The sequence below is a fragment of the Rhinatrema bivittatum genome, chromosome 2, assembly GCF_901001135.1.
Source record: "Rhinatrema bivittatum chromosome 2, aRhiBiv1.1, whole genome shotgun sequence".
Taxonomy (NCBI): Eukaryota; Metazoa; Chordata; class Amphibia; order Gymnophiona; family Rhinatrematidae; genus Rhinatrema; species Rhinatrema bivittatum.
In genome coordinates this window covers 52,616,770-52,742,153 of record NC_042616.1, presented here as the reverse complement: position 1 = coordinate 52,742,153, position 125,384 = coordinate 52,616,770, and the positions used below count along the sequence as shown (strand labels likewise).

The 125,384-nt window shown below is 45.7% G+C and overlaps 2 protein-coding genes across 7 annotated transcripts; both read right to left on the bottom strand.

Moving 5' to 3' along the window:
• Nucleotides 1-19,673: 19,673 nt before the first annotated feature.
• Nucleotides 19,674-31,534, bottom strand: LOC115083951 (gastrula zinc finger protein XlCGF52.1-like). 2 transcript variants are annotated; one of them, XM_029588111.1, is made up of 3 exons: nt 31,165-31,534; nt 23,181-23,276; nt 19,674-21,084 (listed from the first exon to the last, which is right to left on the bottom strand). In XM_029588111.1, exons 2-3 carry the CDS (start codon nt 23,197-23,199, stop codon nt 19,895-19,897), a joined length of 1,209 nt encoding a protein of 402 aa, XP_029443971.1. In that variant the 5' UTR covers nt 23,200-23,276; nt 31,165-31,534; the 3' UTR covers nt 19,674-19,894. The 2 variants fall into 2 exon arrangements, with proteins under 2 accessions (XP_029443971.1, XP_029443973.1); XM_029588113.1 differs by having other exon boundaries at nt 19,674-21,081.
• A 20,448-nt stretch (nt 31,535-51,982) lies between these two features.
• Nucleotides 51,983-124,236, bottom strand: LOC115083950 (gastrula zinc finger protein XlCGF26.1-like). 5 transcript variants are annotated; one of them, XM_029588107.1, is made up of 5 exons: nt 124,128-124,236; nt 97,407-97,633; nt 82,767-82,893; nt 62,336-62,455; nt 51,983-54,613 (listed from the first exon to the last, which is right to left on the bottom strand). In XM_029588107.1, exons 2-5 carry the CDS (start codon nt 97,428-97,430, stop codon nt 53,028-53,030), a joined length of 1,857 nt encoding a protein of 618 aa, XP_029443967.1. In that variant the 5' UTR covers nt 97,431-97,633; nt 124,128-124,236; the 3' UTR covers nt 51,983-53,027. The 5 variants fall into 5 exon arrangements, with proteins under 5 accessions (XP_029443967.1, XP_029443968.1, XP_029443966.1 ...); XM_029588108.1 differs by having other exon boundaries at nt 124,095-124,183; XM_029588106.1 differs by having other exon boundaries at nt 124,026-124,142.
• Nucleotides 124,237-125,384: the final 1,148 nt, after the last annotated feature.

Here is a 125,384-nt window from a genome sequence, read left to right as displayed (position 1 = left end):
CTATACGTATCATCACACATTTTCCTTGAAGCTGGGGTGCAAATGTGTGAAGAGCATGTTTTATCTCTCTCAACTCCAATAAGTTGATCTGGAAGTTGCTCTCTGCTAGAGACCATAAGCCTTGTTTCTTGAGACAGTGCAAGTGAGCTCCCCAACCCTTCATGGAAGCATCTGTTATTAGGATTAGTTGATGTAGTGGGTTGCGAAAAGGAGCTCCCGCAGTTAAGACTGATGGAGTTAGCTACCAAGCTATTTCCACCTTTAAGGCCCGAGTCAAGGCCACTCTTCCAGACATCGGTTGTGTGTACTGAGACCACTGGGATTTGAGCCCCCACTGCAGGCACTGCATATATAGGGGAATATGTGGCACAACACAAATTGCCTCCGCCATGTACCCTAATAAAATCAGAATTTGGCACGCCATGGCATTCAACCACAGCTGCAGTTGTAGAGCAAAAGTGAAAACCTCTCCCTGAGGACTGTAACATAAAAGAACTTGAGCAGGAAGGCATATACAATTCTCAGAAGACAAGCAGGATGGCAGTCCTCAGACATGGGTGACATCATCAGAGGGCGCCCGGCACAGCTGTGTGGTGAGGACAATTTGTACTCCAGGACTTTGGAATGGGACCCCCCCATTCCATATTGGAATCTACTCACCACCAGGACAAAGAGTCCCAGAGAAATGGGGTAACTCAGATGCAGTCCAAAAGCTCCTGGAAGTGGTCTGGTGCCACTGGGACCATAGTGTCCAATGGGCTCTCTGCATATGCAACCTTGCCCAGGGAGTGATCTGTACTGTTGCGCCATGTGGCCTAACAGCCTCAACATGTGCCACACTGAGATCTGCTGGCACTCTTGAATCTCTGCCACAGTAGTCATCAAATTGATGGCTTTTTATCATGGCAGAAATGCCTCAGCCTATGAAGTCCAATTCTAGTGATAGGCTGAGATGGGACTTGGGGTAGTTGATGACGAACCCTAGCGACTCCAACACCCAGATGATCAAATGTATGGACTCTTCAGCCCCTACCCAAGAGGTGCTTTTGACCATCCAATTGTCCAGGTAAGGAAAAAGAGTACCGGTCGGTGAAGGTGCACCGCCACCATGGCCAGGCACTTTGTAAAGACACGAGGGGCTCACACTAGCCCAAACGGCAGAATGCAGTACTGAAAGTGCTGTTTTCCCACCACGAATATGAGAATTCCTGTGACCCTGGAAGATCTTGATACGGATGTATGCATCCTTCAGATTGAGAGAGCATGGTCAGTCCCCTTTTTTCAACAAGGGGATCATGGTGCCCAGGGAAACCATCTTGAACTTTTTCCATTTGAGAAACTTGTTCAGGGTCCTTAGGTCTAGGATGGGATGGAGTCCTCCTGTTTTCTTTGGAATCAGGAAGCATCGGAGTAGAATCCCTGCTCACGTTGTCCTGGTGGAACAGGCTCCACCGCTCTGGCCATTAAGAGAGAAGAGAGCTCCACAAGGAGCTTTTGGCACCCAATAGGGGCTCGGGGGCAATTTGGCAGGGTACTCAAAAGATTTAATTTGTACCCTCCACAGACGATGGTCAGAAACCACTGATCGGAGGTTACACTGGGCCACTGGTTCGCATAGAACTGCAGGCTCCCCCCCTACCCTGGTTCAACGGACTCTGCTATGCTCTCTGTGATCCAGTCAAAACCCTGTCCCACGAACTGACTGAGGCACCAGCTGGAACTTTGGAGCCCTCTAATACCTGGGACAGCTGTAAGGAGCCTGCTGCTGTTGATGGGTTATAGAAGGTGGAGGATAGTATCTTCCTGGGTGGAAGAAAGACTTCCTCTGGCCAGACCTCGAAGACCTCCTAACAGAGGAAGTTGTGTCCTGGGTGCCAGCAGAAAATTGCTGAAGTGTCGCATGGTACTTTTGTATCTGAGCCACTGCATCCTTCATGTTATCTTTGAAGAGATTCTCTCCAGTACATGGCACGTCAGCAAGTCACTCCTACACTTCCTGACAGAGATTGGTTACCCTCAGCCAGGCAAGTCTGTGGGCACCAATCCCAGTGGCAGAGACCCTTGATGCAGTCCAAAAACATCATAGGGTTTGACAAAACCTCGTGTTTTCTGCACTCCCAGCCCTTAGGTACTATTGACTGGAGAGTGTCATGTTGCTGTTAAGGCAACTGCTTGGCCACCACCTGCACCTGCTTCCAGATGTCCTCATGGACATGGCTCATGTAGAGCTGGTAGGCCACTATCTGGGCAATAAGCATGGTACCCTGAAAAAATTTCCTCCCAAGAGCATCCATGGCCCTCTGATCCTTCCCTGGGGACACTGAGGAATGGGTCTGAGTGTGCTTGGCCTTCTTGAAAGTGGATTCAACCACCACAGATTGCTGCGGTAGCTGATGCTTGTCAAATTTGAGAGCCTTCTGGATGAGTTAGAATGCATCTGCTTTCCTATTTACGGGAGGAACTGAGAGGGGAGTGTTCCTGCATCCTCAACAGCAACTCCACAAGGATCTTATGCACTAGGATTGCCATGATTTTCTTAGGAGGCTCCATGGACTGGAGAATATCCAGCATTCTCTGCCGGGTATCCTCTTCAGTCTGCAACTGAAATGGGACGGCCTTCACTATCATCCTGACAAATCCTGCAAAGGAGAAGTTTTCTGGAGAAGACTTCCTTCTGTTAGCAGGAGGAAATGAATCTGAGGGGAGACCATCCAACGTGCCATCAGAGACATTGGAGTCATAATCTCCCTAGGGGTCATATGGGCCCTCATCCTCACAGCCTGAAGGCAGGGATGGGGTCCTAGGCACTTGGCTACTGGTCAGCAGTATTGGTACAGACTCCACTGGCTGTGGGGGCTCAGGCCTCGGTGTTGCTCTGGTCCCCAGAAGAGCTTCCTTCTCCAAGGAGCCATGGACCAGCACTGGATCGGATGGTGGCCCCCCTGATGCCCAGCCTTCCCAGAAATCGACACAGGTATCGTTCCGAGGCATGCATGCAGGGATTCCAGCAGTGGCTCGAGCATGGACTGTGCCAGTCCCAGTGCCATTGGTGCCCCAATGCTAAAGCTCCACACCACGACTGACTGCATGCGACTCTCCAGCTCATCCTCAAAGAGCACCTATGCCAAGACTGATTGGGATCCAGGAGCTTTAGGATCCCAGTCGGTGGTGGGCATCGGAGCTGGTGGAGACCATTGCATAACCCAGGTATCAATGGAGGCTTGGCATTCCTCACCTGGGAGCACTTTAGGGGCATCACAGCTAAAGCTGGTTCATCCCTGTGCATCAATGGAGACCGTTTCCTCCTTGGCTTCCCTCTGTACTCAGATCAGCCCTTCCCTGGCGCCAAGGCCGAAGACAACAAACCTGATGTCTTTGACTTGGGAGAGGCAGAAAATGGCCTGTCTCTTGCTTCCCTGGCATTCACTTACACTGACAGAATCAACAATCCCGCCAATGTCAATGGCTCAGTGTTCATTGGTGCGGCTTCAAGGCTCCTCGATGTTGATGGGCCAGCCATTTTCAATCCAAAGAGTCGTTCCAGCTGAATGAACCGGATCATACATCCTTTTGGGGTCATCTGGGCGCACTTGCTGCAACCCTGGATATTGTGCGATGTCCCCAGGCAGAGGATACATCGATCATGAGGTCCATGATCGACATAGTCCTCGAGCACTGAGGGCATGGCTTAAACCTGGACGTGGACATGCCGACTTGAAAAAAAAGGGATATAAAATCTAACTCTATAGTGGAAGCTTATGATGGCTGGTGGGAACTGAAGGCACCACCGCCCGGGGGTTAATGACTGCGAAAAAAAACATAACGTAAACTTCGAGAAACCTGGCTAAGATGCTAAGAGGAGAACCAGGCGGACCCTGTGTTGATACCGTGCGAATACGACAGAGAAAGAAAAATCCACGAAAATGCGAAAAGATAATTCAAAGAAGTTTAATAAAATTAGAGTCTCAATTCCATAACCATTAGCCTTCATGGAAAAAAAGAGACTGAGGGGACCCCACGTGGATGCTTGGTATAATACATGCTGGGTATGCTCAGAGAGTCTCAATCAAATTCCTAGAAAGGGGATGAAAAAGTTCCCCTATGAGGAAAGACTAAAGTGGTTAGGGCTATTCAGCTTGGAGAAGAGACGGCTGAGGGGGAATATGATAGAAGTCTTTAAAATCATGAGAGGTCTAGAACAGGTAAATGTGAATCGATTATTTACTCTTTCGGATAACACAAGAACTAGGAGGCACTCCAAGAAGTTAGCATGTAGCACATTTAAAACAATCAGAGAAAATTATTTTTCATTCAACACACAATTAAGCTCTGGAATTTGTTGCCAGAGGATGTGGTTAGTGCAGTTAGTGTAGCTGTGTTTAAAAAAGGTTTGGATAAGTTCATGGAGGAGAAGTCCACTAACTGCTATAATCAAGTTGTCTTAGAGAATAGCCACTGCTATTACTGGCATCAGTAGCATGGGATATACTTAGGGTTTGGGTTCTTGTCAGGTACTTTAGCCTGGATTTGCCACTATTGGAAACAGGATGCTGGGCTTGATGGACTCTTGGTCTGATCCAGTATGGCAATTTCTTATGTTCTTAAACTTTGATATACATTTTGCGTACTGGACTCCATCCGATGATGTAACCCATATGTGAAGACTGACATCCTGCTGTCCTCAGAGAACACCTGTTACAGGTAAGCAACTCTTCTATATCTAGGAATGGATGAAGGAGCACAAATTCAGCACAAGTTACTGAGAGAAATGACCAATAAAGAATACTATAGGAAATTGTAATTGATTTTGAAATGTGCTTTAACAACACGAAATAAGATGCATGCTATCAATTAACTTGCAATCCCTGCACTCTCCTATAGTTTTGGACTGGCCAGATAAGAATCTTAATCAGGTGGATGTAAGAATGAGAGAACTCTTCCATGCCTATGAAGTAATCTTTAATAGGGGTTCCCAATCTTTGGGAGCATTGACCCCCTTTCAACCTCCAAAATTTTAATGGACCCCCAGATGTTTCTCTCTTTTTTACCTTAATTATGTGCCACATATAGAAAAGTTTATTTTTTTAAAAACATTTCTAAATCGCTCTTCCTGATTAAAAATTGCTCAGCGATGTATAAAATTCAACAATAATACAAAATATAAAACACATCATTCCTAAAAAAACTAAAACATCAATCAAACTGCATAAAACAAAAACATTTAAAATATAATAGTAAAATAACTGATACAAAAAAAACAATCTATACCTGCTATTGCCATCCTCCACATCCCTCCTCGTAAACACTACTGTTATTAATGTAATAAAGAAGTATATGTATACCAGACTCATTCATAATATATGACCTTATTAAATAACATTAACTGATATAAACTGAATACATATAGTTGCAAAGGACAGCCATAAATGTGCAAGAATGTACTAATGTTCAATATCTTATGTAGTGCAACTACAGCTAGTCACGCAGCTTGATCTGTTTGGATCTGGAGCGACTGGATGGAAAGAGAGACTGGCGGGTGAAATAAAGATACAAACTAGAGCAGATGAACTGGTGAGGAGATGAACTGGTGAGGGACTGCTGGAGGGAGAGAGAGAGAGATGGTGGGGATGGACTGGTGGGAATGGAGTAGTGGAGAGAGAAACAGCGACCTGTGGAGGGAGACAGAGACCGACTAGCAGGGCTTGGCTAGTGGAGGGTGAGAGAGAGAACAACTGGTGGGACTGGACTGATGGAGGGTGAGAGATAGAGCGACTAATGAAGCTGGACTAGTGACTGAGAGAGAGACGCAGGAATGGACTGGTGAAGGGAGAAAGGGGGATTGGTTGGGATAGACTGGAGCAAAAACAGAGTGAGACTGGTGGGGAAGGGGGAAAGAGGGATGTTTGAGTCAGGCCCACATCACTAAAAGAGATTTGGAGACAAGTTTTGTGCACATATTTCCCTCCCAGCCCCCACTCCCAACATGGCATGTTATAAAATAGCCTGGCCACATATACATATGCACCTAATTTTAAGTGGGTCCACAAATGAGCATGCAAATCCCACGTCTGCTGCATTAAGTCAGGATTTTAAAAGTGATGCACGCCCACACCAGTGCCAGCTTCTGCAGTTCTTCCATCAGTTTGCTCAGTTAAGGGCTAGGTCCTCCAAACCCCCTAGTTTAATAGCCTTCACTCCCCCCCAGTTATCCCAGACCCTTAAAACCCCTCAGATGTGGCTAGTTTTCTTTCTTTTTAAAACTTTCACCTTCTCCATAGCAGAAGTAAACTTACGCAGTACTAGGCCTGAGCACATGCCCAGGTGCATAAGTATTTACGCGCACATCTCTCACCCCTCACCCCAGAATCCCCATGCCCCGCCCAGACTCCACCCAGTCCATGCCCCTTTTTGAATCAGAGTGAAATGTGTGCATAGCAGGAGTTATGCGTGTATCTGGATGGCTTTTAAAACATGGTGGGCTGACCCAATTGATGTGTGTATGCCAGGCTTTTAAAATGCACTTTTTGGGTATTTACATTTCAGACTTGTAAAAAAAGCAAGTTTGCTTACTGTAAACGGTGTTTTCCATAGATAGCAGATAGGCTGGGTGACATCATCCAGGTGTCACTGGGTGAAGCTGTCTCTCTAAGCTTGCAGAACTTTTCCCCCTGTGCAGTTAAGCGGCTCTTCCTGCTCATCTCGTCCGAATCTCCTCAGTTGATTATTAAGCAGATGTATGTAGAGTACATTTCAGATGGTTGTCCAGGGAGGAGGGAGGGTTTGCATGGTTAAATCATCCTTCAATCTATGGAAAACACTGTTTATAGTAAGCAAACTTGCTTTTTTCCATGGATAAGCAGGCTTATTTAGCCATGCTGTCTGAGCTGAAGGTTGCTTGTCTTAGTTATTGTCAGTCTCAACTAGTAAACCCAGTGTTGTAACACTGCAGCTCCCAATGCCCTGTCAGCTGCTGACTGGATCAAACATAGAAACATAGAAATGACGGAGAAGACGACCAAACGGCCCATCCAGTCTGCCCAGCAAGCTTCACACTTCTTTTTTCTCATACTTATCTGTTTCTCTTGGCTCTCAGTAACCTTTGGTTCTATTTCCCTTTCATCCCCACCATTAATATAGAGAACAGTGATGGAGCTGCATCCAAGTGAAATATCATGCTTGATTAGTTAGGGGTAGTAACTGCCGCAATAAGCAAGCTACACCCATGCTTATTTGTTTACCCAGACTATGTTATTTAGCCCTTATTGGTTGTTTTTCTTCTCCCCTGCCGTTGAAGCAGAGAGCTCTGCTGGATGTGTGAAGTATCAGTTTTTCTTCTCCCCTGCCGTTGAAGCAGGGAGCTATGCTGGATATGCATGTAGAATCAGTTCTTCTTCTCCCCTGCCGTTGAAGCAGAGAGCTATGCTGGATATGCGTGAAGTATCAGTGAAAGTGTGAATTGACCATGTCGCTGCTTTACAAATATCTTGAAAAAGAAAATTATTCCTTACCTGCTAATTTTCGTTCCTGTAGTACCATGGATCAGTCCAGACGGTGGGTTATGTCCCCCGTCCAGCAGATGGAGTCAGAACAGAGCTCGAGGGCACCGCCTCCTATACCAGCGCACCCTCTGCTGGAGCTCAGTATCATGAATAACCAAGCCCAAAAGAGCCCAAAACAAACAATTTGGATCAAACAACCCTGACGTAAATCAACATCAAGAACCATTAGGAGGCAAGACCCAGAACGAGGTCGCCCTAGTCAACTTGTGAGGAGCTGTACAACTCTGATAGAGAACCAGAGAGAAAGTAGAAAGAAGACAGAAACACGCACATAAATCCGAGCAGGGGCGCAGTATCCCAGAGTGGTGGGCGTCTGGACTGATCCATGGTACTACAGGAACGAAAATTAGCAGGTAAGGAATAATTTTCTTTTCCCTGTACGTACCAGGATCAGTCCAGACGGTGGGATGTACCCAAGCTTCCCTAAACCGGGTGGGCCCCTGAGAGCCCCGCTCGGAGAACCTGATCGCCAAAAAGCCCAGGGGCTGAAGGCGGCAGGTGTAACCGATAATGCCGAGCAAAGGTATGCAACGACTTCCACGTCGCCGCCCGGCAGATTTCCTGTGGCGAGACGGACCGAGACTCCGCCCAAGACGCGGCTTGTGAGCGTGTAGAATGAGCTCTGACGCCTGTAGGCGGCGTACGACCAGCTCCGATATAAGATGCCGCGATGGCACCCTTGATCCAGCGGGCAATCGTTGTCTTCGATGCGGAGGAGCCCTTCTTAGGTCCCGACCAGAGCACGAACAGGTGATCGGAAACTCGGAAATCATTGGTAGCTTCCAGGTAACGGAGCAGAGCCCGTTTGACATCCAAAAGACGAAGGGACCTTTCTTCCCCCGGAGGGAACGCCGGGAGATCCACCGTCTGATTCAAATGGAAGGGAGAAACCACCTTCGGAAGGAAGGAAGGTACGGTACGTAGAGAGACCCCCGCCTCAGAAAGGCGGAGGTACGGTTCCCTGCAAGAAAGAGCCTGTAGTTCTGAGATGCGACGAGCCGAAGAAATTGCCACCAGAAAAACCGTCTTCATAGTGAGGTCCTTGAGGGAAGCCTCCTGTAGTGGCTCGAAAGGAGCGCCCGCCAGGGCCCGGAGAACTAGGTTGAGGCTCCATGACGGGCAGGGATCTTGAACCGGAGGCCGAAGATGCTTGACTCCCCTTAGGAAACGAGCGATATCCGCTTGGAGGGGTAGCGAAACCGCTGTCTGTAACAGAGCATTCAGGGCCGCCACTTGTACTCTGAGAGAATTGTATGCTAGGCCCTTATCCAATCCGTCCTGCAAAAACTGAAGGATTAGGGGAACCGTGGCTTCCGTCGGACAGGTCCCATGACCGACACACCAGGACTCGAAGACCCTCCACACTCGCCCGTAGGCAACCGAGGTCGAGGGCTTACGAGCCCAAAGCATCGTTGAAATCACCGCCTCCGGGTAGCCCCGACGGCGGAGTCGGCGCCGTTCAAAAGCCAGGCCGCAAGACAAAAGAGTGCCGCCTGCTCGAAAAATACCGGACCCTGATGCAGAAGCCGTGGAAGGTGGCTCAGACGGACCGGACCGTCCACCGCCATGTGTAGTAGATCCGCGAACCAAGGCCTCCGCGGCCATTCCGGGGCCACCAGGATTACTGGACCGCAGTGGTTTTCGATTCTTCGGAGGATCTTGCCCACCAACGGCCAGGGGGGAAATACATAGAGGAGCTGACCTGTCGGCCACGGTAACGCTAGGGCGTCCACCCCCTCCGCGCCCCGCTCCCTTCTGCGACTGAAGAAGCGCGGGGCCTTGGCGTTGAGGGCGGTAGCCATCAAGTCCACCCGAGGCGGTCCCCAGCGCTGAACCAGGAGTTCCATCGCCTCGGTGGAGAGAGACCATTCGCCGGGGTCCAACCGCTGACGACTCAGGTAATCCGCCTGGATGTTGTCTACCCCGGCGATGTGGGAGGCTGCGAGACGTACAAGGTGGAGTTCCGCCCATGCCATCAGGAGCGTGGTTTCCGCGGAGACCTGGGCGCTCCGTGTTCCGCCTTGGCGATTGATGTAAGCCACTGTCGTCGCGTTGTCCGAGAGAACTCGTACCTCCCTGTCGCGAACCAGGGGGAGGAAACGCTGAAGCGCCAAACGTACCGCTCTGGTCTCCAGACGATTGATCGGCCACTTTGCCTCCTCTGGGGACCACATCCCCTGTGTGGCGCTGCGGCCGCAGACGGCGCCCCAACCCCCGAGGCTGGCGTCGGTTGTGACTACTACCCAAGAGGGAACCTCGAGCGAGACGCCGCGGGCCAGGTGAGCTGGAACCAGCCACCAGTTCAGACTGTCCCGAGCCGACTGAGGGAGGGGCAGAATCACCTGATACTCCTGAGACACCGGTTTCCAGCGAGATAGAAGGGACGCCTGCAGCGGACGCAGGTGTGCAAAAGCCCAGGGCACCATGTCGATGGTGGAAGCCATCACTCCCAGGAGCTGAAGATAATTCCACGCTGTAGGATCCGACAAGGCCGCAAAGCGATGGATGTGTTCCCTCAGGGAGAGAGCCTTGTCCGGACGCAGGAACACCATGCCCAGTTGCGTGTCGAAGGTTGCTCCCAGGAAGTCCAAGCGTTGAGATGGAACGAGGAAACTCTTGGGGAGGTTCACTACCCAGCCCAGGGAGCGAAGCACCTGCAAAACCCTGGTCACCGAAGCCTGACCATGCGAGAAAGACTTTGCCCGCACCAGCCAGTCGTCCAGGTAAGGGTGCACTAGTATGCCCTCCTTCCGAAGGGCCGCCGCCACCACCACCATGATCTTGGTGAACGTCCGCGGGGCCGTTGCGAGTCCGAATGGTAGGGCCCGAAACTGAAAGTGTTGACCGAGAATCTTGAAGCGTAGGTAACGCCTGTGGTCCGGACGTATCGGGATGTGCAGGTACGCCTCCGTCAGATCCAGGGAAGCCAGGAACTCGCCCTGATGTACTGCGGCAATCACGGATCGTAGCGTTTCCATGTGGAACCGATTGACCCGCAGCGAGCGGTTCACCTCCTTCAAATCCAGTATGGGCCGGAATGAACCGTCCTTCTTGGGCACTACGAAGTAGATGGAATAATGGCCCGAGCCCACCTCTGCGAAGGGAACGGGTACAATGGCCTCTATGGCTTGCAGCCGGTCTAGTGTCTGTTGAACCGCCACCCTCTTGAGGTCGGAGCCGCAGGGAGAGAAGAGAAACCTGTCCCGAGGGGGGCGGACAAACTCCAAGGCGTAACCGTATTGGATGGTGTCCAGGACCCACTGGTCTGAAGTAATCTTTGCCCACTCCTCGACGAATTGTGTGAGTCGGCCTCCGATGGGCGGGCAGGAGGAGTGGGCCGGTCTGGCATCATTGAGTAGATTTGGCGGGGGGGTTCCCCTGCCCTGAGCCCTCCCTCGAGGGCCTCCGCCCTCGAAAGGAGCGTGACCACTGCTGCGGTCTACTTGGAGTTGTACGAGAACTTGGCTGTCGGTACGATCTGTAGCGCCGCTGTGCCCGAGCCCTGGTTCTGGTGGAGGCAAAAGACCGGTAAGGTCTCTGCCGATCCTCGGGTAGACGATGCACCGAGTTTTTCCCCAGGGACTTGATGATCTGATCCAGGTCATTTCCGAAGAGGAATTTCCCCCGAAATGGAAGGGATCCCAGGCTCGACTTGGAGGAGGTGTCTGCAGACCAATTCCGGAGCCACAGGAGTCTACGAGCCGCCACCACCGACACCATGGACCGGGCCAGGACGCGAAAGAGGTCATACAGGGCATCCGCCCCGTAAGCGATGGCCGATTCCAGGCTGTCGGCCTGAGCAGCTTCATCCGGCGGCAACTGCTGCGACGTTAGGAGCTGCTGTACCCAGAGAAGACTGGCCCTCTGGGTCAAAGAAGCGCACATGACGGCCCGCATCCCCAAGGCCGAAACCTCAAATACCTTCTTGAGGAACGTCTCCAACTTGCGGTCTTGCGTGTCCCGTAGGGCCGTTCCGCCAGTAACTGGAATCGTAGTTCGCTTGGTCACTGCCGAGACCGCCGAGTCCACCTTTGGAAACCTGACGAGATCCAGGAAATCCTCCGGCAACGGATACAGTTTCTCCATGGCCCTGGCGACCTTCAAAGATGCCTCCGGGAAGTCCCATTCCCCGGTGAGGAGCTGAAGAAACGACTCATGGACCGGGAAAGCCTTAGCCCTAGGCCTGAGGGCAGCCAGAACCGGGTCCCCCTTTTTGGAGCACGTCGCAACCGCTGGGGCCACAGGTGCCGGAGGATCCGGAGGCGGATCGAGGTCGAGCTCTTGCAGGGTCCGCTGCAGTAAATCCTCCAATTCCTCCTTGTGGAAGATGCGCAGAGCTCGCGGATCGTCGCCTTCGGCCTGTCCCTCAGAATGCGCAGGATCCGGAGGGTCCAAGGGATCAGAACCCGAGGGGAAAGCCGCTCCCACTGCAAGCGACTGGGATGGCAAAGCTGATGTTCCTGCGGTCGTCCCAGGTAAAACCAGGGACCCGGGGGCGGGGACCGCGAGCTTGGAAATCTTGGGCGCAGGAGGTCCCGCGGGAGCACCTCCCGGATCCGCCAGGCCCTGCAAGTAGGCCGTGTGCATCTTCAGAATGAAGTCCGGTGAAAAAAACGGCAGACCGGGCGAAGCCGCAGCGGCAGGATCCCCCTGTGGAGTCCGGGCAGGCAGGCCCTCCTCGGGGCCCCTGTGCAGGCGGGGGGCTCCCCGAACTGCGTCCTTCTCGTCCGGAGAGCGATCCGCGCTGAACTCCTCTTCTAAAATGGCCGCCGTTCCCGCCATTGCCGAGAACGTGGCCGGCCCTCGCTTCCCTGGCTGCGGAGAGGGGGGTGCTGGGCGTGAACCCGAGCTGTGCGCAACGCCTTCCCCGTCGGGGAGGCAGTGCTGACAGACTCCCTCGTTGGAGAGACGAGACCCCGCCTCGCCGCAGGTCTCGCAACGAGACCAGCGCGGCATCAATAAAGAAACGCCGCCGCGATGGAGCCTCGGGGGGGGCCGAAAATAAAGTAGCAGCGCGGGGGGGCCTGCGGGCCGACACAACCCGCCCGACTGGTCCCTAGGCGCCGGCGGGAAAAACCACTGCCGGCGCGCCCAGGCCCGAGGTAAAGTCGCCGGGCCGCGGGACAGCCGGAGGACTGCAGAAACCGGTTGTCCCGGCAAACGCAGAGCAAGACAGCTGAAAAAGAAATAAATCAACACTTACCCCAAGCGTAAGTAAAGGCAAGCTGCAGGAGGAGACAGAACAGAGCAAGAGCACGCCTCCTCAAAATTACTGACAAGAAAAGAATTTCTCTTTTTACTTTTTTTTTTTTTTTTTTTCAATAACTTGATCCAAATTGTTAGCAACCAAAGAAATGACAGGATAGACTCAAAGGAGTAAAAAATAAAACTCAAAATCTGTCACTCTGGGGAAGCACTGATTCCCCAACTCACATCTGCTGGAGTCAGAAAGATACTGAGCTCCAGCAGAGGGTGCGCTGGTATAGGAGGCGGTGCCCTCGAGCTCTGTTCTGACTCCATCTGCTGGACGGGGGACATAACCCACCGTCTGGACTGATCCTGGTACGTACAGGGAATGGTACATTATGCAAGTGTGCTAATGAAGTCACTGTAGCCCTAACCTGATGCGCCTTAATTGGATTATGGAGCACCATTGAATGTGACATGTAACAGAATTGAATGCATTGAGTTATCCAATTTGATAGTGTCATTTTCATTACTGCTTTTCCAGGGTCATTTGGATTAAAAGACACAAAAAGTTGGGTTCTTCTTTTGTAATATGTGTGGGCTCTTTTGCAGTCCAATTTGTGACGTGCCTTCTCCCTTTTATTCGCATGAAGTTTAGAAAAGAAGGTGGGGAATGAGATTGACTAATTTAAGTGAAAGGCTGAAACCCCCTTAGGTAAAAAGTCAACAATAAGACCTTGTCATGGTGGAATTGCAAGTAAGGATAATTGGTCACTAGGGCTTGAAGTTCACTTACCTGGCCAATATGACCACAATTAGGAAAATAACTTTTCAAGTTAGGTGCTTCAAGGATGTGGATTCCATGGGTTCAAAGGGAGCACCCATTAGACTTTCCAGGAACATAAGAAAATGCCACACTGGGTCAGACCAAGGGTCCATCAAGCCCAGCATCCTGTTTCCAACAGTGGCCAATCCAGGCCATAAGAACCTGGCAAGTACCCAAAAACTAAGTCTATCCCATGTTACCGTTGCTAGTAATAGCAGTGGCTATTTTCTAAGTCAACTCAATTAATAGCAGGTAATGGACTTCTCCTCCAAGAACGTAGCCAATCCTTTTTTAAACACAGCTATACTAACTGCACTAACCACATCCTCTGGCAACAAATTCCAGAGTTTAATTGTGCATTGAGTAAAAAAGTACTTTCTCCGATTAGTTTTAAATGTGCCCCATGCTAACTTCATGGAGTGCCCCCTAGTCTTTCTACTATCCGAAAGAGTAAATAACCGATTCACATTTACCCGTTCTAGACCTCTCATGATTTTAAACACCTCTATCATATCCCCCCTCAGTCGTCTCTTCTCCAAACTGAAAAGTCCTAACCTCTTTAGTCTTTCCTCATAGGGGAGTTGTTCCATTCCCCTTATCATTTTGGTAGCCCTTCTCTGTACCTTCTCCATCGCAATTATATCTTTTTTGAGATGCGGCGACCAGAATTGTACACAGTATTCAAGGTGCAGTCTCACCATGGAGCGATACAGAGGCATTATGACATTTTCCATTTTATTCACCATTCCCTTTCTAATAATTCCCAACATTCTGTTTGCTTTTTTGACTGCCGCAGCACACTGTACCGACAATTTCAATGTGTTATCCACTATGACACCTAGATCTCTTTCTTGGGTTGTAGCACCTAATATGGAACCCAACATTGTGTAATAATAGCATGGGTTATTTTTCCCTATATACATCACCTTGCACTTATCCACATTAAATTTCATCTGCCACTTGGATGCCCAATTTTCCAGTCTCACAAGGTCTTCCTGCAATTTATCACAATCTGCTTGTGATTTAACTACTCTGAACAATTTCCTGTCATCTGCAAATTTGATTATCTCACTCGTCTTATTTCTTTCCAGATCATTTATAAATATATTGAAAAGTAAGGGTCCCAATACAGATCCCTGAGGCACTCCACTGTCCACTCCCTTCCACTGAGAAAATTGCCCATTTAATCCTACTCTCTGTTTCCTGTCTTTTAGCCAGTTTGCAATCCACGAAAGGACATCGCCACCTATCCCATGACTTTTTACTTTTCCTAGAAGCCTCTCATGAGGAACTTTGTCAAACGCCTTCTGAAAATCCATGTATACTATATCTACCGGTTCACCTTTATCCACATGTTTATTAACTCCTTCAAAAAAGTGAAGCAGATTTGTGAGGCAAGACTTTCCCTGGGTAAAGCCGTGCTGACTTTGTTCCATTAAAGGACAATGTTTATATCCCACAGTACAGGAGGTTTCCGTACTGGTGGGTGAATACATAGTAGAACCTTCATAAAACGCAAAATCACAGGATGTGAAGAAATTGAGGGGCTTTCCCCTGTGGTGCAATATATTGTGCTATTGCACTTAGGTCAACATGTATGGATGTCACTGCTAAACCTGATTTCTCTTAGCATTTCATCATCTGTCTGACCATTTTGTCCAGGTGGATGGTAGTATATTCCTATTACTATACTCTTACCCAACATGGGATTTCTACCCATATAGATTCTACTGAGCATTTAGTCTCTTGTATGATTTTTATCCTTTTGGACTCTATATCCTCAGTCATTAACCCATACACACACACTGTGTATTTTATAAAATGCACAATTATCAACCACACAGGTTACAAAATATCAACTGTAGATCTGCTCGTACACATATACACAAATATATATCCCACCACATGTATTTGTCTGAAAGTTGTTCTCATGGTTTAAAAGTGAAATGTATGTGAATACATTTTCCCCCCAAACTTCACAGGGATAATTTTCAGAGCAGGCTTATGGAACCTGATGTACTTATACATGTTGGTGCCCACATATCTGTCAAGGCTACAGGCACCTTTTATCTGTGGACTTTGCCCAAAGTTTGTATATACACATGCTTTCACTTTGAAAATTGCCTAAGGAAATTTACAACTACTAATTAGTGTAGGTACTTTTTAAACAAACAAACCCCCCACATGTTTTACAGTTCAAACATAGGCACCAGGAGTGCATTCAGAACTGAATTTTTGGGGCCCCAAGCTTAACATGGGTGGGCACTGTGGCCAAACCCCTTTCCATCATACGTAAGTCTTCATGACAGTGGCTACAAAACCATTTTAATTTCTTGCAAAACTCAGTCTTCATGGGCTCCCTCTGTTGGTAAGGCAACTACTTTATACAAGTGTTAATCGCTCAAGCTGTTGAAGAGTAATTAAATAGGCTTCCACCGAGCCGGGGCACTCCAGAAGGTTGAAGGGGCTGGGGGGTATTGACTTGCCAAAAGTAAACATAGACCTTGATGTCTAGCCCAAGGGCAGCCGTGTTTCCCATTCAAGCTAGTCTTCTTACAGACACAGGGAAGCAGGGACTGGTAGTGATTTCACTGCCTACAGCCCCCCTTTGAGGGGCTAACAGATAGGGCATGATCCTGTTGCTAGGAGTGAGAGGGCACAGGCCCCCAAGCTCCACTCTTGGGTTATGGCTCTGGCAGGCACATAGTGTCAAACCCCATCCCCAGGAATGCCTTTCCCTACTCTGGGTAAAAAGGGGCATAGAGTAGACCTCAGCTTGTACTTTTACCCATACATAGAGTGGGCAATTTTCAAAAAGCCCATTGCTGTGGGTAAAGCACCATTTTAACCCATGCCAATAGCTTATGCGAGCAGCTCTGTGCATGTACTCGAGTTGTAGAAGAAGCATAGTTCCTTGAGCACTTGAGATGCACACACACTCGTTCTTATAAATGTACTTCCATCCAACTGGTTGAGATCCTTCAGGGAGCAGTCGATGCTGCTAAAGCTCTCTGAAAGTTCAGGGACTACAACGTGAGTGATGAGTTGTAGTTTACTGTGTGCTGTTAAAGCATCTTCCAGTATTACTTTCAGGCTCCTGTAGTACTCTTCGCTGATGTTTCTTCCAGGGTTTGATGATGCATTGTTGTGTGTGTAATTTTTATTTAAAGAAATGATTACAATTTCAAGACAATCTTAAGCAAGAAATCTTAACTTTTCAACACAAAGACAATTAAATAGACATTATTAGACTAAAGAAAAAAAATATACATATCAATAGAATCATTACATTAGTCCTCTAGTTGGGGGGCACTAGCAACATGGAGCCTACAACAGAAGGGAATAAAAAGAAAACCAGACATAATGTAACCTGGATATAATGACATGGGGATACTGAGCAAGTATATCTCTACCCATTGGTCATTGGAGCCATCCCAATAAACTTCCAGGGATTCAGAAAAAAGAAAAAAAAAAAAAAAAGGACAATTGGTCTAGCACAAAGAAAATATATCACACATCTTGAAACTTTACCGCACCTTTACAAGGCTAACAGAGGACAAAAGATGCACCAAACAGGCTAAGAGATATCCAGTCCCAATTGAGGCACCACTCCATTGCTTCCTCAGTTGCAGAACTCCTGCCCGCGGAGGCACCAGGTACATGGCTAACAAAGAATCGGCTGAACCAGGGAAGTGATAGCAGGCGCAGTGGGAAAGCCCACACTCTTCTCATCCTTTTCTTGTGCATGACGGGCTACGAAAAAAAGAAGCCTACATAGCAGCCACACATGCAATTACTGATGCCACCATCTTGAAGGGCTTCCCTACAATACTGCACTGTTGTACCTTCATCTACTCCTCTTTGTTTAGATGCCTCTTCCTGTCTGAGCTCTGTTATAGTGAAGTCATCCCTCAAGCACATGGTTTTGGTTAGCTTTCCTCCACTGAAAATCACATTGGTACATTTGTCAACACCAAATGGCATCGGAGAAGTCCTTCATGACTTGAAGAGGTCCTGCTAAACAATGCTCACAGGAGCCTGACAACTTCAAGCCATCACCAAAGAGCAGATGCATTAGGATTGGCAGATCATTTGCATTTCTTGCAGGAAGGCTGAATCCCTATCCCAAGAAGTTTTATTTGTTTGTTTTAGATTCTGCACCTTCCAGACCGATTACAGTTTGCTCAGAGCACATTACAAATATTAAAATATAAAACACAAAGGGGTAGGTATTCAAAGCTGGTCCTGTAAGTAACTGAGCAGGTTAGAAAATATCTATATACGCATTGAGCTGGAGAAGTCTACCCAGCTAAGTTTAGACCTGAAGGGGTAAGAACAATTAAACAGAGTAAACTTCTCTTGCTAAGCACCTTCACATAGTAACCTCATTATACAGCTTTTAGAACCAATCTCAGCAAAGTGGCCACTACTATTTTATATATAAAAAGCACAAAGACAAATATATGTAAGTGGCACATCACCCCAGATAAAAAGTTGGTAGTGATAGTGCAGAATCTTCAAATAAAGATAGTATTTCTAGTATAGTTATAGGCCTTGATCAACTATTCAGAGTAGTTAAATCACAAGCAGATTGTGATAAATTGCAGGAGGACCTTGTGAGACTGGAAAATTGGGCATCTAAATGGCAGATGAAATTTAATGTGCACAAGTGCAAGGTGTTACATATAGGGAAAAATAACCCATGCTATAATTACACAATGTTGGGTTCCATATTAGGTGCTACAACCCAAGAAAGAGATCTAGGCATCAAAGTGGATAACACATTGAAATCGTCGGTATAGTGTGCTGCGGCAGTCAAAAAAGCAAACAGAATGTTAGGAATTATTAGGAAGGGAATGGTTAATAGAACGGAAAATGTCATAATGCCTCTGTATCGCTGCATGGTGAGACCGCACCTTGAATACTCTGTACAATTCTGGTCGCCGCATCTCAAAAAAGATATAGTTGCAACGGAGAAGGTACAAAGAAGGGCAACCAAAATGATAAAGGGGATGGAATAGCTCCCCTATGAGGAAAGGCTGAAGAGGATAGGGCTGTTCAGCTTGGAGAAGAGACGGCTGAGGGGGATATGATAGAGGTCTTTAAGATCATGAGAGGTCTTGAACAAGTAGATGTGACTCGGTTATTTTCACTTTCGAATAATAGAAGGACTAGGGGGCATTCCATGAAGTTAGCAAGTAGCACATTTAAGACTAATCGGAGAAAATTATTTTTTTACTCAACACACAATAAAGCTCTGGAATTTGTTGCCAGAGGATGTGGTTAGTGCAGTTAGTGTAGCTGGGTTCAAAAAAGGTTTGGATAAGTTCTTGGAGGAGAGTGTCCAAAAAAGAACTTTCTCCAATTAGTTTTAAATGTGCCTCATGCTAACTTCATGGAGTGCCCCCCAATCTTTCTATTATCCGAAAGAGTAAATAACAGATTCACATCTACCCGTTCTAGACCTCTCATGATCTTAAAGACCTCTATCATATCCCCCCTCAGCTGTCTCTTCTCCAAGCTGAACAGCCCTAATCTCTTCAGCCTTTCCTCATAGGGAAGCTGTTCCATCCCCTTTATCAGTTTGGTTGCCCTTCTCTGTACCTTCTCCGTCGCAACTATATCCTTTTTGAGATGCGGCGACCAGAACTGTACACAGTATTCAAGGTGCGGTCTCACCATGGAGCGATACAGAGGCATTATGACATTTTCTGTTTTATTCACCATTCCCTTTCTAATAATTCCCAACATTGTTTGCTTTTTTGACTGCCGCAGCACACTGAACTGACGATTTCAATGTGTTATCCACTATGACGCCTAGATCTCTTTCTTGGGTTGCAGCACTTAATATGGAACCTAACATTGTGTAACTATAGCATGGGTTATTTTTCCCTATATGCATCACCTTGCACTTATCCACATTAAATTTCATCTGCCATTTTGATGCCCAATTTTCCAGTCTCACAAGGTCTTCCTGCAATTTATCACAATCTGCTTGTGATTTAACTACTCTGAATAGTTGATCAAGGCCTATAACTATACTAGAAATACTATCTTTACTTGAAGACTCTGCACTATCACTACCAACTTTTTATCTGGGGTGATGTGCCACTTACATATATTTGTCTTTGTGCTTTTTATATATAAAATAGTAGTGGCCAGTTTGCTGAGATTGGTTCTAAAAGCTGTATAATGAGGTTACTATGTGAAGGTGCTCAGCAAGATTTAGCAAGAGAATTTTACTCTGCTTAATTGTTCTTACCCCTTCAGACCTCTTTCCTCTTTCTCAGCTTAGTGTCTCCAAATGAATTTGTTGTGAACCTCATTTGTGAGCCAGAATAAGTTGACCTGTGTGGATCTTTTGGTGCTTTCTTAAATTTGATTTCCAGGCAAAGCTTTTATTACACTCGGTACATGTTAATTTTTCTCCAGTGTGGGTTCTTTGGTGAACTGCTAGCTGTATTTTCCAAGTGAAACTTTTATCACATTCGCTGCATTCAAATGGCTTCGTTCCTGTGTGGATCCGTTGGTGTTTTCTTAAATTTGATTGCAAAGTGAAGTTTCTATCACACACAGTACATTTATATGGTTTTTCTCCTGTGTGGATCCTTTCATGCTTTCTGAGCTCTGACATGCGACAGAAGCCTTTATCACACTCAGTACATGTGAACGGTTTCTCTCCAGTGTGGATCTTGTGGTGAACTACGAGCTGCGGTTTTGAAGCAAAGCTACTATTACATTCTGTGCATATGAATGGCTTCTCGCCTGTATGGATCTTTTGGTGAGCTTTTAAATTTGCTTTCAAAGTGAAGCTTTTATCACACTGAGCGCACATAAACAGTATCTCATCTATGTGGACCTTATGGTGAATTCTTAAATTTGATTTTAGATTGAAACTTTTATCACACTCAGTACATGAAAATGGCTTTTCTCCAGTGTGGACCCTTTGATGTACTATTAGATTTGATTCATTATTAAACCGTTTATTACACCCAGGACAGGTGTAGGGTTTCTCTCCTGTGTGGATTCTTTGATGCATTCCAAGCTGCGATTTCCTTGTAAAGCTTTTGTCACATTCAGTGCATTTAAATAGTTTTTCTCCTTTGTGGTTCCTTTGATGCATTCCCAGTTCTGATAGGAAACCGAAGCTTTTATCACACTCTGTGCATGAAAATGTTTTTTCCTCTATATGAGTCATCGGGTATGAATTTAGACCTGACTTTTGACTTAAGTTATCATTTTCAAGACATGTTTGCTGTTTCTCCACCACATCGTTTGTTTGATGTGATATAACATGTGTCTGAATTCCAATAGAAGTTCTTCCATCTCTATAAATAATGCATTTATTTATAGGGACTGTGCTCGAGTTAGGAAAAGAGAGTGGAGGAGACAATCTATCTGCTCCCTGGATAAATATTTCTTTGACTCTCTCTGAGAGCATCTTCTGGCTTTCCTGATATTCAGCACATTCCTGATGATGCTTCTTATTTTCATGACTGAGCCCATAACCTGCTGAATCAAAGAGAAAGGCCAGGCATTATTTCATTTGTTGTTAGCACAGGAACAGTTCACAGGCTCTATATTCAGACCCTTAGAGCTGAATGTGTGACGGGGAGCTAAAAAGCATAGGATTTTAGTCACATCCTCCTGTGTCAGGTGAGAAACTAGATAGGAGGCAGCTCTACCAACTTTGTAATGTGGTCATCCCATAGCAAAGCTCATATTTAAGTTACTACATGACTAAATTAATTCAATGAATTTAGTTTCTAAAATGAGGGATTTCTTTATTTTTACTGAATTTGTTTTTTTATATAATACTGCCTTCAGGTGTGAGGACTAACCAAAGCGGTGTACAACCAGTTAAAATACAATGAGGTATACATTCAAAATTAAAAGGCTAAGTAAGATAGGGTCCCAGAGACCACAAGAATAAGATAAAACAAGGGCTGGATTACCTCTTTTTCTTTGCTCACTCCTGTTAAAAAGACAGAGAAGGGAACACACACAGCTGAACTCCCACTCCCACGGTTCAGCTGACTTTCAGATAGGCTACTGAGCAAATTGATATGATTTTTCTGCTTATTTTCATATCTATAGTCCTGCCCTGGCAAAAGGCCACCAAGAGCTCACACCATATTAGCAGAGAGGCCAGAGATCACACCCTCCTTGAGCAGGAAGGAAGTACACAGAGAGGAAAATGTGGGAAGTTCTGCACTGTTTCTGTCTAAGCTGTCCCCACTTTGAGGAGAAAGGGAGGGCTTTATGTTTGTCGATTGACTGCACTGGAAGCTAAGATGACTGAAAAAAGAAGTACAATTTATGAAAATTGGGGGACACCTGTAACTCACTCCCATGGTCCCCCAGCCTTTGCATATCAGACCTATGGGGCCTAGTGAAGTCAATGGATAACAGACTTTCTCCCAATTGTATTCATCTTTTATTTACTCTTCCACTTCTTGTATTGTCGTGAGCAGCCAGGCCATGCTTTCAGCTTGCGCAATGTTAGTTATCAGAAGTGGGCCAGAGGTCTGATTTCCTGCAGCTGTGCAGGAAATGGTCTGGGAGAGGACGAAAAGAGGAACAAGGTTGCAGAGGAAAGATGTCCTGACATGCTGAGCAATGCAAATAGAAAAATAATATGCCAAAAAGTAATTATGTTTGCTTGCTGAAAATAAAAAGGAGAAATGGAAATTTACCGGTCAAGATGACCTGCGGATGCTAAGATGTGTAATTCATGCTAATTTTTTAGGTATAAGAGAAAAGCTGTTCCTGTATTTTTTTACGACTCAGATGAGACTTGTTCACGTCAAAGCTCCTCTTGATGTGCGCACATCAATAAAGAGGTAATACTTATGCAGTTAACATGGATGTGATTTTTATTTCAGCCGAGTTGGGGAGAGAGCCCAGAGACCTAATTAAATAGATTTCTTCAGTGTGAGTGTGTAAAATATATATATATATATATGTTGAGAACCACCAATATGCACTTGGTTTTATGATAGTATTTGATCAGTTCATATCTGCAAGGTGTATACATTTTTTAAAGGTGCTGCTTTCATAGTGCCAATAAATCAAATTCTGCAGGGGGTCTACAAAAATCTTAGACACAATTAGCTTTGTTGTGTCTATACAGACACGGATTTATCTTGAGCAAGAGAGTCCCAAGCTGTGAACCAGGGGGAAGCATTGAGCGGGGGGCTCCCTGGTGCAGAAACATTGGGGAGGGGGCCCTTATTCCTATCCAGAGCAACAGGAGAAAAGCCAAGGCCAAGCCTACAACTTAGAGCTCTGGGGCCTTCCCTTTCACCTGCCCACCGCAAGCAATAAAGTCACCAGAGCCAACATTGCATCCCACCAAAGGCAGGCCAATGGATGTGGTTTTATTATGCAGCTCTTTTCCGGGTTGGAGATGCTTAAACTAGGTTTTGTGAGTTTGTTTCTAATCATAGTAAGTACACCATGGCCAGCTTGTCATGACTGACCTGATGGCTGGCTGTGACAGCAGTTGGGGGAACACTTAAGGAAGGAGCCAAAGGGGTTTTAGATAGAGTCAGTGCACTGACCTATATGACCCCATCTACAGAAGTCTTCTATTCACCATCACGTACCTGTACAAGAGCTTTCCATCTTATCTCTTTCAGACCTGCTGCGTGGATTCTACTTTTGTTCAATCTTTGCAAGTAGAGCAACCCCATAGGCTGTTCCTACCAAAAAAGAATTAGATCATGTTTCTCCTAACTTTATTACACACTTTTACAAAATATTTGTACAGAAATTTAATTTAGCCCCATATCTATGTAATGTGATGCCATTTTTTTTTTTAAATTATGCCTTTATTGGGATTTTTTTTAACACCAACATGAATAAAAAAATAAAAACAAGCACTTAGAAGGTGTAACAGCAAAAAAATACTAAGGAAATAATCACAGAAGAATAAACAGTGACACCAATCAAAACAAGTCCATATTAAATGGAAAACAAAAAGGTAAAGAGGAAAAAAATTAGAACATGTCTAACACCATATATCAATACCCCAAAGTGTTCTTCCATTAGCCCCCCAAGATTATATCAAACTAAGGGGGTCATTTATCAAATTGCTTTATGGCGTTTTCGCATGCGAAACACACCATAACGCATGGTGTGATGTTTCGCAATTTACCTTTATACACGACTTTGGATTGTCGTGTATAAAGGCATTTTCATTTTTTTCATTTTGCTCATTTATTTTTGCCGTTCTGCTCTATATACTACCTGATTGGGAACTTTTGAGGATGTAATAGCATTTCCGGTTTTGAGTGGATAAAACCATAGGAGAGCTGTTCCATTCCCTTTATCATTTTGGTTGCCCTTCCCTGTACTTTCTCCATCGCAATTATATCTTTTTTGAGATGCTGCAACCAGAATTGTACACAGTATTCAAGATGTGGTCTCACCATGGAGCGATACAGAGGCATTATGACATTTTCCGTTTTATTCACCATTCCCTTCCTAATAATTCCTGTGGATCTGAAGCCAGAGCTTTTTATCTTTAATGCTGAGATAGATGATCTCCCAAGAAATATAGCGAAGTTGGAATCGCATAAAGAACAAAATTGCTGAACATATAGATAAGCATAATTTAAATAGAGAAAGCCAACAAGAATTTAGCCAAGCGAAGTCTTGCCTCACAAATTTTCTACATTTCTTTGAGGGCATAAATAAACATGTGGATAAAGAAGAGACAGTTGATATCTGGATTTCCAGAAAGACTTCTTAGAAATTAAAGTCATGGAATAGGTGGCAGGGTCGTATTATGGACTGCCAATTGGTTCAATAGAAAAAGGTGAATAGCGGCATGCCCCAGGGATCTGTTCTGGTACTGATGCTTTTTAATATATTTATAAATGAGCTGGAAACGGGAACAACTGAGGTGATCAAATTTGCTGAAGACACATAAGTATTCAAAGTTGTCAAATTACAAGAGGACTGTAAGAAATTGCAAGAGGACATTGCAAAACTGAGAGACTGGGTATGCAAATGGTAAATGAAATTTAATGTAGACAAGTGCAAAGTGATGCACTTACAGAAGAGTAACCCAAATTATAGCTACATAATGCAAGGTTCCACATTAGGAGTCATTGCTCAGGAAACTACGTTGAAATCTTCTGCTCAGTGTGCAACAAGCAGCCAAGGAAGCAAATAGAATGCTAGGGATTATTAGAAAAGGACTGGAGAATAAAACAGAGGATATCATAATGCCTCTGTATCACTCCATGGTGCAACCTCATCTTAAGTATTGTGTGCAGATCTGGTCACCACATCTCAAGAAAAGATATAGCAGAATTAGAAAAGGTACAGAGAAGGGTGACCAAGACGATAAAGGGGATGGAAAAATTCCCCTATGAAGAAAGATGAAGAGCTTAGGACTCTTCAGCTTGGAGAAGAGATGGCTGAGGGAAAATATGATAGAGGTCTATAATATAATGAGTGGAATGGAATGAGTGAGCGTTAATCAGTTGTTTACTCTTTCATAAAGTACAAAGACCAGGGGACATACAATGAAGTTACTGGGTAGTACAATTAAAACTAATAAGAGAAAATATTTTTTTTACTCAACACATAATTAAGCTCTGGAATTTGTTGCCAGAGGATGTGGTGAAAGCTATTAGTATAGCTGTGTTTAAAAAAGGTTTGGGCAAGTTCCTGGAGGAAAAATCCATCAACAATTATTAAGGGAGAGTTGCAGAAATCCACTGCTTATTTTTGGAATAAGCAGTTTGGAATCTTGCCAGGTACCTGTGATTTGGCTTGGCCACTGTTGGAAACAGGATACTGAGCTTGATGGAACCTTGGTCTGACCCAGCATGGCAAGTCTTATGTTTTTATGTTAGAAGCAAAGCAGCTGCTTGGAAAAAAGGAGGCAGCACCTAGCGATATTGATTTGTTCAAATGTTATGTGGACCGTTTATCTTATGGAGAAGCTGACAGCTGTGCAGATAGACACTTTGAAAGAATTTGGCAAAGTTTGGGGACCTTTTAACAGATGGGTGGGGAAAACAAAATGGGGGAGGGGAGAGTTAATTTTGGGGGTAGTAGGTTTTGCTTGTTACTGGGAGGTTTCTAAGACTGTGTCATGTAAGTCTGATTAAAATTCTTTTCTGAAAAATTAATAAACATTCAGTTGAAAAGAAACTGGAAGCTCATCACTGACTATGTAACTCTAACAATATGGTTAGTGCCAATTTCTTAAATTGTCCCCATAAGGCCAGAAGGACCTCACTTAATGCTAGTGTCCTCTGTGTTTACAGGATTTTTCTCAGGATGCGGTGAGGGAAAAGAGATTAATTATGATTATTCAGTTTAATTATCAAAATCTCAGAAGGAAACCATATGGACCCAAGTCCCATGCCGGTCTTTTAAGCACCTAGCAATGCCTCTGGTTACAAGAAACTTCAACTGCCCTGTGATCTGCTGATAAAACATTACAGTAAGTTCTTGGACTGACATTTTAGTGCAAAGTGGAGAATCTAATTTTGGGGTAAGTTGTTTTGAAGCTGACTTCCAGCAATGGGGAGGAATTAACTGAGAAACTGCAAGGGCAATCATGATTCAAAATCTGAAGGAGAGAAGAGTAGGTAACAGCAACACAAACACATGAACTTCCAGAAAGTGAACATTAAAAACTTAGAAGATCAGAAGGAAAGATGCCATAGGGAGCAAACCTAGGAGAGCCAGATGTTCCTTAAAAAAATTCCATTGTATCTCTGCTCTAAGTACTTCGGTGTGCAGGTGGGGAGAGGTTATGCCTTGGATGTTCTGAGAGCTAACAGGGCTTCCTCCCGACTGAACTGGGTGGAGCTCTGGTACATCCCACTCGTCTGGGCTGGTCGGACATGGACAATAAGGAAGGTGAAATTTAAACTTACCTGTTAACTTCCTTTCCTTTAATCCTGCCACACCATTCCAGAACTCACCCAAGGGAGCCGCTGCGATCAAGGGCTCTCAGTCTCCAAAGTTCGGAAATCTAACAGCAAGTACATAGCTGCCCATGCTGAAAGCAGTTGGCCTAATTGTGAGCTTAATTGTAGGAATTCTTATTTCTGGGTTTATAACCATAGAGTGAAAGTTTTTGGCTATATTAGATGTTGGTTGTGGTGGTAAATTTGGAAAACAAAAACAAAAAATTGCCTTTGGTTGTCTTACCTTTCACATAGGATACTGAAGAGCTGAAGGCAGCACAAGAATTTTATAGGGGACGCGACATCAGCTTAGAGCTTTTTTTTTTCTCTTTTTCATCAGCTGGCAGGAGGGCATAACCCACTTATCTGGACTGGTCTGGCAGGACTAAAGGAAAGGAAATTAACTGTATGTTTAATTTTCACCTTTCTTCTGTTTTTCTCTTTGCTCTTCACCACCTTTCCTTTCGTGGCACTCCCTTTATTCTTCCTTTCTCCCACTCCTCTTCTGTTCTCCCCACCTGTCTACTTCACTCTGTTCACTCCTCCACTCAGTTCTTTTTCTTTCCTCTTCTCTCCTGTGTCTCCAGGACCAGTGGAAGCACTAAGTGGACTAGGCAGGTTCCTATAGCACCACAGGCTTGGGAGAAGCACAGCCATGATGTCTCTTTCTTCCAATCTGTGCAGGCTCAAGAGAGAAATTAAGAAGGAGATGTCAACGTTGCTGCACTGTAAGGAGCAGGAGGAAGCAGCATCCACCCGCACACCAAAAAGAGGAGCAAGAGGCAAAGCGGCGTTGGTTTCACAACTCGAAGAAATTGGAGTCTAGTCAGCTGTGGGGAATGAATGAGGCGCAGCTCCTGCCACCTCCCCCCTCCCCAGTCAGCTTGTACCTCTAGAGTAAGAGAAGTGTATGTATGTATGCTTAAGATTGAGCACATATGATTGTGTAAGTGTATCGCTATTCCTTTCTTCTTCTGATGGAGTTTCAGGACTTTAATTAAAAATCTAAACAAAGAAGTTAAAATAAAATAAACGGGTTAAATTACTCATGAATATGGTTCTTTACTTGTCACTCCCTGTCCCTCCATCATCTTCAGTCGTGGTGGGGGAAAACACTCTTGCTGCCTCCCCTAAAATTTGCTCCGTCTCTCCTGGTAGGAGGCAGTTAATAGACTTCCTGCTGCTGCTTCAAGGTCTCCTCTACTGTGCTTCTCTGCCACTGGCCCCTCATCCTTGGGTTGCAGCAAGAAAAAAAGAAAAAGCACACTATTGGAGCCTGTCCCTTCCCATGCCTAAAAACACTTCCCAATCCTCCCAGAGCATTTAGGGGCAGTCCACCCAGATCGTGTGCTCTTGGAGGACTGACTGGATCCCCCAACAACAATGCAAGTAAAAACTTTTTTTTTTTTTTTATAAAGTTATGTCAGTGAAAATATGTGAGTGAGCACGCATACGAATCAGTGAAAATGTGTGAGGGAGCACGCATACGAATCAGTGAAAATGTGTGAGGGAGCACGCATACGAATCAGTGAAAATGTGTGAGAGAGTCTGTGCGCTTCAGTAGAGAAAGTCTGTGTACACTCTCTACCCTCAATTAATCCACACCATTCTCAGGGTGACTGGAATTAAAAATTCCCAGCTTACGGAGAGCAAAGGATTTTTTTTTAACCCTTATTAGTTTTAACTTTCATTTGATATGTCTGCTGTTTTGAAATATTTTATAGGCATTTGGGAGCTTTGATATAAAAATTTGTAAGTTTCTTATTGGCTATTCTATTCATCAGCTGTTTAGAAATATTTATTCTTTTTATTAATATGCTTTTACTATTATGATTGAATATTCTTGAGGTATATTTGCATACTATGGAGGAAGTGCATGCAAATTCAATGTGATTACCTGAAAACTAGACCCATTTGTGGCTCGAGGACCGGTGTTGGCCACCCCTGCCTTATAGTATTAGACTTTTTATGATGTGTTTTTTGTTTGTTTTGAGGCACGAAGTTTCTGTTTTTCCATTATTTCACTGTATACAGAGACTGGCTTGTTTAGTTTTTATCTGCATATTTCTACTTTATAGTCTCTTTATACTGTATTTAATAAGGGTCTGCCCGTTCTGCATGTGTGACCAACATGCACTATTCTGCTGGTGTATAGTGTCTTTGTAGGGATTTGTTGCAGTCTGGCTTGCTCTCTTTTCCCAGTAGGAGGTGTACTGGTATTTGCAGTGTTTCCTTTTCATAGGTAGGGTTGTGACTGTTTGAGCGCTGGCAGTTAATGCTGTTTTGGTGTGAGAGATTTATTATACTGTAATTGTAATTCAGTTTAGTTATGAGAGCCTGCCCACAATAAACACATGTCATAAAAGGTCTAATACTATAAAGGCAGGAGTGGCTAACCCCGGTCCTCAAGAGCCACATATGGGTCTAGTTTTCAGGTAATCACATTGAATTTGCATGCACTTCCTCCATAGTACACAAATATACCTCAAGAATATTCAATGTGGAAATCTGAGAGAGAGAGAGAGAGAGAGACACACCTCGGAGGCAGGCTGTGCGGCTCGACGTGTGCAGGCTACCGATTTTGCGCAGCCTTGCACGCGCCGACCGCAGATTTTAAAAGATACGCGCACAGGTAGGGTTATTGTTGTTTGAGTCCTTGGTGTTATTACTGTTATGTTATGATGGGACTGCAGTATAGATTTTGAGTGTCTTTTTTCATGGGGTTTGTGTTAGTTCACAATGTGCCTGGCAGTGGAAGGTGTTTGTGCTGCTGTTACTGTGAGGTGACACCAGAATTTGAAAATATCTTTTACGATGATGAGCTGTAAGGGAAACATCCAAGCTCCATTGTTTGGGGGAATTTCAGTGGATGCACAGAGTTAGAGAACTGGATGTGCAGGATTTGTATTGACATTCTGTCCCTTCCTATATAATCCAGACTTCACTCTTATAGCCATACAGAATTAGTTGAATGAGGCTATCAAATAATTTTATAGTAGTTTTACTAGAAGTGTGAAACTGGTCAGCTTTTTAAAATTACGAAGACGACCCTTTGGACTTTTTTATTAACACTTTTTTTTTTTAAAACCAATTATAAAGCAGGATCCATACTATAGAGGTGAGTGTGATGAAGAAATGTCATTTTGGCTCCCCCCCCGCCCCAAAAAAAAAAGATTCTTCTGTCCAGAGATGCCACTGATTTTCTGTGACCTTAAGCATTAGTACAAGAAGGATTAAGGGGGGATGCTGGAGAGGCACACAAATGCATTGGCCCCCAGGCGCCAGAGACCCTTGGTGCGCCACTGGGTGCGAACCATATGGGGCCGCAAGCGGTGGCAAAGAGGAGTGGAGATTTGGCAGGCCGTGAGCAGTGCCCAACCTTCTCGCAACCAGAAAACCACACAGTCAGTGGGTGTGATCGAGAAAGAGGAAGGAGTCTGAGTCGGAGCCGAGACCAGGGGTGGCACGCAAGGGAGAAGGCTCGCCTAAGGCGCCTAATCCCCTTGCACCTGCCCTGGTCTCATGGCATAGCTGACCCGCTGAATATACTCAGATAACTTTGAGTTAGTTGGATATGTTTTTTTCAGCTAACTTTAGACCTGTTCACTAGCAGGTCTAACTTATCTCGTTAACAGCCAAATAAGTCTGAAAATTATTACTTATTCAGCTATGTTAGCTGGATAAGTATCCATGCCCTGTAATGCCCCTGTCCTGCCCACCACTTAGACAGATATCTATGTAGCCAGATAAATAGTTATCCGGCTAAGTAGTGGCTGCTGAATGCGGCTGAATCTTCAAACAGTGCCACTTAGCTATATCAAGCCCCTGTCTTTCACAAGTCAATTTTCCTATTAAGAGCCTATGGAAATGCAGAGATGTAAAGTCAATGGGACCTTTTCTGATTCATTTAGACAAACATAGAATACAGAAATGATTTAACTAGCACAAATTTAAAAACCTTGAACATAGTACCAACTGTCAAGGCTTCACCCCAAAAATCAACTAAAGAGTGGAGAAGTAGCAGGATTGTGACCTTGGGTGAGTCACTTCACTTTCCATTGCCTCAGGTAACAATTTCGATTGTAAGCCCTCTTGGGTAGGCACTAGGGTAACCAATTGCCCGGTTTTCAAACGGACAGCCCAGTTTTCAGCCTGTTGTGTAGTAAAACCCGGTCAGGCAAGCCCAGGAGCCAGTCAAGGGTGACAGCCTGGTAGTACTCCAATCACCTGCCTGTTTTCGGGGCTCTGTCTGACTCGCCTCCTCCTCCTCTGACTCTCCCATAGCTGTGCCGCACTTGTCGCTTCTTCGCGCTGTCCTCCTGGGAGTCACAGAGGAAGAGGAGAGTTGAACCGTGCCCCAAAGACAGGCAGGCAGAATCTGCCTAGGAAAAAAAAATCAACGCGCGATTTCAAAGAGAAAAAAAAAAGAAAAAAGGAGGGGGGGGGGGGGGGGCTGCAGCCGGCCGCTCCCCGCCCCCCCAAGTGTCCGGTCCTGCTCCATGGAAAAGTTGACAATCCTAATTTGTAACTTGCCTTCAGCTTGGGTTTGGAAAAATGAATAATTAACAAGGGTGGATAACTGCATGATCTCTGAAATAGTCTGGATATATTATAGGAGCCAGTGGCGCTATTGCATTTAATTGTGTTTCTTTACCTGCTGCTGTCCTTCTTAGCCTTCATGTGGGGGGGGGGGGGGGGAGATGGGGAGGAGTAGGAGAGAGACTGCGGTGGCAGCGCTGCTGAGTTGGGAGGAGCTGTTTGCCGGAGGAGCGGGTTTTCAGGAACAATAACAATGGGAGCAGAGTCAGATACAGAAGTCTAGTAAGAGAGAAAAAAACCCATAAATCCCTAAAGAAAGTAAACTTATGCCGCTCTTGAAACCAAGGCGTGTGGAAAAAGGTCCCCAGCAGCAGGCAATAGCAGCAAAGAGAATGCCTGCTGCTGCTGTTTTCCTTCTTTATTTTTCCTTACGGTGAGACAGCTTGCACGTGTAATGAGCTTCTGGAGTTCAGGAAGTTCAGCGGGGCACTACATATACAAAATTAAAAAACAAAAAAAAGTTTTTACAGTGTGTTGAGCAAATAGAAAATCGAGCAGGCAGAGCAAACAGCTTCCTCATAATAGGACCTCTGTTGATGTCATACAGACTCGAATAACTTTATTAGTATAGAAAGTAATACACGGTCATTTTAGGGCCGAGTTGAAACCTGAACGCTGTAATTCAGAACAGGCTGAAAGCACATCTTAAACTTGGGGGGGGAATTCACTGAAAAAAAAGAAAAGGAAGCTCTGCTCTATTACCCAGGAGCTTTCCCAAACACCCCCTGCCTCTGTGCAGCCTTGACCGTCAGCATTAATTGCTGTGAAACTTCCCCAACAGCTCCCTGCAGTTGTCTGACTTACCAAAGCTCCTTAACTCAACCTCCCTCCCTCTTGGAGGTAATCATTCTGCTTGCCTTCTCCCTCTGCAAAGGAAAACAAATTCCAGGCTCTTTTTTTTTAATTATTATTATTTAAAGGAGTATTCCCTCTTTTTCCAAGCCCACACTTCTTTCTGCCTTCACTATCTGTCCCTGCAACCCCTCGTGCCGCTTAGGAATTTCTTTCCTTCCAGTACTGAAAACTTTACTACATCTCTGATCAGGAGTAAAATTTCCAGCACTAGGAAAATCTGTTAGGCCACCGCACCTCTGTGCATCGGGGAGAACTGCTTAATGCTCTCATTTACATGGGATTTCCATGTGAGGGTGTTAAGCAATATGCACATTTTGTGCACATGCAACTCATTCCTGCATAGGCAGTAATATTTACAAGCACAAAATATGCGTTCAAGTGCAGATAAAATCATGCATAAAATCATGCATTCAGCTGAAACCACTTTATTGCATTGGCCTCGCAAAAAGGTATGTTCAGCTTCAGTTGTGTGCATGTTTTTCAAGTGCAAATTCTTCCAGTTCAACCAGTAGGGTGACCAACTGCCCAGTTCTGGACCAGACAGCCCAGTTTTCCAGCCTATTGTACACTAAAACCCGGTCAGGCAAGGACAGGGGCAAATCAGTGGTGGCAACTTGGCTGCGCTCCAAACATTTGCCTGCTATTTTCTGGCACAGCCACAGGAGCAAAAGGGGAAAGACGCATACTTACATAGGGGCCGATGCAATACAGTGCACTCAGCTGAGTGCACTGTATAACCCGCACTCTGACGCAGGTTAAATAGGCGCTAATCCACCCCTTAATGCAATAGGAGGATTAGTGCCTATTTAGCCTACGTGCGACGAGGAGTGAATGTAATAGTGCTCATCACATGCAAATGCATGTGAATGAGGCTATTACTCATTCACTCCGAATGCAAAAAGATAAATGTGCGTCTCAGACGCACATTTTGCTCTCAGATATTAACGCCTGCCTGGAGCAGGTGTTAATAGCTGAGCGCAGGTAAAAGAAGTACAGAAAAGAAGTACAGAAAAGCAGAAAAAACTGCTGCCGGTAAACTCGGCAACAGTTTTCATAACCGGCCATCTGCCAGTAATGAAAGCGGATGCCGAGTTTATCAGCGTCGGTCTTCATAACCGGCAGTCGCTGCGGAGTCACATTAGCAAGGAGGCGCTAAGGTCGCACAAGTGACCCTAGCACCTCCTTGCTAGCGCGACCCCCTAATTTGGGTATAGCATGGCGCCCCCCTTGCGGGCACCATGCGCATGTTAGGAAAGCGGGTGCTGACTTTTCAGCGCCTGCTTTCCGTGCTTTTTATTGCATCGGCCCCATAGCTTGGGCTGCAAGCGGTAGCCCATTCTTCTCTTTCCACTGACTTGAAATTTGAGTGTCCTGCACGTCCTCCCAGCTTCTTGCTCTCTAACCTTTCTTCCCTTTCAAATCGGGCCTTGATTGTTTCCTAGGAAGATGCTGCCTGCTTATCTTCAGGGCTCGGGTTAGACTCTCCTCCTCTGCAACTGCCACAGCTGTGGAGCTGGCATGCCATTTGACCTCATCTAAGTCCCATGCGATGCAGCCCTATCTCTCCAAACTAAAGATAATTAGTTGTGCCACACCTGCTGGATGGGCTCCACTTATAGCCACCAGGCCTCTCTCCACTTCAGCTGCGAACGGGATGGGCCACGCACACACCCACTGGACCTGTCTCCAGCCGCAAGTAGGATGGGCACTGCTCGCAGCCCAGGGCCTCCATTGTATTCAGCCGCAAGCAGGATGGGCTCTGATTGCAGCCCACCCAGCATTTCCAAATGCTGCACAGTAGGGGAATTCTGCACAAATTCTGCAATCTTCAGTAGCGCAGAATTCCCCAGGAGTAAAGTTGGTGGTGCCTGTGCACAGTGGAGGCTACGCCCCTGGTCATGTAAATAAAAGCAAATCATATAACTATTTTCTCGGACAGCAAGCAAAATGCTACTATGAAACCAATAAGAATGTATGTTCCCCAAAAGCTAAAAGTGTACCGGTATATATAAAGTCTATAAAATTGATGTGCAGGTTATACTCTAAAGAAGTTTTACCATAAATTGAATCTGAGCAGTTGCCAGATGTTTCAGCTCTGAGCTCTCTGTTATAAGCAGGGCTGTAAATCTGTGACCTTGAAGTGTTCAGGCTTCAAGTTAGGAGGAAGGGAGGGATAGTGTGGGCTGTAACAGGGAGAGCTGTGGGCTATGTGACAGCCCTTCTTAATGCTTACAACATTGTACATGCATATAAGCAGTGCTGTGTATCCATTATCTTTTACTTTCAAAGCAAGCTAGTGCTGACCTACTGTTGCAGTTGGGTGCTGCAGTCAGGATAGTGGACCCTTGGGCCGGTCTACCCAGGGAGGCAGGGTAGGCCGGGAGGCGGAGCCACAGGCTAGCGGTGTTCACCCGGGAACCAGGAACCCCCCAGGAGGAGCCCGTAGGGTCCTGGAACCTTGGGACTAGGAGAACGCTCAGAGTCTATAAACAGAGGAAGCCTGGGCAGAGGGTGTAGCAATGAAGAGAACACAAAAGTCTGTAGGCCAGCAATGCAGGTTGAGGACCAGCTGAAGGCAGGACAGCGGGCAGTAACAACACCTGTGGCAAGCTGGACCGTGAGGCAGGAGTTGAAGACAGGCTGTGAACTGGAGCGGGCTGTAGCCTGGAACGGAGTCTGTAGCTGGCTGTGAACCGGAGCGGCTGTAGACTGGGACGGAGTCTGTAGCTGGCTGTGAACCGGAGCAGGCTGAAGACTGGGACGGAGTCTGTAGCTGGCTGTGAACCGGAGCAGGCTGTAGACTGGGACGGAGTCTGTAACTGGCTGTGAACCGGAGCAGGCTGAAGACTGGAACGGGGCCTGCAGCTGGCTGTGAACCGGAACAGGCTGAAGTGGAGCCAGGAGCGGACCAGGGTCTGAGGCAGGTGGCAAGCTGAAGCAAAGTCAGGAACGGACCAAGGTCGGAGGCAGGCGGCAAGCTGAAGCGAAGTCAGGAACGGACCAAGGTCGGAGGCAGGCGGCAAGCTGAAGCGAAGTCAGGAACGGACCAAGGTCGGAGGCAGGCGGCAAGCTGAAGCGAAGTCAGGAACGAACCAAGGTTGGAGGCAGGCGGCAAGCTGAAGCGAAGTCAAGGCAATCCAAAGGTCAAGTCAGGAGCGAGGAACAGATGAAAGCGCAACTCTGAACTACTAGGCAGTAGTGAACCTCGTTGCAAGGCAAGGAGAAGGCGTCCAGACACCGGTTAAATCAGATTTAGGGCGTGGCGTCGTTAGCACAGGCGGGGCCAGACTTCCGGGAGCTGTGCGCACATAGTGTGCGTCCTCACGCGCGCGCGAGGCAGCGGAGAGACGGGCAAGCAATGGCGGACGCCATGAGGAACCGGCAGAGCTGCAGGGGTCCCGGGCGTACGGAACGCGGCGTTTCCAGTAGTGGAGGTGAGCCCTGCTCAGAGTAAGAGAAGGGGAAGTGGTGGAGACCGCAACAGTACCCCCCCCCTTTACGGCCCCTCTTGAGAGGACCTGGTTTTCCTGGATGGTCCTCATGGAACTGCTGCAAAAGGCTCTTGTCAAGGATGTTGCGGCTGGGTTCCCAGGTGTTATCTTCGTCACCACAGCCCTCCCATGCCAGTAGGTATTCCCACCTACGGTTGTGGAAGCGGACATCCAGGACCTCTCGCACTTGATACGTGGGGTCCTCATCAACTGCAGTATCCGTAGGAGCCGGAGGCGTGCGATGAAACCGAGAGAGAACCACCGGTTTAAGCAGAGACGCATGAAAGACATTGTGGATTCGGAGGGATGACGATAGTCTTAACCGATATGACACCAATCCTACTCGCTCAGCAACTTGAAATGGCCCACAGAACTTGGGTGCGAATCTCTGGGATGGGAGCCGGAGGTGGATGTTTTTTGTGCTGAGCCAGACTCGATCCCCGGGTTGGTAGGTGGGAGCTGGTCTTCGGTGACGATCGGCCGCTTGCTTGGCAGACGCGGCTGAGCGGTGAAGGTGTTTCTGCGTCGAGTGCCACAACGTCTGTAATTGCCGCGCCGTTATCTGTACGGCTGGTGAGGCGCTGGGAGCTTCTAGCGGTAGTGGAGGTCTCAGTGGTTTCCCGTAGACCAGGTGGAATGGGGATTTGCCGGTAGCAGCGTGAACTTGGTTGTTGTACGCGAACTCGGCCCAGGGCAAGAGTTCGGACCAATTGTCCTGTCTCTCATTGATGAAAGCCCGAATGTACGCCTTTAGTGTCCGATTCATTCTTTCGGTTTGTCCATTGCTCTGGGGGTGGAAGGCTGTGGAGAAGCTGAGCTTTACCTTAAAGCATTTACAGAGGGCTTTCCAATAGCGGGCAACGAATTGAGAACCCCTGTCTGAAACTATGTCTCGAGGAAGACCATGTAGTTTGAAGACATGCTGGGCAAAGAGGCGGGCCAGTTCGGGTGCTGAAGGCAGCTTCGGTAGAGGAACCAGGTGCACCATCTTAGAAAAACGGTCAATGGTGACCCAGATGACAGTATGTCCACTGGACGGGGGCAAGTCCACTACGAAGTCCGTAGCTATGTGGGTCCATGGTTCGGTGGGAATCGGTAAGGGTAACAGGTGTTCTCCTAGGACAGCAGGATGTTAGTCCTCAGGAATCCCACCCACCTCCCCACGGAGTTGGATTCTCCTTCCAGTTTGTTGTTTTATTTTTTTTCGCTCATATTTTTTCTATGTTAAGAGACTGAAGGGGGACCTCGCGTGGACACACGGATAGCAGGTCAAAATTTCTAGAAACTTTGACAAATGTTTTCCGTGCCGGGCTCCATCGGGTGATGTTACCCACATGTGAGGGCTAACATCCTGCTGTCCTAGGAGAACACCTGTTACAGGTAAGCAATTGCACTTTACTTATATGTGTGCCACCCCAGAGGTGCTCTCTCTCCCTCACTTTCACTCCACTCTCCCTTTTCCCTGCCCAAAACTGGATTTTGGGCACAATGCATAGCTATCGCAGGCATTACGCTAGGAAAAAAGATGTAATTTCCAGTGTTATATCCTGTGATTGCATGTATAACACATGTGTTGCGCTATCGCACACAGCGTTAGCACTTCTCATTCTCACAGGACAAGCAGGATGGTAGTCCTCACATATGGGTGACATCATCAGGATGGAGCCCAATCACGGAACACTTTTGTCAAAGTTTCCAGAACTTTGACTGGCACCTACTGGGCATGCCCAGCAATGCACTGACCCTGCAGGGGTCCCCCTTCAGTCTTCTTTTTTCCATGCAGCAGTAGCCACATGGGTTAAGGAGTTCTGGAGATTCCTGACAGGAATTTCCTCACGGAACTTCTTTAAAAAATTTCTACCCCGTAGGGGTCCCCCTATCGATATCCATACTCCGCGGTCGAAAGGTAAGGTTTTACCCTTGTTGAGGTCGATTCCCATCGAGTTATCTCTTCAGGGCCTACCGGCCAGCTACCACACCACGGCTACATTTTTGTCAGAGTCATGGCGTTGGGTTTTCGTCGGTGCCCCGACTGTACTCGAGCAATGTCCATCACTGACCCGCATGGGGTCTGTCTTATGTGTTTGGGATCAGGCCACGATGTCCTAGCTTGCACCAAATGTGCCCAAATGACACTGAAGGGCTGTAAGGCTTGGTTAGAGAAAATGCAGTTTCTCTTTCAATTAAAAACCGCAACGCCATCGATAGCTTCAATGTCATCCGAGTCGGTGCCATTGACTTCTCGCCAGCACCGGGACACCGCTGCTGTTCGACTGGCATTGATTCCAAAGGTGTCTATTGCCTCCTCAAGAAAAGAACAGAGGAGAACATCGTGAAAAGTGTCAACACTGGCATCCGAAGGCTCAGTCCATCGATCCAGGCATGTCCTCGGCATCGACGAAGACAGAGCCACCGACAAAGAAGCCCCGTCCAGAAAAAGCCCCATCCTCTTCTGTGACCGAGTCACTGAGGCATTCCCCACCTTCAGTGGTGCCAGGATCCGCGATTCCATGTTCACCGGTGGACTTTCTGGCTACGCCAGTGCTGCCTCCTACTCCAGTGCCGGGGTTCCATGCCCCAGACTTTCGTGAGGAATTGGATCAGATGTTCCAAGAGGCCATCGGTAAAGCACTTCAGGGCTTCCAACCTCCATCGATGCTGGTACCAGTCCCCGAGCCGGTCACCGATCCGATTCCCATAGCGCTCGCACCGCTACTGGGTAGACTGGATGCGTTGATCGGTGCCCTGCCTCCGATGGAACCAAGAGCACCGGTGTGTCCAGTACCTTCCACACCGATTCCATTATCATCAGATGATGAGGAAACACAGTTACCCATTCCACCATCTGGGATTTTACCACTGACTCGTCCATTGATGTCACCGGTCCCTTCAGTGCCTCCATCGATGCCATCTGTGCCTCCGATGCTGTCAATGCTTAGGCCTGGACCTTCAGGATTAGCACCATTCCTCCCTACTGGAGACCCACTAGGTGCTGGAGATCAGCCCTATAATCCTAGGACCGATGATTTGTCCCAGGATTCAGATGATTTACCATCAGAGCCCTCTCCCCCAGATGAAAGACGATGCTCTCCACCAGAAGATCTGTCTTTTATTAATTTCATCAAGGAAATGTCTGAAACCATTCCTTTTCAGCTTCAGACGGAAGTGGACTCTAGGCACAAGATGCTGGAAGTACTCCAATTTCTAGATGCTTCTAAGGAAATCATGTCTATACCTATCCATGAAATCCTATTTGATCTCCTAAAGAGAAACTGGGAACACCCACGTTCCATCCCACCGGTCAACCGCAAGACAGATGCCACCTATCTGGTGCAGTCAGCTCCTGGGTTCCAAAAATCACAGTTGGATCATCACTCTGTGGTTGTTGAATCAGCTCAGAAGAAGGCACGACATTCAAAACTTCATTTCTCCATACCTCCAGGGAAGGAACAAAAATCCCTGGATGCCTTTGGTAGGCGTGTCTTCCATGGTTCCATGCTCATATCTTGCATTGCCTCTTACCAGTTATACATGACACACTATAACAGAGACCTTTTTAAAAGGATCCAGGACTTCTCTGATTCTTTACCAGAGCAACTCCAGGCTCAACTTCATACTCTGGCTCAGAAAGGTCTAGATGCTGGAAGGCACGAGGTCTGCACTGCATATGATATCTTTGACATGGCTTCTAGAGTGTCTGCAGCGGGAATTAGTGCCAGAAGATGGGCCTGGCTCAAATCATCAGACTTAAGACCAGAAGTCCAAGACAGGTTAGCAGATCTACCCTGTGTGGGTGATAATCTCTTCGGGGAAAAGATCAGAGAGACTGTGGCGCAGTTGAAGGATCACCATGAAACTCTGCGCCAGCTTTCTTCTGTGCCGTCCGAATTCCCATCTGCCCCAAGAGAACTTTCACACGTGACTCTAAGCAGCCGGCCTACAAGCCAAGGAAGTTTAATCCTCCGGCTTCTAGAGGATGCATTTCCAGAACTTACCAAAAAGGTCAATCCAGGCAGACTCGGCCTCAAAAGTCTCAGCCAGCTTCTCAGCCTGGACCAGCGTCAAGGTTTTGACTCTTTCCTAGAGAGTGTAAGCCAAACTCCTCTTCCTTCCATTCCGGTCGACGGTCGGCTCTGCCACTTCAACAGCGCTTGGCATACAGTCACCACAGGTACAGGCAGTAGTCACTCAGGGTTACCACCTAAATTTCCTGACTGTTCCCGCGGACTCTCCACCTCGGGCTGACGTAGGGGTGTTCCGACCACTCTCTCTTGCTCAAACAGGTTTCATCCCTCCTCAAATCCCGAGCAATAGAACCAGTTCCCCTCTCCCAGCAGGGGCAAGGGTTCTATTCCCGGTATTTTTTAATACCAAAAAGGTCAGGTTCTGTACACCCGATACTGGACCTCCGTGCCCTAAACAAATTTTTACAGAGAGAAAAATTCAAAATGGTAACGTTGGGTTCTCTTCTTCCTCTTCTCAAAGAGAAGATTGGCTATGTTCTCTAGATCTCCAAGATGCTTACACACACATCTCAATTACTCCATCTCATCGCAAGTACCTGCGATTCCTGGTCGGCCCCCGTCTTTGTCAGTACCGTGTATAACCATTCGGCCTGGCGTCTGCTCCATGAGCATTCACCAAGTGCCTGGTGGTGGTCGCAGCCTTCCTCAGGAATCAAGGTATGCATGTCTATCCTTATCTCAACGATTGGTTAATAAGGGCTCCGACTCAGCAGGGTGCACTAATCTCCCTGCGTCTCACTATCAACACCCTGATTTCCTTAGGGTTTCTAATCAACTATCCCAAATCCAAGATAGTTCTATCCCAAACCCTATCCTTTTTTTAGGGGCCGACCTAAACACTATACAGGCAAAAGCCTTCCTCCCCCAGGATTGCGCTTTCACCATAACATCTCTGGCGCATCAACTACAAACTCGAGTATCTTCAACTGCTCGTCACTTCCTCATACTGCTGGGTCACATGGCGTCCTCAGTACATGTCACTCCAATGCCTCGCCATGAGAGTAATGCAGTGGACCATAAAATGCCAGTGGATTCAAGCTTGTCAGCCAATGTCCAGCATTATCCAGGTTACCAAATAGCTCTGTCTGTCATTAGCCTGGTGAATGCACCACTCCAATCTCATTCAAGGCCTTCCATTTCAGGCTCCAGATCCTCAAATTACCTTAACAGACGCATCCAACCTTGGGTGGGGTGCACATGTAGGCGACCTGCAGACTCAGGGAACCTGGTCTCCAGAGGAAGCCAAGCACCAAATAAATTTCCTGGAGCTACGGGCAATCAGATATGCCCTCAAGGCCTTTCAGGATTGTCTATCAAACAAAGCCATCCTGATTCAAACTGACAATCAGGTTGCGATGTGATATATCAACAAACAAGGGGGAATGGGCTCCTACCTCCTGTGTCAGAAAGCTGCACAGATATGGACATGGGCCCTTTCCCGCTCGATGTACCTCAAAGCAACCTACTTGCCAAGAGTGGACAATGTCTTGGCGGACAAGCTGAGTCGCACTTTCCATCTGCACAAGTGGTCTCTCAACCCCACGATAGCGAACATGATATTCCAACGTTGGGGTTACCCTCACATAGACCTCTTTGCGTCGGTCCACAACCACAACGTAGACAACTTCTGCTCTTTCATTCGCAGTCACCACTCGCAACCAAAAGATGCCTTCACCCTCTCCTGGGCCAGCGGTCTCCTTTATGCGTACCCTCCACTTCCTCTCATTTCAAAGACTCTCGTGAAGCTCCAGCAGGACAAAGGATTAATGATTCTGATAGCTCCCCACTGGCCACGCCAGATGTGGTTTTCAATCTTCCAGGACCTATCAGTACACTGACACATTCCTCTGGGAAAGGATCCCCTTCTAATCACTCAGAACGAAGGGTATCTGCGACACCCCAACCTCCAAGCTCTGTTTCTGACGGCCTGGATGTTGAAAGGTTAATACTCCAACCTTTTAACCTTTCAGAGTCGGGATCCCAACGAGAAGGTCTTATCGCTCTAAATGGAAGTCTGGTGCACTTCCATGTCCATAGACCCTTTCACTTGTTCCACTGCGAGGTTCCTGGACTATATCTGGCACCTGTCAGAGTTAGGCCTAAAAACTTCCTCTATCAGGGTACATGTTAGTGCAGTGTCTGCGTACCATAAGTGTATAGGAAATGTCTCCATTTCAACACAACCCTTAGTATCGTGTTTCATGAGAAGCTTGCTCCATTTAAAACCTCCACTGCGCCCTCCTGCCCCTGTTTGGGACCTTAATGAGGTTTTGGGATGGCTCATGAAACCTCCGTTTGAGCCTCTCCACTCCTGTGATCTCCGCTATCTCACCTGGAAGGTACTTTTTCTTCTTGCGATCACGTCTGCTCGCAGAGTTATTGAATTACAGGCATTAGTTACCTACCTGCCTTACACTAAAATTCTGCATGACAAGATAGTGCTCCGCATTCACCCTAAATTTTTGCCGAAGGTAGTGTCGGAATTTCATATTAACCAATCTATTATCCTACCTACCTTTTTTCCCAGGCCCCATTCGAGCCCAGAACAGGCTCTACATTCTTTGGACTGCAAACGTGCTCTAGCTTTCTATCTGGACCTCATGTCGACCCACAGGAAATCCATCCAATTGTTTGTCTCTTTTGATACCATCAAATTGGGAAATCCTGTGGGAAAGCAGACCCTCTCCTCCTGGTTGGCGGAATGCATCTCTTTTTGTTACCAGCAAGCAGGCATTCCGCTACAAGACCATGTAAAAGCTCACTCGGTCAGGGCCATGGCAACATCAGTAGTGCACCTCCGTTCGGTGCCACTTGCTGATATTTGTAAGGCTGCTACCTGGAGTTCTCTCCATACTTTCGCAGCCCATTATTGCTTAGATAAGGCTGGCAGACAGGATTCTGTTATGGTTGAGCGGTGTTTGGGTGGATCCTTGGGTACTGTGGTAGATGACCATGCCCACGGGGAGGAGCCTCGTGAGGAGCCACAGTACTAGGCTAGACTCAGAACGCACAAACACACAGGCCGATACAGTACAGTCCGCTCCGGCGGAGCGCACTGTTAACCCGCGATTGGATGCGCGTTTTCGATGCGCTAGCATTACCCCTTATTCAGTAAGGGGTCGAAAACGCGCATCCAACGACACGGAACATAATAGCGCCCGCAACATGCAAATGCATGTTGATGGCCCTATTAGGTATTCCCGCGCGATTCAGTAAGTAAAATGTGCAGCCAAGCCGCACATTTTACTTTCAGAAATTAGCGCCTACCCAAAGGTAGGCGCTAATTTCTACGGGTACCGGGAAAGTGCACAGAAAAGCAGTAAAAACTGCTTTTCTGTGCACCCTCCGACTTAATATCATGGCGATATTAAGTCAGAGGTCCCAAAAGTAAAAATAAAGTAAAAAAAATAGAAAAAAAAATTTTGAAATAGGCCCGCGGCTCGTGGGTCGAAAACTGGACGGTCAATTTTGCCAGCGTCTGGTTTCTGAACCCGTGGCTGTCAGCGGGCTCGAGAACCGATGCCAGCAAAATTGAGCGTCTGCTGTTAAACCCGCTGACAGCCGCCACTCCTGGCAAAAAAGAGGCGCTAGGGACGTGCTAGTGTCCTTAGTGCCTCTTTTTACCGCCGGCCCTAATTTTAATAAATTAAAATACTGTATCGCGCGCACAGGAGAATGGTCTGTACACCGCCGGGAGAGCGGGCGCTTGCCCGCTCTCCCGTGATTTTACTGTATCGGCCCGTAAATTAGTTCTTTATTATACAGCTTGAAGAGTACCACCAGAGGTGGCAGTAGTGAGGCAGTCTGGTAGTTGCAGTCTCAGGGACCTCGGCAGAGGGAGCCCTTCTCACCCCGTTGGTATTGGAAGGTTCCGAAGCAGGTTTCCCAGCAAGGAAGTACTGTGGATGAGATAGACTGAGAGTTAGAGTTCTCACTAGGTGTTTGCTGTAGGTATGCGATTCCACCAGGTTGTAGAAGGAAGTGCAGGCACCGAGGCAGGGAGAGCAGGCCCTCGAGGAGCGAGTACCTGTTCCCTGTAAGGCACCTGAAATAAAGCAGAAGGTTCCCGAGGAGCGGGTACCCAGGTTAGCAGTTACCCCGAAGGGCAGAGAGAGAGCTTCCAGTGGCAGCACAGAAGTGGCAGAGTAGCGTAGACAGGAACGGATTTGAGTCTTTGCTAACTCAGTGAGCTAGCAAATTAGAATAGGTTATATACCCGGATGGCGTGACGTCAGCAAGGGGAACGCCCCTGAAGTTCACGCCAAGAACACCGGGAACACCTGGGAACATCGGGCGCCCGCGCTCAGGGAGACCACCCACAGCCATGAGAATAAAAGAAAAACAAAGTAAGAATTCACCTGGAACTGAAAAGAGAAGGGCCATGTAAGATCTCCTATCGGGAGACCTGCCCCACTGACGTCACTGAGGACAGCACTAGACCGTTAAACGGTGCCGGAACACTGGGCGCCCGTGCTCAGGGAGGCCACCCACCACCACCATCGGGCACCCTGCAGCACCCACAGCCATGAGAATAAAAGAAAAACAAAGTAAGAATTCACCTGGAACTGAAAAGGGAAGGGCCATGTAAGATCTCCAATCGGGAGACCTGCCCCCCCCCCCGACGTCACTGATGACAGTGCTGGACCGTTAAACGGCGCCGGAACACCAGGCGTCATGCGCCGAAGGGGCGTGCCAAAGGGGCACCCCCCCTTTGTGCAATCCGTAGTGCTAGTTCTAGTTAATATCTTGGTAATCGGAGGTCTCTCATGTGTGTTTAATATGCATCCTGTTATACTTTTTGCTTAACTGTTAAATGTATTGCACGTTGAACCTTGTAAACGGTTATGATGGCTTTACCGAATGACGGTATATAAAACTCAACAAATAAATAAATAAATCAAATTGGGAAATCCAGTGGGGAAAACTGACCCTTTCCTCCTGGTTAGCGGACTGTATCTCCTTTTGCTACCAGCAAGCAGGCATTCCACTACAAGACCATGTGAAAGCACACTCTCAGGCCGATACAGTACAGTGCGCTCCGACGGAGTGCACTGTTAACCTGCCCTTGAACGCGCGTTTTCCCTTAATTACCAAGCTCCAGACTGTCCCTGTTAACAGGAGAGACCTACAGCGACTGAACAAAGTGCCAACGGGCACAACAACAACTGCAGCGCTGCATGTCAGCAGGGGTCTGTCTGGTTCCCACAAGAGGCACGAACAGGAGAGTTGGGTTCAGTTCTGGAACATGTTGCGCAGCTCGGATTGACCGAAGGCACTGTCCTGATGCCCATCCTTGACCAAGAAGTAATGAGCCGCAAATGTGTGAAGAGAACTCCAGGTTGCGAGTTGGCAAATTTCAACAACGGGGACTGCACGCAAATGAATCGCCATTGCCATAGCCCGCACAGAGTGAGCCTTTACTCTGCTGGTGAGCGGAAGGCCTGCCTGCGCACAGCAGAAGGGAATGCAAGCTGCCAGTCAGTTAGACAAGGTCTGTTTACCCACCGCCATTCCCAGTCTGTTGGTATCAAAGGGCACAAAGAGTTGAGTGGACTGCCTGTGGCCGGCTGTGCGATCTAAATAGAAAGCCAAGGCCCTTTTGCAGTCCAAGGTATGATGAGACCTTTCCCCTGGGTGGGAATGAGGCCTTGGAAAGAAAGTGGGTAAAACATTGGACTGATTGAGGTGGAAATCAGTCACAATCTTGGGCAGAAATTTAGGATGCGTATGCAAAACCACATGATCGTGGAAGAACCTCATGTATGGTGGTTACATAACCAGAGCCTGAAGCTCACTGACTCTACAAGCCGAAGTAATCACCACCAGGAATATAACTTTCCAGGTGAGGAACTTCAGATGGCAGGATTGCAGCAGCTCAAAGGGCAGGTGCATGAGCCATGCCAGGACAATGTTGACATCCCAGGATGCAACAGGAGGCCGAAGAGGGGGCTTCAGCTGGAGGAGGCCTACTAAAGGCTGCACAGAAACAGGTGTGCCAGTGACACCCCAATGGTACGCACTGACAGTGCTAAGGTGAACCCTGACTAAGCTGGTTTGAAGCCCAGACTCTGAGAGGTGCCACAGGTAATCCAACAGCTGGGGAAGGGAACATGATTCAAGTCATGCCCCGTCTATCTCATCCACAGTACTTCCTTGCTGGGAAACCTGCTTCGGAACCTTCCAATACCAATGGGGTGAGAAGGGCTCCCTCTGCCGAGGTCCCTGAGACTGCAACTACCAGACTGCCTCACTACTGCCACCCCTGGTGGCACTCTTCAAGCTGTTTAATAAAGAACTAATTTACGGGCCGATACAGTAAAATCACGGGAGAGCGGGCGAGCGCCTGCTCTCCCAGCGCGTGTACAGACCATTCTCCTGTGCGCGCGATACAGTATTTTAATTTATTAAAATTAGGGCCGGCGGTAAAAAGAGGCACTAAGGACATTAGCACGTCCCTAGCTCCTCTTTTCCACTTTAAGCTGTAGGACTTCCTAGTGGAAGGCTTCCGAGACGCCACCAGTACTTGGGAGACACAGTCTGAGAGCGCCAAGGGCTGAAGGACTACATGATCAACATCCAAGCCATCAGAGCCAACGCTCGGAGGTTTGGATGGCACAGGGTGCCCTGATTCTGTGAGATGAGATCGGACGCCATCCCCAGCCGGATGGGGGTCAGCACCGACAGGTCCTGCAGAAGTTGGAACCAGACCTGTCAGGACCAAAAGGGTGTCTCAAGGATCATGGTCCCTCTGTCCTGTTGAAGCTTCAGCAGTGTCTTCAAGAGGAGTGATAGAGAAGGGTATGCATACAGCAGGCCCCTCCCCCAGTGGAGGGAGAAGGCATCGCAGGCCAGATGTCTGCCCCCTGACCACAGGGCAATACAAACACAGAGGGCAATGATATAAATAGGTTCTCTAATATCCAATAATATTAACCCCACAAATAATGAGAACCAAAAATTTCATCACATCAAACAAACATATATGAACATAAAAAATGTTTATTAAGAATAATACATCCTAACTAGATACATAATACTAACTAACCATTCATCATTCAACCCCATTCATTCATTAAAAACATCAATCAAATGAAAAGCATGTAGGCAGTTATAAATGCAAACGTTTTCCAAAGAATACACTTTTCAAATACGTTTAAATCAAGAGTTTACAGATCACCACAATGTTGTTCATTGTGGCAGCAGTTATCAGCCGTATATACGACGAAAAATTTGGAAGAACGTTAGTTTGATAGTGTCCTGCTTTAACATCTTTTAATTGATAAAAAGTAGGATGAGCAGTATATATTTGGTGATCTGTAAACTCTTGATTTAAACATATTTGAAAAGTGTATTCTTTGGAAAACGTTTGCATTTATAACTGCCTACATGATTTTCATTTGATTGATGTTTTTAATGAATGAATGGGGTTGAATGATGAATGGTTAGTTAGTATTATGTGTCTAGTTAGGATGTATTATTCTTAATAAACATTTTTTATGCCCTGACCACAGGGAGCGAAAAGGTCCACATCCGGCGTACTTCACTGAAATAGCTCGGTCACTACCTTCGGGTTGAGAGACCACTCTTGTGGCTGCAAGGAGCGACTTAAGCGGTTCGCCAGCATGTTCAGTTGTCCTGGCAGGTATGTAGCTCACAGAGACATCCTCTGTGACAGAGCCCAGGTCCACACTTGCACCGCCGCATGACAGAGAAGGAATGAGCCCGTGCCGCCCTGCTTGTTGATATGCCATGTGCTTTCAATATAACATCATTTCAACTGAACGCTGATACCATGTAGTCTCATGAAAATGACTTGAGAAACCTCATATAAAATGGCGGGCTTTAACTGAGATAGCCCTGACTGCCACAGTAGTAATTGTGCGGTCACTAGTGTATGACAGACCGTCCGTCACTCAGTTATAATCATTGGTTTCTCTGATATTAATTTTGCATTTTTTTGAATTTTTCACAACTTTTTAGGACAGTTTTAAGGCAGTAAAGTTTGACTTATCGTAGCAGTGCGTGCAGCAGGGATATCACGCTGGCGTTGGCCCGACACGGCTCGTGTTTCTGTAAGCTTCTTCAGGGGCCGCAATATGCCAATTCTATGATAAAACAGAGTTACTTCAAATGAACATGTTTTATACAACAAACCCGTAAAAAGGCTGCTTTTTGCAAGATACATACGATTCCCAAATACATACGATTCCCAAATCTGCCAAAAAAAATTTTTTTGGCAGATTTGGGAATCTGCCAAAAAAATCTGCCAAAAAAAAATATTTTTTTGGCAGATTTGGGAATCGTATGTATCTTGCAAAAAGCAGCCTTTTTACGGGTTTGTTGTATAAAACATGTTTGATCTCCTGTGCACGTCGGGAAGAACAATGGTCTCCGCCGTTTCAGCCTGCAGGCTCCTTCGGCTCAGAAATTGGTCGGCGGATGTCTCCTCAAAAGCTCAGCTGAGTTCCTTGCCTTTCAAGGGAAAGCTGCTCTTCGGCCAACAGTTGGAGGACATGATTAAGTCTCTGGGAGAGAATAAGGTCCACAAGCTGCCAGAGGACAGGCCCAGGAGCAAAGGATCTTTTCCTCAGAGGTCCAGATTCCGGGGGAATCGTCGATTTTGGGCCAGTTTAGCTTGAGGTACTCATCTATCAGTGACATCTCCATACACTTACAGGTGAAGTTTCAAAGCAATTATGCATGTAAATGTAACATACTATCATAGCAATTTTCAAAAACCATTAACCTGTGTTAAGTCCACAGGAGCAATTAAGGCATGCCAGAAGAAAGGCATCAGAACCATTAAGGAACTTCAGACAGATCGGCAATTGGAGGAGGCAGCAGGTGAAATACGAGTGAAAGAGTAAGATATAACATGTGAGGGTAAAATTAATGTAATGCAGGCCAGGAAGTGAAATTTAGAGTAAAGCAAGTGAGAGATCAGGAAATTAAGGAGTTTGCAGTTGAGCTCCTGACTTATAAAAAAAAAATAGATGTGTATATTGGGTTCCAGGAGATGGAAAAACTGCCCAAGATAAACCTGACATCCAAAGTAAAAAGCAAAGGTGATAATCTGTAAAAAGGGGCTATTTACTGAAATAAATCAAATACAATATATGCTATTGAATTGTCCATAGGTTTTACCTGTGTTCTTTACCTGGAATTTTCAAAAGTCACTTAACTTGGGTATACTGCATTACACATATAAAACCCAGTTTTAAACATGTAAATGCTTTTGAAAATAAAGTCCAATGAGTTAATTTTTTCTTCTACTTCTACTACTACTCAGCACTTTTATATGCTTTTTCTATGGAGGAGTTATTTTTTTCCTATTCTTGTGGTCATGTGTCCTTATTGGAATGATACTCTCAGTAACAAAAACTCTTCAAAAAACACCTCAAAACATGGCTGTTTTTTTAAAAGCCTTCCCACCTGACCCTTAACCTGCCCGAACGCAACACACCACACCCCCTACGCAGACATCTCGCCCCCCATGCATCCCTCCCTGACACTACCTTCCTCCCACCCAACCCTCCCCCCTCCCCTCACCCCTCCCTTCTACCCTTAATCCTAAATTATTTTTATCAACAAGTCATTTATGTACATATGTTATATACTATAACCTTTTGTTCCATGTATTTGTTATAATTGTTATATTTGTTACCATGTTATAATGTAAAATAGGGCTGATATCGCCCTATTCTTTTAGTTATCTGGAAATCGATGTGATATCTCGATTGAATGTCGGTATATAAAAGAAATAAATAATAAATAATAATAATAACAACCCATGGTTCAACACACAACTCAGATCAATGAAATCCAACCTCAGGAAGTTGGAAAAAGAATGGCGCAAAGACAAATGCCAAGCTACCCTCCAAAGACACCGCATGCAACTCGCCAACTACAAGAAATCGATTTTGAATGCCAAATGCGACTACTATAGTTTCAAGATAAAAAATTCCTCAAATAAATCTAACTCCCTCTTCAACATAGTTAAAAACCTAACAGACGAGAACAACAAAATCACCCCTTGTTCTGCAACAAATAACATAAGCCAAGACCTTGCAATTTTCTTTAAAAACAAAATTAAAAAAATAACGAAAACCTTCAATAACTCTTCTATTGATGAATTACCTTCCGACACATCAACTATAACAACATGGTCGAATTTTGAACCAATCTCAATTACAGAAACAGAAAAGATGCTACAAAAAATAAATCCTGCGAGACATGATCTCGATACTATCCTAACCCGCGTATTAAAGGAAATGGCTCATTTCATTGCACCAACCCTAGCTGCCATAATTAACAAATCTCTGGAAGAAGGCCAACTACCCACCATTCTGAAAACCGCTACAATCACTCCCATTTTGAAAAAAAAGAACATGGACCCGAAAGATCTGAACAATTACCGCCCTATCTCCAACCTCCCCTTACTCACCAAGATGACCGAGAAAGCTGCTCTAAAATAACTCAGTGAACACCTTGAGATCAATAATATTCTCCATCCCTCACAACACGGCTTCGGAAAGAACCGCAGCACAGAAATCCTTCTAATCAACTTATCTAACAAAATAATAAGAGGTTTTGACAACAAATGAAACCACTTATTAATCCTACTTGATCTATCTGCGGCCTTGACACTGTAGACCACAAAAAACTATTATCTAGTCCAGGGGTGGGCAATTCCAGTCCTCGAGGGCCGAGAACTAGTCGGTTTTTCAGGATATCCCTAATGAATATGCATGAAATAGATCTGCATACACCTGAGGTAGAGTGCATGCAAATCTCACTCATGCATATTCATTAGGGATATCCTGAAAACCCGACTGGTTCGCAGCCCTCGAGGACTGGAATTGCCCACCCCTGATCTAGTCTTACCAACATAGGTCTATCAGGAAAAACTCTAAACTGGTTCTCCTCCTTCTTAAAAGACAGGTTCTTCAAAGTCACCCTTAACATCTCATCTGATCCATACCCCCTAGAAACCGGAGTACCACAAGGTTCTGCCCTCTCGGCCACCCTCTTTAATATATACCTACTCCCACTCAGTCAATTCATCTCAAATCTAGGCATCTCATTCTTTTTGTACGCTGATGACATTCAATTACTTATCCCAAAAACCTCAACTATCGAAGATGCAATCAACCTCACAGTAAACCATCTAATCTCAATTAGAAACTTACTGAACCAACTAAAATTATGCCTCAATATGAACAAAACTGAATGCATCCTTATCAAAAGAATCAACCCAGAGCTAACAACCCTAATGCCTTCCATAAAAATCGACAACAATAACATCCAACTGAAAAGTCTTGTGAAAGACCTCGGTATCTGGATAGACAACGATCTGAACCTTAAAAAAAGCATCAAAATGAAAACAAAAGAAGGATTTCACAAACTCCATATACTCAAACACCTTAAACCGCTTTTACACCAGCATGATTTCAGAACCGTCCTACAATCTCTCATTTTTTCTAGTCTCGATTATTGCAATGCGCTGTTCATTGGCCTTCCCAAATCTGCACTAAAACCACTCCAATGGCTACAAAATGCCGCGGCCAGAGTACTTACTGGCAAGAAGAAATCTGAACACATCACCCCAGTACTGAGGAGTCTTCACTGGCTACCGATTTTACAAAGGATCAAATACAAAATCTTAACCACTCTACACAACGAAATCTACATAGATGATAACACCGCCCTCGACCACATGATTCAACTGCACAAAACTCCACGCACGACAAGGAACACCAGCAAATTGCTACTAGTCATACCCTCCCTCCCCTCTGCTAAACTTTCCAACACTAGGAATAGAGCATTTTCGATTGCTGGACCAAAAGAATGGAACTCTTTACCAGTCTACCTAAGTTCGATCAGAGACTCCAAATCTTTCAAAAAAGAACTTAAAACATGGTTATTTAAACAAACATTCACAGACAGAGTTGGTTAATCTAATCCCATCTGATCAGTCTTACTTCCTCTGCTAACCATGTTTTACTTACTTACCTCCCCTTCTAACCATGCTCTACTTACTTCCTACCCCCCATACCTTTTCTCCTTTACCCCTCTATTCAAATTATGTCATGCACATCTTCTCCTCCCATGGCCCCCTAGGACCCTTTCCCTCCCACTTCTCTTTTCCCTTTTGTATAAGTCTCCTTAACACACCCAAGCGTGTTTTCAGTTTAGTTATGTATTTAAATGCTTAATTTTACATGCTGTACCACTGCAAGTCCAATTTGTAAGTCTTACTCTCTTATACCTATCCTCACACTTCTGACATATGCCGAATTGTTACTAGTTATCTATACACATTTCAATATGTTCGTTATGAATGCGTTTTATGTATGATGTTGGTTACATTGTAAACCGGAGTGAAGGCACCCTGCTATACTTCGGTATATAAAAGAATCTAAATAAATAAATAACAATTTTTGTTTTATTTTTTGTTTTATTTATTTATTATTTTTATATACCGGCATTCGATCTCTGCTGCACAATATTGATCTCCTGCCTGCCTTTACTCTAAATTCCACTTCCTGGCCTGCATTACATTGATTTCATCCTCATGTGTTGTACCTTATTCTTTCACTGGCATTTCAGCCGCTGCCTCCTCCAATTGCGCACCTGTTTGAAGCTCCTTAACTGTTCTGATGCCTTTCTTCTTGATTGCCTTAATTGCTACTGCACCTTCCATCTGCTCCTCCTTCGTACATTACTCTTATCCTCATGTGTTCCACCAATCTTCATTCATTGCTATCTAACCTGTTATCTCCTCCCATTGCTCTGGCTGTTCTGGCTCTTTTTCCTGGTGTTTCTTGAATGTTTCTGTACCTCTCATCTAGGACTTTGCTTCAGGTCTTCTCTTTCAGCCTGTATATCTGTTTCTACAACCACATTAATTACTCTAAAATATCACTTACATACTTTTTTTCCTTTAAACATCTTTATTTCCTGCCCATCTGCCATTCTATGCAGGTTACAAACTACATTCATTAAATTAACATAAAATAATCATCACCAGTATGGTGGAAAAGTTGTTAAAACCATAAAACCAGAGACAAGGCCATTACCAATATGGCAAATTCCAAAATTATATCATAACAATCTTAAATTTTGCTCAGTTACTTTTTGCAGTTTTTTCTGGTATATTCTTCTTTTTTCTTCCAGTTTTTGGCATACTGGATGATGATGCACTGTTAATTTTGGAATAAAATTAACAGTCCATCATCTCTTTTTAATCTTTATGGAGTCATTAATTGTATGCCATCCTTTTAGTTTTTCATTAAATTCTGTGGTCTACCAACTGCTACAGTGGATTAATGGATAAGTCTACCATGGCGTATAGCTGTACCAGGGTTGTTATCTACACATGAAGAATTTATACTATTGCTACCACCATCATTAGCCCTAGTGCTGAAGCTAAGAGTGGACACTTTTTTATTCTGGAGTCATGTGACCAGTATGAATTTTTCTTTTTCGTCATACTTTAATAGTGGTGTTCACCTTGTAGAGAATTAGCCAGATGTTATACAACTAATTCACCATGGAAGGTACTCAGCAAGACTTAGTGAGAGGAAGTTACTCCATTCAATTTTTTCTCCCACTTCAGGCATCCTTCCTGCTCCTTTGTGGATCCTTTGATGTTTTTTCAATATTGATGGAAAATGGAAGCTTTTATTACACTCTGTACATGTAAATGGTTTTTCCCCGGTGTGGATCATTTGGTGCATTCTTAATTGTGATGGCTGAATAAAGCTTTTACCACACTCAGCACATGTAAATGGTTTCTCTCCAGTGTGGATCCTTTGGTGTAGTTTCAGATATGATTTTTGAATGAAACCTTTACCACACTCGGCACATGTAAATCGTTTTCCTCCTGTGTGAATCTTTTGGTGATATGTTAGTTGTGATTTCTGTGCAAAGCTTTTATTGCATTCAGTACAAATAAATGGTTTCTCTCCTGTGTGGATGCTTTCATGTATTTTCAGTGTTGATTTCCTAGTGAAGCTTTTATCACACATAGCACATGTATATGGCTTCTCATTCATGTGAATCTTTTGATGTATTTTCAGTACTGATGGGGAAATGAAGCTTTTTTTACACTCAGTACACATAAATGGTTTCATGTGGATCCTTTCATGGCTTTTCAAATCTGATTTCCTAATGAAGCTTTTACCACACTTTGTACATGTAAATTGTTTCTCTCCCATGTGGATCTTTTCATGCATTTTTAAATTTGATTTCTGAATGAAGCTTTTATTACACTCAATACATGTAAATGGTTTGTCTCCTGTGTGGATTTTTTGATGAGTTCTCAGACACGATTTCTGACTGAAGCTTCTACCACAGTCAACACATGCAAATGGTTTCTCTCCAGTGTGGATTCTTTGGTGCCTTTTCAATTGTGATGTATCAATGAAATGTTTACCACATTCAGTACATGGAAAGGGCTTCTCATCCATGTGAGTCTTTTGGTGTATTTTCAGATTTGATTTATGAAGGAAGCTTTTATCACATTCAGGACATGTAAATGATTTTTCTCCCTTGTGGCTTCTTTGATGTCTTTTCAGGTATGATGAACAAATAAAGCTTGTATTACAGTCAGCACATATAAATGGTTTCTCTCCTGTGTGTATCCTTTGATGTATTTTCAGATTTGATTTCCTTCTGAAGTTTTTATTACACTCAGTACATGTAAATAGCTTTTCTCGTATGTGCCAGTTCTGTTGTGATTTAAGCTGTTCCATTGTTTGCAAGCTTTTTTCATCTTCAGCATATGGATAGATTTTTCTTCCTGGAAGATCATACTGTTGATTCCTCACTGTTGATTTGTCAACACACTGATTCTCTCCTTCAGTACCTCCATGGCAGTATGTTTTCTGTTTTGATACTTGTGTTTGGAGTCTAGCAGTTCCTTTGTTTCTGTAAATTATGCACTTATCAATTCTGGGTTCCAGAAGGATTCTCCTTTTCTTGCTTAAGGTAGGCTCATTGCTCAAATCTTTTCCCCTGTCTGATCCCAGGATAAACATTTCTTTTTCATGGTCTGGATGCATCATATCGGTTTCCTGTTTTTCATCATATCCTTTTTGGTGCTTGTTGTTTTCCTGACTGGTCCCATAACCTGTTGGGTAAGAGAAAAAATCCAGACATTATTTCAAATGTTGGAAGAAAGAGAGCCATTTTTAGACTCCATGTTACATAGAAACAAAGAACTTCATAACATATAAGGAGCATTTGGCCCATATAATCTGCAAAATTTCATTTCTGCTGCAGTGCTTTAGGTCCCAGTTGATCTTTGCCATTCCCCTCACTTCTTCACAATTAAAGATTCTGTGATTATTCCAGGTTCTATTTGGTTCTGTTACTAATTTTGTCTCCAACATCTCTCTTGGGAGGCTGTTTCACACATCCACCACTCTTTCCAGGAGGAAATTGTTTCTGATATTTCTCCTGAGTCTATTTGCAGTAGTCTCAAGCTCAGATTTAGGCATGGGCAACATTGGCAACTGCCAAGGGCACCAAATTTTAAAGGCTCCAAATATCCAGGCTAAAAGGGATCCTTCTTCTGCTTGCTTCAGGGCCATGTGCTGGCATAGCTACAAAGGAATGCCGTAACGGCCTTCTGCCTATGGGTGCCAAAATCTTAAATCCGGCCCCGCATAGTCTCCAATTCAGTAATAGCCAGTCTAGTTTTCAAGATAATCATGAGGCAAATGCATGAGATAGAACACAAGGTTCAGAGTAAAGTATCTTCAAATGATACTGGCATAATAGGGAAGTTAGAATATCCTGATAGAGAGGTTGTTATAGAGATAGAAGTAGCCCAGGTACATTTAAATAAAGAGCATACAAAGATAAATTATTTCAACTGCTAGGCAGATTGTGAATAAAATTAAAAAATGTATTTTGAATTATTTGTATGTGCATGCCAGAAGTCTAAAAAATAAGATTGTTGAGATTACTTACCTGATGATCTCGTTTTCCTTAGTGTAGACAGATGGACTCAGAACAAGTGGGTATAGTGTGCTCGTGCTAGCAGTTGGAGACGGATCTGACGTCAGCACGGGTACATATACCCCCAAAGGAAGTGAGGCAATTCAGTAATCTTCCTTGCAAAAGCTGTTATGGATATATGTGTACTGACGATCAATGAAATAGTGAAACAGGATTCCCCTGACCGATTGATAGTAGCTGGAGACTGCCAGCGTTCCCAACTGGAAGGCGTCGACACCTGGCAAAGGGGACGCTCTTATGTAAGAAAATGACAGGGCTTACCTTGAATCGGTGAAACCCATGTATATCGGCAGCTGGGTGGGATGCTGAGTCCATCTGTCTACACTAAGGAAAACGAGATTATCAGGTAAGTAATCTCAACATTTCCTAGCGTGTAGCCAGATGGACTCAGAACAAGTGGGATGTACAAAAGCTTTACTCCCGGACTGGGCGGGAGGCTGCCTGAGGACCGCGTAATACCGCCCTCGCAAATGCTGTGTCCTCCCTGGCCTGGACATCCAGACGGTAAAACCTGGAGAAGGTATGGAGGGAGGATCATGTCGCCGCTTTACATATTTCTGCGGGCAACAGCATCCTAGGCTCTGCCCAAGATGCTGCTTGCGCTCTGGTAGAATGAGCCTTGACTTGTAGAGGCGGTGACTTCCCGGCCTCTACGTAGGCCGCTCTGATAACTTCTTTAATCCAGCGGGCGATGGTGGGCAGAGAGGCCGCTTCTCCTTGTTTCTTCCCGCTGTGAAGGACGAACAGATGGTCCGTCTTTCGTACTTCTTCTGTCATTTCCAGATATCTGGGCAGCAATCTGCCAATGTCGAGATGGCGTAGTAAACGCCCTTCTTCTGATTTCTTTAAACCCGCCGTGGTTGGCAAGGATATGGTTTGGTTGAGGTGAAATTGTGAGACTACCTTCGGCAAGAAGGATGGAACCGTGCGAAGATGGATAGCTTCTGGAGTGATCCTAAGGAAGGGATCACGGCAGGACAGCGCTTGTAGTTCCGAAATACGGCGTGCTGAACACACAGCCAGCAAGAACACCATCTTCAAAGTTAGAGAACGGAGAGACAGGCCCCTAAGGGATCTGAAAGTGGATCCCGCCAGGAAATCCAAAACTATGTTGAGGTTCCACAGGGGCACTGGCCACTTCAGTGGCGGACGAATGTGCTTGATTCCTTCAGGAAGCGGGAAACATCTGGGTGCGTGGCAATAGTCTTGCCGTCCCTCCGGGGACCGTAGCAAGACAGCACCGCCACCTGAACCTTGATGGAGCTGAGGGAGAGACCCTTCTGAAGTCCATCTTGCAGGAAATCCAAAACAATAGGGATTGTGGTCGCATGTGGATTGGTGCCATGAGTGTCGCACCAGGCTTCAAATACTCACCAGATCCTTACGTAGGTGAGGGATGTGGAAAACTTGCGAGCTCGGAGGAGTGTATCTATCACCGGCTCCGAGTACCCTCTTTTCTTCAGCCTAGCCCTCTCAATGGCCAGACCGTAAGAGAGAATTGAGCCGGATCCTAGTGGAGGATGGGACCTTGACGTAGCAGGTCCCTGAGAGGAGGCAGGGGAAGGGGCTCCCCTGCCAGTAGTCTCCTCATGTCCGCGTACCAGGGTCTTCTTGGCCAGTCTGGTGCCACTAGAAGAACTAGGCCCTGGTGCTTCTGAATCTTGTGGATGATGGCGCCCAGCAGAGGCCACGGAGGAAAAGCGTATAGCAGGGTCCCTGGAGGCCATGGCTGAACCAGGGCGTCGATCCCGTGAGAGAACGGATCTCGCTTGCGGCTGAAGTATCTGGGTACTTGAGCATTGGACCTGTCCGCTAGTAAGTCCATGTCCGGAATCCCCCAGTGATCCACAATCATCTGGAAGGCTGTGGGTGACAGCTGCCATTCCCCCGGATTTAGGCTTTCTCTGCTGAGGAAGTCTGCCGTGGTGTTGTCCCTCCCGGCAATGTGGACGGCGGAGATGTCCTGAAGATTCGCCTCTGCCCAAGCCATCAGCGGGGCTATCTCTAGGGACACCTGTCTGCTTCTGGTTCCGCCCTGACGGTTGATGTATGCCACCGTGGTGGCGTTGTCGGACATCACTCTGACTGCCCGGTTCCGCAGTCTGTGAGTAAAGTGCAGGCAGGCTAACCGGACTGCCCGTGCCTCTAGACGGTTGACGTTCCACCCTGACTCTTCTCTGTTCCACCGCCCTTGTGCGATGAGTTCTTTGCAGTGTGCTCCCCATCCACTCAGGCTGGCATCTGTGGTGAGCAGAATCCATGTGGGGGAGGACATCTTTGAGCCCCTGCTCGTGTGGTTGGACTGCAACCACCACCGTAACTGGGTCCGCACTCTGGCTGGCAGAGGTAGATGCACGGAGTAATTCCGGAAGCAGGGGCTCCAGCGAGAGAGCAGGGAGCGTTGTAGAGGTCTCATATGGGCCCTTGCCCAGGGTACCACTTCCAGGGTGGATGCCATGAGGCCGAGAACCTGCAGATAATCCCAAGCTATAGGCCGGCTGGCTCCCATCAAGGACTGGAGACGCGTCTGAAGTTTTAACCTTCTCTTGGTGGTGAGACTGACTTTGTCTGCCTGGGTGTCGAACTGGACTCCCAGGTATTCCAGTGATTGGGAAGGCTGTAGGCAACTCTTGTTTAGGTTGACTACCCATCCCAGGCTTTCCAGAAAGGCGATCACTCTGTTGGTTGCCCGATGGCTCTCCTCTCGTGATTTCGCCCTGATCAGCCAATCGTCTAGGTAGGGATGGACAAGGAATCCTTCCCATCTGAGCGCCGCTGCTACCACTACGATCACCTTGGTGAAGGTCCGCGGCGCCGTGGCTAACCCGAAGGGCAAAGCCTGGAATTGGAAGTGACGTCCCAGAACCTTGAAGCATAGGTAGCGCTGATGATCCGGATGAATCGGGATATGCAGGTAGGTTTCTGACAAGTCTAAGGCCGTGAGGAATTCTCCTGGCTGTACTGCGGTCTTGACAGAGCGCAGAGTTTCCATGTGAAACCTCGGGACCCTTAAGTATCGGTTGACTGACTTGAGGTCCAATACGGGCCGGAAAGTGCCCTCTTTCTTGGGTACCATGAAATAAATGGAATAATGCCCAGAATCCATTTCCCATGCAGGTACTGGGATTATGGCTTGCAAGGACAGGAGCCTCGCCAGGGTAGCTTCCAATGCTGCCTTCTTGTGGATTGGACACGGAGATTCCACAAACCTGTCCGGAGGGATATGATGGAAGTCCAGAAAATACCCCTCTCGGATGATGGCGAGGACCCACTGATCCGACGTAATCTCGACCCATCTGGGGTAGAAGAGGGTTAACCTGCCCCCTATGGCTCTGTCCCCCGGATGGATCGGCTGATTCTCATTGGGAGGCACGGCCGGGCCCTGAACCCGAGCTGGATCCCCTCTTATGCTGCTTGGTCCGAAAGGACTGGTTCCTGGCCTGAGGACGAGGTGCCTGGCGCGTGGATGCCAGATAGTGGCATGCTGGGCATGCTCAGTGTGCTGGTCAAAGCTTCTAGAAACTTTGACAAAAGTTTTCCATGCTGGGCTCCATCGGATAATGTCACCCACTTGTGAAGACTACCATCCTGCTTGTCCTAGGAGAACGTGCGCTTACATTTAGGTTCTTTCGCTTCTCCTCACCGGCCTTGCAGCACTTGCCGTGTCCTGTGGCCATCATTAAACCACTACCACCATCCTCCCTGTAGAAATGCTTAAGGTCACAGAAACAGCAGACATTTTAAACAATAGCCTCTTCTTACCTTTTACCTGCATGCAGCTGAAAAAAAAAAAAAAAAAAAGGAGGTCCCAGGTGCCCCTTACAGCCCGGAGTCCCATCCTCCCCTCGTTTACCCCATTTTTGTTCAGCTTCGGACCTAATTTTATGAGTGTCTCCATCACTTTTCCTAGCCTCTTAAATTCTTTTGATTTCTCATCCACTAGCATATCATCTATATAAATGGACACGCCATCCAGTCCATGCAGGGTTTAGACATTTTCCTCTGATATATCTCTGAAGCATTTGAGATGGATGTTGTACTGACCAAATGATGTAATGAATTTGGTCAGTTCCACTCTGTCCACATTTAAGGACACTTGCCAACACACCAGTATCAGCATCTAGCAGGGAGAGCACTATGAGGCACACCGTGGGAAATGGAATCTTCTAATGTAGGTAGGACTTTCACTTTCTAATCCTTCACTGAGTTTCTTCAAAACTACAAAAAGTTGAATTTGGCCATTCTTTTTCAAACTGGTACCATAGGAGTACACCCTGCTGTTGGTTCTGTAATTTTCTCAATAATTTTTTTGTTTTATTCACTTCAATTCCTTCTGCACCTTTTAGAGAAGTGAGATTGAGACTCTGCATGATGCACAACTATGAAAGACTAAGGCCAATGATTCGCAAACTGTGGCTCAGTCCCCTAGGGATTCATCCTGTATTTTATTTTATTTTTTATTTATCAATCTTCAATTTACAAAGCAAAAAAGTTTACATCAATAAAGAAAACAAAGAAGAAAAAAGAACTTTAACATTTATATACTAATTTTTAAATCAGTAAACTTATCTTTCCACTTATACAGTTATAAGGAAGCAGAAGGATCACAAGATATAAAAGAAATTGGAACAAATTCAATTAATTTCAAATGACAATATTAGGAGAAATATTACAGCCTATCTCTCTATTTCACCTGATTGGTTAGGTACTGCTGGCTTCTTCTTTACACTTCTCCCGATAACTTTTCATATGTTCAGGATCAACATATGTTGCATTAAACATTTACACGGATACCTAATATTTACCTGTGCTCCCATCTTTCTGGCTTCTTGACTTAACCCTACAAATGCCTTCCTACAAATCTGAGTATCTTTCACAATATCTGGATATATCTGGAGCTTTTAACCAAGAAACAGTTTGCTACGTTTTTTTAAGAATATCCTTAGAACCAAGTCCCTATCTGCCGGGTACTTAAATGATACTAATAGAGTGCCTCGTTGTTCTATCTGTTTTTCTGAGGGAGTTTCTAAATAGGCTGTAAGATCTATATCCAAATTTACATTAAGAACACCTATTTTTACCTCACTTCCATTTTTTAACATTGAAGCAAAATAAATTTTTGAAATCTTTGGTAAATTATCAGAGGATAACAATAAGATATCCTTAAGATATTTTTTAAATTGTTCCTTAGGGGATATCAATTTAACATTGGGAAAGTTGAGCACTCTTAAATTCAAATATCGCATTTTGCTCTCTATATTTTCTAATCTCCTTCTTATAGCAGATTATGACTGAATCAATATGGTCTGCACCTCTTGAGCAGATGTTAATCTGTATTATCCTTAATTTGTTCCTCATGTTTATTTACCTTTGGCTCAATCGACTGTAACATATCTTGTGAATTATTCATTGATCTAGCTAATAAAGAAATTGATTTCTCCAGTGTTGTTAATGCTTGCCAAACTGACTCCAGAGTAATTATATTAGGTTTATCTAGTTTAGGTAAATTTATGCCAGCTTTTACCACCCTTCCTCGGCAGGCCTCAGAAATCATTTGTATTTCCCCTGCTGGATCATCTCGCCCACCCTGTTCTTTTATCTTATTACCTTTCCCAATTGTTGAATATTCACTTAATACCACCTTTTCATTTACAACTTCATTATTCACATCAACCGTACATAAATCCCTTGTACTTTCCACAAGTCCTCCCCTCTGCTTCCAGGATCCCTTGGGCAGGTAGCCGTGGGTCCTTGGTGAGTTCTTGTGAATTTCCTTGGTTTGGAGGTGGGGGGATATCAGGTGCACCTGGGGACAGAGATGTTTGATTGTCCATGAGGGACAGGCTTTGTTCCCTACCTGTTCCCTCTGCAGACTTCTCTCCAGGTGTTGAGGCTGCAGCTGGGGTGAAAAAGCCCTCAATTCTCATTTGAGAAGGGGGGTTTGAGGCAGTGGACTCAGGTCTCAGTCGCCCATTCTGTTTTGTATGAGGCATATTTTTATAATTATATAACTTGAAGGCTTACCACCACGAATTCTCCTTCAAAATAATCTTGACCCTTCTTGGAGGAGAAAGAAAATTCCAATCCTCAAAAAAAACAAACCAAAAACCACCCAAGACAAAGTCCAACACAAAGTCCAGAGCAAAGTTGGAGCTAAGTCGCGTACGCCCCTTGGGCGCGTGCGGCTTAGACGACACACCGGCGGTCACGATGCGCCGCTGTCTGGCCAGATTTACTAGGGCCCCGCCTGTCTGACGTCACTCGGGAGGGCGGAGCTTCGGAATCACTGTCGGGGCCAGGTATGGCAAAACCTTACCCCCGGAATGCTGAGCAGTTCTCTTTGGCCCTCCTTTCAATTTCTTTCTCCTCAGGAGATTCAAAAGTTGCAGCAGCTTTAAGGACCCCAGCGGTCTGACGTCACTCGGGAGGGCGTAGCTTCGGAATCGCCGTTGGGGCCAGGTATGGCAAAACCTTACCCCTGGAACACCGAGCAGTTCTCTTTGGCCCTCCTTTCAATTTATTTCTCCCTTCATCCTGTATTTTAAGGGGATCTGCCTGTTGCAGCAGACTTGGTGAAGCCCTCCATTCCCTCCCCCCTACAAAAATAATATGTCGGAGACCAGCCCTCCATCTCTGAGCCCCTCAAGGACTCTTCTTCTTGCCTGCCCCCCTCCAAAGCAGTAACACCTCCAATCATCATGTCATGACTAACCTTGTAACCGTGATAGGAGTAAGAGACATTTGGCCAGATGCCAAAGGGGTTTTTGTTAGAGCCACTTTGCTGACTTGTATAAGCCCATCTACAGAATTCTTCTAATTTATCACTCACCTATGGAGGAGCTTTTCCATCTTCTTCTGTCTCTTGGGTCCTGTTGAGCTATGACACACGGATCTTCCTCTTGTTCAATCTTTGCTATCACATCAGGTTTCTCAGCTAGACAGCCAGCTCCTAATAAAAAATAATTAATCTGTTATAGATCGCTAAATAAAGATATATACAAAAATATGACATGTACTTGAGCTGATGGTTACAGGACACTTCAAGTGCCCAGACATCTAGGGTCAGTGTGATCCATCATGCAAGATGTGCACTTGCACAGGGTGATGACTCAAAGAGGGAAGATGACTGGCACTTAGTGGTCCAAGAGTAGACAGAGGCTCAAGGTCCACTTACTGAAGTCCAACCCACTAGCAACCGAAGAAGAGGAAAGGCCCCGGCCAGGGCTAGTGCTACCTGTTTTGCTGCCTTATGCAAATGATCACTGTGCTGCCAGATCCTCTACCCCGCCAAACCCCCCATGGATTTTAATGGAGCCATTCATGGGCTTCCTTTTTTTTTTTCTAATAACCTTTTGTGCTTGAAAATCATTTTAGATGTGGTGAGGTTTTAGTATGGCAAGCAGATTTCTCATAGGCAAATCTGTACACTTTCTCCCTCTAGTGCTAATAGTGGGCAAGTAGTTCATTTGCAGAGAGGGGTGGTTATCTGGTGGACTGTTCCCATAAAAACTTCAATAATCTATTCCAAAATATACATAAAAACACATTCTTTTAATTTTAAAACCACTAAATAATATTTCAATCACAATACAAAGTCTCAGGGCTGGCAGGTATGTGATATGAGAGAATTATGCACTAGAAAAATTCAAATAGGTCAACAAAATCCAGCTGTTATCAATATGTAAATTCTAAAAAGATTGGGGGGCATTTCCTCTTGGTCCTTTGAACTTCTGGTATAATCAGCAAGAAGGAATTTGTTACAATGAGCCTTCATTTGCAATTACCAAGGAATTTTTCCCCTTGTTTTATATTCCTTCCTATCTTACTCAGCTCTGTCAATTTAGCCTCAGTCATCCTTCAGGGACCATACACCAGGGGTCTTTCCAAGATATTGCAATCATGGGCAATAAATCCATCCACTAGGGGTGTCTGTTACATAATGATTGGGACTCTCTACCTCTGAAGCAGTCCCAGCCTCAGCAAACATGGAGAAAGGAAAATTGGTTCTTACCTGCTAATTTTCATTCCTGGAATACCACGGTTCAGTCCAGACTCCTGGGTTTTGCCTCCCTTCCAGCAGATGGAAACAGAGAAAGTTTCACTGACACTGGCATATAACCTGGTGTGCCACCTGCAGTCCCTCAGTATTAATAAGTACCCAAGCCAAGAATCATCTCATAACAATCTTAATGTAATAGAAAACAACCTCCCACAATGAGCAGGAGAAAGCAAAATTGCTTACCTGTAACAGGTGTTATCCCAGGACAGCAGGATATAGTCCTCATATATGGGTGACATCATCGATGGAGCCCTGGTACGGAAAAACTTCTGTCAAGGTTTCTAGAAATGGAGAAGTCCATTATCTGTTATTAAGTTGACTTAGAAAATAGCCACTGCTATTACTAGCAACGGTAACATGGAATAGACTTAGTTTTTGGGTACTTGCCAGGTTCTTATGGCCTGGATTGGCCACTGTTGGAAACAGAATGCTGGGCTTGATGGACCCTTGGTCTGACCCAGTATGGCATGTTCTTATGTTCTTATGTAACTTTTGACTGGCACACTGAGGCAGCCACAGGAGTCTCTCTTCAGTCTCGTTTGTAGCAATAAGTGTGAGCGAAAAAATAAAATAATAAACTTATCAGATCCAACTTCGCGGGGTGGTGGGTGGGTTTCGTGAGGACTATATCCTGCTGTTCTGGGATAACGCCTATTACAGGTAAGCAATTTTACTTTATCCCAGGACAAGCAGGATGATAGTCCTCACATATGGGTGATTAGCAAGCTACAGATGGAGTCATATTTGCTTTGGACCAACATCGCACAACAAGTGGTGTGATGTAGGAAAAAATGAGGCAGCCTGAAATCACAGCAGGTTGGATGTGGAAGGAGTTGGATATTAAACTGGGAACAAGTTCTTTAAAACAGATTGACCATAGGCTGAATCTCGTTGTGCTTCCTTGTCCAAACAGTAATATTCTGCATAGGTGTGAAGAGAACTCGAAGTTGCAGCTTTACAGATATCAGCAATAGGCACTGAACGATAGTGTGCTACTGATGTTGACATAGCCCTTACTGCGTGCACCTTTACTCGTCCCTGGAGAGGAAGGTCTGCTTTCTCATAGCAGAATTTGATACAGTCTGCTAGCCAGTTGGAGAGAGTTTGTTTGCCCACTGCAACTCCTGGCTTGTTTTTCTCAAAAGAAATGAAGAATTGGGTGGATTTCCTATGGATTGCAATGCGGTCAAGATAAAAAGCAAGTGCACGCTTACAGTCCAGGGTGTGCAAAACCCTATCACCCTGGTGAGAATGAGGCTTTGGAAAAAAAATGGGCAAGGCTATGGCTTGGTTAAGGTGAAATTCTGTTACCACCTTAGGCAGAAATTTGGGGTGAGTACGGAGGATCACTCAGTCATGCAGGAACCTTGTGTAGGGTGAGTATGTGACAAGAGCTTGTAACTCACTGACCCGTCTAGCCGATGTAATGGCTACTAGGACTAGTAAGTTCCATGTAAGAAATTTTACATCACAGGAATGCAAAGGCTCAAACGGAGGCCGCATGAGCCTTGCAAGTACTACATTTAGGTCCCATTCAGTAACTGGTGGTCGAATGGGGGGCTTAAGTTGGAGTAGGTCCCTCATAAATCGGCTTACTAGGGGTTGCGCTGTTATCAGGGCATCTCCTATTCCCTTGTGGTATGCTGCAATGGCACTCACGTGTACACGCACAGAAGAAGTCTGGAGACCAGAATCTGAGAGGTGGCACAGATAAGAACATACCATACTGGGTCAGACCAAGGATCCATCAAGCCCAGCATCCTGTTTCCTCCAAACCAGGCCATAAGAACCTGGCAAGTACCCAAAAACTAAGTCTATTCCATGTTACCGTTGCTAGTAATAGCAGTGGCTATTTTCTAAGTCAACTTAATTAATAGCAGGTAATGGACTTTTCCTCCAAGAACTTATCCAATCCTTTTTTAAACACAGCTATACTAACTGCACTAACCACATCCTCTGGCAACAAATTCCAGAGTTTAATTGTGCATTGAGTGAAGAAGAACTTTCTCCGATTAGTTTTAAATGTGCCCCATGCTAATTTCATGGAATGCCCCCTAGTCTTTCTATTATCTGAAAGACTAAATAACCAATTCACATCTACCCATTCTAGACCTCTCATGATTTTAAACACCTCCATCATATCCCCCCTCAGCCGTCGCTTCTCCAAGCTGAAAAGTCCTAACCTCTTCAGCCTTTCCTCATAGGGGAGCTGTTCCATTCCCCTTATCATTTTGGTTGCCCTTCTCTGTACCTTCTCCATCGCAATTATATTTTTTTGAGATGCGGCGACCATAATTATACACAGTATTCAAGGTGCGGTCTCACCATGGAGCGATACAGAGGCATTATGACATTTTCCTTTTTATTCACCATTCCCTTTCTAATAATTCCCAACATTCTGTTTGCTTTTTTGACTGCCGCAGCACACTGAGCCGACGATTTCAATGTGTTATCCACTATGACGCCTAGATCTCTTTCTTGGGTGGTAGCACCTAATATGGAACCTAACACTGTGTAACTATAGCATGGGTTATTTATCCCTATATGCATCACCTTGCACTTATCCACATTAAATTTCATCTGCCATTTCGATGCCCAATTTTCCAGTCTCACACGGTCTTCCTGCAATTTATCACAATCTGCTTGGGATTTAGCTGAACAATTTTGTATCATCTGCAAATATGATTACCTCACTTGTCTTATTTCTTTCCAGATCATTTATAAATATATTGAAAAGTAAGGGTCCCAATACTGATCCCTGAGGCACTCCATTGCCCACTCCCTTCCACAGAGAAAATTGTCCATTTAATCCTACTCTCTGTTTCCTGTCTTTTAGCCAGTTTGTAATCCACGAAAGGACATCGCCACCTATACCATGACTTTTTACTTTTCCTAGAAGCCTCTCATGAGGAACTTTATCAAACGCCTTCTGAAAACCCAAATACACTACATCTACCGGTTCACCTTTATCCACATATTTATTAACTCCTTCAAAAAAGTGAAACAGATTTGTAAGGAAAGACTTGCCTTGGGTAAAGCCATGCTGACGTTATTCCATTAAACCATGTCTTTCTATATGTTCTGTGATTTTGATGCTTAGAACACTTTCCATTATTTTTCCTGGCACTGACCGTCAGGCTAACTGGTGTGTAGTTTCCTGGCTCGCCCCTGGAGCCCTTTTTAAATATTGGAGTTACATTAGCTATCCTCCAGTCTTCAGGTACAATGGATGATTTTAATGAGAGATTACACATTTTTACTATTAGGTCTGAAATTTCAATTTTGAGTTCCTTCAGAACCCTGGAGTGTATACCATCTGGTCCAGGCAATTTACTACTCTTCAGTTTATCAATCAGGCCTACCACATCTTCTAGGTTCACCGTGATTTGGTTCAGTCCATCTGAATCATTACCCATGAAAACCTTCTCCAGAACGGCTATCTCCCCAACATACTCTTTAGTGAACACCAAAGCAAAGAAATAATTTAATCTTTCCGCGATTGCCTTATCTTCCCATCTTACTTCTTAGACTTCTGGCATTAGAATACAAACATTTCAAAGTTTGTTTTTTGTTTGTATTTTCATTCTGCTTTTTAATTGATAGGGATAAGTTAGAATTTTTTAGCTCAGGTGAGTTTTTAGTTACAGGCACTTGGACTACTTTTCTTATTATTGGAACCTCACTGTCGGGATGCCCTAATTCTAATGCATCATCAGTATCCTTTGAAGATACCTCTCTCCGAACCATGCGCTGTTGAGCGACTGTCGGCTTTCCTCTTTGTTCTAGTTTAAAAGCTGCTCTCTCCCTTTTTTAAAAGTTAGCGCCAGCATTCTGGTTCCACCCTGGTTAAGGTGGAGTCCATCCCTTCGGAAGAGACTCCCCCTTCCCCAAAAAGTTCCCCAGTTCCTAACAAAACTGAATCCCTCTTCTTTGCACCATCATCTCATACACGCATTGAGACTCCGGAGCTCTGCCTGCCCTCTGGTGACCTGCGCGTGGAACAGGGAGCATTTCAGAGAATGCTACCCTGGAGGTTCTGGATTTAAGCTTTCTACCTAAGAGCCTAAATTTGGCTTCCAGAACCTCCCTCCCACATTTTCCCATGTCGTTGGTGCCCACATGTACCACGACAGCCGGCTCCTCCCCAGCACTGTCTAAAATCGTGTCTAGGTGACGCGTGAGGTCCGCCACCTTTGCAACAGGTAGGCATGTTACCAGGCGATCCTCACACCCACCAGCCACCCAGCTGTCTACATTCCTAATAATCGAATCACCAACTATGACAGCCAACCTAACCCTTCCCTCCTGGGCAGTAGGCCTTGGGGAGATATCCTTGGTGCGAAAGGACAATGTATCACCTGGAGAGCAGGTCCTTGCTACAGGATCCTTTCCTGCTGCATCAGGTTGATGCTCTCCAATCATTTATTTATTTATTTATTTAACAATTTTATATACCGACCTTCATAGTAGATTACCATATCGGATCGGTTTACAGTTTAACAGAGGGAAAAAACTAGAGTAACAAATTCACGTAAACGAAAGATAACCAAAGCAGGAATAAGTCAAAGTTACAATCAACAGGGGGCGGGAACTTGGAAGCTTGCAACAAGCTGGAAAGAAGAAAAGGCCAGTAAAGTAATTTTACCGTAGAGTACAAGTTACAAACTTAAGAACGGTGCTTTAATCTGAAGTCTAAGAGTCCATTTATTTTCAATCATTTTTATTTTCAATCATGAGACCTTCTTCCTCCAAGGCAGCACCAGGGCTGCCAGTCTGAAGTTGGGAGTTGGCTACTATGTCCCTGAAGGTCTCATCTATATACCTCTCTGTCTGCCTCAGCTCCTCCAGGTCTGCCACTCTAGCCTCCAGAGATCAGACTCGTTCTCTGAGAGCCAGGAGCTCTTTGTATCACATGCACATGTAAAATTTCTCACTGGCGGTTAAAAAAATCATACATGTGACATTCGATGCAAAAGACTGGGAAGCCCCCCTCTTGCTGCTGGACTGCTGCCTTCATCTCAAATTTGTTCAGTTCCTACTTAAGTTTTAGGTTGCTATGGGAGTAGGAATGTGTCTAATTAATGTCCTTTAAATGTATTAGTGAATTCATTATATGTGGCCTATACGGGAATGATCAAACTCTCAATAAGGTGTTTGTTTTTTTTTAAGTGGCACCTGCCTATAAATTAAAGGATGAGCTAGGGGTGGGAGGATTGGGAAATCCAAACAGTCTAACTTCAGTTAGTCAGCCAGAGTAACTTGCTGCTCTCTTGATTAACAAATGTTGGTACCTAATCAAACCAAATCACACTACCTCAACACTTTTCCAAGGTGAGTAACTGAACTGAACTTTTCAACCTTTTTCTTAGGTAATCACTGCTCCTAGCTTATTTCTAGCTTCTGGCTACTTTTTTTTTTTTTTTAAATATACAAACACTAACTTCTGCTTACTAGCTGCCTTACTGACTATTTAAAAATACAGTCTAACTTCTGTTTATTTGCTGCCTTACTATTAAAAACACAAACACACTAAATAATATTACCAAATAGTTAACTTTGCCCCAATACCTTTAAAAAAAACCAATGCCCCAAGCAAAAACTTACTGATTCCTTTCAGCCACCAGAAAGGTGATCCTCTCCTCTCAGTGCTCCCACTGGATTGTCTAATAGAGAAGGAGTAGGGCAGGAGAAAGGGTCAATACCTTTTAGTGTGCACCACTCGGTAAATCTACCACTTGGAGCGGTAAGATTTACGTGTGGAAGGCTTTCGTGAAGCTACGAGAACTTGAGACTTGAGTGGAAAGATTGAGTGGTTGTAGGATTAAGCTTTCAACATCCAAGCTGTTAAGGAAAGGGTTGGCAGGTTGGGATGGCGCAACATGCCTTGGTTTTGAGTTATGAGAGTGGGTGCTGTGCCCAGTTGAATTGGATCTGAGATCGAGGAGTATGGGAAACCATACTTGTCGAGGCCAGTACGGGGCTATGAGGATCATGGTCCCTCTGTCCTGTTGTAGCTTCATAAGAGTTTTGGATATGAGTGGAATCGGAGGATACGCATATAGAAGTCCTGTGTTCCAGGGGCAAGCAAAGGCGTCCCTGGGGAACGTTTGTTGATGGCTGTGGAGGGAGCACAACCTTTCCACTTTGTGGTTCAGTTTGGACGTAAAGAGATCTATGGTTGGGTGACCCCAGCATTGAAAGATTTTGCTCGCTACACAGGGATCCAGAGACCATTCGTGGGGCTGGAAACGTCGACTGAGAGATTGTCCGCTAGGACATTTTGAATGCCTGCCAGATAAGTTGCTCGGAGATACATGGAGTGCTCGAGAGCCCAGGCCCAAATCTGTACTGCTTCTTGACATAGCAGATAAGAGCCTGTGCCTCCCTGCTTGTTTATGTACCACATTGCTACTGTGTTGCCTGTTTGTATCAGCAGTCTTGTTTGAGAGGTAGTCTTTGAAGGCATAAAGGGCATAACGAATCGCTCAAAGTTCCAAGAAGTTGATCTGACAGTTCATTTTGAGCGAGGTCCACATACCTTGTGTTTGAAGGTTGTTGACGTGAGCTCCCCATCCCAAGTTGGAGGCATCCATGGTCAAGATGACTTGCGGAGTCGGTTGCTGGAGCGGTAGACCAGCTTGTAAGACAGTTTGGTTTGTCCACCAATGGAGCGAAAGTCGTAACTGGTGGGTGACTTGTACTATGTACGACAGTGGTTGAAAAGCTTGGAGCCATTGAAATTTCAAAGTCCATTGAGTTCTTCGCATGGCTAATTTCACCATAGGAGTCACATGTACTGTAGAAGCCATGTGGCCTAGTAATATGAGAAGTTGATGGGCAGAGGCGAACTCACAGGGGTTATAGAGTTTGCCAAGCATGCTAGATTGTTCGCAAGGTCGTCTGGAAGAAAAGCTTTTGCCACTGTGGTGTCTAGGTCTGCTCCGATGAACTTGATGAGCTGAGACGGGTCGATATGGGATTTTTGATAGTTGATTAAAAATCCCAGGGAGTGTTATTGTGCCTTTTAAGGCAAATAGAGCTCCCTGTCTGGAAGGAATCCTGATTAGCCAATCATCTAGGTAGAGAAAAACATGAATGCTGTTTTTTCTTAGATGTGTAGCAGCCACTGCAAGACATTTCGTGAACACCCGAGGTGCAGAGGCTAGTCAGAATGGTAGGACACGATACTGGTAATGATGTGTTCCCACTACAAATCTTAGGTACTTGCGATGTTGTGTGGAAATGGGTATGTGCGCGTAGGTGTCTTGAAGATCCAGAGAACAGAGCCAATCTCCCTGATGAAGCAAAGGAAGGATGTTTCCCAAGGATACCATCCTGAACTTTTATTTTTGAAATTTGTTGAGATTGTGAAGGTCTAGGATGGGGCGGAGACTGCCTGATTTCTTTGGAATTAGGAAATAGCAGGAATAGAACCCTCTGCCTTGTTGAGACCAGGGAACGGGTTCGACAGCCCTGGTATTCAGCAGGGCGGAGAGTTCTAGTTGAAGTTGAGATGTGACAACAGCGAATGTCCATAGAGGAATGGGTGGAGAATGCGGGGGTATTGTGGTGAATTTGAGATGGTATCCCCGATTCAGTATGGCTAATACCCATTGATCTTTGGTGATGAGACTCCATTGGTGTTTGAAATAATGGAGTCGACCTCCTACAGGTAAGTAGGGTTTGGTATTGATGGAGAGGCTTCTGTTCTCTTGCTTTTCTTCAAAAACCATATGCTGGTCCAGTTTGTGGAGGTGGCTGGGTTTTTGTCTGTTTTGGTTGACATGGACGTCCTCTCTGTGGTGTACTGAAAGGGTGTGTCGAAGAAGTAAGTGGATAGTACCTATGAGGCCGATAGAAGGGCCTTCTGGTGTCCCTTCTTGTGGGTTTCCGAACTGAGGATGGTTGGTCCGACGTAATCTGGAGAGTTGATGGAGTGTCTCATGGTGATCTTTTAGTTGGGAGACAGTGTCCTGAATCTTTTCTCCGAAGAGATTGTCTCCAGTGCATGGGAGATCTGCCAGTCTCTCTTGGACTTCTAACCTGAGATCCTAGGCCTTAAGCCAAGCCCACCTTCGTGCACTGATTCCAGCAGCTGACAGAAGGGCAGATGTTTCAAACGAGTCATAAGTGGTCTGTACTTTATGTTTGCGCGACAAGACGGGTGGCGCCGCGCGCCTGTGTTGCGCACCTAAGGGGCCCCTTGGTTTTGCTCCTTAGTTTTTTCTACTTAATTTTCCCCTTAAAAATCCAAAAGGCACTGCGAGATGCCCCTTAGTTTCTCTACCCTAAATTAAACTATAAATTATGCTAAAAGTTAACATGGATCCTAAACACATTCCTTCCATCATCTCCCTCAATAGACAAAAACAAATAATATTTAAGAAAAAGCTTCCAAAACCACATAGACATCTATTCTTCATCCCCTTAATTCCTAAAAATAAATTACTTAGTCTCTCACTTCTTTCTCTACTCTTGGTAAATGCACAATTCTTAGTCAAAAAAATGCCTATCCTTAATGATCTTCTCGCAGAAAACAACCCTGATATATGTGGAATCACCGAAACCTGGTTTAAAAAAATCTGACTATGTTCTTTTAAATCAATTACCAAAAAATAAATACGATATCACATCTATACCTAGGCTCAACAAAAGAGGTGCTGGTATAATGATACTTTCAAAGAAGGAATTTCGCCTAAAAATACAGCAAACAAATTCACCACCCAAATTCGAAATAGCTCTCTTAAATTCCCAGTATCTACAAATTTGCTTAATCTACGCACCCCCAAGCTTATTAGAACTTAATGTCTCTCCATTAATTGAATTTTTTGTCACTAACCTAAAAACTGAAATTCCAACCATCATATTCGGTGACTTTAACTTACATGTCGATAAGAACCCATTGTCTCACAACTGTGAGGCCTTCTTAAATTCAATGTCAGCATTAGGTATTCAACAAATAGTGAATCAATCAACTCACAAAGCAGGACGCACACTAGACTTAATATTCATCAACTCTTATATCAATATCACTCTCAGTCCTATTAATCCAATCCCATAGTCTAATCATAAACTAATTACTAGTGATATTAATATCCAACTCTCAACCGTAGTACCCCCAGCCACCTAGACCAAAACAGAATACAGCAAGCCATGTCAACTAGATACCCTAACTGATCATCTCTGAAAAGCCCTGAAAAACAGATACATCAAACAGTGATAACGCAATCAATTCATGGTTCTCTTTAACAAACAAAGTAGCTGATAATTGCTGACCACTTATTAAAAAAGATATTTCTATTAACAAGAAGCACCACACCCCATGGTACAACAATGAATTAAGAATACTTAAAACAACACTAAGAAAAGCTGAGAGACACTGGAGAGTGTCTCCTTCCACTGAAACATTAACTAACTACAAATCTCTATTACATAAATACAATGAATCCACCAATAAAGCAAAAAAAGAATTTTATTCCAACAAAATAAATACATTTCAATATGAAAACAGTATTCTAGGGTTATATGTAAAAGACCTGACCAATCCCATTGAAACTCCCACATCAAACAATTCTTTTAATTGTAATACAATTGCACAATATTTTAAGGAAAAAAATTTAAAACGCTCCCCGTTCTTTATCAAGGGCTAGAGTTCAGCGTTGTATTTGTAGTCCTTCAAGATTTGAGAATTCAGTTTCAATGAAATTAGGAAATGAAGCAGATTCGCCATCATTGAAACTCTGAATTCTTAAATCTTGAAGGACTACAAATACAATGCTGAACTCTAGCCCTTGATAAAGAACGGGGAGCGTTCGAAACATGGACCCATGTCGGGCGAGTTGATTACCTTGGCTTCAGCGATTTCACAAGTTAAGTTACACGAACTGCACAAGCAAATGAAAATATTGAAAAAATAGCTCTATTATGTGAGATGTTGACCGATGATTAAATATAAGGCCAATCATCTAGAAAATCTGCTTATAAGATGAAGCCTATTATGACTGGTCAAAATTCACCCTAAGCGTCTATCTAATATTTCTACAGTACTGGTGGTATTTTGATTTTGTCACTGTATATGTTACCATTATATATGTATGTATATATAATTAATTACGATTTTAAATTATGTTCTTGTATGTCCTGTATTGTGAGCTATATTTGTTATTTATATTTTAGCCCCTGAGGCAGCCCTGTGTGCGGGCGAAACTCGGCCTGAGTCGGGCACAATATATAAAGAATACGTCTCCATTCAATTAAAGTTTTCAAATGGACAACTCCTTGGCGTCTAACCTATTTTGTAACACTTGGTGTCTCACACCTAGGCATCCCGATGCCTAGGCGTCCAAAACTTAAGCATCCAAAACTTAGGCGTCCCAAAAATAAGTGCCATAAAACAATTTAAGCGCACAATAAAACTTGTGCGCACAGGTAAGTGTGCAGTCACTTAAAGCGCCGCTTAACTTAGACGCACATAATACAAGGCCTGACTAGGCGTCCATAAACTGGACGCGCAGCTAGAAGCACACGCCGAAATGACAATCCTGTAGACAGCAGCCTTAGAAAGCGCACAAAATGCCATTACAGCCTGCCATGCAGCGTGTAGCGAAAAAGCCTCAGAGCGGGGCCTAGCGTACAGAGGCTGCTCAATCCGCCAGGCTACTCACGTCTCTCGACCTCCCAAGGAACGGGATGAACGTTGGAATGGCGCACCGAGCACGGAGACCAGTAAAAAAAGAGGAAGCCCTACGCTACAAAAGCCTCCTTTTACGTCTCTGTAAATACATATATATAAGAAAATTATTTCCTTACCTGCTAATTTTCATTCCTGTAGTACCATGAATCAGTCCAGACTGTGGGTTATGTCCCGCTTCCAGCAGATGGAGTCAGAGCAAAAACTGAGAGGGCAGTCCCTCATGACTGGTGAGCCCTCTGTAAACCTTCAGTATTAAGAATATCCAAGCAACAAAGAAAACTCCCCTTGGATGGATCAATACAAAAATGAATATCAACTAAATTGAACATCAAATTGTAAATCTGAATAGGCAAACTTGCAATGTGAACTCTCAGTCAGTCCCAAACAGGTCCTGAAATAATTACACAGTCGAGCTGAAGGATTAACCCAAAGAAAAAAACCCCAAAATCCTTAGGATGGGCATCTGGACTGATCCATGGTACTACAGGAAAGAAAATTAGCAGGTAAGGAAATAATTTTCTTTTCCCTGTACGTACCAGGATCAGTCCAGACCGTGGGATGTACCAAAGCTTCCCTTAAATAGAGTGGGCCACTGATAGCCCAGCTCGAATGACCTGCGCCTCAAAAGAACCCGAGGTCGTTGATTGCAGACACAAGCGATAGTGATGTGCAAAAATGTGCAAAGACTTCCAAGTGGCCGCTTGGCAAAATTCCCACGGAGAGACTACTCTGCTTTCTGCCCAGGAAGCTGCTTGAGCTCAGAGAGAATGAGCTTTAATACCGTCTGGGGGCTAACGCCCCACGCCAATGTACATGGTAGAGATTGCATCCTTCATCCATCGGGCAATGATGGTCTTTGAAGCCTAGTTCCCCTTCTTGGGACCACTCCAGAAGACAAAAAGATGATCTGATAAGCGGAAGTAGTTAGTAACCTCCAAATATCGAATGAGGACTCGCTTGACATCTAGGCGCCTGAGCTCCTTGGAATCCTTATCCTGGAATGATGGCAGTTCCACCAACTGATTCAGATGAAAAGACGAGACCACCTTTGGAAGGAAAGATGGTATGATACCAGAGGATACTCTGGGATCTGTAGAGCGGAGATAAGGCTCTCTACATGACAAGGCCTGCAGCTCCGAGATTCTGTGAGCAGAATAGAGGAAACTGTCTTAAGAGTCAGGTCCTTGAGGGTAGCGATCTATAGCGGTTCAAAGGGCGGCCCGCCAAGAATACGAAGGATCAAAATCAAAACTCCCCGAGGGGCATAAACTGCAAATCTGTGTTTCATATGCTTTACTCCCTTCAACAACCGGACCACGTCCGGGTGTGTCGCAAGAGGAGGGCCATCCTGATTATGAACTAGAGCACCTAAGCCTGCCACCTGAACTTGGAGAAAATTGTAGGCTAATCCCCTCTCCATCCCTCGCTGTAAGAATGACAAGATCTGGGCTATGGTCACACGCCGTGGAGAGAGACGTGAGGACTGGCAGCAAGCCTCAAAAACTTTCCAAGCGCGGACATAGGACCTGGAGGTGGAAGGATTCCTAGCTTTGAGAAGAGTGGAGATAACCGCCACTGGATACCCTCGTCTCCTCAGCCGGCGCCATTCCAAAAGCCAGGCCGCTAGACAGAAGCGATCTACCTGGTCGAAAAATAATGGTCCCTGCCGTAGGAGATTCAACAGATGCCCCAGGCGCAGCGGGCCATCCACCGCTAGGTTAACTAAGTCTGAGAACCACGGCCGACGAGGCCACTCCAGAACGAGGATCACGGGCCCCTGGTGACCCTCTATTCTTTGGAGCACTCTTCCCACCAGGGACCAAGGCGGGAACACGGAATGTAGGATGTTCCTCGGCCACAGGAGGGCTAGGGCATCCACACCTTCTGCTCTGTGCTCCCTTCTGTGGCTGAAAAAGCACGGAGCCTTTGCATTTCCATCAGATCCAGATGGGGAGTCCCCCATCGCGTGATGAGTAGTGCCACCGCCTCCTGGGACAGTTCCCATTCTCCGGGATCTAAGCGCTGGCAACTTAAAAAAGCCACCTGAACATTGTCCATCCCTGCAATGTGAGACTCCGCCAGATGAGACAGGTGGAGTTCCGCCCTCGGCATCAGCTTGTTCGTCTCCCGAGTCACATAAAGACTTCTTGTTCCCTCCTGATGACTGATGTACGCCACAGTTGTGGCGTTGGAGAGGATTCGGACTGCTCGGCCTTGTGCTAAGGGCAGAAAACGCTGCAGCGCAAGACGGACCGCTCTTGTCTCTAGACAGTGGATTGGCCAAGTTGCCTGTTCTGGTGTCCACTGACTGTGTCGAGTGCCGACCGCACCCTGGCCCCAGCCGGTAAGACTGGCGTCTGTTGTAACGAGTACCCATTGTGGAACCTCGAGCTCTACTCCTCAAAGCAAATGATCCAGATCAAGCCACCAGGTAAGGCTGCCCTTGGGTAGGGGCGGTATCGGCAGAGGAGCCTGAAATTCCTGAGATACCAGCTTCCAACGGGAGAGTAATGCTCTTTGTAAGGGATGCATGTGGGCAAAGGCCCAAGGCACAACATCTGTCGTGGAGGCCATGGAACCTAACAACTGGAGATAGTCCCAGGCTGTGGTAAGTCGGAGGTCCCGAAACGCTGAACCTGAGCAAGGAGCGATTGGGCCCGCTCCAGACGAAGAGAGCCTGTGCCTACTTTGATGTCGAAATGAGCTCCCAGAAAGTCGAGGGACCAGGATCCGTTCCTTCCTCAGGGCCGCCGCCACCACTACCATCACATTGGTAAAGGTAAAGATGCAAGGAGCGGTTGCAGGGCCGAATGGCAGGGCCTGGAACTGTAAGTGCTGCTCCAAAATCTTGAAGCAAAGGAGGCGTTGATGCTCCTTCAGGATGGGGATATGAAGATAAGCCTCTGTCAAGTCCAAGGACGCCAGGAACTCTCCCCGATGCACCGCAGCAATCCCTGAGCGCAGTTTCCATCCTGAAGTATGGTATCTTGAGCGTCCTGATGACCATCTTGAGATCCAGGATCGGCAGGAAGAAGCCTTCTTGCTTGGAAGCTACGAAGTAGACGGAATAATGGCAGCGTCCTTGTTCCGGTAGGGGCACCAGAAGAATGGCTCCCAGATCCAGGAGGCAGTCTAGCGTCCAACGTACTGCGCCCCGTTTCCTTAGTCTGCACAGAGAAAAGACAAACCTGTCTCTGAGAGGTGGAGCAAATTCTAAAGCGTAACCGCGCTGTAGAATATCCAGGACGCCCTGGTCTGAGGTGATTGTGACCCACTCCTCGTAGAAGAGCGACAGGCGTCGGGCAATCGAAGAGTGGGCTGGCAATGTTTCATTGAGAAGATGTAGTGGCAGTCCCTTGGGCGAGGGTGTCTCGGGCTGATCTTCATCCCCGAAAGGAATGAGACCAGGACTGTGATCTAGATGAGGGAGGCCTGTGGGACACTGACCACACCTGGTGGAAGCGCCGATGTCCTCTGAAACGGTTCCGCACGAGCTGTACGTTCTGGATCTCCAAGGACGATCTTCCGGTAACTTAAGTACCTTATGCTCCCAGAGCTACTTAATAAGTTGCTCCATCTCCTCTCCAAACAACAACTTACCCTTGAAGGGAAGGAAGCCGAGTTGAGACTAGGAGGAGGAATCCGCGGACCCAGGTCCTGAGCCAGAGAAGGCGCCAAGCTGAGACTACGGAAACCATAGATCTGGCCAGCACCCGGCTTCTAGCCTGACTGTTGTGCCTCCCCTGGAGGCAGGTCCTGAGTCCTGAGTAGTTGTTGGACCCACCGGAGTCATGCACGCTGCATCAGGGAGCTAAAACCAGCAGCCCAAACTCCCAAGGCGGACACCTCAAACACTCTCTTCAAAAACACCTCAAGTTTGCAGTCCTGCAAATCCCTGAGGGCTGCTCCTCCAGTCACAGGAATAGGTGTCCTAGCCGTGACTGCGGATACCGATGCATCCACCTTCGGTCCCTTAAGTAGTTCCAGGGACTCCTCGGGGAGTGGATACAGTCTGTCCATCACTCTGCCAACCCTCAGAGAGGCCTCCGGAGTCTCCCACCCCATGGACAGCAATTGGAGGAGCACAGGATGAAAAGGAAAGTCTTCGAAAGTGGCTTGAGCCCTGGTAGGACGGGATCCCCTCTCTTCGGTGCAGTGCTGGCGGCAGGAGCCTCCTGGGGGGCCTCAATATCTAATCCAGCCAGGACATGTGTGATAAGCGGAACCATCTCATCGCTCTGGAAAAGGCATAGAACCCGAGGAACTTCCCGTCGACTTGCGCAGAGGGCGTTGGGTCATCTAGATCAGGGTCCACTGCAGGGTCCGTCAGGGGTGGAGGGTCAGGACCGGTTGGATGGGCAACCGGCTGAACCCTAGAGGATCCCGAAGGGGCCACTGGAATGGCAGGGCCAGAATACTGGTGCTGTACCGGGCCGTGACAGTACCGATCCCCGAGGCCCCCCCACCACATCCGGGAGCTCCCCCAGACTGACTACTTTAGACGAAGGGGGAGCCAAAACCGTATCCTGGTGCTGGCTGAGCCTTGCCAAATAAACCCCATGCATCAGCAGAATAAATTCTGTGGAAAAAGGCTCCGGGGGAGGGATGGTCGGGGGGGGGGGGGGGGGCGGAGGGTCCTCTGAGGGCAGCTCTGTGTCGGGGCGGTGCACCGGAAAGAGAACTGGAGGAGAATGAGGTCCGTCTGAGTCTGAATCCCTGGGAGGCAGCACTGGAGCAGCAAGTAGTGGATACAAGAAGGCCACCGTTCCCACGTTGGACGGAACGGGGCCAATCTCCTCAGAGCCTGGGCTTGAGATGCCCTCCCTACGAGGGAAGCACCGAGCACACGGGCATTCCCAGGAGAGCTGCGATCCAGGTTCCCCTCAGGTGTTGCATCGCGTCAGCCGCGGCATGGAGGCAAGTAAAGAAGGGCTTGGAACCCAGACCTCTGAAAACCTTCGATAGCAGGAACGAAATCAAAGTCCTGCTCTGCCTAACTTTAACGACCCGTTCCGTTTTTTGTTTTGTTTTTTTTTCAAGCCAGAAGGATGTCGCGTCTCTGAAGCTTAGGGGCTGCCCTGAGGAAACGACATCTCCGGGCAGCGGGTCGATATCAAGGGGGAGAGGTTGGACCACCAACTTCACCCCTAAAGGCAGCAAATGACAGCCCTGTAAAAGGAAAGTTAACAAACTTACCCCCAAAACGATACAGCAATAAATAAAAAAGATGACAGATCTGCCACTGAATGAAAGCTCTGCCTGCAAGCCTGCAGCAGGACAGCCCATAGAAGTAGAGCAAAGCTACAAGGAAAAGCCTTTGCTGGTTTTTTTTTGTTTTTGTTTTTTTTAAATAAGATCCATCTAAGTAAAAAGTGTTAACAAGAAAACAGGAGAAATAAATCAAAGACTATTCTCACAGAAAGAAAATGGAAGAACCGAAGGTGCAACCCGAATCTGCTGGAGTCAGAGAAATACTGAAGGTTTACAGAGGGCGCACCAGTCATGAGGGACCACCCTCTCAGTTTTTGCTCTGACTCCATCTGCTGGAAGGGGGACTGATCCTGGTACGTACAGGGAAATTTATATATATAGATATATATATATATATATATATATATATATATATATATATATATATATATATATATATATATATATATATATATATTTTTTTTTTTTTTTTGTAAAACTTACCTGAGCTCAGCCTTACCTGGTTGAGTACAGAGACGGTCTCCGGCTGCTGGGGGAGATGATATATGTTGTCACCGCCACAATTGGCTTCCTGCACCCGCTGCCTTTCAGCCACTTAAGCAGCTAAGTCCACACTGGCTGAATAAAACAGCTACCAAGACATTCATCAGAGGGACCATGGAAATCACCTCAGTAATTCTTAACTGTGGGAGGGACCTTATGGTATCACCACAGGAGAGTGAGGCAACTGTAATATCCTTAATTTTCCTTTTTTCAAAATGAAGCAATTCTAGTAGTGAGATGCATGTCCATCTGCTGGAGACGGAGAAAACTGGCAAGCTGATGTCACTGCATGGGTATATGTACTGTGCTGTCAGTTTTCTCTGTCTCCATCTGCTGGTAGAGGTGCATAACCCACTTGTTCTGGATTCATCTGACTGGATGCTTTGAAAGGGCAGGCTGAATTCCCTGGCGGCTGTAGGTCCAGTCATGAGTGTGAATACTTACGCCAAGGCTCTTTCCTGCCCATGGCTTGGTAAATTCTAAGCTGCTGAAGGACTGCCGCTGGCTATACTCTTTTTGTTTTCTTTTAATAAAAGCTGTTTTACTGCTGCTTCCTAGTCAAGTTAATCCAGAGGTAAGGGAATTAAAATGAAGCATGGGAGGATATGGCTTGAAGGAGGGGAAGGCCCACACCTACACCAACGAGCCTCAGATAGAGAGGTCCTGCCAAAGGCTTTTCCTACCAGACCTTTCAAATCTCAACCACATTTGGTTGGAGTGCGAGGAGCCATCCACAGGATCCTGAGCCACCTGCCAAGCCATGCCTAACCAAGCCCAAAAGGAAACCCATCAATCACTTACCAGATGCTGCTCAAACAGGCCCAGAAGCGAACCTGGGAGTCCAGGTTACTACTCAACCAGGTATGAAAGAGATTCCTGGAAGCCACAAGCCAGGCCCTGAAGGGAACCCTGAGAATTATGATCCAGGCTGGCTCCATTACGGAACAATCACAAAAATTGTTATCCTAGGAGCCAAGATCCTGCTGCAACATGGAGATGATGTCATTTCCGGGTGGTGCAGTTTTTAACAACATGAATCTTTGAAGAACTCCGTTTGAAAAATAGGCAATGATATAGAGAGATTTGCAGGCTTTGGTTGAAGTTGTATTTTTGTTATAGATGCGGATTCGAATTAAATTAGCTGGGAACTACCATATGGAGAAAAAACTTTTGTTTTGAAAGAAGATGAAGTCCCGCTCAAGGGACTATATTTGATATATTTAAGAGCCTGGAGAAAATTTGTCTGGTAGAAGACTTTCAGCATATGGATGAGATTTACAAGCACACCCGTTGAGAGATATACAGGGCTTGTTGTATTTTGACGCTTTAGTCCATCCCTGAAGAAGCCTTTGAGAGATCAGGCGAAACAAAGATCTTTGTTGGATTTTATGTGGACTAACATCTATGTAAAGTATTATTTAAAGAAAAAGTAGTTACACTTTAGGATTTTATAAGGATTACCATCTGTGTCGTGATTTATGCAAATTACTATTTAAAGCAAAAGCAGTTGCACTTTATATAAATTGTTTAAGATTAAGATAAATATATTTGGAGAAAAGCATTTGCACTTTATGTAATTTGTTTTTTGAATAGACACTGGGGTAGATTTTCAAACCGCGCGATTAGGCGTACTTTTGCTGGCGCATCAGGCGCCAGCAAAAGTACGCTGAATTTTAGTAGATACGCGCGGAGCCGCGCGTATCCGCTAAAATCCGGGATCGGCGCGCGCAAGGCTATCGATTCTGTATAGCCGGCGCGCGCCGAGCCGCGCAGCCTACCCCCATTCCCTCCGAGGCCGCTCCGAAATCGGAGCGGCCTCGGAGGGAACTTCCTTTTGCCCTCCCCTCACCTTCCCCTCCCTTCCCCTACCTAACCCACCCGCCCGGCCCTGTCTAAACCCCCCCCTTACCTTTGTCGGGGGATTTACGCCTCCCAGAGGGAGGCGTAAATCTCCGCGCGCCAGCGGGCCCCTAGCACGCCGGGACGCGACCTGGGGGCAGGTACGGAGGGCGCGGCCACGCCCCCGGACCGCCCAGGCTGTAACCACGCCCCCGTACCCGCCCCCAAAACGCTGCCGACACGCCCCCTAAACGCCTCGACGACTGGGCCCGCCCCCGACACGCCCCCCTCGGAGAACCCCGGGACTTACGCGAGTCCCGGGGCTCTGCGCGCGCCGGTAGGCCTATGTAAAATAGGCTCACCGGCGCGCAGGGCCCTGCTCGCCTAAATCCGCCCGGATTTGGGCGGATTTAGGCGAGCAGGGCTCTTAAAATCCGCCCCACTGTGTATAAAATTTACATCTTGATATATGTGATAAAAACATTTATCAAAAAACAGGAATGATGTATGTGGGTGTATGTATGAGATGGATGATTGTGCTAGATAGATTTTATTGTTAGATAGGTGAATGTTACATATGAATAAAACAAATTTATTTGTTGAAGAGACCCTCTTTTTTGTAGTATTTATGCAACAAGGAAAACAGCATGAAAGCTGTTGCCCTGGGTGCAAGCTCCACCAGAGACCGGGTCTGAAGGCAGGGGACCTGGAAGCCAAGAAATCCTACCAGTCCAGCATGTGTTCATCATCTGCTGGAGACAAATACTGGCTATTGCCTGTGCAGTTTATATACCAAGTGATGATGTCACTGATAAAGGGTGTATCCTCTGTCTCTGTCTGCTAGTAGGCGGAGATAATAATCCTGCTATACCAGTCTGGACTGGTATAGCAGGATGATAAGAAAGTAATCCTTACCCAGTGATGTCAGAGTCTCATAAATCTCTTTCATGGTCTCCTTGTAAAGATCCTTCTGCCAGTCTTCTAACATCTCCCATTCCTCTTTCCAGAAATAGATGGCAACATCCTCAAAAGTCACAGGGACCTGGAACACAAATTATTACATATAAACACAGAATATAATGGCTGATAACAACAACAAAGTCTGCTCAGTTTGTCCTGTTCCTTTTATACTGCAATAACTCAGATCCTGAGGTTTTATTCTCACTATCTAGGAAAAGAATCTTGGAGTCATTAATGTTGAAATTCAAAGGGTTTTTCCTCATAACTTGGGGAGTGAATCAGACAAAACCCAAGATTTGAATACTTTCACTCACTCTCTGGCTACAGTTTGACCAGACAACTCATTACCACACAAAATTTAGCTGGGTACGAAGAAGTGTTGCTGGAGACCTTCCAAGGAGAGGTGCAACTTTATATAGTGTTAGCCAGATAAAATTATCTGGGTAAGTCTGATCGGAAAAATACAGTACCTGTCCTAACGTTATCCAGATAACTTTATCCAAGCATATTCAGTAGAAGACTTAAATTTTTTCAAAATTTTTTCAAAATTAGACTATTGTAACACCATCCTACTTGGTCTTCCCGCTTCTTATACCAAACCACTTCAGATGGTACAAAATGCAGCTGCACGAATACTGACCAATTCCAGGAGAAGGGATCACATAACCCCCATCCTAAAGAGCCTCCATTGGTTACCTATACACTTTAGAATAATATACAAGGCCATCCTTACCACATACAAAAATATCCACCTATTGGCTCCCATCGACCTACAGATCCCTCTCCAACTACATAATTCATCAAGACCAACAAGAGATGCATACAAAGGAACGCTACAGGTACCACCGCCCAAATCTACCAGACACATCACACTAAGAGATCGGGCATTCTCGACAGCCATTCCACCGTTATGGAACTCCATCCCCTCAAACCTCAGACTGGAAACATGCATCTCAACCTTCAAAAAAAGACTAAAGACATGGATATTCACACAAGCATTCCCGGACTCAAACTGATCTATTTCATCCATACCAATCCCTACCTTCACCTACACTATGATTAACCATCTCCGCTATCGTTTATATGTTTGAATTAATGACCTGTCCTTTCTCTTCTTCCTCTGCCAAGTTCTAATCACCCTGTTATATGTAACTGCCTTTTTCTGCACCATTGTTTTAGTTTATGTTTACGATACACCCTTGTTTTATGTGAACCAGCATGATGGGACTGCGTTCTCGAATGCCGGTATATAAAAACCCGAAATAAATAAATAAATAAAAATAAAATCCCGATAACTTTATCCAAATATTGAGCAGAACTTATCTGTGCAAAATTATTCAGATAACTTATCTACTTGCTGGCTTATTGAATATTGATTGCAATGTTCACAAAACATCCAGATCCTCAGAGATGGTCAATAAAGCAAAATATTAGGAATTATTTGGAAAACAATGGGAGAATAAAACAGAGAATACCATAATGTCTCTGTATTAATCCATGATTTTGCTGCACATTAAATAGTGTGTTCGGTTCTGGTCACTCCATCTCAGAAAGATATAGCATAATTAGAAAAGTTACAGTAGAGAGCAACAAAAAATGAAAATTGGTTCTTACCTGCTAATTTTCGTTCCTGGAGTACCACAGATCAGTCCATATGCATTGGGTTTTCTCCCCTTCCAACAGACAGAGACAAAAAGCTTTACTGACACTGCGCTACTTAAGTTAGCTTGCCACCTGTAGTACCTCAGTATGCATTGTACCCAAGCATAGATGAGATTAAACCAAAAACAACACTCTTATCCAATATGAGCAGGGGAAAGTTTGGACCCCCAACTTGGAGCCCTTCAACCTGTGAAGGAGATTGAATACTCCCAACCATAAACTACTTCTTATCTACACACAGAATAGCATGGTCTTTTCCAAGAGACCAGGGCTGTGGACTGATCTGTGGTACTCCAGGAACGAAAATTAACATGTAAGAACCAATTTTCTTTTCCTCTACATTCCCCAGATCACTCCAGATGCATGGGATGTACCCATTCTCTCCTAAACTGGGTGGGAACCTGAAAGATCCACTTGTAGCATACTCTCCCCAAGCCAGCCGCTTCAGGACATAGTAGCCAAGTCCCAACTTCAGACTGGCAGCCCCGGTGCTGCCTTGGAGGAAGAAGGTCTCATGATTGAAGAGCATCAACCTGGTGTGGCAGGAAAGGATCCTGTAGCAAGGACCTGCTCTCCAGGTGATGCACTATCCTTTCGTACCAAGGATATCTCCCCAAGGCCTACTGCCCAGGAGGGAAGGGTTAGGTTGGCCGTCATAGTTGGTGATTCAATTATTAGGAATGTAGACAGCTGGGTGGCTGGTGGGCGTGAGGATCGCCTGGTAACATGCCTATCTAGTGCGAAGGATTTTAGACACTGCTGGGGAGGAGCCGGCTGTCGTGGTACATGTGGGCACCAACGACATAGGAAAATGTTGGGAGGGAGGTTCTGGAAGCCAAATTTAGACTCTTAGGTAGAAAACTTAACTCCAGAACCTCCAGGGTAGCATTCTCTGAAATGCTCCCTGTTCCACACATAGATCACCAGAGGCAGGCAGAGCTCCGGAGTCTCAATGCGTGGATGAGACGATGGTGCAAGGAAGAGGGATTCAGTTTTGTCAGGAACTGGGGAACCTTTTGGGGAAGGGGGAGTCTCTTCCGAAGGGATGGGCTCCACCTTAACCAGGGTGGAACCAGACTGCTGGCACTAACCTTTAAAAAGGAGATAGAGCAGCTTTTAAACTAGAACAAAGGGGAAAGCCAACAGTCGCTCAGCAGCGCACGGTTCGGAGAGAGGTATCTTCAAAGGATACTAATGATGCATTAGAATTAGGGTATCCCGACAGTGAGGTTCCAATAATAAGAAAAGTAGTCCAAGTGCTTGTAACTAAAAACTCACCTGAGCTAAAAAATTCTAACTTATCCCTATCAATTAAAAAGCAGAATGAAAATACAAACAAAAAACAAACTTTGAAATGTTTGTATGCTAATGCCAGAAGTCTAAGAAGTAAGATAGGAGAATTAGAATGTATAGCAGTGAATGATGACAGACTTAATGTGCATCTCAGAGACATGGTGGAAGGAGGACAACTAATGGGACAGTGCTATACCGGGGTACAAATTATATCACAATGATAGAGAGGGGCACCCGGGAGGCAGTGTGGTGCTTTATGTCCGGGATGGCACAGAGTCCAACAGGATAAGCATCCTGCATGAGACTAAATTCACAATTGAATCTTTATGGGTAGAAATCCCTTGAGTGTCGGGGAAGACTATAGTGATAGGAGTATACTACCGTCCACCTGGTCAAGATGGTGAGACTGACAGTAAAATGCTAAGAGAAATTAGGGAAGCAAACCAAATTGGTAGTGCGGTAATAATGGGAGACTTCAATTACCCCAGCAAAAAGTGCAGAAAAGGAATTTAGTCCAAACCATAGGATTCAGCAAAGCTCTACAGAGCAGCGAGGTTTTTATTCATTTTTAGGCGGCAACTCCACAATTTCAAATTAGCAAGCAGATTAGAATGCGTCCCCCGACACGGTCCCGTGTTTCGCCGAGGGCTGCATCGGGAGGGAGCAAGAATTTTCACAAAGCACTGTAAATAAAACATACACTGGTAAGGACATAAAATGGCAGATAGTCGACTTAAATTACAAATGATTACACACATACCTGAATGCTGAGGAATTCAAAAATGGCAGGGAGCGCGTCCATCTTAGATGCAGACAGGCATTTAAACCACACGGAGTTGGCGCGAGCTCAGGTTGACAGGTCACATGGTCAGACGGGGCCAATCACAGTTGCCCCCGTTCCTGACGCGCAACTAGCAGTGCAAACAGCAATTGACCTAGGTGGCCCTGACAGGTGTTCAAGTGAAGAGATGCCACTCTAATTCCCGATTTAGACCATTAGGAGCAACTGAATCAAGTTGAAAGATCCATCTCTGTTCAATGCGTCCTAGTTGCTCATTGTAGTTGCCTCCCCGAGGGGAACGGGGGACAACCTCAATGACACAAAAGGACAGATCAGAGATGGAATGTGCCTGTTGGACCCAGTGTGTAACTAGAGGCTCGTTCTCACGAGTGTTGCGGATGTTGGAGCAATGCTCAATTATGCGAGTTTTAACCATTCTAGAGGTCTTGCCCACATACACCAAGGGACAGGGGCAAACAATTACATATATTACTTCCTTTTGAGGTACAATCTGAGGTGGCCCGGAGGGGAAAATTTTGATGTGTGATAGGGTGTACAAAAGAAGTGTAAATCCCTGTGTGTTGACACATAGTACATCTACCGCAAGGTTGATGTACAGCCGCAGAGACGGGGACCTGCAGTTCCGGGTTGATATCTGCGTGCACAAGTCTGTCACGGAGATTACGGCCCCTACGGTATGTAAACCGAAGGGGACCAGGGAAAAGACGATTCAAAGAGAGGGATTGCCAATGTGTACGAACAATGTTGGTAACCTGACGGCTCAAAGTGGAGAATGGTAAAATGCAATTACTGACAGTCTCTGTCGATCGGGAACGTGAAAGAAACAATAAATCCCGATTAACAAACAGTGCCCGTTTAAAGGCGTTCTTCACAATCCGTGAGGGATATCCCCTTGATATAAACCTCATAGTCATAGACTTGGCCTGTGACAGAAATTCTTCCCTAGTTGAACAGAGTCTGCGCAGGCGCAGAAATTGTCCAGTGGGGATATTGTGACGTAAAGTCCGCGGATGGCAGCTATCAAAGGAAAGTAATGTATTCCTATCTGTCTCTTTACGAAAAATAGTAGTGATAAAGTGATTATCACGTACAGATATAAGAATATCCAAAAAGAAATTTGTACCGGATGTATGGAAAAATTAAACTGAATATTAACATCACATGAATTTAACCAATCAAAAAACAAAAAGAATTGTACATCGGTCCCTTGCCAGATGAAAAAAATATCGTCAATGTAACGACACCATAAAGAAATAAAATGAGACCAATCAGATGGGTATACAAACTTTTCCTCAAATTGAGCTACAAAGAGACAGGCCAGACTGGGGGCCTGTCTCTTTGTAGCTCAATTTGAGGAAAAGTTTGTATACCCATCTGATTGGTCTCATTTTATTTCTTTATGGTGTCGTTACATTGACGATATTTTTTTCATCTGGCAAGGGACCGATGTACAATTCTTTTTGTTTTTTGATTGGTTAAATTCATGTGATGTTAATATTCAGTTTAATTTTTCCATACATCCGGTACAAATTTCTTTTTTGGATATTCTTATATCTGTACGTGATAATCACTTTATCACTACTATTTTTCGTAAAGAGACAGATAGGAATACATTACTTTCCTTTGATAGCTGCCATCCGCGGACTTTACGTCACAATATCCCCACTGGACAATTTCTGCGCCTGCGCAGACTCTGTTCAACTAGGGAAGAATTTCTGTCACAGGCCAAGTCTATGACTATGAGGTTTATATCAAGGGGATATCCCTCACGGATTGTGAAGAACGCCTTTAAACGGGCACTGTTTGTTAATCGGGATTTATTGTTTCTTTCACGTTCCCGATCGACAGAGACTGTCAGTAATTGCATTTTACCATTCTCCACTTTGAGCCGTCAGGTTACCAACATTGTTCGTACACATTGGCAATCCCTCTCTTTGAATCGTCTTTTCCCTGGTCCCCTTCGGTTTACATACCGTAGGGGCCGTAATCTCCGTGACAGACTTGTGCACGCAGATATCAACCCGGAACTGCAGGTCCCCGTCTCTGCGGCTGTACATCAACCTTGCGGTAGATGTACTATGTGTCAACACACAGGGATTTACACTTCTTTTGTACACCCTATCACACATCAAAATTTTCCCCTCCGGGCCACCTCAGATTGTACCTCAAAAGGAGTAATATATGTAATTGTTTGCCCCTGTCCCTTGGTGTATGTGGGCAAGACCTCTAGAATGGTTAAAACTCGCATAATTGAGCATTGCTCCAACATCCGCAACACTCGTGAGAACGAGCCTCTAGTTACACACTGGGTCCAACAGGCACATTCCATCTCTGATCTGTCCTTTTGTGTCATTGAGGTTGTCCCCCGTTCCCCTCGGGGAGGCAACTACAATGAGCAACTAGGACGCATTGAACAGAGATGGATCTTTCAACTTGATTCAGTTGCTCCTAATGGTCTAAATCGGGAATTAGAGTGGCATCTCTTCACTTGAACACCTGTCAGGGCCACCTAGGTCAATTGCTGTTTGCACTGCTAGTTGCGCGTCAGGAACGGGGGCAACTGTGATTGGCCCCGTCTGACCATGTGACCTGTCAACCTGAGCTCGCGCCAACTCCGTGTGGTTTAAATGCCTGTCTGCATCTAAGATGGACGCGCTCCCTGCCATTTTTGAATTCCTCAGCATTCAGGTATGTGTGTAATCATTTGTAATTTAAGTCGACTATCTGCCATTTTATGTCCTTACCAGTGTATGTTTTATTTACAGTGCTTTGTGAAAATTCTTGCTCCCTCCCGATGCAGCCCTCGGCGAAACACGGGACCGTGTCGGGGGACGCATTCTAATCTGCTTGCTAATTTGAAATTGTGGAGTTGCCGCCTAAAAATGAATAAAAACCTCGCTGCTCTGTAGAGCTTTGCTGAATCCTATGGTTTGGACTAAATTCCTTTTCTGCACTTTTTGCTGGGATATTTGTGAAGTGCAGTAATTCGCTCTATTGGTTTGTTAGACTTCAATTACCCAATACTGACTGGGTAAATGTATCATCGTGACATGCTACAGAGATAAAGTTCCTGGATGGAATAAATGATAGCTTTATGGAGCAATTGGTTCAGGAACAGACAAGAGAGGGAGCAATTTTAGACCTAATTCTCAGTGGAGCACAGGATTTGGTGAGAGAGGTAACGGTGTTGGGGCCGCTTGGCAATAGTGAACATAATATGATCAAATTTGAATTAATGACTGGAAGGGGGACAGTAAGCAAATCCACGGCTCTCGTGCTAAACTTTCAAAAGGGAAACTTTGATAAAATGAGAAAAATAGTTAGAAAAAAACTGAAAGGAGCAGCTACAAAAGTAAAAAGTGTGCAAGAGGTGTGGTCATTGTTAAAAAATACCATCCTAGAAGCACAATCCAGATGTATTCCACACATTAAGAAAGGTGGAAAGCAGGCAAAACGATTACCGGCATGGTTAAAAGGGGAGGTGAAAGAAGCTATTTTAGCCAAAAGATTTGTATTCAAAAATTGGAAGAAGGAGAGGGGGATCCAAGATGGCGGAGTAGCAGCACCACAGAGGCGTCGCTCTGCAATTGTGGATTTGAAATTACTTTTTCCCCTTGAAAAATGCCGCATTCGGTCCGGAAAAGAAGGGCCAAGGAGAGGGACTCGGTAGAGATCCCCCCAGGAACCCCCAAAACTGGACCGATGGACGCACATGTGGTGCCTGGACTTACCATGCCGGGAGGACGCCCGCAGGAGTTGGTTCATGAGAGCCCTATTCCAACAGAATCGCTCCGGGACCTGGAGACCTCATTGTCCCCGGTGATTAGAACACCGCCAGCAAACCCCGCGGAGGTCAGGGAGGCCCATCGGGAGTCGACTCCGACGCGACCTGATGAGGTCACTAGCCCTGGAAGCACGGGGGGAGAATTAACAGCAGACACCGCGGCAGAGCCCGAGGCTATCGGAGGAGCTGAGCGGTTTACAGCGCGAGGAGAGGGGATGACTTCAGGAGGAAATAATTCGGAGAAAGAAGTTAAATTACGAAGAAATCTCATTCCATTGGTGAGACCTCCTGATATAACTTTAAGTACAATTTGGGAAACGCTAGTAGTTTTGAATGAAAATATTTTTCTCCAGTTAAACCCTGTAGTAACTAAAGTTGAAGATCTGGGTTTGCAAGTTAAAGCCCTACAAGAAGAAAAAGTTAAACAACAAGGTGTAATGGATTCGGTGCAAAAAAATATAGGAAATTTAAAAGATTTATACACAAATTTGATTAAAGAAAACCAAATCCTAGATAAAAGGCTTGAGAATATGGAGAACCAAGCACGGGGGAAAACTCTGAGATTGATAAATTTTCCAAAGGTTCCATTGGTCTCAGCAAGAGATATGTGGGTGAAATACGCTCAAGAAATATTGAAATTTTCTGATCAGATAATGCCTCCATTAACAAAAATTCATTATGTGATACCATGGAAGGAAAAACCTGCTGAAGACCAGGAATTTAGAATACTTTCCCCCTTAAATATTTCAGAATTACTAGAGACGTCGGACACTAACTTGGCCCAACCTGCAACATTAATTGTTTCCTTCCTGTTGGACTCAGATAGGGATCTTGTAATGAAAATGTATTTCAGAAATATAAAAGAGTTATTTCTTCAGATGAAGGTACAAATTTTTCCTGATGTAGCGAAGAAAACACAGGAGAGAAGGAAGCAATTTTTGTTGATGAGACCTCAGGTTTTAAATATGGGAGCAAAATTTAAACTGAAATTCCCTTGTAAATGTAATATAAGGTACCTAGAAGTTAATTATACATTTTATGTTCCATCCCAACTTGTAAAATTTATATCAGATAGAGTGACTCCCAACATAGAAATAAATCCTCCTGATGTATCCTCACCTCAGTAAGCTATTGTTCTATTTAATTAAGTAGTAAGTCCAACTACTAATTCTTCTGTAATGTTATATTATGAATGAGCTCTCATGAGAATTGGATCCCCCTATCTTGAGAACTACGATGTTAGCCGGTAACTTGGATGGAATTTTTTTGTGTTTGTTATAATATTGAAATATGGAGAAAGGCTAACTTTTTGTTTCCTGTTCAGTCATGTTTATTTTGATTGTTAAGTGTAATAATATCATAAATAAAAAATTAAAAAAAAAAAAAAAATTGGAAGAAGGATCCAACAGAAGGAAATAGGATAATGCATAAACATTGGCAAGTTAAATGTAAGACATTGATAAGACAGTCTAAGAGAGAATTTGAAAAGAAGTTGGCTGTAGAGGCAAAAACTCACAGTAAAAACATTTTTAAATATATCCGAAGCAGAAAGCCTGTGAGGGAGTCAGTTGGACTGTTAGATGATCGAGGGGTTAAAGGGGCACTTAGAGAAGATAAGGCCATCGCGGAAAGATTAAATGATTTCTTTTCTTCGGTGTTTACTGAAGAGGATGTTGGGGAGGTACCCCTACTGGAGAATGTTTTCATGGGTAATGATTCAGAAGGACTGAACCAAATCACGGTGAACCTAGAAGATGTGGTAGACCTGATTGATAAACTGAAGAGTAGTAAATCACCTGGACCGGATGGTATACACCCAAGAGTTCTGAAGTAAATAAAAAAATGAAATTTCAGACCTATTAGTAAAAATTTGTAACCTATCATTAAAATCATCCATTGTACCTGAAGACTGGAGGATAGCTAATGTAACCCCAATATTTAAAAAGGGCTTCAGGGGCAATCCGGGAAACTACAGACCGGTTAGCCTGATTTCAGTGCCAGGAAAAATAGGGGAAAGTGTTCTAAACATCAAAATCACAGAACATATAGAAAGACATGGTTTAATGGAACAAAGTCAGCATGGCTTTACCCAGGGCAAGTCTTGCCTCACAATCTGCTTCACTTTTTTGAAGGAGTTAATAAACATGTGGATAAAGGTGAACCGGTAGATATAGTATACTTGGATTTTCAGAAGGCGTTTGACAAAGTTCCTCATGAGAGGCTTCTAGGAAAAGTAAAAAGTCATGGGATAGGTGGCGATGACCTTTCGTGGATTGCAAACTGGCTAAAAGACAGGAAACAGAGAGTAGGATTAAATGGACACTTTTCTCAGTGGAAGGGAGTGGAGTGCCTCAGGGATCTGTATTGGGACCCTTACTTTTCAATATATTTATAAATGATCTGGAAAGAAATACGAGTGAGGTAATCAAATTTGCAGATGATACAAAATTGTTCAGAGTAGTTAAATCACAAGCAGATTGTGATAAATTGCAGGAAGGGAGCCTAGGCTGACCAAGTCAAGGGGCAAGCCCCCCTAGGCCCCCCAAGAGCGAGGGAGACAGATCTGTCTCCCTAACACAGAGGAATAAAAACAATCTGAATAAGACTTTTTTTTTTTTTTTTTACTGAGAATTTACAGAAGAAATACTTGCTTGAACTTGCCCCACAAGAAAGAAGAAAACAGAAAAAAAAACCCTACAGGGAAAAGGCAAGCTAACGGGAACCGCAGGGTGAGCTGCCTGGCATCTGCTGGAGACAGACAAATACTGAAGGGCTGCAGGGTAGGCTCTGTCCTGATATAGGATACCCTTTCAGTTTTGGTCTGTCTCCATCTGCTGGACAGGAGGCTCAACCCATGGTTTGGACTGATCCGGGTACGTACAGGGAATGTTTTATCTCTCTTGACTTTATTGCTTAATGTTTTATGAGGAATGATGTTTCTGTTTTTCCATTGTTGCGATGCATAATAGTGAAAATATAAGGGAGTTTGTGTGAGAATGAGCATATTTATTTTATTTATTTATTTAAAATTTTTTTGTATACCGACATTTGTTAAGCAAACATCACATCGGTTTCCATGTAACAAAGCCCTGGCCAACAGGGCTTTACAATGAAACTGATAAGGGAACTGGGTGGTGGGAAGAAGGGGGGGAAAAATGGAAAATACTGTACAAATATATAAGCGTAATAACATGGTTAGATATAAGCAATAAAAATTATATACAAGTATTATATACAAGTAAATTATTTACAATAAAAGTTCTGGGTTTGAGGGGCGAGGAGAAGGGCAGGGGAGGGGTGTGGAGAGAAGGAGTAACAAGCAGGGGGGGGGTTCATGTGTAGGCTCGTGCGAAAAGCCAAGTCTTGAGATTTTGTCTAAATTTTTTGGGGCATATATATGTTAGAAAGTGTGTATATATAAAAGAGAGAGAAGAAAGTTTGTGTATACCTCCAGTCCCTGACTAATCCATAACAATCTGAGGGTGACTGGAATTTAAAGTTCACAGGTATGAATAGCAAGGGATTCTTTTAGCCTTCATTTTAATTATTGGGTGTTATTTGCTGTGTCTGCTGTTTTGAAAAAAACAATGTTATAGATTTTTAATTAATCAATGATCTAATTCATCAGCTGCTTTGAAATATTTATTTTTTATGAGTATGGCTTTACTATTATCATATCTTGATTTTATTGTTTGATGTTTAATGAAGAATGGTGATGTTTCTGTTTTTCTATCATTGCACTGCATACGGAGTCTGTCTTGTTATGGTTTCCAATTCAGTTTTTGTTTGCACATTTCTAGTTCAACTTTATTGTCTCTTTATTCTGTATCTGGTGAGGGTCTGAGTGTCCTGCATGTGTGCCTGAGGTGAGGTATTCTGCTAGCGTGTAGTTTCTTTGTAGGGATCTATATCAGCTTGGCTTATTCTGTTATCCTAATATCAGATATATAGGAAAATTAGGCCTTACCTGATAATTTTCGTTCCTGTAGTACCAAGGATCAGTCCAGACTGCTGGGTTATGCCTCCCGTCCAGCAGATGGAGTCAGAGAGAAACTGAAAAGGCACCACCTGTCTGGACTGATCCTGGTATGTACAGGGAATGATGTTTTAGGGCCTGCTGTAACAGAGTAGGAAAGCAGTGCAGAGCTGCAGACTCTGTGGCACTCAGTTAAAGAGAATGTACTGGAATGAAGTGGGAGGGGGGGGGGGGCGGTATGGAGAAGTGGAGGCAAGCTACACTCACAAAAAGGGATGGGGAGAGCCAAGAGGAAGTGCTGATGCAGTGTTGGCTTCTGTAGGCTGGACTTTCCTCCTGAAAGGGTCAACTGGCTGTAGAAACAGTGAGTCTCCTGGGAATGGGGAAGGGAGAGGGTTAATGCACCTGCAGGCTGGGGAAGGGCTGGCAGCAAGCAAAAGTTATTAGATAATCATGTGGCAGTACTGGAGCAGGGGTACTCACTATGGGGCGGATTTTCAGAGCCCTGCTCGCCGGTAAGCCTATTTTACATAGGCCTACCGGCGCGCGCAGAGCCCCGGGACTCGCGTAAGTCCCGGGGTTTTCGGAGGGGGCGTGTTGGGGGGCGTGTCGGGGGCGGGCCCGAACCGCGCGGCGTTTTCGGGGCGTGTCGGGAGCGTTCCGGGGGCGGCCCGGGGGCGTGGCCGCGCCCTCCGGACCCGCCCCCAGATCGCGTCCCGGCGCGCAGGAGGCCCGCTGACGCGCGGGGATTTACGCCTCCCTCTGGGAGGCGTAAATCCCCCGACAAAGGTAAGGGGGGGGCTTAGACAGGGTGGGGGGAGGGCAAAAGGAAGGGGGTGGGGGGAGGGTGGGGGGAGGGCAAAAGGAAGTTCCCTCCGAGGCCGCTCCGATTTCAGAGCGGCCTCGGAGGGAACGGGGGTAGGCTGCGCGGCTCGGCGCGCGCCGGCTATACAAAATCGATAGCCTTGCGCGCGCCGATCCAGGTTTTTAGCAGATACGCGCGGCTCCGCGCGTATCTGCTAAAATCCAGCGTACTTTTGTTTGCCCCTGGAGCGCAAACAAAAGTAGGCCTATTCGCGGAGTATGAAAATCCGCCCCATTGTGAACATACGAGTAACAGCAGCACAATGACAGAATTGTGTTTCAGAAAGAGAGAGTGCGTGTGTGGAAGTCTCTCTCCATGACAAAGAAAGATATCCATATACACACTTTCTCTATGACACATGCATACACTATGAGCTAGAGTGCGTGTGTGAGCGTCTTTGTGTCTTAGAGACTGTGTGTGTCTGACACTGGCTGGCAGTGTGGTTGTCACATTACTTGGCAACTGGTTCATGAGCTGATTGGGTGGCAAAAGACTTTAATAGAAGACCAGGAATCCAAGATAAAATTATGAGAGATGTAACCAGACTTGCGGGCAGATGGCAACCGATTCCATGTATGGAAGAGGGCACGCAACTCCGTTTGCTCACCTCTAGTCTAGGGTGTGTTCTACTACTTAGTTATTTAGGAAAAAATGTGACATTTATGTTGGAGATTTTTTAGCTCAATTCTGCCGGGCTCCAGGTCACATGATATACCTATGAAGGGTCAGTTTGGTGTGCTTTTGGGAACTGTTGAAACATATGCTGCAGGGAAAATGCACAAGGAAGTCAGACAGATACCTTGTGGTCCAGTTTTGAAAAAAAATCCCCCAGGGCTGATATTTTCCTGCAATCTGCCCCTGGGGATGCTCCCCTCCCCAGAGTTAAAATGTGCGTTCAAGTCTGTGCTGAACGCACATTTTAAAGTCAACCAGCTATTTTTTAAACTCCAGATGCATTAGCATATTTATTTATTTATTTATTTATTTATTTATTTAGGGTTTTTATATACCGGCATTCGAGAACGCAGTCCCATCATGCTGGTTCACATTAAAACAAGTGTGCATCGTAAACAAAACTAAAACAATGGTGCGGAAAAAGGCAGTTACAAATAACAGGGAGATTAGAACTTGGCGGAGAGAGAAGAGAAAGGACAGGTTATTAATTCAAACATGTAACGATAGTGTAAAATAATATAAAATTCAAACAAGAAGGTTAGTCATGGTGTATGTGAAGGTAAGGATTGGCGTGGAAGGTAGATCAGTTTGAGTCCGGGAATGCTTGTGTGAATATCCATGTCTTTAGTCTTTTTTTGAAGGTTGAGATGCATGTTTCAAGTCTGAGGTTTGAAGGGATAGAGTTCCATAACGGTGGAATGGCTGTAGAGAATGCCCGATCTCTTAGTGTGATGTGTCTGGTAGATTTGGACGGTGGTACCTGTAGCGATCCTTTGTATGCATCTCTTGTTGGTCTTGTTGAATTATGTAGTTGGAGAGGGATCTGTATGTCGATGGGAGCCAGTAGGTGGATATTTTTGTATGTGGTAAGGATGGCCTTGTAAATAATTCTAAAGTGTATAGGTAACCAATGGAGGTTATATATCAATAGCTTGCTCTACTGGAAGTTAAAAAAAATTTAATCTGAGCATTAAAACTGTGTGCTGATATTCAGTGTACAGTGTTTTAGCACCCACATTGCTGCATCAGCTTGTCAGGGAGGTCTAGGGACTAATTACTCCTTAAGGCAGCCACAGAAGCTTCCCAACACAGCTGCACAATCAGCATGCATTTTTCCATAGTGTGCACACAAGGGCAGGCTTTAGCAAGAACAAGCATAGGCTTTGGCAAGAACAAGCATCATTTCTGGTTCCCTCCCTCCCTCAGTAAAAGAAAGCCGGAAGGGTATATACCCCAGCCTGCCTTATCACAATGATCTGGTGATCTCGCCTTTGAAATGGCTCTCTCCTTCACAGTCTCAGCACAGAACTTACAAAAAATGTAATGATGATTTGCTGCAGCAGTCAGCACTGTCTTCCCCCTCCCTCCCCCCGTTTGAACACTCTTGCCATAGTAACAATCTCATCTCTGTTTTAAACTCTATAATAATTAGAGATCTCTCTTTCCAGAAATTATATTCCCTTATGCAGGTATTCTGTGGTGAAATTTCCTTTCCCCCAAGCTCTCCTCCCCCAGCCGTATAATGAAAGCTGCGGTACCTGTGCAGGCGCTGCCTCAGCCATTCTCTTTCCTGCTTTTCTTGGGAAGGAGCTGCAGGAGGATTTGCTCTCTCAGCTGGAAGATGGCAGATAAGGAGGAATGCTCTCTTTCTTTCTTGGGATGGAGGCTTCAGGCTCTGCTTGTCTTGCAATGGCTGATGCATGCAGGGAAACTGCAGGAAACGTTACCGGGTTAGGAAGGAGGGGAAAGGAAGCTGGAGAGGGACCTAGGCAGAGAAAGAAAGGACCTGATATAATAAAAACACGAGTTAAAAAATGTTCACTGAACGTAAGTGTACCCCCATGAACTGTATTTACAAGTGAGTATCTCTTTAAGAAGCTATGAGAGAGAGCGCGAGCGAGAGACAGACAGACAGATGAGGGCATAGAGCATGCTCAGTTGGATGCCTTTGTTTTAAAGCAGCCATGCTTAAGGGCAATGCATATGCTCAGTAGAGAAACTGCAGGTGGAATAAATGCATATTGCCAACAGGCGGGTGGGGTTTTCTCTGTCTTGCATAGACTGCTAGAGGAGGCAGCAATCCTGTGCTACCGACAGAATAGCTAAAGGCCAGAGGAAATCTGAGTAGGTTGCAGGTTCCAAGCTGTGTACCCGTAAAAGCTGTGGCACCAGAATACATCTAAAGAAGATTACTTCAGGAATTAGACCCCTATCAAGGAATAAAATTGCAAGTAACAAAAAGTCTGGCCTTTAAGGAAAGGGCTGGGCAATTAGGAAATTGTTGGTTTTTCTTATTACCAAAAAAAAAAAAAAAAAAATCAGAAAAGCAAGTTTGCTTCCCGTAAACAGTGTTTTCAGTAGACAGCAGGATGAATTAGCCAATGCTGTCTGGCAGCGCCCCCTGGCAGCCCAATGCAGGAACTTCTCCTAAAATGTTGAACGATGTGCTCCTACATGCCTGCGCAGTACCTTCCCGCGCGACTGCCTGCATTGCACTGTACTGTACTGTATTGGCCTGAAACTGAGCGCACTGTTAACCTGCCCTTGGACGCACTTTTTCCCTTACCCCTTATTCAGTTTCCTGCCCCATGGATGCATCGGCAGTGGCATGTTGATGGAGGCAATAATGAGACGTGAAGGTATGCAAGGAAGACCATGTAGCCGCCTTGCAAATGTCCTGAATTGGTACTTGCTGTAAGTGTGCGATTGAAATAGCTACAGTGCACAGTTAATGTGCCTTTACCCTTGAAGGTAGTGTCTCTGATCTGGTAGAATAACAGAAATGGATGCATTGAGTTAATCAGCTTGCTAGTATGCATTTGGTTACTGGCAATCCTGGAGCATTCGGGTTGAAGGAAAGAAAGTTGAGTATGCCTGCTGGGCATACTAGTCCGTTTCTTGTAGTAGGCCAACACTCTCTTGCAATCCAATGTGTGAAGTAGAGCTTCCCGGCTGGAAGCATGCAGTCGTGGAAAGAAGGTCAGTAACGTTATAATCTGATTGAGATGGAACGCCGAGACCACTTTCAGGAGGAAGGAGGGATGCGCCAAAGAGTAACCTTGTCATGGTAGAACTGGAGATAAGGCACATAGAGCACCAGTGCCTGAAGCTCGCTCACCCTCCGTGCCGAAGTTATTGCTACTAAAAAGAGTACTTTCCATGTGAGGAACTTCATCGAGGAGATTGAATCGGCTCAAATGGAGGGTACATCAATGTCTCCAGGACCACGTTCAAGTCCCATGAGATTGCTGGTCATGAAACTGGAAGACGAAGTCTCAAAGCCCCATTCATGAAACGAGAAATGAGGGGGTGCATGGAAATGCAGGCTTCCTGAATGGAAGGGTGATAAGCCTCAATGGCACTGAGGTGCACTCTGATGGACGAAATTGCTAGCCTGGACACATACAGTGAGTGTAGGTACTGAAGCAAGTGTTCTGGAGAGGAGTGAAAGGGGTCCAGAGATGCCGATACACACCAATGGTGAAATCTAGACCACTTGGTTGCATAATTTCTTCTTGTGGCTGGACTGCATGAGGAAATGATAATATCTTGCCCCTCCAGTGAAATAGGCAGATGGCTCAGTATCTCCCTTTCAATCTCCATGCTGTCAAATGAAGGAAGTCCTGCATGGGATGAAGAAATGTCCCTTCCTCCTGTGTGAGGAGAACCAGTGGTTGCATGAGGTAGGCATACCACGGTTGCCTGGGCCACACTGGTGCTATGAGGATGAGATCTGATTCCTCTGCTGTGCCTTTCTGTTACATGCGGGCAATAAGCAGAATTGGGCGGAACGCATACATCAATGACCCCTCCCAGCGAATCAGAAATGCTTCCTGAGCCTCTCGCCAGGAGCTGGGGTACAGGGAGCAGAACTCCAGCAGCTATGCATTGCATTTGGTGGCGAAGAGATCTATTGTCGGAAGACTCCCACCTGCAGAAGAGGGAGGTCACTAGCTCCGGATGCAGTTCCCACTCCTGCTGAGCCGGTCTGCTTCCATGTTCCTTACGCCGGGCAAGTAGGTGGCTTGCAGCTGTATGGAGTGAGCTAGCGCCCACTCCAGAATTCGCACCGACTCCCTGCAAAGAGGTTTGGAACTGGACCCATCTTCCTTGTTGATGTAGAACATGACTGCCTGATTATCCATGTAAATTATGACTGTTTTGTGCTGGAGAAGCTGAACGAAGGCGCGGATTGCTTATCGAATGGCTTGGAGTTTTAGCAGATTGATTTGGAATCGTTTTTCTGAGGGGGACCAAAGGCCTTGGTGGAGGCGTCCATAGTTAGGATGATCTGGTAGGATGCAGTCCGGAAAGTTGCACCTAAGTGGAGATTCCTGGGTTGAAGCCACCAGTTCACGACCAATACAATCGGACAAGTCAGATTCACCGCCCTCGACACAGGGTGGAATCTCTGGGACCACTGGGACTTTAAACCCTACTGAAAGCAGCGCATGTGAAGAAGTGTGTAGGGGATCACATATATCGCCACTGCCATGTGACCTAGCAAGGTGAGAACTTGACACACCGTGGGGCCGGAAAGGCTCTTTAAAACCAAAGCAAGGGTCCTGAAGGTACAAATCCTGTCCTCCAGAAGGAAGGCCTTGCACAGGCGTGTGCTGATGATGGCGCCTATAAACTGTAGAGACTGAGAGGGTCCAGATGAGATTTCTCATAATTTATGATGAATCCCAGCTGCTCTAGGCAAGTTATAGTCTGAAGTTGGTGGGTGCGCAGCCGTTCCAGGTTCGGAGCGATGAGCAGCCAGTCGTCCAGGTAGGGGAAGAGCTTTATTCCTTGTTTTCAAAGGTGGGCCACAGCTATTGCTGAACATTTTGTGAACATCCTGGGCACTGAGGAGAGGCTGAACCACAGGACCTTGAACTGGTAATACTCGTTGACTTGGAAAGAAAGGTAGTGCCAGGAAGAGGGGTGCATTGGTATGTGGGCATAGACATCTTTCTTTGAGGTCCAGTGAACACATCCAGTCGTTGGGTTGCAGAAAAGGTAGAATGGTTTTTAGGGAAGTCATCTTGAACTTCTCCCACCGAACAAAGAGATTGAGGGCTCGCAAGCCCAGAATCGGGCATAGTCCCCCACTCTTTTTGGGGCTAAGGATGTATTGGGAATAGAAACCCTGGATCTGTTTATGTGGAGGCACCACCTGGATGGCCCGCTGGCGGAGCAGCATGTGAACTTCTTGCAAAAGGAGAGGAACATCTCCCACGCCTTTGGAAGGAGCTAGGTGTGGTAATGTGAGCCTGGATCTGTAGTTCAGGCGGTAACCTTGATGGATGATGTTCAGAACCCAACAGTCTGTTGTGCTTTGAGTCCATGCCCGAGCATAGGAAGCTAGACAGCCACCCATTGTTTCCTGCAGCTGTGGCATTACCGACTTCAAAAAGATTGCTGAGTCTTTTGCTCCACACTTTGCGCTGATTTCTGCTGGCACTGGGTGCAACCACGGCTCAGTTGTTGGGATTGTTGTTGTTGTTGCGACTTTTGCAGCTGGTATGGGGGAGGCCTATATGATGAAAATGGCCTGTACAACCGCTTGGGTTAGAATGGCTTCTGAGTGGTTGAGTAGTATAGTTTCGGCTGTGTCTGCTCAGCTGGGGACGTGAGCGAGGACACCAGTAACTCTGCTCCTTGAGCTGGGAAACTTTCCCTGAGCTTGTCTCCAAACAAGCTGTCCTCCTTGCAGGATAGGTCCACAAGCTTTTCATGAACGTCCTCACAGAGGGCATTCACTCTCAGCCAGGCTATCCTCCTGGATGTGATGGCTTCTGCAGATGTCCAAGCTGACCTGTCAAACCCCTCGTAAACTGTGCGAAGCAGATGACGGAGCCCTTCTTCCATGTCAGTGATGCCCCATCTCTGGGGTCTTTCAGCTGCTCCCTGGTCTTCTTCTGACTTCAGGGTCAAAGGCATTTGTAGAGATACTGGGTAATGTAAAATTGGTGTTACTGTATTTTTGCATTTAGCATCGATCCCTGGAACACCTTTTTCCCCAAAGTCATCTAGATAATGGTTGTTTTTGCCCGGAAGTGTGTTTTTGCCCGTTTCATGGCAGATTCTACTACTACAGACCTGTGTGGTAACTGGACTATGTTGTAGTGGATCGACTTCTGTATTCTAAATTTGAGATCCATTTTCCTAAAGGTGGCAGGGGCCAAGAACGGAGACTCCCATGCCCTGTCCATAACAGTATCTAGGACTGACAGTAAGAGCAGGACTGTGGGTTCTGTTGGAACATCAAAAATCTTGAGCAAGCCATGGACTTCAGCCCAAGGGTCCGGTAGCTTCTTAGTTTCCAGGTTGAGGACGGTACCCATTTTCTTGATAAACCTGGAGTAGGAGAGATATTTTGGTGGTGACATAGGTTCCAGAGGGTCCTTTGGAGGATCCGAGAGTACGCCTGTCGAAGTTCCAGTAGAGGGCAGGGAAGAATATACCTGAGGGGTCGTGAGCTGTCCTCCTCCCTCGGTTGTATCTAATCCCCGGTTTCCCCATGCGGGGAAGAAGCCAGAGAGTATTTCGAGCTGATAGCAGTTGGACTAGATGGGGGCTGCTGAAGCTGGGAAGACACCTCAGTGTCGAAAAAGATTTGAAGAATTCCAGTGATCTGGGACATCGATTGAGTAGCTGCAGTGTGAAGCAATGGTGTCCTAGATGTGTTCTTCTTCTTCTTCTTCCTCTTGGCCAGAGGAGGTTCCTTGCTGTCATCTCTAGGTGAATTAGGTGTTCTGACCTGGTCTATAAAACGATACAGGTGACTCATGTCACGGGTATTGTCATCTGGGGACCCCAGGTCCTGAAGCCTTTTCCACTTCCGGGCAGCCACACGCTCATCCGAAGTGTGGCTGCCCGGAGTGACCTGAAGTGCATGAAGCATCCACATCTGATACCCCTGAAACTTCTATGTTGGAAAGGGTGAAGATTCCGGTGAAACCTAAGGATGGTGCACGGTTTTCCTATTTATGTTGTGCGACACATGGAGCTGTTGAGTCAGGTGCAAAGAGGAATGGTGGGATTTTGACTTGACTTGCCCTGCATCAGGGTCGGTAGCAGTTGCGCCATAGGCATTGTTGCGTGCTTCAGCACTGTCTGCTTCGATGGCTTGGGGGAATGCTTCGGTGCTATAGGGTCCGATGCCATGACTCTGTGCTTTGGTCGACACTCAGTTTTGGGTTTGCACTGAACTGTTTGATGCATTGGCATCAGTGCTTTGACTCCATGACTGTCCTCGGATGATGCATCCGACACAGGAGGGGTGGCATGTGGCCCAGCCTCCGAGGCCGCTTTGGTGTGGCTTGATCCCTCTTACCAGTCTTTCGGGAATTTGGCCCCATGTGACTTACTGGTCCGGCCTCCTGAGCTCCCGACCTGAAGAAGAGTGGGTCGACCATTGGGAGGGAGCATATGACCCCGAAGCTTCCAAGTTCCTGAGTTCGGCCAGTTTAGTGGCTCGCTGACGCTGGGCCCAAGGAGACATCCTGCCGCAGTCCTGGCAGGATGCCTGATCATGGTTCGGCCCGAAGCAGATGTAATAAACCTTATGACCATCAGTAATGGACATAATTTTGTCACACTGGCAAAATTTAAACCCCAGAGCTTTAGGGGCCATGGCAGCACTGAAATGTGTTTTTGTGGGTTCACGTAGGCGAAGAGAGAGAGACAAGAAAGAAGGAGAAAACTGAAGAGAGGCGAGAGAGAGAAGAACCTGCGACCGTTTGCTGCGCGGGAAAGCAAAAAACAGGCGATGCAGGCAGTTGCGCGGGAAGGTACCACGCATTCGTGCAGGAGCACGTCTTTCAACGTTCTAAGAGAAGTTCCCACATCGGGCCACCATGGTGCGCTTCCAGACAGCATAGATAATTCAGTCTGCTTATCTATGGGGAAAAAGATAATCATTTGCATTCTTTTAATGAATACTTGATTTAATGTTCTTTTCATGGTTGATGAAGAAACAACTTTCTTTCTCAAGTAAGTTACATAAATAAAGTTATATCTTTGGTTAAAACAAATACTTGTTTCTCCATCTCTCTGTTTCCTCAGAAGCTGGTCAATAGCTACCAAAGGGAAAATGAAAACAATCCAGACCCTGAATTGAATTCCGAGTACCTATTACACAAGCTCCTTTTTTCACTCATGCACTTGGAGTTAAAAAAGCATGTAAACTTTAAAATGTATGTAAAAAATGAATACCACACATAAATCACAATTTAATGCAAACAAACCATGCATTACGCTTATAAAACATGATTTATATGCTCAAACAATGTTTTGTATGCATAGAAGAACCCCAAGTCAGAGTATCTGGGCAGGTGAGGGTTATTTGGTGCCATTGACCACCCAAGGAAGGGCTCCCCTTGTGGTGGTCACTTCTTTCCATCTACAGGATGCAAGGGAAGGTTAATGGGAAGGGTCCACAGGTGGAGGCTGGCCAGCAGGTAGGGGTATAAAAGAGAGCAATCCAGTTGACTCACCCTCTTTTCCCTTTCCTGCTGGCCATGGAGTACAATAAGCCCACCTCAGATGTCCATGTCTCACCCATGTGATGGCTCTATTGATCCAATCCCTATCCTTGGCCCCACTTACCCCCTTCCCCTCTCCTTTTTTGGGAATTCTCCAGTCTGCCCTCATTTGGAGGCTCTTTGGTCTTCCTCTCATCCTCTTCCTCTCCCTGCCATCACCAGCTGAGCTGTTCCGCGTGGCTAGCAGCGGCCCTGCAGCTGTGCTGTCTCTAATTTCTGAGCACTGAACTCTCTGCACTACAGCCCAACTTGTGGATTCTGGGCCCACCAATCCCACGACTCATGTAGCGTCTCCTGGACCCAGAATGACTCTGAGAGATCATGTAACTACCAGCCATCTTGTAGCCCTGAGCCCGGTGATCATGCCATCTCGAGTCTTCCTCACAATCCTCTGTGGTTTGAGGTAGCACCAGGGGAGAGCCAGGATGTTGAGGAGTAAGTATTCACTCCCTTTGCGGGGCTGGCATCTGCTCTCGGCTCTGCAGTTGGAGCACAGTTTTCTAGCAGCCCCCTTCCCCTCTGCCCAAATGGTCTCCTCCTTTGCTCCAGTGGTGGAGCTTCTGTGGAGAGGAGGAGAGGGCCTCTCAGGTACTGATGTAGGTTCAGCAGTCAGCTCTACCCCTTTTTAGACTTATCTATTGCTCAGTCCTAGTGCTAGCAATCCTGCTTGGTTGTGCATTAGGGAAGAAGGATCCAGCAGTGCAATACTTTGGACAGCCAGAAATGTGGTCCCTGCCCCTTCACAACCACCATTCATGGCCCCCATTGTGTCCCCAGCCTGAGGAAATGCTGGAGTGGTGGGATACAGCAGCCCACCAGCATGGTTCTTATGGAGTGGGCTTCGTAATCTATTGATGCTTCAGTTCTCCTCCAGCAGTCTCAGTAGCTTGGTGTGGCACCAGGGGCACAAGCCAAGTGTGACTCTAATAGGAGCCCCCTGTAGCAGTTGATCGTGAGGCAATAGAAGCATTTTACCCACAGAAATATTGGCATCAGTGAATAAGACACCCTAGCTCATACAGTAGATTATGAATAGAAGGCGATCTCGCCTACATTTGTGATGCTTTGGCCAGAAGAGGGTGGGATCCCTGGGAAGTCAAAACAGGGGTGGGGTCTATCCTAGGAGCTATCCTAATAGATGCAAAATCTGGCTCAGGCAAGGGACTGCAGATGCATCAGGAAGGCTGAAAGTCACCCCCATCCCATCACAGAAAGATTCAGTGATTACAGCGTTTTGCCTGCCAAGTGCTAAACTGGTTGAGTTGTGGCATTTGGTGCAAACAATGGGGACATGTAAGAAGGTTACCCTAGGACAGATGCAGTCTGTACTTGACTATTTGAGCTTCACATGCAGAGAAGTCATAGTGGGCAGGATGTTTTTGCACAGAATGGTGGTTGCCATGGCAGGGGGGTCCATTGTCATCCCCATTACATCAAAATTAAACAATCCATTTGGGAAGATCTTTTTAACCATTGCAAGGTATATCCATCTGGCAGATGACACCAGTATCCAGAAAAGATCTAGTGCTATTCTTGGATGCCTTGGGAGGGGGATGGCTTTGGTATGTATTTGCCAAGAAGCATGGTGTGTGGTGCCCTTGCCCACACACTGGAAGAAGGTGGAGGTGACTAGGGACATAATCTTCCTTGAATTATTTCCAATCATCATGGTCCTAACAATTGGGGCCCAAGACTGACCAACAAAAGGTGGCGTTCTGGTGTGACAATCTGGGCAGTGATCAACAAGCAGTGGTGGCAGTGATCAACAAGCAGTAACCTAAATACAGAAAGATCACTGCACTACTTAGGACAGAGGTGGCCAATCTTTCAAGCACCAAGAACCAAGAAATTGGAATGCACGGTACCAAACAGCCTCACATTTTCAATAGACAAGAGCAGCAAGGAGGGGAGTACACCCTTCCAACATTATCTTTACCTTTCTCAGTCCTCTCATTCTGTCCCTATTGGTTTCTCTCAACCCCATTCTGTTCTCAGCAGTCTCTTATCGATCCCTCCACCATCTTTTTTAGGACAGCCTATAAAGGAAAACTGGTTCTTACCATCTAATTTTCGTTCCTGTAGTGCCACAGATCAGTCCAGACTCCTGGGTTTTGCCTCCCTGCCAGCAGATGGAAACAGAGAACGTTTCCCTGACAATGTAAATAACCAGTGTGCCACCTGCAGTCCCTCAGCATTGACCTGTACCCAAGCCAAGATGACAACAACCACCATAAATTTCTAAGCAAACTTCTAAGGAAACTCCCTCCCCTCCAACGAGCCAGAAGAAGGTACAGTTGCCCAAAAAGATAATGGAAAACTTGTTTCCCAAATGTAACATAAGCGATCAGCATTGAAAACCTCCAACAATTCTGCATTATACACAAAGCAACAGTATGAGCAGTGGACTCTCTCCCCCAGTAAATGGGCAGGTCTCTGGACTGATTGGTGGAACTACAGGAATGAAAATTAGCAGGTAAGAACCAAAATTTTCTTTCCCTGTACCTTCCCAGATCAGTCCAGTCTCCTGAAACCTAAGCTCCCCTTAAATCCGGTGGGACCTGGAAAGTTCTGCTCATAGAACATTCTCACCAAATTGTCCTGACATCCAAGCAACAATGCCTAGCAAAAGTGTGCAATGATTTCCCAATAGTCACCCATCAAATTTCACGTGGATACACCTGTTGTGACTCAGCCCAGAGAGTCGCCTGAGAATGTGTCATGTACCCTAAACCCCCCAGCAGCAGGTGCCCTTTAGAAATGTAAGCCAACTCAATTGCTTACTTCAGCCACCGCACAATTGTAGCCCTAAATGACTTATTTCCCTTCTTTGGACCACTCCACAGTACAAAGAGGTGATCTGATCTATGGAAATCATAAGTGACCTTTAGATACCTCAGTAACTCAGAACTCAAGAAAACCTAAAAACTTTCAAAAAAGATCTAAAAACATGGATATTCACCAAAGCATACCAACTCACCCAATGAACAAACAACGCCAACCCCCTCCAGTGTAACCTGAAGAAAATTGAAACTCAACACAAGTACATATTATAACAAAGAATTTGAAACATGAAAAAAGTGAACAGCAACTACCTTGTATATGATTTCCCTATGTTAAAAATCTTTTGAACCTTTTTGAAAACCTTGTTATCCTCCTTAACCTTGTAATCCTTCGTATTTTTGTAAACAGTTATGATGGCGAAACCGAATGACGGTATATAAAACTTGATAAATAAATAAATAAGTAATGCATGCCTCCCATCTAAAATCCTAATCTCCCCGGTGTGAGGCATAGAGGAATCCACATCCAGAAAAGCTGGAAGCTCCGCTGTCTAACTAAGATGGAACGCCAAGACAACCTCAAGCAGAAAAGAAGGCACCTTACCCCAGAGACAACCCAATGTCGCTACCTAGACTCTCAAGTTCTTTGACCAGAACCTTGCTGTAGAAAAGCCAAAATATGTGACACTATAGCCTGAACAGTCTGAGGCTGCACTCTGTCAACTGCAGACCAGGACTTGAAGATCCTCCAAATTCGCACATATGTCAAGAATGTAGAAGGTTGCCTAGCCTGCAATAAGGTGGAAATGAATGCTTTGGATTATCTCCTCCATCTCAGTCGTCTCCTCTCAGAAGTGAAGCCGCAAGACAGAAGTGAGCCGCCTGACCCGAAAATATTGGGCCCTGGTGGAAAAGAGTAGACCGATGTCTGAACCTCAGAGGTCCGTATATGGCCATGTTAATTAGATTTGGGAAGCATGGTCAATATGACCACTCTGGAGCTACCAGGATCAAGTTGCCTGGATATTTCTCTATCCACTGTAATCCCTTGTCCACCAGAGGCCATAGAGGGGAGACAAAGAAGAATCCCTCAAGTCCACAGCAGCAACAGAGCTCAGATTCCTTCAGTACCTTGTTCTGTTCAGTGGCTGTAAAACTGCAATGCCTTGGTGTTTTCTTTGGTTGGGATACCCCTATCTTCCATGAATGACACACATCACTGCCTCCAACAGCTCCCTTTCCCCGAAGTCTAACTTTCTCCGACTGAGAAATTCTGCCCGAACGTTGTTCACTCTGGCAATGTGAGACACTGCCAGCTGTTTCAAGTGCTGCTCTGCCCAGAGAATCAACTTCCGGGCCTCTCAAGTCACTGCCTGATTCTTGATTCTACCTTGACAGTTGATGTAGGCTACTGTCGTTGCATTGTCTGATAGGATCCTTACTGGATGGCTGCGTAACTTTGGCAGATAGGCAAGCAACGCGAAATGCACCGCTCTCATCTCTAACAGATTGATAGACCATGAGGCCTCCTGTTTTGACCACTGGCCATATGCCAATTGATCTTGCCACACCATCTTCCATCCGGAGAGACTTGCATAGGTGGTGACTATTATGCAATTCGGAACCTCCAATTTCACACCATGTTCAAGATTGGTGCTTGTTAGCCACCTTGAAAGACTGTCCCTGGCTTCCCCCTGTAATGGAAGAGGAAGATGAAACTCTTCCAATAATGGATTCCTGCAGGAGAGAAGAGCCCCTGCAAAGGCCCCATCTGAGCGAATGCCCAATGCATTAATTCCAATGTCGATGCCATGGGACACAGGACCTGTGAATAGTCCCAGAACTGGGCACTGAAAGCTCTGGCTGAAGCCTAATCTGACTCTGCAATTTTAACAAACATAGTGAAAGCATGAGGACTGAATTGCTATCAGAAGGCAAGCCTCACAGATAGCAAATTGCTTGGACCTGTTCGTCCCCGGCGCCTAGCTCTCCTGAACTTCAGCTCTAGGTGGCCTTCTGCGCACAACCAATGCCACCTGGGCATACATGCACAGCCTTCCAGGATGTGTGCAAATATGTGCTCAAGTTTAGGTTGCAGTGTTATGCACACAAGTATTGTTGCGATCGTCGCTGCCCGACGTCTCCACTCCGCCCTCCTCACCTCCTCAGCGACTCCCTCTTGCTCAAGTGGAAGGTTGGCTGCCGCGGTGCCTTTTGGCCGACTCCCTCCTGTGTCCCTGGAACAGCTCGACGCTGCATTCCGCCATGATTCACAAGAGCCTAAGGGCGCGTGCAGTGCGGCCCCGACTGATGTATCAGCAGTGGCGCGAACCTCAGGGGCGTCCCCCTGAGATGACATCATCAGTACCGGATATATAAGGTCTCTGAAATAGCTAACTAATCGAGTTAGCAAGGATTCGTTCTAAGCTACTCTGCCTCCTCGGATTTACCAGGGGTACCTGCTCCTCGGGGGCCTCGCTCTCTCTTTGTTTTTCAGGTCACAGTCTGGAACCGGTACTCGCTCCTCGAGAGCCCATGTTCCCGGACTGGTTGCTGAACATCTCTTCTGCCTGGAAGTCATCGCTGCCTACTACACCAGTGAGTAACCATCTCTCTCTCAGAGCTTTCCCTGGAATCAGGTACTCGCTCCTCGAGGGCCTAACTCATTCCAACACCTGGACTACCTCTATGAGACTATTGTGTGAGTGTTACTATCAAGATTCGGTACCGGAACTCTGCATACCCTGCCTACTCACTATATTTAGTTTCTCTACAGCTCAGCCATCCTGGGATCGCTGTTAGAAATGAAACATAGAAACATAGAAATGACGGCAGAAGAAGACCAAATGGCCCATCCAGTCTGCCCAGCAAGCTTCACACATTTTTTCTCTCATACTTATCTGTTTCTCTTAGCTCTTGGTTCTATTTCCCTTCCACCCCCACCTTTAATGTAGAGAGCAGTGATGGAGCTGCATCCAAGTGAAATATCTAGCTTGATTAGTTAGGGGTAGTAGCCGCCGCAATAAGCAAGCTACACCCATGCTTATTTGTTTTACCCAGACTATGTTATACAGCCCTTATTGGTTGTTTTTCTTCTCCCCTGCCGCTGAAGCAGGGAGCTATGCTGGATATGCGTGAAGTATCAGTCTTCTCCCATTCTGTTGAAGCAGAGAGCCATGCTGGATATGCATCGAAAGTGAAGTATCAGGCACATTTGGTTTGGGGTAGTAACCGCCGTAACAAGCCAGCTACTCCCCGCTTTGTGAGTGCGAACCCTCTTTTCTTCTCCCCTGCCGTTGAAGCAGGGAGCTATGCTGGATATGCGTGAAGTATCAGTTTTCTTTTTTTCTCCCCTGCCGTTGAAGCAGAGAGCTATGCTGGATATGCGTGAAGTATCAGTCTTCTCCCATGCTGTTGAAGCAGAGAGCCATGCTGGATATGCATCAAAAGTTGCATATCCAGTATCTGAGGGACTACAGCCCAGCCGGGCGCTTCCAGCTCACTACTGCCACCTCTGGTGGTTCTATATACTGTTTAATAAAAGAACTAGTGTGTGTCTGTCTCCAACCTCTGAGCCTGACCGGTGGTCCCTCTCGGGATCTTCCCCCGGGGCGTGGTCATCTGCCACCGGCCCAAGGATCCACCCTCAACTACCACAAATAATAACAAGTATCCACACAAATACATGCTCAAGTCTAGGTCGCAGCCTTATGCATACAGGTTCCTGCGCATGCAACTACCATAAGAACATAAGAAATTGCCATGGTGGGTCAGACCAAGGGTCCATCAAGCCCAGCATCCTGTTTCCAACAGAGGCCAAACCAGGCCACAAGAGCCTGGCAATTACCCAAACACTAAGAAGATCCCATGCTACTGATGCAATTAATAGCAGTGGCTATTTCCTAAGTAAACTTGATTAATAGCCGTTAATGGACTTCTCCTCCAAGAACTTATCCAAACCTTTTTTGAATCCAGCTACACTAACTGCACTAACCACATCCTCTGGCAACAAATTCCAGAGCTTTATTGTTTACTGAGTGAAAAAGAATTTTCTCTGAGTAGTCTTAAATGTGCTACTTGCTAACTTCATGGAATGCCCCCTAGTCCTTCTATTATTCAAAAGTGTAAATAACCGATTCACATCTACTCGATCAAGACCTCTTACATATCATAAGAACATAAGAAATTGCCATGCTGGGTCAGACCAAGGGTCCATCAAGCCCAGCATCCTGTTTCCAACAGAGGCCAAACCAGGCCACAAGAACCTGGCAATTATCCAAACACTAAGAAGATCCCATGCTACTGATGCAATTAATAGCAGTGGCTATTCCCTAACTAAACTTGATTAATAGCCGTTAATGGACTTCTCCTCCAAGAACTTATCCAAACCTTTTTTGAACCCAGCTACACTAACTGCAGCGAGAATGCACACACATGCCTACGCATGAGAGAAAAGAACCACTGCTGCAGCCTACCACATTGCGAAGCAAAGCCTGCCTACACCTTCAGTGCATTTAGGGGCTCATCTGTTCAATATGAGTCACTGAAAATCATCAAAGGTCTGAAGAGCTTCCCAACAGTTCAGGCCTCTTAACTGGCCGAGAATCCATAGAGACTGGAGCTGAGAGACAGCATCCCGCTAAACAAGCTTTGTGCATAAGCAACTTAAAACCAGCAGAAGACCTCTATCAGTACCAGAGACTCCTTCTTGGTGCAAGTCCCCCTCTGCACCTCCGCAGAACAGGGAACCGCCGGCCATCATTGAGGAGAGGATTTCCCTGCCTCTCCCGCCGATGCTGCTAGGGAATTGAAAATGACCACCATTTCCACACTGACAGGGAAAGCCTTAACGATAGACCCCATCACCCGCGAGGCTTGTTCTACCAGTTTGGCCATGCTTAATGCAGATCCCCAAACGCCATGCTGCTTTTGCCGCATGCACGTGCTGTTCTTATGATACAGACTTTCAGATACTTGAAAGGTGTTAATGATCAAAAGACAACGACAAACCTTTTCCGAAGGAAAAAAATCAGCAGAACCAGGGGTCACGATTTGAAGCTCCAGGGAGGAAGATTCAGAACCAATGTCAGGAAGTATTTCTTCACGGAGAGGGTGGTGGATGCCTGGAATGCCCTTCCAGAGGATGTGGTGAAGACCAGAACTGTGAAGGACTTCAAAGGGGCGTGGGATAAACACTGTGGATCCATAAAGTCAAGAGGCTGCCAATGAAGAGTGGGTGACTCGCCAGAATGATGGCTACTGCCTGGAGTCAATACCCTTATTAAATAAACATACACAGGCTTGACTCCAACATCGCTCTAAGCTTCAACAGCAAGAGGAAATGTGGAAAAAAGGATTCACACTCACAAAGAGGGGAGTAGCTGGCTTGTTACGGCAGTTACTACCCCAAATCAAATAAGCCTGATACTTCACTTTCAATGCATATACAGCATAGTTCTCTGATTCAACGGCAGGGGAGAAGAAAAACTGATACTTCACACATCCAGCAGAGCTCTCTGCTTCAACGGCAGGGGAGAAGAAAAGAGGGTTCGCACTCACAAAGCGGGGAGTAGCTGGCTTGTTACGGCGGTTACTACCCCAAACCAAATGTGCCTGATACTTCACTTTCGATGCACATCCAGCATGGCTCTCTGCTTCAACGGCATGGGAGAAGAAAAACAACCAATAAGGGCTAATAACATAGTCTGGGTAAAACAAATAAGCATGGGTGCAGCTTGCTTATTGCGGCGGCTACTACCCCAAACTAATCAAGCTAGATATTTCACTTGGATGCAGCTCCATCACTGCTCTCTACATTAAAGGTGGGGGTGGAAGGGAAATAGAACCAAGAGCTAAGAGAAACAGATAAGTATGAGAGAAAATATGTGTGAAGCTTGCTGGGCAGACTAGATGGGCCATTTGGTCTTCTTCTGCCGTCATTTCTATGTTTCTATGTTTCTATGTTCTTCCCCACACCTGCGACACCACCACACCTCAACGGCAAGAAGGGTAAAGTCCCTCAGCACCACGGAGCCAACACCTGGTCTCCTCTGAAGGTAGAGTAGCTGCCGAAAAACCCTATTGTTGAACTCCTCAAGCTGCTAAGGTAGCTCCCCTCCTGGAACCCACTGCTGCACAGATTCCTCTAACTAGTTCCTTGTTCTCTTTTTTTTTTTACTCTCTGAGAACAAAGATACATAGAAACCAATACTTTCCTTTGGAGCAGACGTTCCGGTTCCAGCAGCGCAGGCCGCATGGCAGATCAGAAAAGAGCCAGACCACTGGCTATATCTGTCTCCTTACGCCAAATTTTAGTGACCCAGCCCAGGACAACCGGTATAAAAGGGATACTTCCCTGCTCTCCCGGGCTTGCAGTGCAGAACTGCTAACAGGTTCCACCGCTGTCTCATGGGGGATAAGGGATCTGGACCACCAGACGTTCACCCTGTGGATCTCAGGATCAGAGGCGGATTGTCCTATCGGGGGATCGGGCATCCCCTGGTGGGCCGATCACTCCAGTCACGTGGTCTGCCATGCACGGCCGTGACACAGCCGCGCTTGGCAGACCACGTGAAGTGTCCTGGGCCGGCAAATACCTGGGCCGGTCCAACATCGTGAGTCTGCCACTGCTCAGGACTGAGCTATCAGAAGGGTCACCAACCCCCTGCTTGTCCGCCTCTAACCGAGGGGATGGCCCCACCAGGACCTCACAACCCCCTGGGAGGATCTAGAAATTTTGTCTTAATTTTGTTTCTCTCTCTCCAGACTGCAGGTTTTACACCATCTACTATCTGCTGGAGATTGAGGGACTGCAGGTGGCACACTGGGTTATATACGTCAGTGAAGCTTTCTCTGTCAACATCTACTGGCAGAGAGGCAAAACCCAGGAGTCTGGACGGTTCTGGGTACATACAGAGAATGCTTCTTACTTACCCCATGTCCCTTGCATGTCTGTTTATTAGATAGTTTCTCATACTCAGGCCCATACAGTAAACTGCGGAGAGCCGGCGCTCCAGGTAAGTGCCCGCTTTCCCAACACGCGCCCAGGCACCTCTCCTGGGCTTGCAATTCAGTATTTAAATTAGGGCCCATGCTAATAAGGAGGCGCTAGGGACACTAGCGCATCCCTAGTGCCTCCTTATTGGCAGAAGCGGTGGCTGTCAGCGGGTCTGACAACCGACGCTTAATTTTACCGGCGTCAGTTGTCAAACCTGCTGACAGCCATGGGTTCGGAAAACGGATGCCGGCAAAATTGAGCATCCGTCTTCCAACCTGCGGGCCACAGGCAGATTTTTTTTTTTAAGAAGATTTTTATTTTTTTTATTTTTGGGGCCTCCGACTTAATATCACTTGCCCGGTGCTGTCTGAAATTAACTCCTGCCTTTGGATACCTAATAGGCTCATCAACATGCATTTGCATGTGTTGAGTGCTATTAGTTTCGGGGGGTTGGCTGCGCGTTTTCCACGCGCTAGTACCCCTTACTGTATAAGGGGTAATAATAGCGCGTCAAAAACGTGTGTCCAAACGGGGGCTAATTGTGCACTTGGCTAAGTGCACCCTTCTGTATTGGCCTGATAAAGCACTACTCCTACCTCCTTCCTGTCCTCTCTGTCCTTCCTTAATAAGTTATAGCTGTATCCCAATCATGTAACTCCCTGAGCCATGTCCCTGTAACGGCAATGATGTCCAAAACGTCTGCTTCCACCATTACAGCCTGCGGGTCTGGGATTTTATTACCCAGACTACACGCATTTGTGCTCATAGCTTTCCATTATCTCTCCTTCAACTTGCTGCTCTTCTTGGACTAATGTATGCACCCAATGTGTGTCTGTGCACTGGTTTGAAAGTTACCATCCTTGCGTTTTTGGAAGCCTTGTGAATCCAGGAATACCTACACAGACAGAAGACTCTGACATGCCTCAACACAATAGTCTTATGGCCTGGCAATTCAATCAGCCCCACGCCCCCAACAAGTACAAAGCCAGAAATAAAGGTTTGGGTTTTTTTCTCAAACCTACAAAAGCAATCTAGATTCCACAATTTTTGGCTTAAGTTAAATCTACCCCTCCAAAAACCAAAGCCACACACAATAATGCAATTATACACAATTCTTATACTTGGCTCTAAAGTATTTTAAACAGTAAATGTTCATTTAGCGGTTTTGGAAGCCCTGTGACTCCAGGAATACCTGTAGACAGAAGAGCAGAGCTCTGGGTGACTCCCTCCTCCTAGCTGCTGTCAGCTGAATTCCAAGTCTCGGGAGCACAGTGAACTGCTTGACCTGGCTCCTTGTGCATTCCAGCCCTAAGGGTTGGAAAGGATGAAGAAGGCTGAAGCAGGGAGCTGACTGCTTATTCTTTGCTGTCCTGTCAGCAATAGCCTCAACTTCTCCCTTCCACTGTTGCTGATTGAAGGTGGATGTGGGAGAATAGATTTGGGATGAGCAGAATAAAAAACCCTTTGATCCTTGCTCCAGCCTCTCCTTTCAGTCTCTGCAGCCATCAGCAGCACTGTGAGGTCATGAGTGGGGTCGGAGCAGAACAGCTCTTCTCTGTTCTGTTCTATTGTGTGTGCGCTTCTTGTTACAGCCCCTACTCTGCAGTGCTAGTCAGTTGCCATGTGGCCAGCAGGAAAAAAAAAAAAAAAGCCTGATTTTACACATGAAAGAACCGCATGTGGCTCCTGAGCCACCCCTGGGGAATTTATGCTGAACTGTTTGAATAGAAGTTGATTTGTTTCTGCTCTTGTCCATTTCACTTCACTTATTTAACATTTTTATATACCGGGATTCATGTAAATTTACATATCATCTCGGTTTACATTGTAACTCAGAGAACAGGCATGTAAGAATGCAATTACATAGAACAGGGCAGAAAACTTGGAAAAACATGGACAGAAAACTTATTTGCAACTCGGCTACTGCTAATTTCAAAGGTGCATTCCTCTCACTCAGAACTTGGGCTGTTACTGTCTGGAACCGGGACAGGAAGTATTCCCTTCATTCAAAAGGAACAACCCCACAGCATGTCTTCTTTTCAGCCAATCAATTTTTTTTTTGCCAGATTATCACAATTAAATTAATCCGGGAGAGAGTAATTTGAACTGGTATTGAAGGGGTCTGAACGCTTCAACCTGACAAAGGACTTCATGTACCAGAATTCCCTGCTTCATGACGGGTTTACTTACAGTCTGCAATACAGCTGTAATTAGGACATTGAGAAACTTTCTGTCAGCACATTGCACATTTTCATTTTTTTGGCTTCGCTGTTCTTATTCTCTGATAAGCTTTCACTGCTGTAACCTAGATTAGAACAATGGATGTATTATGTGATGGGCTGTATTACTGCAGACTCGCGAATTCCTTTCCAGAACTGCAAGTCCCAGCAGCCTCTCCTGCAGAACTTGGGAGAAGTTTCACGAAAGTTCCAGGGTGTCTAGGGAGGGGGTCAGTAGCCCCTTCAGCCGGAATATGCTTGCTCAGCAATGCTTAGAACGCATGTGTAAAAGATAAGAACTGTAAAGTGCATAAGAGTCTGCTCCTGGAGGGGAGGGGCATGCAGTTGTACTGAGCCTTTGTCTTAGCTGCATCTTGCTGGCAATAAAAGTCTATCTTTACGGATCAGTTGTCTGGACCTCCTTACTGACTAAAAAGAGACGGTTACATTTGGCGAGCCTCAGCCAGGAGGTACCGGGGATGCTATTTTAGCCCCCCAGTTGGTCCAGGGGATTTTGTGGCGGAGTGATCCCCCAGACTTGCCTGGTGAGTGGCCACCGCTGAGTTCAGTGATCAGGTATCTGAGGGGGTCATTCCACGGAGATCCTCTGAGACCTTTGGGCTGGTGATCTGGGAAGAAGGCTTTCGTGACGTTCGGAAGAACCCTGCAGGCGAGTATTATGGGAATGATGGGAAAAGTGAAGAATAGCTAAAAGAGTAGCAAATAACCGGTCCATCCGTGAGGGGACCGAGGGGGCTTTGATCACACCCCAAGCGGTGGTTTGGTAGGAATTGCATTCCGAAAGCCACGCGCATAAAAAGAGGAAAAAGAAGTAACGCATACGATAGTGGGAATAGGTTTCTTGTTGTGTGAAAGTGACCCTTTTGTGTCTGACGGATACGGACCCCTTACCTATCCGTCTTCCCTTCCCTCCTTTGTCTGTGAATTCTATCCTAATGGGAGGGGGCGGTTCTACTCCATTAAAAGTCATGACGGAACACTATAGGGAAGTGTTCGATAGACATAAATGTACTAAACCCGGAATGATTCAACGATGCACCCATAGGTGGCCCAGTTTGTGTGTAAATTGGCCTCCGGTAGGAACTTTCAATTTCCAAACGGCCACAAGGGTCCAGAATATAGTTATACAAGAAGGGAATCCGGGTTGCCCTGAGGATAGACCGTACATAACTGCTTGGATTGCAGTTATTGAAAATCCTCCGTCGTGGGCAAAGAAGCTAGTAGAGGGAGCCGCCCTCGTAATGGTGGCTCAGGCGCACAAAATGGGGAACTGGAAGTCCCCATTATTAATTAAGGATTGTAATGTATGTAACTGCTATCTGTGAATTGCAAGCACATGTACCAGGGATTCTTTGTTTTTAATTGTTTTAAACCCTAATAAGAAGAGATTTTGGGTTACAGATGCTGCACAAGACTACTATACAACAAATTAATTTACAGTGTTAAGTTAAAATACTGATTTGATTACTGGAGAATGCATTTACTGGTGTTGAAGTTTAGAACTTGATGGCAGTTAAGGGTTAACGGCAGAGATAATTACAGGAGAGAGGAGGGGATCGAGCCAGAGAGAGAAGAAAAAAAAAAAAAAAAAAAAAGGGGACATTGGGCTAGCCTGGGTGAATGAAGACAAAGAGAAAGAAAAATTGTTTCGTTTGTTTTAACAGAACATTATTGAAAGTTAGTTGATGGTGTGCGTATGTGAATAAAGATAGAATTGTGGTATGTTAATTAAAAGAAAGGAAGATTGTAGCTCCAAGTTTCTGCTGATTAAATTTATTCTCCAAGGTCCTTGCTAAAACTGTCTGTAATCTGACAAAGGATTGCTACTTGCAAAGAAATACCAGAACCAAGGGTCCCTTACAAATCATTTAGTGCCTTATGATGCAGGCTATTTTTAAGACATTTTATAGCAGCAAATTAATTGTTACAGTACAAAGTGGAATGGTGGTGCGTCCCACTGCGTGCCAGTACGTAGTGCGTAGGCATTCAATATGGCTGTGCGTTTCAATGCTGGCATTGCTAATCAGAAGTTTTAGTTTTCTCATATCTTCTATCCCAGTGTCCTCCCTATGCTTATCTTTCTATTCTCTAATACCATGTTAATTATTGTTCTTACTTGTCTCCTATATATTATCTGTTATTTAAAAGTTACATTGGAACGCATGATAAAGTATGAACTCTCTTTTGCTGACGCAGTTTATTTTGAAGCTGTCTCTGGGAAATTTAGAGAAATGATTAAGAATGGGTTCTTTGTTAAAGTTTTTCTTGTTGCTTCTTTGGCTAGCAGTAGTTAAATATGCAGAGTTACTCCCTGTTTTAAGGAACTGGCAAGATAAGACAGCCAAGCATGCGCAGCGCTGACTGTGAGAATTACAGGATGCCGTTTGTAAAAAAAAAAAAAAAAAAAACCGGAGAAAACAAAGACTTAATATTAAAAATTTTGATTCAGTGGCAGGCGCAAGATAAGGATTATTGGAAGTTGTGGGCAAGAGAAGGGGCCACTATGCAAGATTAGGAACAAGAGCAAATATGAGTCGGCCCAAATGATAAGTAGTGGCCCCCACACACATATATATATATTGCAATTATGTTCTTTTACCACTGGTGGGGGCTGGGCTCTGGCTATTACCATATGTTCTTAGTGTTTGCAATGTAATTGATACAAGGCTTCCAAGGGTTTGATCATCACTCCTGCACACCTAAAGCGCCCCCCTTGGATCCTTGCCTGCAGATCCAGGTTTACTTTATTGAATTAACCCAATGCCAAACTTACAAGTATGAAGGAAGCAATGTTTTGCAGCTTCTCAGCCTCGTCAGAACTGATTTGCCTCCAGGCGCAGGTCACCTATTCAATTTCCAGATGGACTGTGATCTTTTCATCGTATTTTGAGATGTATGGGAACAGGGATCAGGAAGAGAAGAAAAGGGCCCGTCCCTGCAACCAGGAACTTAATAATAGAGACCTGACATCCGAAAGAACCTGCAGAAGGCCGAAGGCTTTGAGGGCATGAGCCTCAGCCAGTTAAAAGCTATAGCAGACCAAGTATGTGGAAATAGAGAAGTGAAAGAGAAAAGAGAGAAGCAAGTAGAGACATGAAGGAGAAAGTGACTGTTAGCCGCCGCTCTCGAGGACACGCGGACGGGAAGGAGCCAAGACAATGGCAGACCGCGAAGAGGAGGGGGAACAAGACCCCCTTTGGGAAAGAATCAGTGTGCGTACTACAAAAATGAAGGCCATTGGAAGAGAGACTGTGAAGAATGGCAAAAGAAATACGGGAGCCCTGCAGTGAATACTAACGACAAAAATGGACCTGCACCGACACAAAGGGGCCGAGGAGGAAGGAGATCGGACAACCCCCACTGGCAGATGGCGGAGGAGGCGACAAGGAGCATACAGCCTGAAGAGACCGGGAGGGAAGAATCCCCACTGACCCTCTGGTGGAGATCCACGAGGTAACACAACAAAAATCAGGGGCCTGTTGGACTCAGAGGCCAACGATCTGTCATGACTGCACCAATCGGCCCCCCCGACGAAAGAGACTGTTTCTATAGTGGGCGCCTCAGGTCAGGTACTCACTGCCCCTCTGCAGAAAGAATGAACTATACAAGTAGGCGGGACCATGGTATCCCTTATCGGATGGAACCTGCTGTGTAAGCCTCAGACCACATTGAGATTTCAACCAACAGGGGAAGTTAAAGCCTCCTTCGGGGACCATCCAGTGATACTCATCTGTCCCCTCCAAGAAGAATGGAGACTACATCTTCCCACAGTCGAACGAACCATCGAACATCGATATGAAAACAACACCCCCCTCAACAAAAACGAAGACAACTGATGGATAGTGTACCCCAAGTATGGTTCGAACAGAACCCGGGAGGAATAGCTATCGACGCTACCCCCATATGGATAGAGATGAAACAGAATGCACAGGTGATTAATCAACCTCAATACCCCATTCCATATATGGCCAGACAAGGAATCCAGATACACCTGCAAAGACTGTATGATTTGGGCATTCTTCGGCGAATCCGATCTGCTTGGAACACTCCTTTGTTGCCCGTAAAGAAGCCTGGATCTAATGACTATCGACCAGTACAAGACTTAAGAAAAGTGAATAGTCAAGTAGCAGATCTAGTAGCCCTCGTCCCAAATCCGTATTCAATCTTGGCTCAAGTCTCTCCTGCATCAAAGTGGTACAGTGTCATTGATCTCAAAGATGCCTTCTTCTCCGTCCCGGTGGCGGAGGAATGTCAAAAGATTTTTGCTTTCACATGGGAAGATGCAGATACTGGAGTAAAGCAGCAGTACACATGGACTCGGTTGCCTAAAGGGTTTAGGCACTCACCTACGCTGTTCGGTGAGCAACTGGCAAAAGACTTAAAGATGTATCAAGTAAAGTATGGGCCAGTCATACAATACGTGGATGACCTTCTGTTGTTTCGAGAGACGTACCTCGAATGTGCGGTATCCACTCTTCAGCTGCTAAAGACGTTGTACTCAAAAGGGTATCGTGCAAGTAAAAAGAAAGCGCAAATCTGTGAATTGGAAGTAGAGTATTTAGGCTTCCAAATACGTGGAGGAACCCGATGTCTGGGGATTTCTCGCACCAGTTCTATAAGAGATCAACCTGTACCCACTTGCAAGAAAGAGCTCCGGGCGTTCCTTGGAGCTGCAGGATACTGTAGGCTGTGGATTGCTAACTATGCTGTTATGGCCCAACCCCTGTACGACAAGTTGCGGGGTAAAGAGGCAGAATCTCAACCCTTCCAATGGGAAGGAAACGAGCTGGCAAGCTTACGTCAACTAAAAGAAGCCTTAATTGAACCACCTGCCTTAGGATTGCCAGATGTGATGAAACCATTCCATCTATTCGTCGATGAGAAAAAGGGAATGGCCATTGGGGTATTGACTCAAACTCTAGAATCATAGGAACGACCTGTTGCATATCTGTCAAAAGGAATGGACAATGTTGCAAAAGGATGGCCAGGTTGTCTTCGAAGCATTGCGGCTGCATGCTTACTAATTCCAGAAGCAGTCAAATTAACTTTTGGACAAACCTTGAACGTAACAACTCCTCATACTATCCAAGGACTACTAGAAACTCATGGACCAAAATGGATGACTAATTCACATCTCGTCAAGTATTAAGCCTTACTGTGTGAAACACCTGAAATTCAAATACAAGACAGCAAAAACTTGAACCCGGCCACTCTTATGCCGGCACCTGAACCAGTTGCCCATGACTGTGAAGAAGTCATGACTACAATACATTCCAGTAGACCAGACCTGAGGGATCAACCCTGGCAAGGAGCTTGGACTTTATTAACTGATGGGAGCAGCCAAATCATTCATGAGATACGTTCTGCTGGATATGCTGTTGTATCCAAAGATGAAATCGTTGAGGCTCAACCTCTTCCCCCAGGAACGTCTGCACAAAAAGCTGAACTAATTGCCCTTACTCGAGCTCTGCAGTTGGCAGAAGGACAAACTGTAAATATCTATACAGACTCTAAATATGCCTTCCTTACAATTCAAGTGCATGGAGCATTATAGAGGGAAAACAATTGAACAATGCATCAGAAGTACGTGAATTACTAGACGCAGTTTGGCTTCCTCGCAAGGTGGCTGTAATGCATTGCAAAGCACACACCAGGAAATCAAACCCTATTGTCAAGGAAATCAGAGAGCAGATGAAGCAGCAAAAAGGGGCAACTCGGGAACCCTTCCAAGCAGTATTAATTGCATCGAATCATCAGGCTTCAGGCAGTCCTGGAGCTCATCACCAACGACTGCTTTCGCTCTTAAACTCTGGGCAAAACAAAATACCAAAATTATGACTGCAGTGTACCAGAATAGATTGGTTTTAGATTACCCTCTGGCCCAGGAAGGAGGGTTTGTGGAACATTTAACCTCTCCAATTGTTGTTTACAGGTAGATGACCAAAACAAGGTTATCCAAGACATCACTGATCGCATGGTCAAGATGGCACACGTCCCTGTCCAGCAGTGGAATAGTGCTTGGGACTGGACCAATGGATTCCGTGGTTGGTTTTCCATGATCGGTGGATTTAAGAGCTTGTTTGTTATCCCAGCCAGTTTAATTCTGTTTTGTCTTTTAGGACCCTGAATTATTCCTTTCTTGCTCAAACCGCCTTCGTCGGGTGATGAAGGACATTGCTGAACGCAAAACAGCCACGCAGCTTCTGTCACTGTACATGTATTCCTCTGAGCCTATAGAACCTGTTTAACCATCCTCATGTTTTATCCTGGGCCATCTTCCCATACATGACAAGTTCGGGCTACAAAGGGGGGTGGAGCCATTAGGGCCCATCCGTCTCAAACCCGTGAAGAAACCATCGGACTGTTTGGGAAATTAGGGCCCCCTGAGAACTCAAATTGCTAATTTTTCTTGTTTCTGTTTCTTTCAGCTCCACAGTTGCGTTGTGATGGTGTGATACTTTTCATAAAGAATGATAAGTATCAAAGGGGGGAATGAAGGGGTCTGAACGCTTCAACCTGACAAAGGACTTCATGTACCAGAATTCCCTGCTTCATGACGGGTTTACTTACAGTCTGCAATACAGCTGTAATTAGGACATTGAGAAACTTTCTGTCAGCACATTGCACATTTTCATTTTTTTGGCTTCGCTGTTCTTATTCTCTGATAAGCTTTCACTGCTGTAACCTAGATTAGAACAATGGATGTATTATGTGATGGGCTGTATTACTGCAGACTCGCGAATTCCTTTCCAGAACTGCAAGTCCCAGCAGCCTCTCCTGCAGAACTTGGGAGAAGTTTCACGAAAGTTCCAGGGTGTCTAGGGAGGGGGTCAGTAGCCCCTTCAGCCGGAATATGCTTGCTCAGCAATGCTTAGAACGCATGTGTAAAAGATAAGAACTGTAAAGTGCATAAGAGTCTGCTCCTGGAGGGGAGGGGCATGCAGTTGTACTGAGCCTTTGTCTTAGCTGCATCTTGCTGGCAATAAAAGTCTATCTTTACGGATCAGTTGTCTGGACCTCCTTACTGACTAAAAAGAGACGGTTACAGTATGATAGTTTTCAAAAGGGACTGTTTTCGTCTTCAAATTAATTTTTTTTTTTAATTTCTCATTTAATTCGGACGGACGCAATTACCTTTCTTGTGTCATTCAGAATTCAATTTGTTATATAACATTCGTCCAATGTCAAGCCCTCCTCTGAAAAGAAGCAGAATTTTACAACCCCGGAATCTCTGCTTTATTATCCTCTCCTATCTCCTTACCTTTTCTGGTTCTTTGAATTCAGTTTAAATCAAGATCTCACACATTCTTGCCATTCATGCTTCTTAGCATTTAACCAATTCCAAAATTTTAGTGTGGAATTAAAATATGGTTTTTACTTTAAACCTTCTTGACCAGGCAATCTCTCCTCAAGGGTTTCAATTTCTGAGCCATTTGTGCGGAGATTTCTAATCAGGAAGCTTTCTTTTATCAGCTTCTCAACTGACACTCTCCAACTGTAAAATAATGACTGCCACGTTTTCACCTCGCTCGGGATTCATACACACACCACAACATCATCCAAAAAAAAAAAAAGTTCCCTTTTTAAAGGTCCCAATTATCCTTACATAAAACTCTAGAACAGTTCTAGATGGTCCTCCCAAGGTGACAAATTGTGTTTGTTTAAATTCCTTTACCACAAGGCTCAACAGTCCTGCAAATGCAGTTACCCTGGCAACGCCCTGTCTTTGCTTGTGGCCGGCTTTTCAGCCTTGCTGTGCAGCGTCCTGTCAGAAGCACCGCGCAGGCGCTAAAAGTGACGCTTTCGCGGGAGACTCCTCTTCTCTTAGCAACCTCCTTAGTTACAGGGAGAGAAAGGACAGAGAGCTGTGCTATGTCCCTCCCCGCCCCCCGGCTACTTCCTTTCCCGTGCTGTGATTGGATGGCATGAGGCGGGGAGGCGGGAACAGCACGGCCCTCGGGTCCCAATGGCTCCTTAGATCTCCATAGCAACGGTTCTCTCCTGCACGGAGTGCTAGGCCGAGACCCGAGAGGGCGGCCCCCCCAGTGGCAAGAGCCAGCCGAGATAGACACAGGCACAAAAGAGGGGATGTAGAGAAAGATAGACAGAGGGTCAGAGGAGGGAGGACACAAACAAAAGGGGAGATAGACGCATGGGAGGGAAGAGACACAGAGGAGGCATGGAGGGAAGGAGAAATATATATTTGGGGAGCAAGGTAGAGAAGACCTGGCATGGAAAGAAGGAAGGTCACAGGGAAGGGTCGAGACACCATGGGGATATAAGGGAAGGAGGGGAAGATAGAGGGAGGGGGGGGGGGAAGAGAGAAACAAAAGAGGCATAAGGGAGAGAGGGGGGGACCTGGGAGGGGGAAGAGATAGAGAAAAAGGAGGGCACTGGGGAGGAGAGGGAGATGGGAGGGCACAAGGAGGGAGAGAAAGATGAGGGCGGAGGGAGGGAGAAAGTTAGAGACAGGAGGGCAGCACAAGAGAGAGGACATAGAAGAGGGAAGAGAGAGCATTTTGAGAGACAAGTGGTACAAGGGAGACAGATTTATTTATTTATTTATTTAGCACTTTTATATACCGACTTTCCAATAACAGAGTTACTGATCAATTCGGTTTACATTCTAAACAGAAACATTGACAAGTTAATGTCTTACAATGAACAGGTAGCAGGAACTTGGATACAGATATACGGGGTTAATAACATAACGTAAATGCTACGGAGCCAAATGTTGGCTAAGGAAATAGGTGATAGGTATAAGGCTGGGTATTTGATTTTTAGACTGCCAAGGATTCATAGATGAAAGGCTTGGGAAAGATTTAAGGAAAGGGAAGAGAACCAGCTTGGGGGGGGGGGGGGGGGGGGGTAAGGAAAAGAGGAAATAATGGCTGGATGGGAGAGACTAGAGAACAAGGGCTGAGATGAGATGATGGAAAGAAGAATAAGATAGGAGATAGAGATA

Coding starts and splice junctions, on each gene's coding strand:
- LOC115083950 (XM_029588107.1), bottom strand. CDS start 97,430: ATGGCTGAGGCAGCGCCTGCACAG. Junction 62,456..82,766: donor TGAGACTCTGACATCACTGG/GTAAGGATTACT, acceptor ATTTTTTATTAG/GAGCTGGCTGTCTAGCTGAG. Junction 54,614..62,335: donor ATGGAAAAGCTCCTCCATAG/GTGAGTGATAAA, acceptor CTTACCCAACAG/GTTATGGGACCAGTCAGGAA.